Source organism: Pleurodeles waltl, chromosome 10 (genome assembly GCF_031143425.1).
Source record: "Pleurodeles waltl isolate 20211129_DDA chromosome 10, aPleWal1.hap1.20221129, whole genome shotgun sequence".
Lineage (NCBI taxonomy): Eukaryota > Metazoa > Chordata > Amphibia > Caudata > Salamandridae > Pleurodeles > Pleurodeles waltl.
The window spans coordinates 307,564,005-307,708,183 of record NC_090449.1 but is presented as its reverse complement, the minus strand read 5'-3'; positions in this window follow the sequence as shown (position 1 = coordinate 307,708,183).

Here is a 144,179-nt window from a genome sequence, read left to right as displayed (position 1 = left end):
AATAAAAAAAGACACAAAAAAAATATAAGATTTGAAAAAGATAATGTCACAGAATTCCAGGACGGACCAAGTTCCCTGTCCGTCTCATCGCGGCCTGTACCAACCCATTTAATAAAGGCTGGAACCTGGCCCAACGGAACCTTCAGAGCCAATCTCCTCATGGATCTGCTCTTAATGTCCCTCAAATAAGGTTGAATTAAACCATTGTAATCCACATCCACAAGGTGCTGCAGACTACCTCTCTTGCTCACATCAGTTAAATCACTATAGAGAAATGTGCTTTAATTAAGAATTTTAAAGCTTGTTTCCTTTGTGGCGCGGACATGTCTAGCAGGGAATAAATACCACGTTGGCAACTTCAGAGACCCTTCTACTACCTGTAGGTTACTTATCCACTGTCCCTTGGGTTTCCCTTATAGGTGCAATAGTATAAAATAGTATAAAATACCTCTGGGAACCATCAACCTGCCCAGTAATTGAGCAGCCACTGGATATATATAAAAACAACCATTTTTTCCAGATAGCTCTTTTGATGGTTTGCAAACGTTTGACTTCTTTATGTAACAAAACCTCACACCTATAAAGTACAGGGAGACTATTTTTGCAATATAGGCCTCTCTCAGTATTTCTACTGACATGCCCCAAAGCCAAGCCTAATCTCTGAAGTGGTCCTGCTATGGCCTTCGCCTTTGTTTCCAGCCACGAGACATGACTGCAGAAATCAAGGGTATGGGTAAATATCACCACAAGGTATCTATATTCCTAAACCACCTCCATTTGAACAACACTCAGCAACCACATAAACCTCGGGGAGACCTCAAACCTTTTGAAAAAGCCATTACCTTCGGTTTGGACATATTAATCTTTAAATCGTTCCCTTACAATAATGAAAAAAGGTGTCCAATTGCAACTGCAACCCAACCCGTGTAATATCTAATTGCACTGTATCATCTGCATTAAACAATGCTCCAATGGGCACCGCCTCCAACTTAGGAGGGAAGACCCTGACCTGCCCTAACCCATCCAAAGCATCTGTTATATAGATAGAAATACACCCATTGGATGTACTGATCTTTTTGAACAAGAGCCCACACCCCCCCCCCCCCACGTTCCACTCTAATCCAGGAACCTTCATGAAATTTTAGTATCAACTTCAAGAGTCCCAGGGGCTACTTCCTCTAGCCATCTTTTTCCTTAATGTAATTCTATTAACAATATCAAATGCGGAAGACAAATCAATATAGACTGCTTTCAAGGGCTGTTTCCTTGAAAGGGCATAATCCTCGACCAGCAACTTTAATATTATGCAGCCATCCATTGTCGAGAACCCTTTCCTAAAACCCATTTAGGTCAGGGGAAAGATACTAGCTGTGCTCGCCCAACCTTCCAACAGGCCTGACAAATGCTTGGCAAAGATTTTACATGTAATATCCCGCAGGGTAATCATATGATAATTAGATGGCTGTGCCCTGTCACCCTTTTTAAACAGGGGAATCCTAATACTCCCTTTCCATGTTTCCGGCATTTTTTGTTTCCCAATTATTTGTCCAAACAATAGAGCCACAATCATTGCCCAAAGAAGAGGACTGAGTTTAATATCAGTGGGAATACCATCAGGTCCTTGGGCCCTAGAATTTATCAAGCTTTTAAACACCGAGTCGATCTCACAAATGGTTGGGAGAAGGATACCTTCCACCAACCCAATAACCTGTGAGTATCAATGGTATACCGTCTTCTTTAATTTTGAAAAGGTCTGAGATGTAACCATCCCAGGTTTCTTCGGGTATTGACATTGCTGTAATATGAGTAACAGACTCAAGTATACCATTGGAGGTGCGCCGAAAGCCCTTAAGGTTATCAATACGGAGGCAAGAGATTGCTTTGGTCCATAGACTCTCTTTCCCTCCACTTCATTTGCCACATTTCCTTCCTATATACTTTCTATAATGTTTGATCAGGCGCTCCCTGTGTTACCGACCTACTCTGAACGCCTCCCTTATATACTTAATGATCAAAACTTTGGCCCGCTTCTTTTCTAAACTAAACAAGTTATTCTGACCTGGCACCTACAAAGGCCAGCGGCCACCCAATCCCTTATGGAGGAAATACATTTTTTGAAAGTCTTTACTCTATGATGTAAAGGATCATTATATTGCTTCGTAAGTAACCCCATCAAACCGTTTATAACGTCGTTTTATTTTCGCAAACCACACAATTCTACACATGTTTTTACTATGCATGGGTCCACTATTGGGCCACCTCTCTCAGGTTTTAATTCCCCCAAACAACGTAACAACAAGGAGCTTATGGTCACTCCTCCTAAGGTCCCCTACAAATAGATCCTTGACCGAACCAAAATGCTCAGAAGATATTATCACAAATCAGCCCAGCCAGCTGATCCACAGGGCACCTTCCAAAAAATATGGTCATATTGCAACTGTTAAGTAGGGTCTCCAGCTGCCTCCCTAACCGATACCCTCTGTGGGTCCCCAAGTCCTGACAAGGAATGTTCAAGGCCATCTCGTTATCCCTCTGAATGAAATGTCTCCTCGTCCTGGCGGGAACCTGTACATTTAAATTGCCCGTCAAAAGGATGGGCACACAAGGGAAAAGCCTTTGGGTCTGGCCCCGGAAACGAACCAATTCTCAGAATAGTTTTATTTTTACCGATTTTCCGGGAAAAATATGCATTAATGAGAATGAAGTCTGGGAATCCCATATGGTCCCCTCTGCTCTGCTCAGAGCATCCCTTTTTGCCCCTTCCCCCAACATTGTAACAGAGGGCAGTCCGGATACCACTATAACTAGAAAATTCAGGGAGCCAATGAATAGAACTGACACCACAACATCCGACATGCAGAAACCACAAAGGCAAGGTGCCCAGCAGGTCTCCCTTAACAGCTTTTCTGATAAAAACAACCTGATCAGGCTACCTCCAGTCCTCAGTTTCCCAGGTTTCTTGAAGGGCTGCTATCACCACTTTATTAACTTGGATGACCTGCAAGAGTGACGCCAAGTTTCTTTTCACACCAGCTATGTTCCAGGACACGAGAATAACCCCTCTAACATCAGGATCTCTTGAAAAGGGGTTTTGAGAACTCTCTTTTTGCATTAATGGTCCCTGTTCTCCAGTTTCAAGCATATTCATGATTTCCAGAAGACTTCACCCGGGTAGTCAAAATTTGCCTACCCTTCTTCGTTTGCACAACCAAGAGCTTATCCAGGGCAACTTCCCTCTTGCCTACCACATCCAGAAGCTGAAGATCATTGTTAGATGGCCATTAACTGAGATGGCAGGAGAACCTTTGGTGGGGTGGAAGAGGCATAGATATCAAAGTCCCGCCACCTGAGCTTGTCCAAGCATTTCAAAACTTCTTCATCCACCACCCTAGAGTGAAAATGCACCCATACATAAAGCCAAATACCAGATAACTCCCGGGGTTTGGCCTGTACAAATGGGTAGATGTCCTTTGTGGAACTTTTCGCCAGCTGCAGGATAGAGTGAAGTAAAGATAAAATATAAGATCCATTAGAACATTGGAATGTTGGTAGCTCCATTGAAAACAATGGAGTGCTGCAGGCTTTTACAGGCCGGTAAAAGCCCGCAGTGCCAACATTCCAATGTTCGCTTTGTTCACAGCAACAGCTGTGAACAAAGCCTCACGGAGCCGAGGGGATTTTAATCCCCTCGGGCTCAGTGAACATTTTTTTTTTAATAGAACATTCTGCCCTGAGTGGCAGAATGTTCTAATAGCCTTAGAACCCGCCGTAGCGGGCTCTACCGGCTATTAAAGTCCCTCTCCCTTGTTAAATGCCCTCGCCTTCGGCTCTGGCATTTAACGCGGGAGCGGGCCTTTAATAGCCGGTAGAGCCCGCTACGGCGGGTTCTAAGGCTATATTAAGGTATCCTTCTGACTCCGACTCTGCAAAATTGTCTACAAATTGAAGGGCGCAGATAGCATCATCAGTAGAGATGGCAGCTGGTTTTAGTCCCCTCCAAGTGCCCTCCTCCACATTGCTTTCCCCACTCCATCTCTACCAAGCTGAACCCCCTCCACATTGGATGCCAAAGAAATAACCTCAGCCCAACTGAGCAGGTCTCAAAACCAACCTAATATCCAACCCCGTGGGCTCATCAGGCAGTACAGTGGTGAAAGGAGGTGCTGGGCCTGGGGAAAATGTAGCTGCTTCAGGAGACACCCACGATATCAGAAGATATACCCACTTCTTGAAATTGAATCTGTCTTGTTCTTTTCTTGGTTATTCTCCGAAGTTTCCTTCTTACCTTCCTTTTATTACACTTGATATCGTTATTTCTAAACTCCTTTCCATGCTGCAAGCCCAACTCCTCAGTTGAGGCTTCGGGGATAGACCTCATTACTTTACTAAATAACAGAAAGACTTTGCGTGGTTCCCCTGTGGCTGGAGCAGGGCCAGTGGGGACAGCCTCAATGTTTAAGCCTTCATAGGGGAAATAGCCCTTACTTTGAAAACACGGCTTCCAAATCACTTCGGGCCATGGAATTATCACAACTTTTTCCCTGCCTGTAAGGCTTGATAGTGGGATTCCCTCACATGTGTGCTCATATCAGCCATATGAATAACAGGGCTAGTTGCTGGCATCCCAAAATATTGTCCTATTCTATTGGTTGGCAACTTATTCACTATAACTGATAAAATGTGGTCTGAACTGTCTGTGTGCTTTCCTAATAGATACAAAATAGATGTCAAGGTACGTTCAAGACTCTGCAAAGATCTCAAAAGAGAGGCATAACCTGCTGAAATGTTCCCTGGGGGGTTCAACAGTACATCAGGAGAAACAGACAGATTAGCATGTTCCAATTATGTAAGGATAGGAGTCCTCAAATACAAGGTCATAGATTGATTCCACTGCATTGGCGTTTCAGACAAAACTTCCATCATTCCCCAGAGACATAGGTTTAGATGGTGAGATATCAGGTAGCGTGTAATCCAAACTTAGAGAAGGGTGAGTGGGCAGAGGAACTTGAGAGACCTCAGTAATTTCCACCCCTGTTGAAAGACACAAAAGGGGCCGCTCAAATGGTGAACAACACACTGCCCCTCCCTAAGGAGCCCATGTGTTTGGGTGAGAGACATCCGCTGCTCTACCACATTTACCTTAGAGGGGCTGAACTCCACATTTGCAGCCACCAATGGGGATGAATGAACAATTTCTCTAACTTGAGAATTATCCCCTGATAATTTCTGAAGGAAAGCAGGTATTTTGCCCCCCCCCCACCACCTTTAAGTATGGCTAAATGGCTGGCACAGTTCCTCAATGGATCAGCATTGGTCTTCAGACAAAATCTGGTAGTTAAAGTACAGTCAGACTTCAACTTTTTGGCAGTCATCTTTAAAAAACTATGGGCTGCAACCCACAATAGCCTTCACTTCAACTAGCAGACAGACCTGAGCACCGAGACATTGGGCCAGACCTGAACAGGGCCAATCCCAAAAATCTAGCAATGAAGAAAAAGTATATTCTGTACCCAGGAGATGAATGCAGCAGAAACTCGTTCCTGTTGAAAGGGACCAGCGCTCCACACTCAGACTCCCAGGAATTCCCCACTCCACTTTGCCCATGTCAGGAAGCCAAGTACACCTCGAACACACGTGTCAGGGTCAAAGCCCAGCTCACAAGCTGCACCCAGGCCGCCAGCAAGCCAACCATTCCAGCAAAACCCTTTCACAAGCCCAACACACAACGGTGCAACCCACCACCAAGCCTGGCCGAGCGCTCTCACTACCCCCTCTCCCTGCTCGAACTGCTGTTCCTTCTAACCCCTCACCAAAGGGGCACCGTTCCCCTCCTACCGTCTACACAATGAGAGCGGGGATGCGCTCACCACAATCCACCAGAGGTAGAGGTACTATTTGGAAACGCACCTTCCTCCAGCCGGGAGAGGGAGGCAGGATCCCCGCACCACCCAAGGGACATGCACCCAGGCCACTTCTGTGACCACAAATGGGGTCAGCAGGCTCAGTCAGGGACAGATTTGGGGACAAGAACACCCCAAACTGTCTCAAGTCCTTAGCGTCCTTGTACCCTCCAGAGGAGCTCTGTAACATCCATCATCTGAGACACTACATTCCAATGGAGCTGAGAGTCGGTGTAAGGGGAGGAGCCTAGTGTGGCAGGGAATAGCGGGTAGTACAAATGAAAGTAGTACCCTTAAAGGGTTGCAAACCTCCCACACACAAAATACATAAAACATAGGCAGCAGCTGTGTAATCCTTCACAAGACAGGTGCAGTGCAAGATACAGCAGTACAAGCTCCTCTCATAAAATATTGGAACAGATCGAGAAACAAAACAAGTCAAACTCTTCATTTCAAAGCTGGCATCGGCAAAAGCCACACAATCCTCCATCACCAAACCTAGACATTAAACAGCATTCAAACTCCTCTCAAACAAACACGTACTAAAGCAGCGCAATTAAAGGGAACTCAGAGAATGGATATGTAGGAACAGCTCTTCAAATTACGTTACGTTTACTAATCTTTGGTGGAATGTAAACTGAACCAGAGTGGTATCAACAGTGTATTAAGTGTATAACTATGGATCAATGTCTGCTGTCTGTTCACTAGAAGCTACTTTATCCTGTATCGACTGAAAGAAGGCTTGGAATTTTGAAGGCACTGAAATGACATGTGATAGAGCGTTCCGTATTAATAATTTACCTGTATTCGGACGCTCTTTAGGCCGATGAATCTTTTGGCTAAGTGGGACTCTCCGTACTCTTAATCGGTCAATTTAATCAAATCAATAATCAATAACGAACATAAGCAATACCTTGATCAACATAACACTTAACAATTAATCCAGAATACATTTCGGCGAACCCTGACCTTTCAGTCAGGAATAATCACACCAGTTTATTCAAAGTTAGTGAATTTATTTCCCTATATTAACAAAGCTAGCACAATATAGATGTGTCTCAACACCAAATGATAAACATAAATGAACATTAATAGCTGTCCATAACGGCGAAACAGATGCAATCTATGCAGCATTTGAATAACAAGGCATTCGATAATAGCAATGCAAATCACTAATATGATAATCTGTAATGAACTAATTGCATACATTTAGTCAGCATAACAAGGTCTCAAATTGCATCGTGCAACAAAAGAATCCTCATCTAACCTCAAATTAGCATCGGCATGTGGGGCTTCATGCGAAAACAATTTAGCAACATTAATTTAGAAAACTCCTAGCTAGGGCTCTTATAAAAAATCAGCAGTTGGTTACCTAAAAGAAACACAATGCAATTGTACAATTTCCTTTCATATTTACCAATTACGATCAGCATACAAGGAAGTCTTCGTCTCACAGGTACCGTTTCTCGATCAGCATGGGTACCGTTTCGATCGGCATGGGACGGGGCAAAGGGGCAGGGGTGGACGGGGCAATTGCCTCACGGCGGCAAGGTAAAACTATTACTTCATGCAAGGGATCAAAGTTAAAGTCTCTAGGGCAAGAATCATTTAAAGTCTCTTTCTCTCGATTAGAGAAAGCATCAAAGTCTCTTTCAAAATGGCGTCGCAGCAAAGTGGGCCATAATAGCTGCAAAATCTACAAAATGGCGGGATGTCCAATAATGGCTGGTAACCGCAATAATAGCTACTTTCCTCTCGTGCACCTGGGTTTTATAGACAACAGTTCAAATCCAGTAGGGTCTTCCATTGGAGGGTTCATAGGTTAGCTTCAAATTGTCCAATCAAAAACGACAGTTCTCAAGCTTTTACTTAAGCATACATTATCCTTGGAGATGGGTACGCAAGTTGCAACATTTTATACCAATTAACTCATTTTCAGAGCTTCCATTGTCCGCACCTGCAGATTGACCTTGGAGTAAGGAGAGAAATATGCCAGGCTGGCACGAAACCTTAAGATAAGCATGTGAACGATCTCAGTGGAAAAGTACAGCTTCAAGCAAAAATACACGTTTAATAGCACATTGGAAAAATACGAGCATCTAAACCGTGAGACCAGGCAACTAGGCCAAAGCCTACACTAAAGTAATGCTAAGCTAAAACATTTCTAACGAGCAAAATCGTAGCACACGTTTATAATTATGTCGGATTAGTGCAATTCTAATACATCACGTTATATAAAGCACGCTTATAAATGTTGGCGAACTACTCTGAGGGCACATTTTGTCCCCGTACAATCTTTATTAGTTCGGTTAAAGTCACACATGATTATTGCAGCACTACGTTTAAGCGTAAATAAATCAAAACCTTCATTTTCTGCTTCATGAATCCCTCCTCTGATGACTACTTGTCATCACACCAAATTATGCCCACAAATTTTATTCCATTAAAATTCTGTCAGTTCTCTTTTCCTTTTAATTCCCCTAGTTTTCGCTTTGTATTCTTCTGCCATTCTTCTCAATATTTTCTCTTCCTTCCTTCTTTTAATTCTTTCCATAATCATTATTATTCCCCTTTTTATTCCCCAAATTCCAAATACGCAAATTATAACTATCATAAATCCCTCTATTATTTTTAGCAATATCCCGTTCCAAATTCCACCAATCCAATTTCCCACTGAAGCAAGTCCTTTTCCAACCTTCTCCCACACTCCTGGTTCTTTCAATTCCTTCAAATCTGCACTCTCTTTTGTTAGATTAGCAAGCATAGTTTTAATTTTCACACTATTGTCGGGAATATACGTACAACAGTGTCGTGCACCAAGCATTTTGCAAACGCCGCCATCCTTTGCTAAAAGAATGTCTAAAGCAAGCCTATTTTGAAGAGTCATAGCTCTTTCCGCTGCAAGTTCAGCATCTATCAGGATTATAGCACCTGAAAACTTTGTCAACATGTTATCCACTATAGTAGACAACTTTCTTATTTTGATGGAATTCAACACAACTCCCAATGAAGGAATCATGGCTCCAAATATATCTCCTACCACAGCAGCTGCGGTCTCTCTTTTCTGGATACGATGGGATCCAGATGTCTTTTGAATCATCGATAGGTCATCCAGTTGATAAACTTTTGGGAACACTATACCCAAATAACATCTCCCCCACCATCCCTTTGGAAGACGATAATAGGCATTATACCCACAAATGTAATATACACCTGGAATGACAGGGTCAAGTCCGTTCATCATGAATGTCCATTTGGCCTTAAAGATAAACGTATGTTTACACTCACTCGCTCCTACAAAAATGTTATCATAATAAGATTCACCTCGATATATACAAAATTTCCCTACATGCCAAGCATCTAAAGCAATTCTCCCTTGTGTCTTTATTGCTGCAAAATCATAATTATCTACTGAAGTCCTCTTATGTAGCTCTTTTTCTAATTTTGCATTCATTTGTGCCCTTCTATCTTCTGTGCGATCTAAAAAGCTTATTTCTACTGCAGAGAGCGAGCAGGTAAGGTTTTCCCTATGAGCGTGAGCCGTTTCAAAAGGTTGCATTGGCTCGAAAAATTCCCTCATTATTTTAGCATCCCAATCTTTAGCAATCTGGCTTAGCTGCGCTATTATAGGAACATATGCAAAGGTAACATCATAATTTGAGTAAAAATACTGTATGGTAGTTTGACCATAAAATCTAGACATTACTATACTACATGTAATCCCGTATGTAAGAGGCATGTGGTGATAAGTCACCCCTTCCTTTACTGATGTCGGTATCTGTGTACATACATAACAATCTTTCGCATCCATAGTCTCAACATATTCTGTTAGCAAGCGATAGAAAACATTATATGAAAGTTCTTTCTTATCATGCAAGAGCCTCTCATCTAATTCTAGTCTTTTCAATGCGGTTAGTTCAGTGACAGTAACAGGAGCAAAAGTAGAAGCATCAATTCTCTCATTCTCACCCTTACCATGCATTCCAAGTACAATTGCCATTATTATTAGTACACATGCAATTATCAAGCCTATACACACGTATTTACAATATTTCTTTCTACTGTTTTGCGTCATGATCTGTATAGAATCAGAGAGTTAGAAGCACCTATAAAGAAACTATTTAGCAATTCAGTTACAAAGCTGAACGAGCGCAATGTTCACACCGTCTTCTTCAGGAGGCCAGTCACTTATCGGTTAGCAGCATTTGTCTCAATTCGGTAATAACTCAGTCTTTTATCAGTTCAGCAAAAGTCTCATCCGGTTTAGCAATGTCTCAGCTGGTTGTATCACGTTAGATTGTAGCAAGCAATATCATTTATTACCCTTTCAATCGACAGAGTCCATAAAACTTTTCTTTTCTATTGGTATCTCTTCTTCTTCGTTCTCGATGCTTAGAGATACAAACTCGTCAGTCCAATCGTCATGAACTACATATGCCCATTCAGGACCGGAATATCTTCTGTTCGGTATCCTTTTCCTTTTCAATTTCGCTTCTCTTTTCGATTCTGCTTCGCTGGTACTTTCCACTTTTGTCAAGTCTTTTTCTTCGCTCGGGGATGGTACCACGACAGTTACTTCTTTTTTTTTCTCTTTCACTTTTGGCCTTTCTCCGTCGTTCAAACCTTCTCCAGTCCTTTGTTTTGTTGGTGATATACTTAGTCTCCTCTTTGCACCATGTCCATTTGATGGACCTGCGATCTTTTCTGAGGAAGCTTGAACCTTTTCGTTCTGTTCTGCCTTATCCCCTCCTTCTGGGGTATCGATCACGTTCTCTTTTTCTTTTTCTGTCTCGTCTGCTTCTGGGAAAGCCCTCCTCTGATCAGGCTCTCCTGCTTTTTCACCTTTTTCGAGCCCTTCGTCACTATTACTTTCTTCAGGCTCTTTATCACTTTCAGCTGCTTCAGGTTCCTTGTCACCTTCAGCTGCTTCAGGCTCTTTGCTACCCTCAGCTGCTTCAGGCTCTTTGTCACCTTCAGCTGCTTCGTCGCTGTCTGAACTTTCTCCTTGGTCTTCCCCAAGTGAGTTGGTCTCTTCGTCCTCAGAGAATATCTCTCTCTCTTCCGTTCCTGCCTGTTCGCTTTCAGTTCGGTTTTGCTCTGTCTCAGCACTCAACACTGCTTTATCAGGCACTGGCAGTTTGAGCGCTTCAACTTCCTCATCTGTGGGACACAACACTTTCTTTGTGTGACTGGCGTGAATCCAGTTGGAAACCCCCGCACACTTCACAGCGGTAGTTGTCGTCAGGATCACTTGGAAAGGGCCTTTCCAACGGGGTTCCAGACACGACTTCCTCACGTGCTTCTTTACCACGACCCAGTCACCTGCTTTCAGTGCATGTCCTGGACCTTGGATCGGTGGCAAGGTGGTTGCTTCCACCTGGTGAGAGAAAGAGCGAACCACGTCAGCCAGACCCTTGCAGTAGTCTAACACCATATCATCTGTAATATTCAAAAGCGCGTTTGTGGGAACTGCAGGAAGTCTCATAGCCCTGCCCATGAGAATTTCGTGCGGAGACAATCCAGTCTTTCTATCAGGGGTGTTTCTCATTGACATTAGCACCAAAGGCAATGCGTCAGGCCATTTCAAATTTGTCGATGCACATATTTTCGCCATTCTTGATTTCAGTGTACCATTCATCTGCTCCACCAATCCTGAGGCTTCAGGGCGATAGCTACAATGCAGTTTTTGCTCAATGTTCAGCGCTTCGCAAAGTAACTTTATCACCTCGTTATTGAAGTGACTTCCCCTATCTGATTCTAAAGAGATCGGGAATCCGAAACGTGGTATTAACTCCCTCAACAATAGCTTTGCAACTGTAAGGCTGTCATTTCTACGTGTGGGGTATGCCTCAATCCAGTGACTAAAAATGCACACAATCACCAACACATACTTCAAACCTCCATGCACAGGCATCTCAATGAAGTCCATCTGCATCCTACTAAATGGGCCACTGGCTCTGCCAATGTGGCTCGCGTTCACAACCGTTCCCTTCCCTGGGTTCATCTGCTGGCAAGTGACACATCGATGGCAAACTGCTTCTGCAGCTTGACGAAATCTGGGGTTAAACCAATCAGTTTTGAACAATCTTATCATGGCATCTCTCCCTAGGTGAGCCTGCCCATGATAGAACCGCGCAAGCTGTGATTAGAGACTATTTGGCAAAACAAATTTTCCCTCATTTGAAACCCATAACTCGTCTGGTCTCTTTATACATTGTGATTTAATCCAGGAGTCTTTTTCATCCTCCCTGACGTTATTCTGTAATGCTTTTAATTCATCTATTGTATCTACGACCTTCAAGGCAAATGCTTCAGCTGGTTCGAGTTCTGGTTCACTTATCGAATTCCATTCATCCCTGAGTAATATACAGTTCAAGGCACAAAATCTTGCAACTTGATCCGCATATGCATTTCCCAGAGAAACATAGTCCTGTCCTTTTGTATGAGCACTACACTTTACCACTGCAACTTCGGCTGGCATTTGAATGGCGTGTAACAATTCCCTTATTCTCTCCCCGTTTTTCACTGGGGATCCTGAAGAAGTCAGGAAACCTCTCTGTGACCATGGTTGTCCAAAGTCATGCACAATCCCAAACCCGTACTGACTATCAGTGTAAATGGTGACTTTCATCAATGCAGACAGTTGACATGCTCTTGTAAGGGCTACAAGTTCTACTACTTGTGCAGAATAGACTCCTTGAAGCCACCCCGCTTCCAAGACACCTGTTACAGTACATACAGCATATCCTGCTTTCAAAATTCCCATCCCATCTCTTAGACATGAACCATCAACGAAAACAATCTGGTCATTTTCATCAAGCTTAGTATCCTTAATGTCAGGTCGAGGTTTTGTGCAAAATTCAGTCACTTGAAGGCAGTCATGCTCGACGTCTTCAGCGTTCTCAATTTCAGCATTTTCTCCAGGAAGCAAGGTTGCTGGATTCAACGTGGTGCACCTTTTCAGCTGCACATTCGGTGAGCCCAGAATTATCGTTTCATACCTTGTGAGTCTTGCTCCAGTCATGTGTTGAGTTCGGGAGCGGGTCAAAAGTATCTCAACTGAGTGAGGGACCATGACTGTTACTGGGTGTCCCATCACTATTCCTTCACTCTGAGTGAGGCTGATACCAACTGCTGCTACGGCGCGCAAGCACCCTGGGAGTGCTGCTGCAACCGGATCCAAAGTGGCTGAAAAATACGCTACTGGTCTGTTTATGCCACCATGGGCTTGAGTCAAGACGGACAAAGAACATGCATCACGTTCATGACAGAACAATGTGAAAGGCTTTGTGTAATCAGGCATACCTAAAGCTGGAGCCCTACACATGCATTCTTTCAATTCAGTAAAAGCATCCATCTCATCTCCTTTCAGCTCAATTTGATCCAAGGCATCCTTTTGGGTCAGTTTCAGTAAAGGCTTTGCTAGGGTCGAGAAGTTGGGAATCCACTGGCGACAATAGCCCACCATTCCCAAAAACTTCCTCACCTCCCTCCTTGTCTTTGGTGGACTCATTTGAAGTACACTTGTTATTCTTTCCTTCATTATTTTCCTTGACCCTTTCGCTATCTGGTGACCCAAGTATTTCACTTTCTTCTGACAGAACTGCAATTTGGAAGGAGACACCTTGTGCCCATTCCTTCCCAAATGGTTCAACAGAGCAATGGTGTCTGCTGTGCAGCCACTTTCTGTCTTTGATGCAATCAGTAAGTCATCAATGTACTGTACTAGGGTTGACTCGAATGGCAATTCTAACGCTTCCAAATCTTTCTTTATAATCTGATTGAAGATTGACGGTGACTCAGAAAACCCTTGAGGGATTCGACACCAACTGTACACTCTGTCTAAGAATTTGAAACAAAAGAGGAATTGGCTGTCCTCATGAAGAGGTACAGAAAAGAATGCCTGTGACAAGTCAATGACTGAGAACCACTCGGCATCGCAAGGGACTTGAAACATTATCACAGCTGGATTTGGTACGACAGGGCAACATTTGACTATGATGTCATTTATTTTCCTCAAGTCCTGCACTAGTCGGACCTTTCCACTCGGCTTTATTAGTCCCATTATTGGTGAATTACATGGACTACTCAACACTTCTTTCAGTACTCCCTGCTTTACAAATTCGTCAATGAGTTGGGCAACTTTCATGAGGGTGTCTTGTGCCATGTGGTATTGTGGGGTCTGGGGAAAGATTGCATTGGGCTTTACAGTCACTTTCACTGGTTCCACTCCTTTCATCAATCCCACCTCTTTCCCTGTCATGTCCCACACTTCCTTTCCGACTGTTTCCCGTAATTCGGCTGGAATATCTTCTTCCGTTATCATTGGGAAAAGGCAAATCAGAGGATACTCTTCATCGACAGTTTCCATCTCATCCCCCTCTACACTGTCCTCTTCTTCCCCATCACTGCTCGTCTGAATTTTTATTCCCTCGTTCGAACACATAATCGAACAACCCAGTTTGCACAACAAGTCTCTCCCTAACAGTGCTATCGGGCTTGAGTCACATACCACAAACTGATGTAACCCTTGATAGTTACCGATGCTGACTGGTACCGGATCTGTAATTGGGTTTGTCAGGTGTCTGTTTGCTACTCCCACCACTTGAACTGTCCTCCCTGAGAGTGGCAAATTTGGTACTTCAATGCTCTTAACAGTGAACGTGTTGCTCCTGTGTCAACCAGGAATGAGACACGATGACCCATTACTCTTCCCTCCACGTACGGACACTTTTGATCAACTTCCAAGGATGCTGCAAGCACACAATCTCCTTCCTCTCCTGAACTTTCACTCTCCCATACATTGTTTATTCCACTCTCACTGTGTAGTGGGAACTGTTGTACGGTGCCATTTGTACTCATTACCTGACCCGAGACCTTTGGAGGAACCATCACTTGCTGCTGACTCATTGGTGCCAAAGGTATTTGCATTTGCTGATTAGGTACCATGGGAAACTGCTGTTGCATTGGCTGCATTTGCGTCACCTGCATACGAGGCATCTGCATCTGCTGCGGCTGCATAGGTTGTAATCCCTGCAACTGATTTACTGTCTGAAAATTTGGGCTTGGACCTCTCATTTTCGATCCCCTCATTGTCTGAAATGCATTGACATCATTGTTTTGCTGACCAACACCTGCACCTTCCTGCACCACCATCGGGCACTCGCGTTTCCAATGACCGACAAATCCGCACACGTGACACGGCATCACCTTCTTCATTGCCTGCACACCATTCACAACAGTGTTCAAATCCGGTCCATTATTCACAAAACCTCCTCTGCCTCTGCCCTGTGGCTGAAACGCCATGTTTCCCTGCAACTGCGGCTGCGGATGCGGTACCTGCTGTTGGAACCCTTGCATCCCTTGCAAACCTTGTAAACCTGTCTGAGCAGCTTTAAGCTGCATCATCATCACCTTCTCTTTCAACCTTTTCTGTTTCGCTTCAATTTCGTCGCTACAGTATTTCGCATAATTCAACACCTCATCAATCGGTTTCGACTGCCAGCAAATCAAATGCGACTTTATCATCTGACTTATCTCTGGTCTCAGCCCTTCCACAAATCTGAACACAAAATGAAGCATGTCCTTCGCCTCTATTGTTTCCGTGCCGCTGTAGTTCTTAAACGCCTTCAACAACCTCTCATAGTAACTATGAATCGACTCTTTAGCCTCTTGGGCAGTTCGATCGATCTTCTGCCAATCCACATTTTTCGCAGCCACCTTCGTCTTCAAATGCTCAATCACCTTATAGTACAGGCTCATCACCATAGGTGATGGTGCACCCGTCTCCCTGTCTCTCTCTGGTTCACTCGTCGGCCAACCTACAGCTCTTTTGCAATCCTCCCACAAATCTGCCGGAACCACAATCTCAAAGAGAGTGTTCAGGTCTTCCCAGAGACATTTTGCAAGCTTCACAAACCTATCAGTCTGTTGATACCATTCAATCGGTTTCTCTCTCAGTTTGGGAAAGTCATCCGTAAAAGACTGAATGTCACTTCTGTGCCATGGTACATGTATTAATTTTCCCCCTGCTGTCTCCCTCATTGGTAACATGGTTACTGCTTCGCTACTCTGTGGTCTTTTCTCATTGTGCTCTGTAGCACTGTCCCTCCTCTTTTCCTTTCTCTTTACCCACCTACTTTCCCACTTGTCCAAACACCTCCACACTTGTGCACTCTGCAGCAATTCTCTAAGGTGCGCCTTCATGCCTGCTGACCTCATGTGTTCAAAATCTGTGGTCCCGAAATCCAATCTGTAGCTCCTGCTCAAGTGTTTTGTCTTGTCTATATCCACCCCGTTTTTTTCAGCTATTTCTTGCAAGCTTTTATGTACCTTATTCACTTCTTTAGTAATCCTTGGGCATAGGTATCTCAGCTCTTCTTCCGAGTAGGACTCTAACCTATTCACACCCATAGTCCCTTCCACCAATTCTTGTGCTTCCATGTTCAACCTGACCCTATTCAGATAGTCTTCTCCCTTTCCACTGGCTGAGCTTTGTGTGGAATTCAGACTGTTGAACCACTGTGTCAGCTGTTGCGCATTCAACCCCATCAGTGTAGCGTTCACATCGACTGCCATTGATGGTTGCGGCAACTTTTCAGTATTCGATGACAGAGGTATTATCAGTGGGGGACTCGACCTCACCAGTGTCGACTGAGCACATATGGGACTAAACTCCATCAAGGACCCAGATCCATTTGGCTGAGCCGCTATAGGAGTTATCCCTGGAGTGTTTTCTATGCACCTCCTTTCGGTCCCATTCTGCAGCATTGATCCCTGACCGCTCATACCTAAGTTAGGCTGACTGTACAGAGGTACCGGTGGACCTACAGTAATGGGTAGCGATATCGCATCTGGGTTTTGTCCATTCCCCATGTTCTGAGGCATGTTCATTCCCACACCATGGGTCATCATTGCTGGCATGCCCATCTGACTCCCCGTCACCTGAGCATGTGCTGTTCCCCCCTGCATCTGCTTTTGAGGCATCAAAAACTGAGTTGATTCCGCTTGTGTCAATGTCTGGTTGTGACCATTCTGTACTCCTCTTACGGTTGGATCTAAAATCATTCCTGCACTGTTGTCACTGCTGTAGTACCCTGGCATCTGCGGCTGATAATTTTCTGCTGGTTTCAACATGGGCACATCTGGATATATTCTCCTAACCTGCGGTATCTGCGGGGTGAACAGCAAACTCGGGGCAGAACTGGTACTTGGACCTTGTCCACTCTCCGCATAAGGTGGTGGACGGTCGTTCAGCAATTGCATGATTAACTCCTCATCCTCTAACTCCTCTTCTCTTCTCAACTTTCCCTCGTCCTCTCTATCCTTGGAACACCTCCTGTTTGTCTTACAGGTAGCTTTCTTACCTGTCTCCTCTTCTTCCTTAGTAATTGCGGGAAACAATTTTATCCCCTGCAATACATCTGACCTCCACACCTTCTGTGCATTATCCCACCTAGCGTCCGCTAGTGTCTTTTCTACCTTTCTTATCCTGGTCTCGAACTTATTTTGCTGCTGCTGTCTAGCCATCAATTCCCAAATCGCTAGAGCCTCAAACTGGGCTGGCCTTGGAGGCACCTTCATGTCGTACATCGTGAATCTCAAATTCTCTAGAATCCTTATATTGAACGTCCCATGGATCGGGAATGCTACGCTCCCATGTTTCTCTGTCAACTTGTGCCATTGCTTTAGCCAAAGGCACGGAGCTACCCCTTTTTCCTCCATTACAATGTAAGCTGGTGTGCCTTCGGGCGGCGTCTCCTCTCCTACGCTCGCTTTAATGTAAGACTCCCCCTTCATCGCGCTCTTGAATGCTTTAAAAAATTTCATTTTCTCGTCTTTTATTTCACAAAGTTTGTAATCAATAGGTGACTTTAATTCCCGGAATACTCTTCGCTTGCCTTTCCCCTTCCAATCGAGCCCCACGCACTGCGTCCAATCCGTGCGCGACCCTTCTCTGCAACCAACCTATCCCAGCGCGGCTCCTAGTGACGTCACACTCACACACACTGCGGCTGACAAAGCCTTGCGGCTAGTCCTCCTTCACTCAGCTCCTCTCGTAACAACTTCTTGCATGTATCGCGAGCTACCAAAAATATAAAACAGATCTGTCGGTTTACTACAGGAAGGGTAACACAGTCGCTTCAGGACCTTAGGGACTTTTCACTAGCCTCGGCAGTTATTCCATCTTTCTCGGTCCCCACGTTCGCAAGCAAATCTGACCCGCAGACCTACTCTCAACTTGTCAATGATCTATTCTAGTGCACTTAGAATCTTGTCAAAGCCCGAAGTCGAAGTTTCTTTCACTCCCTTAACACACGTACCGACTCGTTGACCACGCCCGATCAACCTACTAAACCACCCAGACCACAACATAGAACAACATACTCCGGAGTCTCTTGACCTCGCAGGGCCCGTCTCAACAACAACAACCACGTGGACCTTTTTATGCACAAAGCGCCACACGCACATGAAGTTCGACGACTTCCCTACTCTCACACTCGGAGTCGCACCTCCGCTATTTTCTATGAAGTTCGACGACTTCTCTACTTCTACACTCGGAGTCGCACCTCCGCTATTCTCTAAAAAAGAAAAATCCTCGCAACCTTTTCACACACCCTGCGGCAATAAGCTGTGCAAGCGCAAAACCCTAACTTCACTCATACCATCACTAGTACCGCCAAAGCTGATTCCACACCTCCGTTCTCTTAATTCGCAAGCTCCGAGATCCCGGGAAAGTTGCGGTGGACCTAGCCCATCATCATTTTCCCAATCAGTTTTATCCAAGAAAAATCTAATTCAACTTCTCGAATGGGGTCTCAAAGGGCGTAACCGTTAATTCAACACCATGTACTTTAAGAGTACAGGGTCCCAAAAGACGAAACCGTCCTCTGCTACCATCTACTGATAGAGCGTTCCGTATTAATAATTTACCTGTATTCGGACGCTCTTTAGGCCGATGAATCTTTTGGCTAAGTGGGACTCTCCGTACTCTTAATCGGTCAATTTAATCAAATCAATAATCAATAACGAACATAAGCAATACCTTGATCAACATAACACTTAACAATTAATCCAGAATACATTTCGGCGAACCCTGACCTTTCAGTCAGGAATAACCACACCAGTTTATTCAAAGTTAGTGAATTTATTTCCCTATATTAACAAAGCTAGCACAATATAGATGTGTCTCAACACCAAATGATAAACATAAATGAACATTAATAGCTGTCCATAACGGCGAAACAGATGCAATCTATGCAGCATTTGAATAACAAGGCATTCGATAATAGCAATGCAAATCACTAATATGATAATCTGTAATGAACTAATTGCATACATTTAGTCAGCATAACAAGGTCTCAAATTGCATCGTGCAACAAAAGGATCCTCATCTAACCTCAAATTAGCATCGGCATGTGGGGCTTCATGCGAAAACAATTTAGCAACATTAATTTAGAAAACTCCTAGCTAGGGCTCTTATAAAAAATCAGCAGTTGGTTACCTAAAAGAAACACAATGCAATTGTACAATTTCCTTTCATATTTACCAATTACGATCAGCATACAAGGAAGTCTTCGTCTCACAGGTACCGTTTCTCGATCAGCATGGGTACCGTTTCGATCGGCATGGGACGGGGCAAAGGGGCAGGGGTGGACGGGGCAATTGCCTCACGGCGGCAAGGTAAAACTATTACTTCATGCAAGGGATCAAAGTTAAAGTCTCTAGGGCAAGAATCATTTAAAGTCTCTTTCTCTCGATTAGAGAAAGCATCAAAGTCTCTTTCAAAATGGCGTCGCAGCAAAGTGGGCCATAATAGCTGCAAAATCTACAAAATGGCGGGATGTCCAATAATGGCTGGTAACCGCAATAATAGCTACTTTCCTCTCGTGCACCTGGGTTTTATAGACAACAGTTCAAATCCAGTAGGGTCTTCCATTGGAGGGTTCATAGGTTAGCTTCAAATTGTCCAATCAAAAACGACAGTTCTCAAGCTTTTACTTAAGCATACATTATCCTTGGAGATGGGTACGCAAGTTGCAACATTTTATACCAATTAACTCATTTTCAGAGCTTCCATTGTCCGCACCTGCAGATTGACCTTGGAGTAAGGAGAGAAATATGCCAGGCTGGCACGAAACCTTAAGATAAGCATGTGAACGATCTCAGTGGAAAAGTACAGCTTCAAGCAAAAATACACGTTTAATAGCACATTGGAAAAATACGAGCATCTAAACCGTGAGACCAGGCAACTAGGCCAAAGCCTACACTAAAGTAATGCTAAGCTAAAACATTTCTAACGAGCAAAATCGTAGCACACGTTTATAATTATGTCGGATTAGTGCAATTCTAATACATCACGTTATATAAAGCACGCTTATAAATGTTGGCGAACTACTCTGAGGGCACATTTTGTCCCCGTACAATCTTTATTAGTTCGGTTAAAGTCACACATGATTATTGCAGCACTACGTTTAAGCGTAAATAAATCAAAACCTTCATTTTCTGCTTCATCACATGCTAGTCTCTGCATGCACCTCTTCGGTAGTGCAATTTTAGCGTAAAAATCCTGAAAGTATCGGGAATATTAGTTTACTGTGCCTAGGAATTGCTTGAGGTCCTTTTGGTAGCTTGTCTTTGAATAATTTCAGATGCCTCCACTTTCAGGGGTCTGGTTGCATCTGTTTCTACAAAGAAGATGTCAGCAATGGGTGTAACTATTGCCTGTTGAACTCACATTTGTTACGTTTTAGGGTGTGTTCCACTCACCAGCTTGAAGAGCACCTTCCTTCATAATGTGATAACACTCTATCTCCTTTCCAAATACTAGCCCGTTGTCGCTGTAATTGAAGCAATTTTGAACTGCTGAATTATTCTTCTGATTATCTCCTGGAAATTGTCAGAAGTGATCAATCTGCCAAATTTGAGGTGATGATATTGGAACAGTCATAAGTGCTTTGAGAATGTGCTGTTGTTGCATGACTGTGATTGTGGCTTAATAGTGGCATCCATGGAACAGATCTAGTATGAAGAATACATATTCTACGTTCTGCGAGATGAATGTATCATTAATATCTGGTTCTGGGCCAAATTGGTCAGCTGTACGTCCACTCAAAAACACATATTTAATTTTGCTCTTCTTTGGAACAGACCCTCGTATTAACACTCACAGGGTCAGGCCCCCTTCCAGCTTATAATTTCTTCATTAACGTGAATCAGTAGATGACATCCCCATGCGGTGATGCTGCACAATTGGCTTGCTGGCCTATTTGACATGAAGGGTAAATTAGGTTTCTCAAAACATTTCCAAGTCTTAGAGCTTTGTGGAAAATAACTACTTCACTGTATGCGTAGAGGCCGCTTTAAAAGTCTCTGCAATCAGTTCCCTGAGCTGCGTGTGCGATCATGTCGCTGAGAAGGCAGAGGATCACACTTCTCTGAATATGTGTATTTCGACCGAAACGCGCATCGATTCACATTGCAGAGATTTACCGAATTTCTCAGGCTGTTCTTTCTAGCATGGTTACACCCATTTTTAGCCTGTTTGTGAGTGTTTGTCAGTGTGTTTTTACTGTCTCACTGGGATCCTGCTAGCCAGGACCCCAGTGCTCATTGTTTAAAACCTATTTGTCAATGTGTTTTGCCTGTCTCACTGGGATTCTACTAGCCAGGACCCCAGTGCTCATAGTTTGTGGCTATGTGTGTTGTCAGTATGCTTGACTGTGTCACTGAAGTTCTGCTAACCAGAACTCCAATGCTTATGCTCTCTCTACTTACCAAGTTTGTCACTACAGTTTAGTTACTCAAGATTCCAATTCTGATTGGCACACTGGAGCCCCTTATAAGTCCCTTGTATATGGTACCTAGGTACCCAGGGCATTGGGGTACCAAAACATCCTTATAGGCTGCAGCATTTATTTTGCCACCCATAAGGAGCTCATTCAAACCTTTCTTCAAGACTGCCACTGCAGCGTGAGTGAAATAGTGCACACACTATTTCACAGCCATTTTCCACTGCACTAAGTAACTTATAAGTCACCTATATGTCTAACCTTCATTTATCGAAGGCTAGGTGCAAAGTTACTGTGTGTGAGGGCACCCTTTGAACTAGCAAAGGTGCCCCCACGTTGTCCAGGGCCAAATCCCCAGACGTCGTTAGTGCGGGGACACCATTATAACCGTGCACTACATATATGTCAATACATATCTGTAGCTTCACAATGGTAACTCTGAATATAGCCATATAAGGTTTCTAAGATAATGGAATTGACCCCCCAGTCCAAATCTGGTATTGGAGGGCCAATCCCATGCATCCTGGGGGCTCCACCATGGACTTCGAGTACTGCCAAACCAGCTCTGTGAGTGTTCCTCTGCATCCCCAGCTGCTGCCACCTCACAGACAGGTTTCTGCCCTCCTGGGGATTAAGCAACTCAATCCCAGGAAGGCAGAACAATGCATTTTCTTTAGGAGAGGGGTGATACACCCTCTCACATTGGAAATAGATGTTACAGGCATGGGAGGGGTAGCCTCCCAGAGCCTCTGGAAATGCTTTGAAGGGCACAAACACTGCCCTCCTTAAATAATCCAGTCTACACCAGTTCAGGGACACCCAGTCCCTGCTCTGGCGCAAAACTGGACAAAGGAAAGGGGAGTGACCGCTCCCCTGTCCATCACCACCCCAGGGGTGGTGCCCAGAGCTCCTCCAGAGTGTCCCTGGCTTTACCCATCTTGGATCCAAGATGTGGGGACCCTCTGGAGACCTCTGAGTGGCCAGTGCCAGCAGGTGACGTCAGAGACCCCTCCTGATAGGTGCTTACCTGGGTAGGTAGCCAATCCCCTCTCAGGGCTACTTAGGGTCTCTCCTCTGGGTGTATCCTCAGATTCGGCTTGCAAGATTTCTCCAGGACTCCTCTGCATCCTTTGCTTCAGCTTCTGACCATCGGATCAATCACAGAATGCTCCAGCTTTAACTGAAACAAAGTATCCAGGACAACTACTGTGACCTGCAACTTCAGCTCCTGCCAGCATTTGCAACAGTTTCCAAGGTGTGCACCCTCTGAGGACTGTCTGTCTTCATCCTGCACCAGAAGAACCAAAGGAATCTTCCGTGGAGTGACAGAGTCACTTCCCTGCTTCTGCAGGCACCCTTCTGAGATGACAACTGGTACTCTGGGACTCCTCTCCTGATGACAAGTGTGCTCCCTGGAACACAGGTGGTGGACCGAAGTGACCCAGACTGTCCAAAGGTCCAGCTGTGCAAATTTGGTGGAGGTAAGAGCTTGCCTACCCGTGCTTCGACAGTATCCCTGTGCACCACGTCTTCTGCAGCTCCTTGGGCTTCTGTTCACTTCTTCCAAATGTTCTTCATGCACAGCGTAAGCCAGGTCCCCAGCACTCAATCCTGCGACAGGCAGCTCTCTGAGTTGTTCTCCCGCGGCGTGGGACCCTCCAGTGTAGTGCTGTGATGACCGCACTTTGCATCTTCTTTCTCCCCATGTTCTGGGACTTCCGTGGGTGCTGTGTGGTCTTCTGAGGGCTCTCTGAAGTGCTGAGAGTCCCCTCTGTCTCCTCAGTCCAAGTTGAGACCCCCAGGTCCCTCCTGGGTCCAGGGAGCTCCTTATTGATGCAAACCCTGTTACTTGCTTGAAGCAAGGCTTGTTGGCGGAATCCAACAACGCAAACAGCCTGCATTCAACAACTCAACGTAAGACATCTCCTGCACAAAGCAGGAACCAGCAGCCATCTTCCTTGGTGCACTTCTGTACTTTTCTTCTGACCGGAGAATGCACTTTTCCACGTTCTTCTAGGTTGCCAGGGGCTCTGTCCTTCCTGGACTCTTCTTCGACTTCTGGACTTGGTCTCCTCTCTCCACAGGTCTTCAGGTCCAGAAATCTATCATTTGTTGCTTGCAGTCTTGCTTGGCTCTTGCATAATCCTTGATCACGACTTGTAGTGTGTCCTGCGGAAACTTGCTGTACTTTACTCCTGCTTTCCTGGCCTACACTCCCAGTGCCCCTCTACACCCTACACTTGCCTAGGGGGAAATTCAACATTTGCATTCCACTATTTTACTATATGGTTTGTGTTGCCCTTGGGCCCATTGCAATCTATTGCATTTTCTACTGTTTCCATGACTGTTTTCTTACCTGAATTTAGTTACTAGTGTATATATTGTGTATAATACTTACCTCCAGAAAGAGTATTGCCTCTACGATATTTTTGGCCTTGTGTCAGTAAAATAAAGTACCTTTATTTTTGGTAACACTGAGGGGTATATTTATACTCTGTTTGCGCCGGAATTGCGTCGGTTTTTTTTACGCAATGTCGACGCAAAACTAACTCCATATTTATACTTTGGCGTTAGACGCGTCTAGCGCCAACGTCCATGGAGTTTGCGTCATTTTTTAGCGTGGACACCTACTTTGCGTTAATGATATGCAAGGTAGGCGTTCCCGTCTAAAAAATTGACTCCGAGGCATGTGCGCCGTATTTACACTCCCGGGCAAAATTCACGCCCGGGAGTGGGCGGGTCAAAAAAAATGACGTACGGCCGCTTTTGCGCATGGAAAAGGCAGGCGTTAAGGGACCTGTGGGCTCTGAAGGAGCCCAGAGGTGCCCTCCCATGCCCCCAGGGACACCCCCTGTCACCCTTGCCCACCCCAGGAGGACACCCAAGGCTGGAGGGACCCATCCCAGGGACATTAAGGTAAGTTCAGGTAAGTGTTTTTTTTAAAAAAAAATTGTGGCATAGGGGGGCCTGATTTGTGCCCCCCTACATGCCACTATGCCCAATGACCATGCCCAGGGGACATAAGTCCCCTGGGCATGGCTATTGGGCAAGGGGGCATGACTCCTGTCTTTGCTAAGACAGGAGTCATTTCTATGGGGGTTGGGAGTCGGAAAAAATGGCGCAAATTGGGTTGAGGCGAAAAATTTGCCTCAGCCTGACTTGCCCCATTTTTTGGTGCCCAAGCTCCATATCCCCCTACGCCGGCGCTGCCTGGTGTACGTCGTTTTTTTTCACGCACACCAGGCAGCGCCGGCGGCTAACGCCGGCTAACGTCATTGAATAAATACGGCGCCCGCATGGCGCTTCAGAATGGCGTTAGCCGGCGCTAATTTTTTTGACGCAAAACTGCGTTAGTGCAGTTTTGCGTCAAAAAGTATAAATATGGCCCTGAGTATTGTCTTTTATTGTGTATAAGTACTGTGTAATTATAGTGGTATTGCAGGAGCTTTGCATGTCTCCTAGTTCAGCCTAAATTGCTCTGCTACAGCTACCCCTAGACAGCCTAAGCTGCTAGAACACTGTCTACAAATCACTAATAAGGGATAACTGGACCTGGTATAAGGTAAGTGCCTTAGGTACCCACTACAAACCAGCCCAGCCTCCTACACCAGAGGCACTGGGATTGGCCTTAGGCCATAATCTACATGCTCTTGAGATTGAGGGACTGAGAATAGTACACAGGACACTGTATTCAAAACCCAGAAAACATTGCTGAACGAAGCCAAAGTTGCAGGCGTTCTGCCCACAGAAGTTAGCTGAAGGTCAAACCCTACACCATAGCTGAAGGAGCCTCATGTCCACACTGGAGCTATCGAGAACTAGACGTTTTTTCTGTTGGGTGTCAGGGTGCTTGCCAGCTTCCTTGCTGGTGGAGGCTGGTTTTGCTGTCCTTGTTAGCCATTTTCAAGAGGCATTCGTGTTCTTTATGCAAAGCACATACTGTGTGTCTTTGTAGATCAGGGTTTACGTGAAGAATTATGGGTGCTTGTGTAGATGTGCCCAAGTAACACTCAACTAATTTACCCTTGAAGGAAAGTGGTTTAATTAGTGTTGAGAGAAGGTCCAAATAAGTTTTGCGCTAGAAAGCAAATACCCTTGCAAGACTTTGCATTGTATTGTGTCATTTGGCGAGAGTTTGTGACACCATAAATTCTTTTTGAATCTGCATTTTTACAGGAAAACCAAGCAAGCAGAAATTCATTTAATTTTGACGTTTTTGTGAAAAACTGGTGAACGTTGTGAGAAAATGTCAAGGCAAATTTTCACAAAATTCCTAATGCAAAAGAGGGTAGAAGACTGTCCTCTGCTCCAAAATCCAAATTGATTGAACACCTAACTGAAATTCAGACTCGTAAGTTTATACCACATGCCAAATCTTATTAACTCTCATACATCCTGCCTCCCACAAAAACATAATATCAGGTAGGTGAATCCAGATTATTGATACCCTGGATCTATTGAATTTCAGAATATGAAATAAGTAAATGTTTTCTCTGTAGCTGGGGTCACCATAGACATGAAAGCAAAATGCAAATGTGTCATATCATAACAATTATGGTGCAGTTCACTTTTGTTCATGGGTATCATTAACAGGTCTATTTCCATGATCTTTACACAGTTAGACACATACAAAATAGGTAGAAGTTCTCATTTTTGTATGGGCCTATTCTATGAAAGGCCAGCTGCTTTCAATCCCTGACTGTGACAGTCAGCTTGTGCCTGTAGCTCATTTAAGATATCTGTGAGAAACTGAGTTGTTGGTTGACTGGGCTGTGAGCCCTGGAGAGTCAAGAACCATAATCCTTTGCAGGGTGAACCACAAAAAGTCACTAAAGTAAAATGTGCTTAACCCTAAGTAGCTTGGCACGAAAAGCAGTCAGGCTTAACTTAGAGGCAATGTGTAAAGTATTTATGCAGCATACAAACAGTAATAAAGTGAAAATACAACACAAGGAAAACCCAAACCAACTTAGAAAAATAGAATGAAATTTAATTAATTATTTAACACAGAGATTAGAAAAATCCAGTCAATAGAACTGAAGTTATGAATTTTTAACATTTAAGGTTCAAAATAGCAAGTCCTCAGTATTAGAAACACATCTTGGCTCCTTTAACACTACCACAGGGGCCCAGGAGTGAATGGAGACCACCAGAGGGTTCAGGACTCAGGCTGGGTCCAAGATGGTGGGAGCCTGTTATGTGCCTGTGGCTCTGAACAGCAGGTCAGCACACTTGGAGTCACTTCTGGAATTCCTCTGTGCAGGGTAGGATGCAAAGCTCCATGGCAGGGCTGGCCTCTGAGGTTCAAGGTTCAAGTCAGACTCCAGGAAGCAAAGCAGTCTTATCAGGCACAGCAGCAGACTGGCAGAGTGCACAGGAGGTCACAGCAGCAGGCAGTCTTCTGAGAGTCCTTCTGCTGGTTCAGAAGGTAACTGAAGAGTGGTTCTGAGGGTTCCCTGAAGGTCCCCTTTTTATAGCTGATCCCCACTTTGAAGTAGAAGAAACATCTGCAAGCTCTCCCCCACAGAACTGTCTGGAATTTCCTGACTCCCTGCATTGATCACAGTCTGTCTGCAGGCACAATAGGTCAGTGTGATGTTCTTTGTGTGTGTGAGGCAGAGTCTCGTGAAGTGCAGTGAGGCAGAGCCTCGTCAAGCTGCTCACATCTGCTACGATGACCCATTCAGGCACACCTAGTGCTTTTAATGTGTGGCTGTCTGAGAGAAATATACAAAGGCCAACTGCTACTCACACCTAATGATGTGACCCAGGAACTGGTTGCAGGCAGCAAATGGTTAGGGCAGAAAAGGGCCAATTATTATTTTTTTAAATGGCATTTTAAGAACCGTAATCTCAAATCCAACTTTGCCATTAAAAGGGGAGTTTAAATTACAATTTCTCATGCACCAAACATAATTTTTCTACCTACTCCCAATCAAAAGTCTCATTTATTAAGTGTATGAATATAACAGTAATGGAAAACAAATTTATGTGTTTTCACCACCAGGACATATAAAACTTAAAAGTACATGTCCAACATTTAAAGTACACTACACCTTACTTTGTGGGCTGTTTAGGACCCACCTTTGGTGTGGCCTATATGTATTGAAAAGGGAGACTTAGGTTTCGGAGAGGGGTTATTTAAATTGAACTAGCAGTTGGAAACTGCTGGCAGGCTGCAATGGCAGGCCTGAGACGTGTTTTAACGGGCTATTTAAGTGGGTAATACAATAAGTGCTGAAGTCCCACTATTAGCATTTAATTTACACACCCTAGGCATATAGTATACCACCATACTGGAAACTTCCAAATACATTAAATATGCTAATCAGGTATAAGCCACTTTTGCCATGGTTAGGGAGTGACCACAAGTGCTTTAGCAATGGTTAGCAGTTGTAATGTGCTCAGAGTCCTTGGACCAATAAAAACAACAAAAGTGAAGTGGTGAAGGAAAAAAGTTTGGGGAAGACTATCTTAAGTCTGACAGGTCTAACAACTAGTAATCCACCTCAAACGTTTTCACTATTGTTCAGAGCAGGCGTTAAAAGAAGACTCCCATTGGTTACAATGGGTCTCTGGGTGCTTTCCAGGATTAGCGTCAACATTTTTACGCTATTCCTGCAAAGCGCCAGAGTGGCACCAAAAATTCTGACGCTAGTTCCCTAACTGCCACCATGGTGTGCAATATATTAAATATAGCTCACACATGGTGGAGTTACGGGGGTGCTAAGGGGCACACGCAAAGTGGCTCTGCACTAGGTGCAGCGCCACTTTTCATAAAAATGCCTCATAATGTTAAAAGGCATTGTACAACAAGCACGGTGCAACTCAGGGGCTTATTGTGCAGCGGAAAGGGAGAGGAATGCAGATTGGTAGGGCTACTGAGTGAGGGAAAGCACATTATTTTTTGAAATAACCAAAGTTTTCGAAGTCTTTCCAGTCTTTCCAAATAGTGAGGGAGAATTTGTGTGTGCATTTTTGTCTGTGTGTGTAAAAATTCTGGGTAAAATCCGACAGGCACTGAATTTTACCGATTGAAAGCACCTGTACTCAACTATCTATCACAAAATACATTTGACAGGGGGTATAGCACCCCAAACACCCCCCGCCCAAAGCTACGCCTCTGCCTCCCCCTGCAGCATTTTCAGAAACGCAGGAATCTTGCCTGATTGACACATAATTGTCTCGAAAGGCAAACTTCGATTTGGTTTTGGCCTGAACTTTAGAGAAAGAGAAATTCAAAAACCTTTCAAAATATTGAATCGCTTAGTGCTCAGACATTCTTAAAGTGTCCCAAAATGCATTGGAGCCATACAATAGAGAAGGGAATAATTTGACTTTGATTAGTCAAAAAGAGGCTTCATCGATTAACTTGTGAGTTTGCTCATAATTTTGAGAAATTCAATAGCAAGAAAGTCTGCCTTAGGTTGTAAAGACTGGAGCAGTATAGAGAGGATCGCTCTTCCTTGCAACTAAATACTGAAGTATTTATATGCACGGATGTAACACATCTGTGGGACATTCAAATGCTATCACCTTTATTTAAAGCTTTATAGATTAAAGATTTCCAGTATTGATTTATTTACGGCTATTCCTGGATCATTCTCAGCACAATATTTGACTGAAGACCTCTTGCCTGGCTTCAAAGAAGAATCTGTGTATTCCAGTCCACATATCTTCTACACACTGATTAACAAATGTTGAGGGCAGAACACGTCCCTGTTTTACTCCCTTATTATGGTCATATAGGCCTGATTACGAGTGTGGGTGTCCCCAGACCTCCACACTTGCGGTGGCTGTAGGACCGCCACGGTTGTGGTGGTCTGACCACACACATAACGAGGTTGGCGTGCAGCCCCGCCAACCTTCCGCCACCTCTGCCAGGATCTTCGATCTTGATGGGCTGATGGTGGCAGGGGTCAGAATCAGTCAGGGAGGTGCTGAAGTGGCATAAAACAACTGGTAGAGAACAGGTGTAGGGGCCACAGGACGGGCCCCTGCACTGCCTATACATATGGCATGGGTAATGCAGGGGTCCCCCTGTCAGCACCCTTGCAATGCTCACTGTCTGCTGTGCACACAGTGAGCATTGCAAGGGTGACGGTGCCCACTGCGGGCAGCAGCATTGTTGCCAGATCGATTACGAGCTGGCGGCAATGATGCTATCACATTCCCGCTGGGCTAACGAGCGGAAACCTTGGTTTCTGTCCGTCAGACCATTGGGAGAGTAGTAATGGGCCCAGCAGGGAGGTAGCCAGTAAGGCGGCAACCTCCCTGTCAGAAGTTTGGCGGACGGGTCATCCCATCCGCCGAACTCGTAATCAGGGTCATAGTCTGCTGCTTAGGTTAAAACTGGTTGCTAATAGCATAAACCTGAGCTAGAGGCCCGAGCCAAATCTGAGGGCCTATAGAAAAGGAGAGGGCTTTTAGCGACCTGTATAGCCCAAGGCATATAAGGCTACTAGAACATTCCATTCATTGTGAGTAGAATGTTCTAAATTAAAAAGGGAAAAACAGAATGTGCTGTCAGACCTTGCGGACTCAACATAATCTCCTATGCTGACAACACCCAACTAGTCCTATCGCTCACCAAAGACCCCTCCAAAGCCAAAACCAACTTCTGCGATGCATGACCAACGTAACCAACTGGATGAGAGACAACTGACTAAAACTAAACTCAACAAGATAGAAGTACTGATCTTTGGGAAGAGCACCTCTGCTTCAGACCACAATTGGTGGCCAGCAGAACTGGGACCACCACCCACACTACAGAACATACACTCAACCTAGGCATCACCCTTGACAATAAACTGACCATGATACCACAAGTGAACGCAGTTGCCTCCTCCTATGTCCACACCCTTTACATGCTCTGCAGAATCTTCAGATGGAGCCCAGTCAACACCAGAAAAACTGTCACCCAGGCCCACGTCACCAGCTGCCTCGACTACAGCAGCGTTCTATATGCAGGAAGCTTTTCCCAGCTCCTAAAAATACCCTGGACCATACAGAATGCGGCAGCCAGACTTACTGTGGACCCCCCCAAACAGACCCATATCACCCCCACATCAGAAACCTCCACTGGCTCCCCATCCAGAAGAGATGCCAGTAAGATCCTCACACATGCCCACAAAGCTCTACACAATCAAGGACTGTCCTACATCAACCATCGACTGAAATTCCATCTACTTTTTAGACACCCACGCTCCTCCTCCCTTATCCTTGTGCACACCTCGGCATCCATCGCAGCCGCAGCGGGGGCCTCTCCTTCTCCTACATCACCCTCAAGACCTATAAAAAACCTGACCCCACTTGCGACAGTGCCCTCCCTGCCAGACTTCAGGAAGAAACTCAAGACCTGGCTTTTCGACTGAGACTCGGCACACTCAGCGTCCAGCTACCTCTAAGGGTGACAGTGTTGCGGTATCCAAATGCTGATTGATTGATTGAAATGTTGGAACAGAAGTCTTATACCGGCAAATATTAGACCTGAGTCACTTTATTATCTTCAGTGAAACTCTTAACATTTGAATTATGGTTATTTTATTCTGTGGTGAGAAACTGTCGAACAACTTTGCTTGGACACACTTATTACAGCAGAGAGGCCGAATTGCTCTGAACAACAGTGGTGAGGTATCGGGGGAAGAAAGCTTCCTCTATAGATTATTATGATCAATGCCATTGAAGGCGATTTTAAAGTCAATCAAGCAGACTCACAATGGAGTTGCACCTGTTCTTGTGTGATGTTCAGTCAGTGTTGGCAAGTCCATGAGATTGTCTAGAGTACCACTAGCAGCTCTGAACCCTATCTGAACTCAAGAAACAAGGGCTCAGATACCCTACTATTAATCTGGTTGGAAAATTGCTCACAATGTGCAACCATAATAATACTAATGTTCTAATAGGTCTTTGTGCAAAATAATGATTCCGAGCTAGTCACTGTCCACCTTATCCAATTAATATTTAGATTGATTGTATATTGCGACTCACCTCGATTGACTAAAATCACAGGGATGTGAGCTTGCATGGGGCACCAGATCACCATTCCAGTGTTTGCTTTAAAAAAAAGAAAACTTTTTTTAAAATAGTACAATTTCTTTAGTATTGGTCCTTCTTTTAAAAAAATGTTTCCATGAAATGTTCAACGATGCATACCCCTGCTGAATGTTGTATTCCAATTCACAAAGGGTAAGTGGCTGAAAGAGGACCTCTTCACATTTGCAAACGGGTTAGTGCTCACAAATGCCTGATACATATGTTACCTGATTGCAGTTTTGAAGGAATGCCTACAACATGCCATTTGGAAATCTATTTTATGAGTCATTAAAAGCTTACGGACTCCTGAAATAGTAGTCTCATGTTGAAAATATATTGTTTTTGTGGTCACAGACTCCGAATCTGAGTCTGTGACTGCAAATAAGTTTTGTACATCTGGCCCAAGATCTTTTTTGTTGTGCCCAGTCAGTAAGCTCACCTAAAAGTAAACAGGCGTCTTATTTCCCCTTATCATCTAGTACACCAATACTGCAATGGTTGCTCACTAATCATGTGTCCTACTTTTTATGGAGTGGTATTAATACACAGCCGTTCCACGGGGCCTGGACAACCGAGGTCAATGCACTGTTAGCCTTTGGGCTCACAATTGGATTTAAATGGCCTTCTGGGAAGCCGATATGGCCCTAGGGCAACATCCGACCTTCCATGACTTGTAAACTTTCTTTTTTGTTGTGCTGCTACCCAGTATGCATCGGTTGGAGTTATAAATGTTTCAGTGGCTCGAAAGAAAATGGGGCCTCGGGGGGAAGGACGAGACACGAGGAGTTTCCCCCCGGGGTTTTTGGGGGAGGTGGCACGACCCGCGACGCGGTTGGGCGTCCGGGATGCCAGTTAAGGGAGGGGCGGGGCTTATTTATGCGGACATTTTGGGTCCCCAGCCACCATTTTGTAAAGGTGACCTGGTGGCTGGAACGTTAGTCTGGGCTACCTTGGTTAATTTATTAAGTGGCTGGATTAGTAGCTAATTATTGTTAGTGCAGGTACATTTTTGGTGGTGTTAGCTGTTATAGGTGTAGCACGTTGTGTTAGGTTTTCAGAACTTCAGTCAGGTTTATAAAATTGCAGTGAGAGAACCGTTAGTGAGGCCCCTTGTAGCGCGTGCTTAGTGCAGAGCTTACCGTTGTTGAGGAGATGGAAAAAAAAGTACAGCAGGCTCTGGCGCTGCTTCGGGAGGCAGGTCGCCTAGATTTGCTGGCGCCGGAGGCATTGGCGCCTGGTCGCCCGGTGCGCCGGGCTTCGGCCGGCGTAGCCGCGGCGGTCGCGGCGTGCTCCCCGCCGCGCGCGGCTTACGGAGGAAAGGTAGGTGCGGTCAGGGGCCGGGGGTTGAGGGAGGCGGGCCCCGGGGCAGGCAGGGCGGTATGTGGGCGTGTTGTTGGGGGCGGTACGAGAAGGGAAGCCCCGAGGGCTTCCCTTGAAGCGTGCCTGGGCCGGCGGGTTCGCGCGAGCGTCGGCAAGGCTCGGCACAGCCCGGCAGTGCGGCGCTATGGGGCGCGGCCCGGCGCCACCCCCAGAATAAGAGAAGATGCGGGCAAAGAGCAGCCCGGACATTTGGTAGACCGCAGGGTGGGGACAGGGGTCAGCACGTTACAAGGAGGCAAGGGAACGGCAGAGGGAGCCCGGGCGCTCTCTTCAGCAGGTGGGGGGGAGGGGGGCAGGGGTATGGCAGCTGGATCAGGGGAGCAAAGGGACCCAGTGGTACCGATTTCCAAGAAATGGCCCACTATGCTAGTTTGGAGTAGTGAGGAAGACGTGGGGGTCCGGAGTGGGGAGAGTGAGGCGGAGTCGGCTGGGGAGGGGCCTTCCACGGTAGTGCGGGCTGGGGCCCTTGAGCGGGTCATCGGGCCCCTGGGTGGGAGTAGGCCAAGGGAAGAGGAAGGTAGCAGTGAGAGTGAAGAGGAAGGGGTGTCAGGTGCATGTTTAGGTGAGAGGCAGGTGGTTGAAGGGGTGGGCGCACCTGGTACACCAGACCTTTTTGAACACGGCCCATTAGATTTCGAGAAGGAGGACCCAGGAGAGCAAGGGGCGGCTCTAGTACCCTGGGATGAAGAGAAGGCTAGCCCCAGGGCGGCTAGCCGGATGGCGTCAACAGGACGGCGTGGCCGGAGGCGGAGGGCTGCAGGCGCTTCTGCGAGGCTGTGTGGTGGTGTGGGCAATGCGCCCCCTGACGCCGCAGCTTGGGAGGAGCAACGTCTGGGCCCGGTAAGAAAATGGCGGTATGAAGGAGAGTCTGCGGGTTGTGCGCATTGTAGGGGGAGCGGAGTCAAGGGTTTGAGGAAAGGGTTGGATGAAGAGGACAGGATGTCCGAGGTGACCCTTGAAGAAGGGGAGCTGCGTACTAGTGGGAGTGAGAGCGAATGGTGGGAGCGGCAGGGGCGGGGAGTGGCTAACCCTGTCCGTAAGTCGTTGCAGGTGTCGCAGGTGAATAGACAGTCAGAGGCGTCGCGGGAGATATTGGGAGAGCAGCGGAAGGTTCAGGAGCGGCCCCCGCTTTTGTCTCCAGGTAAGTTTTCGGCGGTTTCAATGGTGTCGGTTGCGTCGGAAGCGAGGGAGGAGTCAGTACGATTGGTGAAAGGGAGATATGTTCAGGACACAGGGGTGTCTACGGACGGCGCGCTGGAGGGTAAAGTGGCTACAGGTGATGAAAAGAAACGGGAGGAAGAGGAAAAAGTGGGGAAGGCAAAGGAAGAAAAGATAAAGAGCCGATATCAAAACGGGTCAGGCTGCCTTACATGGGTACGGCGAAGCCGCTGGGGGCGCACTTAACAACGGCCACGAAGGAAAAGATCTGGAAAGAGGAATACGTTGATATTCTTAAATTATTGCACAGGGAGGTCAGGGCAAAAGAAGGCTCTAAGGAGGAAGACTGGGAGCTTTCAAAGAGGCCGAAAGTGCCGGTAACCATTGAGAATTGGACAGCCGCCTTTTTGATTTTCGCCAGTGTTTACTGCGAGCGGTTTCCAGAGCGGTCGGTGGCGTTGTTTAAATATATGGATATTATACGTAAGGCACAACTCAACTATGGTGGTTATGCCTGGCGGCAATACGATGAAGAATTTTGGACGCGTTTGTCGGCTGATTCAGAAGTACAGTGGGGGGAAATTGACTCGGATCTGTGGCAACACACCATGGGTCCAGCGAAGTTTGGCAAGACTGTCTTTACGGCGAGTGGCCTGCCTATAATTTATCGGCCCTTTCGGGACCGCCCCACCCAAGGGGTGGGGTCAGGAGGCTCCAGCCCAAACAGGTCCACCAGCGTCGGGTCCGGTCGAACGGGAGCTTGCTGGGATTATAATAAGGGACTTTGTACCAGAGAGTACTGCAAGTTCCGGCACGAATGCTCCAAGTGCGCTGGAGACATCCAGTCACGCTATGTGGAGGCCAGCAAAATGCTACAGCCTCGGGAGGGGCACAGAGCGGAGGCCAGAGAAATGGCTACGGGGCGCGAGATGGACAGCAACAGCGACAAGGGGTGGCGAGTAAGGGCTCGTACGCCGGTTAAGGCGGATTGCTTGGAGAAGTATTTGATGGGTTATGATAACCCGAGGGTGGCGCGGTTTTTGGTGAGGGGTTTTCGGGTCGGTTTTCGGCTGGGTTATCGCGGTCCCCGGGAGCGGCGATGGGCGGAAAATTTGACATTGGTTCAAGGTAAAGAGGGGCTGGTGCAAGACAAGCTGGACAAGGAGGTGCGAGAGGGTCGCATGGCGGGCCCCTTCTCGGTCTGGCCATTGGAGAATCTCATTGTGTCCCCTATTGGGGTTGTGCCCAAAAAAGAAAAGGGGCAGTTTCGGCTTATCCATCATTTCTCATGGCCCGAAGGCACATCGGTGAATGATTTTATTCCAGAGGAGTTCACCAGAGTGTCATATGCGTCCGTGGATGTGGCTGTTGAGATGATTGAACAGTTGGGCTCGGGTGCACTGATGGCAAAGACGGACGTGAAGTCGGCATTTAGATTGCTCCCGGTTCACCCCGACGATTTTGGGTTGTTGGGCATCCAATTTCGGGGAAATTGGTATGTGGACAAGGCTTTGCCCATGGGTTGCTCCAGCTCGTGCGCGTTGTTTGAGCAATTTAGTACGGCTCTACAATGGATTTTTCTGAGGATTACGGGTCACCAATGGGTGACACATTATTTGGATGATTTTTTCTTTGCTGCGCCGGCGGACAGCACGCTTTGCGCGGCGGTGCTGAGCGGCTTTGTGAGAATAATGGGAGACCTGGGAGTGCCCCTGGCTCCCGAAAAGACAGTGGGGCCAACTACGGCACTGTCGTTTTTGGGTATAGAGCTGGACACGGTGGAAGGCATGGCCAGATTGCCGGCTGACAAAAAAGCGGACATGGTGGAGCGGATTCGGAGAATGGTGGCCAAGAACAAGGTGACAGTGAAAGAGGTGCAAGTGTTGTTGGGACACTTAAACTTTGCGTGTAGGGTGGTGCGCGCGGGTCGAACATTTTGCAGACGACTGTCGTTGGCACTATCGGGGCACGCACTTCCACATCACCATGTGCGGTTGAAGGTGGGGGTGCGTGAGGATTTGCGGATGTGGGCAAAGTTTTGGGAGATTTTTAACGGCATACCGTTGAAGGTGTGGAGGAGTTGCGACTGGGACGTACAGCTGTTCTCAGATGTGTCGGGAGCTTATGGTTTTGGTGTGTATTGGGATGGTCGATGGTGTGCGGAGGAATGGCCGAGAGAATGGAAGCATGGGGGTCGCAGCATTGCGTTTTTGGAGCTTTTTCCGCTGATAGTGGCGGTTTGGCTATGGGGTGCGGAACTTTGTCATTCGCGGGTGCTTTTCCGGGTTGACAACATGGCGGTGGTGCAGATGGTGAACCGGCAGTCGGCGCGCAAAGCGGGGGTTTTGCAGTTGCTGTGTGTATTCGTCCTTCAGTGCTTGCGACACAACATACATTTTAGAGCGCGTCATGTGCCGGGGGCGAATAATGACATAGCGGATGCTTTGTCTCGTTCGCAGTGGCAGCGTTTCCATGGATTAACCTAGGGTGTCGCATTGAGAAGAATAGGCATGCCGGAAGTGCTTTGGACAGTAGGCGATCGCGGATGTTACAGCTGGTTTTGAACTCCTTGACTCCGTCTACACGGCGAGCGTATGCAAAAGCTTGGAGTGAGTTCTTACAATCAGGGGCTCGTCGTCGGACAAGGCAGGAGGACATTGTTGAGGATGTGGTCCAATATATTATGGAGTTGATTGGTAAAGGGCAGAGCAGGGTGACGATTTCCGGTAAGTTGTCGGCGCTCGGGTTTATGGGAAAGCTATTATGGGGTTACCCCCCCTTGGCGGGAGAACTGGGCTTGAGGATCCTACAAGGTTGGGAGAAGTCGTTGGGGGCGACGGGACGTGTCAGGCAACCGATATCTATAGCAATTTTGAAATTATTGCTTCCGGTTTTGGGGGACATATGTTATGATGCTTATGAGACGTTAATTTTCAGGACATTGATGGCGTGGTTGCTTTTTGGGGCCTTTCGGGTGTCTCAGTTGCTGGGGTTATGAGGGAAAGAGGGGATCAGATGGAATGACGTGCAGCGAAGGCAAGAAAATCTGGCGTTGCGAGTCCGGTATTCGAAGACGGATCAAAAAGGTGCAGGGGCTATGGTATACCTGAGGCCTTATCCGATTAGATTTGTTTGTCCGGTCGGGTTGGGGGTCTGTCTGAGAGAGAGGGCTACATCTTTAGAGGGTCCGGTTTTCTGTCATGCGGATGGCAGGTGGGTTTCCGCAGCCCAACTGTTGGCAGTTTTGAGAAAGGGACTGGCTAGGATCGGCCTGGAGCCAAGGGATTTCGGCACGCACTCATTTAGAATTGGGGTGGCCACAGAGGCAGGGAACAAGGGATGGAATAAAGAGGAGTTGATGGCTCTGGGAAGGTGGAAATCGGATTGTTTTAGGCGCTATGTGCGGGGATGGGATGTTTAGAGTTTTAACATGTGCGGCGAATGCTTTCATGCTTGTTTTTTCTTTTGCAGGTGTGGTACTGGGGCCGGACGCGGAGTACCTGGAGATATGGGTCATTGGACATTAATTTATAAAGTGGGCGCAACGGCAGGTGTCTATGGGAGACAACTTGGGGCTAGATTCGGCGAGATTCAGGATTAGATGGATAGGGAAAGGGGGCATGTTATGGGAGGAGCTGTTACCAAGGCTGCAAATGGTAAAGGGCAGGGCACATTGTCCGGATGTTTTGTTTGTTCATCTTGGGGAGAATGATTTGGTGCGAACAACCGGACTCAACTTATTGAAAAGGATGAAGGCAGACTTACAGGTGGTATTGGAACAGTGGAAAGGTTCCCACATAGTTTGGACAGCGTTTGTTCCGTGTCGGGTTTGGAGAGGGGCGAGGAAGCCCGGAGCGATTGAGAGAGCCAGGCGGAAGCTGAATAAAGAGATGAAGGGTTTTTGCGTCGGGCGAGGAATAACATTTTTAGAGCACTTGGATTTGAAATTTGAAGATGCCGAGTTCTTTAGGGATGATGGGGTGCACTTACCGTTTATAGGGATGGAGTTGTACCTTTTGCAGATAAAAGAGCAGTTGACCAAGTTGTTCAAGGAGCCCTAGGGGGGGGCAGAAAAGGCGGGGGCCTTTTCTGGTGGTGGGGACAGCTGCAGGGCAGCTAGTTAAAACTCGGGTGGAGGACGGATTTGGCAGGGCATGTCAGGTATTAGAACGGGAAGGAGTATTAAGTAGACAGGGACAGGCAGGGGACTGATCATTAGAGGACAGGTTCAAGAAGCGGATGGGACAGGGAAAGAAAGGAGACAAGAGGAAGGAGGAGACAGGACGAGAAGAAAGGGGGGAGGGACCGGGTTAGGAGAGGGGGAGGGGCGGGGCAGGTGATTGATGTCTAGTGAGGCTTTAGTTTTGTAAGGCAAAGGCCAGGCGGGGTAGGCTTAAGGGCACCTGTTCCAATAAAGCGGCCTTTTACACACATAAAGAACGCGTGTTGGTCTGGTCACTCTCTCCCAATGGGGCCTCGGAGGGTAGGACGAGACACAAGGAGTTTCCCCCCGGGTTTTTTGGGGGAGGTGGCACGACCCGCGACGCGGTTGGGCGTCCGGGATGCCAGTTAAGGGAGGGGCGGGAGGCTTATTTATGCGGACATTTTGGGTCCCCAGCCACCATTTTGTAAAGGTGACCTGGTGGCTGGAACGTTAGTCTGGGCTCCCTTGGTTAATTTCCCGCCCACCCTCCCATTTTATCAGGTTGTCTTGTTGGAGCGGGTGCCTCTTCTTCTTTGAGTTTGTCGCTTTGGACAGGTGCGAGCTGTGGCGGGGACAGCTGCAGGGCAGCTAGTTAAAACTCGGGTGGAGGACGGATTTGGCAGGGCATGTCAGGTATTAGGACGGGAAGGAGTATTAAGTAGACAGGGACAGGCAGGGGACTGATCATTAGAGGACAGGTTCAAGAAGCGGATGGGACAGGGAAAGAAAGGAGACAAGAGGAAGGAGGAGACAGGACGAGAAGAAAGGGGGGAGGGACCGGGTTAGGGGAGGGGGAGGGGCGGGGCAGGTGATTGATGTCTAGTGAGGCTTTAGTTTTGTAAGGCAAAGGCCAGGCGGGGTAGGCTTAAGGGCACCTGTTCCAATAAAGCGGCCTTTTACACACATAAAGAACGCGTGTTCGTCTGGTCACTCTCTCCCAATCTCTATTTCCTCTCACTTGGATTCTCACAGCTACTGTCTTTAATGTAGTACCGCATGGAAACGTCCTGCACCCAGACTTCTGACGGGACACCATTCCCCGCTAGACATTTCTTGTTCACCCTTAGGTGATTTGCATAAAACCAAAATGTGGGTTTACAGAATTCACGTAAGACTACCCAATCCCTTTCAATCTGGTTCAGTTTAGCCGCCCCTTCCATTTTTAAACAGTTTCTGCATTTCCCAAAGTGCATATAACCCAGTCAGGCACTTCTAGATTATAGTTAGCTTTGAGTTTTGTTTCAAATATCTCTTCTCATTCTCTGAAATGACTTGCTAAACCACCCATTTAAACATGGCTGATTTCTAAAGCTAGTTGAACAACATTGGTTGATCAGTCGGACCCTTTCTTTGCAGACAGACCGAAGTGGACAGCCTAATATGCTTAAACTCTAATTGTTTGATCAGATTGTCCTGCATTACAGGGGCACTATCGTGTAGGACATACCATTGAACAATTACAGTTGCTGCTCAGTTGTTTAACCCACATCTAAAACAAAATACTATGGGGAATGATCGCTTTCCAGTCTGATGTTAATTTTAAAATCTGTAAAACGTGACATCAAGGGCAAAAAAAACACACTATAATACAACACAACAACTCTATGAGAGGGCACTTAGGGTGTGATTTAGAGTTTGGTGGACGGGTTATTCTATCGCAAACATAACGAATATCCCGTCCTCCGCATTATGATTCCCATTGGAAATAATGAGATTGTAATACAGCGGATGGGATATTCGTCATGTTTGCGAGGGAGTAGCCCCCTCTGCCAAACCTTAAATCAAGCCCTAAGTGTTGTGAACTGCCATGCTCATATCCCAAATAAGTAAATCAGTTTAGTAGCCTATTTGTCATCTCACTGAGCTGGTATGAAATTTCGCGGAAATTGCCAAAGCTTGTTCAGCATCCGACTGAGTCTCGAAACTATTCAGGGTGAGGCATAAGTCAAAGACATCCCTTACAATCCAATCTAAGGCAGACACATATCATAAATCAAATTACTATTGACACTAATTTATTTCTTGATTAAAATCAGTGTTGATAGTAATAATTTATTTATTAATATCTGTCTTGGTTTTGGAGGGGCACTGATATAAACGTTCAAGATTAATTTGCAATTTACTCCATTGGCTGAGCTTTCAAACTAGCTATCTCTAACTAACTGATATAGGTAACCATGAGACTACGTTTAGTCGAAACATTGATTAGCAGGCCCCCAGAAGCCCTGGCCTTAGAAGAGTTTTAATTCTTGCACACTGAAAGTCTCCTAATGCAAAATTATGGGCGTGTTTAAGCAGCAGATTTCTTGTAGGCATACAATGCCATGATCTAAAACAAAGTTCTGTACTGCTCTATGTGATAAATTCTTTCCAACCCATCAACATTCCGTGAACATAAACAAAGACTTTTCTTGGCATGTGCTCTCCCTTTGCACATCACAGTATCGTAAGGAATATTTGATGTATCCGCTATGTATTGGTTAGCATGTAAAACATCAGGCTGCCTACCCAATCCTTTTCCTGGGGTGATGTGGAAGAGAATATGAGAGTACATAACCTTAAATCCCTATCCCCACAGGTGATTTAATGGAGCTTTTTGCATCTTTTCCTAGGTCCATTGGACCCATGTCTGCCTTTAGTATGTTGGAGGCGTTTTGAGCATTGATATTATGGCTTGAAGATGATGAGAAGAAAACGTGGGGTTAAATTTCAGGGGTTGGCCTCGTGACATGATTTCCCCAATCGAAAAAAGAAAAATCACTTTGCTGTGGGTGATCACGAGATCCGCATCATCTGGATTAAACCAGATCATCACAGTAGTTTCTTAACTTCTGCTCATTGATGTGTTCATCATGCCAGAGCTTAATCCCTCAAGAGATGTGTGGGTCTTGTTTTGAGTGGCCCCATAACTTGCAGCGCCTCCAAACCCCGAACAGGCTCTTTAAAGGTTTTTTTAATTTGCTGGCTAAAGGTTAAAGACTGACTTTCACTTCCATTTTATGAGCTAGAAAATGTAGTGCTCTTATGGCTGAATTCAAAGAATTGTTGATATCTTGCCATACAGGTAAGTGATCCGATGCAGTGTTGGTTTTATTAGGAGAGCCCACCAAGATACATAGGGCCTGAATTATACTTTTTTAGCACCACATTTGCGTAATTTTTTGGCACAAAAGCTGCTCAAACTTACAAAATATAATTGAATGTTGTACGTTTGCGCCGCTTTTGAGTCACAAAATGATGCAAATGCTGCACTAAAAAAGTATAAATCAGGCCCATAGAAGATCATCAAGAGTGCCCTGACATAAAAAGATTCTACATGGGCAGGAAATGTTAAAAGATTACTTGTGACTTGTTTACTTGGGATACATTCATCAGGGGCCACAGAGGTCTTGCAGTTATATGGACTGACATCAAGGGTAATTTGGCTGCAACTGCAGACATTGAAGGCTCCCCTTGGCATAAAGGATCTGGCATAAAGACAGCAAGCAAAAGTGGTGGATAAAACAGAAATGGGTGTTAACACTTACAATAATTTCCCTGAGATTATCTCTTGGCCGAAGTTTTAGGGTATGTCTTCATTTTATATTTAAGCCACAAGGGCCACCGATGTTTGAATCGACAACTTAGTTTCCTTTAGGTTTGGGTGGAATTTCAATTATGCTGGAGTAATCAGAGTAGTTTTGGTAACTCTGTATCACTCTTTGATGTGGAAATACCAATAATAAAGGGATTACGTCTGCTCGAGCAATTAAGAGCAATTTTAGGGAAAACAATCTGTTCTGCTGTTTATGTCCGTGTACATTTAGCACTTTTTTTTAAGCACAGAATGCATCCTCTCATTAACTTTGCATTTGAGGATGTGTTTTGTCTTAAGAAGCTAGTGCTAAATGCTGGGAGTAAATTGAGGGAAAATCCTAGCCAGAGTGCACATTTATCAAGCACGAGCGATTGCTCTTGCTTGCTTGTGCTTGCGTTCTGTTGCATTTAGCACTATTTGTAAAGCAACATTAATCTTTGTATCCATTTTGGATGCAAGAAGGCATTTTTGTGCTAAGAAAACAATGCCAAAATGTAGAATTACTCTTCTTGTGTAATTCTGTGTAATCTCGCCAAATTGTTTTGTAATTATACATGATTACACTACATGGAAATATACTGTATGAGTTACACCCACTCCTAGTTTTCATTTTCCAGGCAGCAATGCCTTCCTCTTCCTTCTTCTGACTTCCAGCTCTCTAGCCAGACGGCGACACACACAGTGCATTTGGCAGGCAATGCATATATCACACACAGTTGTGGGCAGCAAAACTCAGGTTGGTTCAAAACTGAGGAACACAGGGTGCTATGCAAGGTTGTGCCACTTATGACGCTCCTGCAGTGTGCCGTTCCTTTTCAGAAGACACTTAGCCAATGAGAACACTTGAAATGTTAGTGACTCCTCCTCTCCCTTGCAGCTGTCTTCACCTTCCTGCAGATGCCGTTAGGAAGTGTGGAAGCAGACTTGGAGTGGGCTGAGATCTGCAAGACACAGTTTACCTAAACAAGCATTTGCAATGCAATAGGTCTCACTTTAGTGGGAGTTACAGCTGTTGGCGTTGTAAATGATAATGACAACCTCGCATTTGGGACCTTATAAATATTTAGCCATGCAGCACATTAAGGGGCATATTTATACTCCGTTTGCGCCGAATTTGCGTCGTTTTTTTCGATGCAAATTCGGCGCAAAACTAACGCCATATTTATACTTTGGCGTTAGACGCGTCTAGCGCCAAAGTATGAGGAATGAGCGTCATTTTTTTGCGTGAACGCCTTCCTTGCGTTAATGAGATGCAAGGTAGGCGTTCCCGTCTAAAAAAATGACTGCGACGCAAATGCGTCGTATTTATACTCCCGGGCAAAAATCACGCCCGGGAGTGGGCGGGGCAAAAAACCCCGCATTTGCGCCTCTTTTTAACGCCTGGGTCAGGGCAGGCGTTAAGGGACCTGTGGGCTCAAAATGAGCCCACAGCTGCCCTCCCATGCCCCCAGGGACCCCCCCTGCCACCCTTGCCCACCCCAGGAGGACACCCAAGGATGGAGGGACCCATCCCAGGGACATTCAGGTACGTTCAGGTAAGTATAATTATTATTTTTTTTTATTTATTTTTTTGGCATACGGGGGCCTGATTTGTGCCCCCCTGCATGCCACAATGCCCAATGACCATGCCCAGGGGACATAAGTCCCCTGGGCATGGCCATTGGGCAAGGGGGCATGACTCCTGTCTTTACTAAGACAGGACTCATGAAAATGGCATCTGGGCGTCGTTAAAAATGGCGCAAATCGGGTGGAGGCGATTTTTTTGCCTCAACCTGACTTGCCCCATTTTAAGACGCCCTAACGCCATTTTTCCCTACGCCGGCGCTGCCTGGTGTACGTGGTTTTTTTCCACGCACACCAGGCAGCGCCGGTCTGCTAGCGCCGGCTAACGCCATTCAATAAATACGGCGCCCGCATGGCGCGTCTGAATGGCGTTAGCCGGCGCTAATCTTTTTGGCGCAAAACTGCGATAGCGCAGTTTTGCGTCAAAAAGTATAAATATGGCCCTAAACCTTCATCAGAAATAAACTGTGTTTGTGCATTCCTTACTATGCTTGGCATTAGACTGTAATGGTCTGAACAGCCTACACAGAGCACCACAGTAAAAAGAGCATTTGGAAGAAACATCATCATGTAACCATATAATCAGCCCCCTGAGGGCATAGTGTATTACTCATTTTCAGGCCTAGCAGGCCTTTTAAATATCATTTAAGTGTGGAGTCAGTGTCACAAGGATGCAGTGCCACAGGACGTTACTAGATGTCCCCGTACAGTCAACAGTAGAAGGTGCAGTACCACTGGTTGTGGCTAAATGTCCCTGTAGAGTCAACAGCAGAAGGTGCAGTACCACTGGCCGTGGCAAGATGTTCCTGTGGAGCCGAAAGCACTCAGAGTACAGTGTCACAGAACACTGCCAGAACTTCTTCTGACGCTAGAAGCTCAGAATGTACCCCAAACCCAGAAATGGCTGGAGAAGTACCAGGTCCTCAGTGAAATCACTGAAATATTTAGCTACACCCCACATTAAACCTTTATGAGAAATAAACCGTGTTTGTGCATTCCTTTATACATTTGGCATTAGACTGTAATGGTCTGAACAGCCCCTACAGAGCACCACATTAAATATAGGATTCAAAAGAAACATGGTCATGTAGCCATACAGTCAGCTCCTAGAGGGCATTAATCACATGAAAAAAGAATGACAAAGAACATAGCAATGTAACTATATATTCAGCCCCTTCAGGACATGGTGTATTACACATTTTCAGGCCTATTAAATATTTAACTGTGGAGTCAGCGCACAAGGGTGCAGTGCTGCAGGTCGTGACTAGATGTCCCTGTAGAGTCAATAGCAGAAGGTGCAGTACCACCGGTCGTGGCTAGATGTCCCTGTAGAGTCAACAGCAGAAGGTGCATTACCACTGGTGCTGGCTAGATGTCACTGTAAAATCAACAGCAGAAAGTGCAGTACCATTAGCTGTGGCTAGATGTCCCTGTAGACTCAACAGCAAAAGGTGCAGTACCATTGGTTGTGGCTAGGTGTCCCTGTGGAGCCAAAAGCACTCAGAGTACTGTGTCACAGAACACTGCCAGAACTTCGTCTGATGTCAGAGCTCAGAATGTCCCCTAAACCCGGAAACGGCTGGAGAAGTACCAGGTCCTCAGTGAAATGGCTGAAATATGTAGCCATGTTGTACATTAAACCTTTATCAGGAATAACCAGTGTTTGTGCATACATTAAACCTTCATCAGAAATAAACTGATGGCTAGATATCCCTGTGGAGCCAACTGAGTTAGTAATGCCTTGTGGCAATTATCATCCTTCAGCCCCTGGAAAGCATAGTACATTACACATTTGCAGGCCAAGCGAGGCTATCATAATATTATTTCAAACAAGGCCCTTAGGGCCATATTTATACTTTTTGACGCAAAACTGCGCTAACGCAGTTTTGCGTCAAAAAAATTAGCGCCGGCTAACGCCATTCTGAAGCGCCATGCGGGCGCCGTATTTAATCAATGACGTTAGCTGGCGTTAGCCGCCGGCGCTGCCTGGTGTGCGTGTAAAAAAACGACGTACACCAGGCAGCGCCGGCGTAGGGGGATATGGGGCTTGGGCGTCAAGAAATGGGGCAAGTCAGGTTGAGGCAATTTTTTCGCCTCAACCCGATTTGCGCCATTTTTTACGACTCCCAACCCCCATAGAAATGACTCCTGTCTTAGCAAAGACAGGAGTCATGCCCCCTTGCCCAATGGCCATGCCCAGGGGACTTATGTCCCCTGGGCATGGTCATTGGGCATAGTGGCATGTAGGGGGGCACAAATCAGGCCCCCCATGCCACAAAAAAAATGAAAAAAAACACTTACCTGAACTTACCTTAATGTCCCTGGGATGGGTCCCTCCAGCCTTGGGTGTCCTCCTGGGGTGGGCAAGGGTGACAGGGGGTGTCCCTGGGGGCATGGGAGGGCACCTCTGGGCTCCTTCAGAGCCCACAGGTCCCTTAACGCCTGCCTTTTGCAGGCGCTAAAAAACGGCGCAAAAGCGGCCGTACGTCATTTTTTTTGACCCGCCCACTCCCGGGCGTGAATTTTGCCCGGGAGTATAAATCCGACGCACATGCCTCGGAGTCGATTTTTTAGACGTGAACGCTAACCTTGCATCTCATTAACGCAAAGTAGGTGTCCACGCTAAAAAATGACGCAAACTCCATGGACTTTGGCGCTAGACGCGTCTAACGCCAAAGTATAAATATGGAGTTAGTTTTGCGTCGAAATTGCGTCAAAAAAAACAACGCAATTCCGGCGCAAACGGAGTATAAATATGCCCCTTAGAACACAAACTTCTCTCAGGTGTCAGCATTTCAGAAGCTCCGTCCAGAGTCTTCTCAAGAGTTAAGTGTGAGCCTAAACCACACTCAGCAAAGCATGGGGACCAAGGAGAAAGACAGAGGTCTGTACCTTTTAAATCCGAAGGAAAATGTCCTTCAATCAGTGAAAGCCCTTGTTAACACCACAAATTCAAATCAGGTAACACTCTCCTGGTTATATCATCAAAAGCTCCACTGTTTTCTCCTGTCCCACAGTGTAACATGAAACATTTGCTCTCTTTCTCATATCAGTCCTAGAACACTGTTGCCCTTGGTCTAGTCAGGCCAACTGTAAACATCACTCAGCAATGCACGTTTAATTTCACATTATAATGGGCACATTTTCATTTCTAAATTTGCATAAATGTCAATTACATAGATTCAATTAAGATTTCATGTAACAGTAAAAGTAAAACATAGAACATGAGTTTCGGAGTGACTAAACTACATTTTCAACATTAAACTTCAAACATTAGTGGGCACATCACATAATTGTTATAGTTTCTAATGCAAATACATTCAAATAAAATAAGGACGGTTATAAAATTCCACTCAATGATTATACTTCATTTATTAAGGTTAAGACACATTGAATAAATGTTTCCTGATACTACAGTGAATGCACTTCATTACTGATGTCAGTGTACCACTTTACACTAGTTAATGTTAAAGCACACAATATACAGAGTTTAGGAATATATAGGTCATGATTGCGACATCAGGGGTTGCAACATAATCTACGCTGCTCCAAAGTACAGCAGACAGCAAATTAACACAGTTTTAGACACCTTGCTAAAGTTTATTGTTTTCGAGACGTAAGAAAAGCTCACAGCCGTCACTGGAGAAATCACTTCATTGTCTCATCTTTGTGAGGGCTTCTGACATGTGCACTCCATCTGAGATGCCGTGTGTGAGCAGTCTACAATAGCAAACCGAGGAAGGGCTGTTGTCAGCCATCTGACTGCCTGCAGTTAACCCTATTAAAAGTACTGGCTAAGTAAAGGAATCAATTCATAGAAATTCATCACAAGATGTTTGCAGCAGCAAAGCTTAGTCAGTGAGATGGGGGGGCCGAATCTCAAACTTTCCATCTAAAAAATCAGTGTGCCTCAGGGTGAATGGGTGAGATGACCACAGTTTGGTATGAGCTACTCCTATAAGGAGCAGGGTAAGTAGTAATTTGTGTTAGGTGGGTATGTGGGGCTGATTTAGAGTTTGCCAGACATGTATACTGTTGAAATTGATGACAGAGTACTCAGTACACCAAACTCAAGGTCTGCCCACTTAATTTTGAGTAGAGCAGATCGCAGGTTTTATGCCTACAGTATAAATATATTGCATTGGTGTAAACTTTTCTCTGATCGGAGTACAAGCTTTCAGAGGTAAGCATTGTACCATTTAGAGTGGATGGTGGGATGGCTTTTTTTATGCTTTGTTACCACTGGCATAGCCTTACCGTTATGGAGAGTTACAAATTAAATAAAAAATGACCCCATATCATGAGAGAAACCTCTGATGGTGTGGGGATCACTAGTTTTTTCTTTTTTTTTTACATTGTCAGGAAGCACAATGACGTGATGCCAATGTATGGAGATGTCCAATGACAGACATCTCTAAGTTTGTGGGAGTAGGAATAGAGACAGGATGGCAAACTTAGAGCCCTCCACTACCCTGTCTTCCTTTACTCTATTTCCTAAACACTAAATCATGTCCTCTGTCAAACAGTGGTTTGTAATGCTACCCGGAGCAATTGCCAATGGATAGAGTATTTACAAGCACTCATCTCATCACCTTTTGGATGTTTGGATGCCAGTAGTATGCCTCAAAACCTGAGACTGGTGTCTCAAGCCTACTACTGCCAATGTTTGCGAATTATAAAAATTAGTAAATTTGCATCCACTCAAGGTGCAAATTTGCTACTTTTTTGGTAAACCAGACATTATTCATATATTTAAGTTGATGATTCAAAAAATCAACTGGATAAAACTGCTTACAGAAATCAGGAAGACAAGAAAAGCCTATACAGACACAGCAAACATGACTCCTGGCCAAAGACACAACTACCAAGCCAAGAATGCAATTATTTGGGTGTTTTACATCACAAACACCCCACCTGAAGCTATGCCCCTGGCTGTCTGGTTTGACAAAGACCATTTGCAAACTTACAGTGGGCTATAGACTGCCCATCATTTACGATGTGTTTATTTTATTGTCACTCTAATTTGCTTGTATCTTATTCAATGGCTTGCCTTCCTTTTCGTTTTGTTTCTTCCCTGGAGCTTAGCCTCTTTTGACTGGTCACTTTTTTAATTGTTCACTTCTACGGAACTATGGGCCATATTTATACTTTTTGACGCAAAACTGCGCTAACGCAGTTTTGCGTCAAAAAATTAGCGCCGGCTAACGCCATTCTGAAGCGCCATGCGGGCGTCGTATTTATTCAATGACGTTAGCCGGCGTTAGCCGCCGGCGCTGCCTGGTGTGCGTGAAAAAAAATGACGTACACCAGGCAGCGCCGGCGTAGGGGAATATGGAGATTGGGCGTCAAAAAATGGGGCAAGTCAGGCTGAGGCAAATTTTTCGCCTCAACCCGATTTGCGTCATTTTTTTCGACTCCCAACCCCCATTGAAATGACTCCTGCCTTAGCAAAGACAGGAGTCATGCCCCCTTGCCCAATGGCCATGCCCAGGGGACTTATGTCCCCTGGGCATGGTCATTGGGCCTAGTGGCATGTAGGGGGGGCACAAATCAGGCCCCCCTATGCCACAAAAAAAAAAAAAAAAAATACTTACCTGAACTTACCTTAATGTCCCTGGGGTGGGTCCTTCCATCCTTGGGTGTCCTCCTGGGGTGGGCAAGGGTGGCAGGGGGTGTCCCTGGGGGCATGGGAGGGCACCTCTGGGCTCATTCCGAGCCCACAGGTCCCTTAATGCCTGCCCTGACCCAGGTGTTAAAAAATAACGCTAACGCGGGTAGACGTCATTTTTTTTGACCCGCCCACTCCCGGGCGTCATTTTTGCCCGGGAGTATAAATACGACGCACATGCCTCGGAGTCATTTTTTTAGACGGGAACGCCTACCTTGCATATCATTAACGCAAGGAAGGTGTCCACGCTAAAAAATGACGCAAACTCCATGAACTTTGACGCTAGACGCGTCTAACGCCAAAGTATAAATATGGAGTTAGTTTTGCGTCGAATTTGCGTCGAAAAAAACGACGCAAATTCGGCGCAAACGGAGTATAAATATGCTCCTATATATCTCTTTTTTACTGTGCACTAAATGAGAGTACATGTGTTTCCATATTATGTGCTGCGCCGCCTCTAAGTACTCCACCCACATTAGGTAGCTTTTACCACTCCCAGCTTGTCTGTAAAAGCACAGGAAACAAGATATTATTGCTGGGGTGTGGCTGAAAAACAGACTTTAAGTGTTGTTTTTGGTTTATCTCATGCATTCCTCATATTGCACAAAGCACAGCTTTGGCACACAAAGGCTTATATGGAGCTGGGGGAAGAACTGTTTACTGCACTCTGATGGCAAGTGAGGCAAAATGTGTACTTAGTATAACACTTCTACTGGAGGCCCATATGTCTACTCCCTGGGCTACTACTGAGGACTAAATTGCTGAATCCTTTGCAACTAAAATTAGGCCGTGGCAAGTGTTTCCTTTTACATTTGGACCATTCGTTACTCTTTTTAAATTTCAATTCTGTTCAGAATTTCCTGAGTGAAAGGTATTTGAAAAATAAAACATGCAATTTAAAAAGATTGACAACATTGAATTCAGTGTTCAGCTTTGAGATACCATAAAGTTTATGTTTGCTTTTCCCCAGATATTTTGAAATGCTTCGTCTTTTACTTTTTTTAAACACTACTTTACAGACAAACATTGACAAAGACAGCAAACGTCTTCTCAAAGTGAGACACATTGACTTTACCGATGCTTATTTAGTATACTGACACTAATCCCACCCTCAATTTCTATACTACATGTGATTAATGGAAATAGATTTCAGTCACGTTGATTACCGGCCTGCATCACAAGGAGAGGAGCAAATGTATTTCCTCATCTACCCAAACGAGAAACGTTTATCCTCGCAGCTATTAAATATGTTTACCATCCATCATTAGCTCATTACTATCCCATAACACCTACCGACATAAGATAAAAATGTCATCAAGAGACACAAGGCTCTTCAGGACTTGTTGGAAATCTTAAAAAAAGAAAATACCAATCTGCCACACACAGGTTTGTCTCACGGCAACCAAACTATTCACAGTAATAGCCCCTCGGTCTTGTCAGTCAGACAACATACAGTTTTATTTATCTAACTTCTCAATTTCTTTTTACGGACATATGCAGTGAGAGAGAAGCTTTCCTTGTGACCTTAGGTTCTTTTGCTCCCAACCTTCCCCACTTGGAGGACAGAAAGACAGGGCCCAGACTTACAAAGACTTTTGAGGCATATTTCTTCTTTTTCACGCAAAACGGAAACTCTAACTCAGTTTTGCGTGAAAAAGTACACAGCTGGCTAGCGTCATTCCAAGACGCCGGCCAGACGTCTTATTTATGGGATGACATTAGCCAGCGGTAAGGCCCAACTAGCGTCATAAAAAAAGATGCTAGCCGGGTGGGGAAGGCGTAGGGGGAACAGGAGTTTGTGCGTCAAAGATGATGCTAGTATGGGCAGAGGCATAAAAATGCTTCTAACCAGACTAGCGTCAGTTTTTGATGTAAAACCCCCAGGGACATGACTCCTGTCTTAGTAAACACAGGAGTCATCCCCACCACCCCAATGGCCATTTCCAGGGAACATACGCCCTTTGGGCATGGCCATTTGGCCCAGTGTCATGTAGAGGGCCCCAAGTTAGGCCACCCTTTGGCACTTAAAAAAAAAAAACAATACTTACCTGGACTTACCTTACTTACCTGGGATGGGGTCCCCCCATTCTGTGGCATCCCTCTGGTGTGGGTGTGGGTGTCCCTGGGGATAGGGAAGAGTACCCGTGGGCCCATTCCATGGTCTCTGAACATGGAAATAGGCTCACAGTTCACCTAACGCCTGCCCTGGCACGGTGCGTAAAATAATGGCGCTAAGCAAGCTTAGCTCCATTATTCAAGGCCTCATTGACCCTGTGCTTGATTTTAGCGTGGGGGAATAAATATGACAATAAGGCCATATCGTCACTTGTTTGCCCGGGAACGCCCACCTTGCATCTCATTGACGCAAGGTAGTTTCCTGCTAACAAAAAATGACTTTAACTCCAAAACTTTGGTGCTAGACCTGTCTAGCACCAAAGTATACATTTGGAGTTAGGTTTACACTAAATTTGCGTTAAAAAAATGACACAATTTGGCACAAAGCATGTATAACTCTGGGCCTTTGTGTCTAGTTTGCGTTAATTTTTTTAATGCAGACCTGGCGCAAAATGTTGGGTTGGTATTTACAATCTAATACAAATCACAATTTACTTTGGATTTTAACCTAAAGTAACACAACACAGAGCTGTGCAGTGCTTTGTGTTACTTTTTGTCATGGGGAGTTCCATGAGCTGTGTGCGATCCCATACAGCCACCAATGGATTTTGATCAATAGCTGCTCTTTATCAGGGGCTTCAGGGTGCAGCCTTTCCCCCTGTGAGTCCACACATTCTGCCCCTTGCCTCTCCTGACTCTGCACATTATTTAGTTTAGAAGTGTTCATGAAAAGTTAACACTGGCAGTGCATATCCATCTGCAGAGTGTGTTAAAGGTCCATATATGGATTTCTTAAAGGTGCATGTCTGGATTCCACATTTGAGGGTGTTGTTTAACTATGATCATCACGCACAGGCACAATCCATTTTATTTACCAGCCATACTGTGCGTTCCTCACCACAATAAATCTGCTTAAACATGGCTGTCAGGGCGCACATCAGTGCATCCCTGAGGCCAGCGAGAAGCTGCACAAAGAGCAGCAGAGGTAGAATCCACAACACTTTTCCAGATTCTTATAGGGCTGTGCTTCCAGTCCTATGAAGAAGCTGGGAGAGGATTGGGGTGGGTCCTCCTGTTTTCAAACCTGGCATTGGGGCTCTGTCTCCCTCCTCATTCGGAACAATGGCTTGCTGGCTCCAATGTCTGGCACCAGATTCCTGATCTGCTGCTGCCAAGGAGCATCCAAGTTCTCAGCAAAGGAAGCAAGGAAAGTTAAAAAAAAAAACATTTTGATTCTATGTGCAAGTGTGTATGTGTTTACAAGTGTGTGAGTGATTGAGAGTGAATGAGATTGAGTGAAAGTGAGTGTAAAGGTGTTTAAGTGTGTCAATGAGAGTGAAAGTGAGTGGAAGCTGAGTTTGAGTATAAATACGTGAAAATAAGTGTGAGTGAACGAGTGAAGCAGTATGACTGTGTTAAAAGGAGTGAGTGATTGAAGATTGTGAGAGTGAGTGAAAGTGATTAAGGGATGTAGAGCTATCAATGATGCAATAGGTACAGTTTTATCAGGCTCCTGAATCAATGAGTGTGAAAGGCTGAGGTTGTGTAAGGATGTTGGTAAGTGAGGGTGGGAACCAATGAGTATGAGTTAGTTGTGTGTGAGTAACAGTGAGTGGGAGCAAGTATGAGTGAAAATGATTAAGTGAGAGATTGTGAATTAGAGTGAATGAGGGGGGAGAAAGTGAGAGTGAGAGAGTGTGATTGAGTAGGAGTGTGTTGCTTGTGTGTTTTATGATTGTGAGTCTGCCGCTGCCCAATGTAATAGATACACAACATGCTGCCACTGGCATATTAAAAATAATTCTTGGCATAAGGAGACGGACCCATGGCAAAATGCAGACCCTGACATACTGGAAGTATTTCTTGGTATACGGTCCCTGCAGAAAAAGCTGGCACATGCATTCTGGAGAAAATGTTTGGCAAAACAAATGCTGTCTCTGGGACAGTATAAGTAATTCTTGGCATTTGGAAGGGCATCCATTGCAAAATGCAAACCCTGAAATTCTGGAAATAATACTTGACATAAGAGGATACCTATGACAAAATGCTGGCGCTGACATACTGGAGGTAATTAATTGCTTCAGAGAGGGCGGCCATGGCATATTGGGCTTGAGGGGAACAAAGCATGATAGAATTCTGCCTCTGAAATACTATAGATGATTTTTGACATAAGGGCCACTTATGGTATACGGACATTATTCATGGAAAAATATGTAATTCTTGTCATAAGGAGAAACCCATCACAAATGCTAGCATTGGCACAACAAAGGTAATCCTTAACACAAAGGAAAACTTCAAGGTAAGTTATGAAAAAATGGGTGAACTCCTGGCATGTGTTTCACCTCTACCACTTTCAAAGATCTCAAGCTCCCACTAGTGTTGACACACATCCCTATCTACAAAGAATTGTAGACAGGAAATTGCACCAAAATCCTATGTCTCCCTGAGGCAGGTATGATCACGCATTCTTTGCGTGTGAGCTGCCTTCTACCGCACATATACAAAGAGGAAGATGGCATATAACATAGCTTTATACAGGAAGGGACCCATTCGAGATAAAACAATATGCTCACTATGAAGCAGACACCCCTGCACTATGGTTCATGGCAACCAAAAGTATGCCAGAAGAAGAGAGAGTACAAGAGTGCCACATCTTAGTAGATATAGAACGGTTCTGCTCTCTTCCCTTCATGCAATAGCACAACAATTTACTTCCTGCAATGTTTTGTATGACTCCAGGTATTTATTGAGATGAAGAAGTGGTGTGGAGACCCACTGTGGCAAGTGACAATTTCACCTTCCCAAAAGGGGCAATATAGTCTTTCTGTCTTTGTCCTTGGGAGCAGAAGGCCCACTAGACACCAGGGAAATAGTAAAAAAACAGAAGAGTGGCGCATCCCTTCCAGGCATTGGGTTATGCCCCAACTACAGAATGCCCCCAACAGTGTTATGCGCCCCGGGTGGCAGATTGGGGGGACGGGCAGGTTACCTCAATCTGCTCCGATGTATGAGAAATCGCACTAAACACCAGGGATAAAATCACAAAAAAACAGAAGGGTTAGGTGGCCCACTCAGGCGTCAAGCCGTGCCCCCACCCCAGAATGGGCCCAAAAGTCTTTGTGCAAGTCTCCACCCACCCATAGGACAGAGACCCCCACTAAACAGAGGCATGATTTTTAAATTAAAAAGGAATGTGTTTTCCAGAACACATCTGGCCTTACCACCATCCGTAAAGCTCCAACAATCTCTCTTCCACCCGAGGGAAGATTGGAGGTTTTTTACCAATCTGCCCCTAGGCAGACAAGAAAGCCCACTTGATGCCAGGGATATTTTCTTTTAAAAAGGATTGGGGTAGTGGCGTCCCACTCTGACATCAGGCGGTATAACCACCCCAAAATCCCCGACTGCTTTCCTGCTCCCCTGGGCCTAGAACATGTCCTCAACAGGCATGAGAAAATTTGGATTATTTTGGGTTAAGTTTCGACATGAGCTGCAGAGATGGGATAAGTCCCACATTTATCTCACTTGCCATGTCTGCTTTAGTCACAAACCACATTGCTTTATTCAGGCTCTGGGTGATTGGGCAACAGAGCAACTGTACAACCCCAAGCCTATCTGAAGGCTAGAGACCCAGGGGAGTCCAAGGTGTTGCCTGTGGATCTTATATACGATTTCTTACCTGAATTCCCTGCAATCCTCAAACTTCAGCTAAAGCCAAACATTTATCCTCCCATTTTGCGGAGGGAAAGATCCAGAATCTGTAAGAATCCACAAAAATCCTACCACCCAGCATTTCGACACTTGAATTGCGCTGTTAGGGTTTTAGTGATTGCACACTTCTATTATTTATTTATTAGGTTTCAATTTAAATGATTGTAGTTATTGATAATCATAATTATAAAAATGTAGGGCGATATTTGTTTGGGGGAAATTAATTTAAAGTTTGATGTTTCTTATCACAGGAATGGCTATCAGTGGCACATACCCTTTCTGGAAAAGAGCAAGGGGAGTAGAATGCATGGCTTACACTGACAAACTGCAAACTGCAAATTTATCTGCTTCCAGGTAATCCCACCTCTGTGAACTACCCCAAAATGAAACTCAGCAACACTACAGAATGAACATAAACTTATTACACCTAAAATATTTGGGTTTTGAATTTTTGTGGTTAACTACTTTGTTTGTTTTTAGACTAGAAAGTATGCATATATGTTAATAAAGAGATATTTAAAAGGATTTATATATTTTTAAGTGAAGAACAAAAAATGCCATTTCAAGGAAGAACTTAATTCCAGCCAATTATGATCTGTGAAATCATCTACCCTCTTCCCCGAAGAAAAGATAAGGGTTGGCTCCTGCCCTGCACATAATACCACTGTAAAACTGTGTAGGCCACAACCATTCCTGATTCATAAAACAGATCTCTTTGTGCCACGCTCTTGATGAGGCGTATCCATCCAGTAGTGTAATATAAATGGATGAACCACCACACAGAATAAGAAGTGGGCCCCACCTGAATCTCCCATGTCTCACAGACATTCCTTGGGCAGGATTGGGGCCCTCTAAATTGTGAGGGGCCCCTGAGGGGTTGGGGTAGTCTTGTACTATGGGGGCTGCAGGTTCCTGCCTTACGTCCTAGTATACAGCTAAAGAGGCCACCATCCACGCCCAGTGAAACAGGAAATAAAGAGTGAACAATATTGTGGGAAAACCAGGCTGATTGCAGAAGCCCCCTCCCTTTTTGCCCCCATTTTTACCTGATACTGGTGTTTTCTGACTCTGATTGTGCCCTGGACACTGCTAACTAGTCCCAGGGCCCCTTTTTAAAATGTTATATGCAAATTAGGCATAATTATAATTGGCTCTGTCAGCCTACCTATAAGTCCATAGTATATGGTAGGGCATGCAGGTTTAGGGACCACAGTGTAGTTAGGGCACCTACTGGTGCCCTGTTATGGTCTGTGGTGTCATTATAAAAGCAGGGCCTGCCTTGCTGGCTGCTTTTAAAATAAAGTTACCCCAAAATGGACTTTGGAATTAAAAGTACTTCCAAAGTCCTAAACTACCTTATTTCTCCATGTAGGTGACCCGTAAGGTCAGCCCTAGTTGTCCCGTGTGTTGGGTGCAGTGTAAATATAAGCAGGGACTTTATAAAAGATTTCTTATGAGCCCTGGTGAGGAAAAAACAGCCAAATTAGTTTTCCCCGTTGTAGTGCATTAGCTCCATAGGCTAACATTCGGAGGCTTTATTTAAAAATAATAAAGTCTCATTTCCACCAGAAAAGAGCTATATATTTCAAGTTTGACATCCAATTAAAGTTAGAATGCATTGAACAACTTGCCAAGGGTGGATTTATTATAACTAGTGCAGAGAAAGAGTTTTAGAACTGTTAGCGCGTCTGACCTTAATAAGTAAACTTACAAGGGGCGTGAATAGGCCGATGAACCTTTTGACTGCTCTTAAGATATCCCACCATATATCCTGTACATGAAAATCAATAATCAATGACAATCAATAACATTAATGATCAATAGGAGTCAGTAATTGTCACACACCATGACTTTGCAGTCATGAATAACCACACCTTTATGTAAAGTTAGAATATGTATTTCCCTATATTAACAAAGCTAATATGATGTAGGTTAATCTCAAAATCAATTGATAAACATACAGAAACAATACTGGCTGTCCAAAGCGATGAAAGAAACGCAATCTAATCAAGGCTTGAGCTCGTACACATTCCAAGGTAAAAGTACAAATTAATAACAAGAACAACTGTGCAAACAATATCACGTACATTTAGATTCAGCAAAGAAAAGACTTCAAATGTTTTTACATGTGGGGACTTCATTAGTGAGATCCCTAACTAACACCAGATTAGAATTAGCATGTTTGGGCGTCATGCAAAACAATTTCGTCAACACGAATTTGGAAAAACATCTAACTATGGCTCTGTCAAAAAAGCGCTGTTGATACCTAGAAACAAAAGCAAATAGACATAGCAAATAACATCATAGTCAATATACCTATCATCAGTTTGGATCAGCAAGCTGTGACAGTCTTCGTCATCGGGACATCAGTTCGGTCAGCAAGGCATCAGGATTCAGCATCAAAGTTCAGAAAAGGCAAAGTCTTTTAAGCATTAAAGTTAAGCATGTCTCTTCTCAAGACGCTCAAGAAAGCACTGGCGGTATGGCAAACGGAAAATGGGCAAATGGTGTCTTCTTCTCAAGTCCCTATTGGTCAAGGGATCACATGTTCACACCTTGATCAAAAAAATTAAAACTTCAAATCTACATTTCTTCTACTAAATGTTTCACATGTCGATGATTGGCTCCTTTTGTCCTGTTCTCATTCATCCGGGCTCGTCAGGTAACAATATTGTTGCAGGTTATACTCTAGTCAGTATCTTCATTGTATTCTCCTGAGAAAGTCTGTCTCACACACATTACATAAAACAATGTTGCATAAGCTCATACAGCATCTTCTAGCGAGGAGTTCTCATGAGAAAGACTTTTAGCTACAAGCACATTCGGTCAGCACAGTGGAAAATCACAATTCAATTCTCTAAGCAGACATTTTATTAAACACCTAAGAAATGAAGCTTGACATGAGGCCATGCAACTAGGCCAAGACCTTTGCTAAGGTAAGGCCTACAATTAATAAAGCTAATACATAATGCGTAACCCTTAATATGACATATTGCTGCAATAATCAAACAAAAGCTCAATATTTTATATTAATAAGCCATTAATAAGTACACTTCGTGAACATTGGCGGCCACTCACGTGGTCATGCTTCCAAATGCGTGCATTACTTTTTCCCTACATTATTACATTTTCTACGCAAATTCAAAACTCAAAATACATAAATATTCATTCATAATTTCATTAATATGACCTGAGTTAACAGAACTCTTCCTGAAAGTTACCAAATTCAGCCCTATAGTGTCCTTTCCTGAATGGTCAGTCTCTGGCAGCCTGGGCCAAGCTACCTTAATGAGTTGTGAAGTTGACTGGCTGAAAGAAAGGAAGCATCTGGTGGGAGGAGAACTGCTGCAGCAGATGGCAGAGCAGGATGGGGGTAGAGAGTCCAAACTGGTTTTCAAAGGAGGGAAAACCACTTGCGACAGAAACTGGACCTCCCCCGTTTCCTGTTACACCAGCCAGATGGAAGCCACAGTAATTAGATTAGGATAGGGGCTGGAAGGGGTGTGTTTGGGCAACTTAGCCATACCAGTGGGTGGGATCAGCCAAATGTAACCTACAAGGAGAGTTCTCTGTTGGATTTTTAAGGAATGTTGCTTTCTGGGGCTGATTTGTGCCACACTTCACAGGAAGTGGTCACCCAGCAGGGTGGCACCCTGCACCCCATTGCCCTCCCTGCTTGCCAACCCAAGAACAAGGATAAATATGGCAGAGCTGCCCAGCAATTGAGATCCCTGCTGGAAGAAGATACTGTAGAAGAAGGACTGCCCTGCTGAACCCCTGGTCTGCACTTGAAGGACTGCACCCACAAGGACTGCACCAGCTGCACACTTTGGGCATCCCTAGGAAAAGGACTTTACTTTGCTTCTGCAACTCCAGGAGCGGACTCTCTGTAAGCTATGGATACAAAGGAGCTGACCAGGGTTCCCTGCATCAAGTCCTGCAAGAAGAGCCCAGCTGACCAGCATCCAGTGGGCATTTGAGGATTCTGACAAGGTGCATTTTGGGAACTTCCAAGCAGCAACTCAGATCTTCTGGAACCTTGGATTAAGTTGTGGACACTTCAAAGACCCAAAAAGGACTTATGGAAGAAGATCCAGAAGTTTGGAGCAACTTTGAAAAAGTGGACCGACCTAAAACGACATTGTGAGTCAAGCTTGCTACCTTCAAACGTGAGCCGGCTTGTATTTAAGGTTCATCCCTCTGAAAGCTGCGGAGCTCCTGCCTTCTAGAGTTCGACCGGGGTCTCCCAGAAAGGCAATCTGACAACATAGCATTGAAATCCAATTGCTGGATAGGATACAAGACGTCGAGGAAGAAAAGCTCCAGAAAAATATCTAGGTTTGAAGGTAAAACTTAGATCAAGGCCTACCGCTCAGTGTATCCAAGCAGGTATCCATTGTAGTCACCCTCAACTTTTGACTTTGTCCTGGTCAAGCGCGACCAGATGTCCCCGGTTGGCGCTTTTTGTTTTTATGTACTAGAAAGCAATTTTTCACATTTAATCTTTCAAAATTCACATGTCCGGTTCCCTACATTAGATTTTTGTTGTTTTGGTGTCATTTTAAAGATAAAAACTTTTCTGATTTTTATAAATTGGTGTTGGGTTTTTATTGTGTGCTGTGTTTTACTTATTTACTGTTTTATTGATATTAAATGCCTTACACACCTGTTTCCCAAGTTAAGGCTAACTGCTTGTGGGTCAAATTACCAGGGGTTGGGCAAGGATTAATTTATTTAGACTTTGATTGGACCTAGTGGGAGATTGTGGCCTGTTACTAAGTGTGCGTACCTACCTACCCTTTCTAATCATCCACTTTCCAACAGGTACTAACCAGTGAATGCAGTCATCTTGCTGCACATGATGGAGCTGACAACCTGAGTTGGGGTTCTACCACTAACTGGTCCTTTCTCTTAAGGTCTGTCTGGTAAACTCAACTCAATCTCATTGGGCCATTTGCAGAAAGGAAAACGCACAACTCTTGGAACTGAAACAGGCAAAAATTAAATCCGTGTGGAGAAAAAAATGAGTTTAGCAAAAAAAAATCTAATTCTAATTACAATTGTAAATTGTATTTATACAGTGCTTACTATCCCTGGTGAGGCATTGAAGTATTTTGCCACAATAAGCCAACTACTCCAGAATCCAATATTAGAGTTAAATAGATAGCAGATTAGTAATATGTGTTTTTTCCACATGGATTAGATGTGTTACATTTGGGCTCTTGGGTCGTGTATGCAGGGACATCTTAAGGATTTTGGGGGCTCTGGGCCAAACATATTTTGATGGCCACCGTTCCAAACATCTTTGAATTTATGATCCAAATTCTAAATGTGTTTACATCTAATATTCAGAGATAGTGACGTATGTTTTCAATATTATTATTCAGCAGCAGCTCACTAATATTACTGCTAAGGATTCCTGTGGCATCCCTACCATTTCTCATATGTGAAGCCCTGTTGTGATAAAAAAAAAAGCTGTCTTTATCGATGTTCATGATTTTGAATAACAAGCATTTCTCTGCCATGTCTGTAATAGACTCCAACACATAACCTATATTATAAATAAAATAAAGGAAAACAATGCACAATACAATTTGTTAAGAATTATTCAAGGTCATAAGAGTACGAACAGAGCTGGCTCTACTAGGGGGTGTTGCACGTGGGCTACCACACACCTGGTCCCCAATACTTAACAGGCCTCGGCCTGTAATGGCAAATGCGGAATATACTGCAGCAATGAAGACACCAGACACATAGTTGCCCTCAACTCACTTCCTGGGGGGAAGTTTCTCATACTTTATTAGATTAATCCTGGTGTAATGGTTGGGTCCACAGAACATAAACTCTGGAGGGTCTCAAGCCCACATGAGTGGAAAAGGTGGTGATTGTTCTCGACTCAGGTGCCAACATCAATTGGTGGTATCCTGCCCTGAGGTCTACCTTGGAGAACCACTTGGAGCCACTCACTTCGACTATGATGTCTTCCACAGTGGGTGTCAGATTCCATTCTTGCTGAATCGTCATTTTGGAGAGTCGCATAGCCACACAGATTCAGACTTCTCCCAGTTGCTTGGGATTGCGAGCCACCACTATTGAGGACCATCTACTCTCTTGATAATGTCTGCTTCTTCTAGCTTTTTTAGTTTAGCTTCAACTTTCAGGTGGAGGTGGAAAGACACCCAATGCTGACATAGGGCAACTGGTTGTATCGACTCATCGATGTGAAGATGGACCATTCGATTCTTCAGACACCCGATCCCCTCAAAGAGCTGTGTGTACTCTTTCACCAGGGTGTCGGTAGCTGACAGGTGCATGCTGAAAGCGAAAGTGACTAAATGAAGATATTCAACCGTCTTGCAACTCAGGAGCATCCCTGACCATCCTTGGGTAAAGTAGATCCTCATTTGGTCATGTGGTCATCATGTGTGATGGTTGTTGTGAATACCCCCGCCAATGCCAGTGGTGATGAGGAGCTGAACGTGTATACCTGAGTTGCTGTGGGGCATTTTATCGGTTGGCATGAGAGAGTCTGGACAAATTGCTGGGCGATGATGTTGATGGAGGCGCCGGTATGGGGTGTCCATTTACTGTATTGTGCACTTGGGATGCGGCGTCCCCTCAGTTCTTCTGGTTGCATGGAGTGGATGACATGCAGTATGCCTTTGAAGTCATCATCATCCATGTCCTCTTCGTCGCCCAAGGCACCAGATATTTCTACAGCATGCACAGATTTGGCCTTCTGAGATGGTTTGCTGACTGTGGACTTACAGACTTAGGTGAAGTGGTTTAGCTTGTTGGATACCGAACACCTTTTGCCTTGCCCTGGACTGGGACCACCACACCAGTGCAGTTTTTTGGCGTCATTGATGACTTGGACTGGACCTTCTATTTATCTTGGTGGGTGCTTGTGACCACGTTGATAGGCTCTGTTTTAATTGGCGGTTGGAGGGTGGCTTCCATGTGCGTCTCCTGTGTTTAAAGGGGATCCTTGGAACGGGCCAGTGTCAGTATGTTGGCCCGGTACTTGGAGGATGTTCTCCTGTAGCTTGACGCAGAAACATCCCTGTTTGAATTGTGCCCTGATTTCATCCTCTGCGTCTGACAGCTTGCACATGCTTGCTAACTCTCTGAGGCGGGCATAGAATGCGTTGACTGTCTCCTCAGGTTGTTGTCTGGCATGGCATGGTAGAAATTGCTTATAGTTGGGATTAGCGAAGGGCTAAAAGTGAGCTGTGAGTGCTCATTTTAAGGTGTTATGGTGTGAGGTGGTCCTGTTTCTGAGACTGATTTTGCAATCTTGAATATTGCAGCGCCCCCTAGCTAGAGGAGTTTGGGGCATTTCCTGTCGTTCTCAATCGCAACTGCAGCAAAAGAAGTTACTAGATGGTCTAGCTAGTCCTTCCATTTTGCTGTCTGAGAGGATTGGGGCCCATCGCACGTGAAAGGTTCAACAGTGGGATTGACACCATCTTGGTGCAGTGTTAGATGGTGTGGAGAAACTGACTTAGCATGTTGTGGCGAGGCAAAGCTGTGCGCCGTGTGGGGGTGTCCCCTTCCTAGGTCAACATGTTCCTCCCCCTTTGCATTGCTAAGAGAGAACCCAGACGTTAGCAGCGATTGGGTCACGTGGGTACTGCAGAGGGTAGATGTGGCAATATGCTTATGCTGGTAAGGGTCTTTATTCAAATGTTTTGGTGGCATCGGAGCCACAAGTCCTTCCCTCCTTCCTTCTAGTACTTAATCTGTAGGTGTACAGTTGTGTCTTGCTTCCCAAGGGACACCCCAAGTTATGTAGATAGACTGGGGATAGCAGGAGGTGTAAAAGCTGTACTCACACACAGTTCATTGTAGATGGGCCCAGCTGTGAAGGATCAGCAATCATAGGGCATCAGGCAGGAGGACTCGGTTGTTACCAGGCATCACGCTCCAGGCCCCTGGGCAGTGAATGACCTGATACCTCTGGAAGGCTTGGGGTTTGGGGCCAAACCGCCAACAACGTTCTCCTTACAGCTCGTGCTTTTGGAGCATGAGGAACATGCTTTGGTGTGGGCTGGAGGGACAACCTGAGCAGCGTGGCTTCCACAGGTGCAAACGAGTCACACTGCTGCTGGGGCAGATGCTGCTGCATTTTAGGGGCCGCAGGAGGGTGATGGGCCACCTGGTGTGAGGCCAGATGCCAGCCTGCCAACAGGAACAAATGACAGCATCAGGTCAACTTGTGGCGAGGCACGCTTCACTCATGGCAGGGGACAGCACCCACAGACAGGCACTGGAGGATGAGTGCGGGCAGGCCCATGCAGTTGGTCCCCAACGCTTAAAAGGTCTCGGCCTTTATTGGCAAATGCAGTATATGCTGCGGCAAAGAAGACACCAGACACATAGTTGCCATCAAGTCACTTCCTGCTCTGTTTATATACCATGTGATCCCATTAAACACTAACCAAAACACAACTACAGTGAAATTCATTCGTAAATTTTGTGAAAGACATTCAACATTAAGTGATGAAAAATGTACACTACAGTTGAAATTCCTACTTAAAACACATTTCACAAACATGAAATGTGTTTTGAGTAGGAATTTCAACTGTCAACCTAGTGGATGCTTGAGGGCTCTCCTGATAATACTGACTCTTCCTCTCCCTGCTTGTATATGTATTGGAACAGTGTACTATTTCTAATTTTCATTACAACAAATCACCTAAGCATGTCAGAGTTTCCTACAACAGAGAAATAAAAGTTCTGAAGGAGCTTCAAATTTCCCAATTATTTTTATCCTTGTTGGTGCACACTTGCTCCTATTTAGACCGTGACAATGGAGGCCGAAGTCTACCTTATCAAAACGTGTGCAATCTACTCACAAGCCACCAATCGTTGGAGAGGGCAAAGTGGATTATTCTGCCAATGTGCTGACAGAACACTCACCATCACCAACAGATGCCAAACTCCCACCTTGTTGGAAAGAGATGGAAATACTCGTTCCCTGATTCCAATGTGGGCAAACAGTGTGGGAGTCAGAGATTTTTACTCAGTGCACAAATAATGTAAAATGAAAAAAGGCACATAGAAGAAAATCGGAAGTATCTACTGATATGTTCTTCTTAGTTATGATCCCAATCAAACAACCAAAAGGTAAAGGTTGTGTTTGATTTTTAAGAGGATGCTACTTTAAAATGGTTACAATGGCACATGGTTATATTCTGCATCTCCCAGTGCTAATAAAAGTGAAATGTTGAATTATCTCTAACGCTGGTAATTACTCTAGGCTGCATTCTACCCCAGTGTTGTCTTTTGCTCACTGTGTAGCACAAGAAAGGAACCAACCATATCAAAAACAGTCTTCATTCTCTTTCAATAGAGACAGTCCAACCCAAAGTGCCAGGCCACAACCCCTCTAAATGGGAACACTAGAAATCTAAACTAGTTTTGGAGTTGTAGGGCCTCATCAGTGGGGAAGAAACTTAGTTTTACTGGAAAGTGAATGGGACACACATCTGGTTATACCTGTAGTAAATATGATGACTCACTGAAAAAATAAAACATTGATGGGAGTAATGCTTGCATTAACCTCAACCACTCATAATTACTCTGGACTATATGCAATTCCATGTTTTTGTTACTCAGCATCCATGGCCTGTGAAGTCCATTGGGAGATGTATCCCCAGATGTGGGTCCCACACGTGCTGAGATTTTTTTTATTTTTCAAGACTACTACCGATCATAGTGATGATATCACTGAAAATAGTTTTTATAACCATTCACCCAATGGTGACAACACAAGACGTCACATTACTAAACAAGTGACACAGGAAAGAAGAAATGCCTGTGTGGCGTTTGTCCCAGATGAAGGCTAAGAACATAATATTTGTTTTCCCTGCCTGATCTACCATGCCTAGCGTGATGGACAGGACATGGGAAATCAGCAGTTATAGCCTTGCCCAAAAGAGAGAAGAGTTATACACAGTATGACCTGCTGTTCTTGACCATTGTCCACCCAAGGGTTTCTGATGACAGAGCCAGCTGAAGCTCCTCTGTCAGAAATCCTACAGTCCACCCATATCCAAATGAAGCAAGAAAACCACAAGTTTGGCAGGGTGAGATCCCCACCAATTTGCTGATCTATACAAACATAAGTCAGGATAACACTATAACATTAATGGAAAGAAAGTAAGGAGAAAAAGAATGGTCACCTGGAGCACCAAGAAGTTTTTTATTATAGAATGCCTGAGAATGAAACTGAATTTTTGTTTTTTAATTTAAAGATGTTCTGCACCCCAGGATGGGGGCAACTCTATGAACACACAACTTTGAACAAAAATCCTTATTGATTGACAGTAATGCCCAAGGAGAAGAACGTGACATGTAGATTGCATTTTTGTGATTTCCTCTGGGCTTGAAGGTGATATAGCTGTATCTTGATTTGGCTGAACAAACAGGATCTATATTTGAAGTTCAGAAAGGCACATAATCATTGTGAAATTGTTTTTCCTTGATTAGGAATAATGGCCGTGGGACAAAAACCTTAGATGAAGATCCTCAGCAAGGAAAGAGTTAGAAAATCACAATCACATTTTAAGAGTTTCTATCCACTTTCTTTAAGGAAGAGCTTGTATTTTGGATAGTTTCTACGTATGAGGAAGAATAGCTTGGCGGTATAATACTATGAACATCCGTGAGATAATCTGAAGAAAACAGTAGAACAGAACATCAGTAAGATAAAATTGGAAACAAGTGATTATCCTAAATAAACAAACTCTAGAGTGGAGTGAGGAAACATACTAAGATAATTGAAGAGATATGGAGAAAAGAATCACAGCATAGGTCAAGTGAGGAGGCATCAGCGGTTTCCCTTGGACCTCGTCTGCGGCCCCCACTAAGAGGACCTCAGCGCTGGGGGACCTGCTGGCCACAGCCGATTACAGCATGTACGAGGATGGATGGAGATGGGGCCATGCAGGCCAGGTCGAGAGTCTAGATCTGACAATCTGTGACCCTCCTAGGGTGGGCTGCGGTGATAAGGCTGTGAACTGAGCAGGCCTGATTGCTGGTGTGGCTGCATCACCTTGGCAGCGGGATCTATGGCAGGCTGTGCATTGAAGGGGGACTGAGGGTGTACCCGGCGGCCCTCAGGCAAGCAAGTTTGCTCCTGATTCTGCCTAACCTGAAGAGCTGACTGGATTCTGCCTCAAAACAAAAACATATATTTGAAGAAGTGCTTGCGAAAATGGCCCAAAGTGTGACACCTGAAAATGGGCCCCAGGCCGGGGACCCTGGGCTGCCCTCCACATTGGAAATAAAACAGTTGGTAATATGGTGATACCAGAGAAGATTGATGGGGTGGTGATCACGATGAAACTTTTGCTTCAGGACATGGATGAAGTGAGAGACCATGTGAAGGAGCTGGGCACCACAGCAGATGATGCAGAGGAAACTCTGGGGGCGACAACTCCAGTGGCAGGAAAACAAACTGGCTGATTTGGAAGATTGGTCAACATTCAATAACATACTTATATTGGGCCTGGCACAGGGGACAGAAATATTGCAGACGGAACACTTTTTGGAGAATTGATTGCCATCTGTCTTTATCAGACTGGAGGGAGAAGAAGAGATGCAAGTTGGCAGAGCCAACAGAATGCTGGGGAGGAAGCCACCACCAGGGGCTAAGGATGATAATGACCAGAATACTGAGCTAGAAAGCCAAACAAAATATTGATGGCAGCCCGTCTGCACAACAAGGTGGAATATAATGGCAATGAAATCCCCTTCTACCCTGATTACTGATTATTGCAACTCAGGAGAAAGAAAAAATTGCGGGACCATGGCCTGACCTACGTGTTGTTGCCCCCAGCATGCCTCAGAAATATATGTACAGGGGAAACAACATTTCTTCGATCCTGTGGAGGACGCTATGCAGTTTGTGGAAATTCACTGACTAGTCTGCACAATAAGAACTCAAGCACTTAAATAAACTCAATGTCTTTTGAGGGTGGAGGCACTGACGGTTATGTATTATAGGACTTCGAGGGGGAGTGTGATTTACATAAGGACAGAGAATCTTTTAAATGTCTGTTTGGTAAGGGGGGTAAATGCGAATACTTGTGTTTCTTCCCCTTCCTGAGTGTAAGTGGTAGTGGTAGTGGTAGCGGTCCCAGAGGTGACCTTCATTGGGAACCACTGGAACAGTTAACAATGGGGAATGTTGGCATGAATGTTATGTTGGGGGATGGGACAACACCGAATGTGTCAGCTGTGCAGGCCAGGTTGGAGGTGGCCACGCACGAGTGGGGGGGAGTATGGGATTCAGTTGATGTTTTTTAATGGAAGAATTTACAGACTCAGAACACACAAGAGTCAACCATGCAGGCAAGACCCTGGTGCATGGTGGTGAATGATCTATGAAAATGGGAATGACTGAATTATCCTGGAATGTTAAGGGAATCCACAATGACATTAAGCGACAGAGAATCTGGTCTTATGCCAGAAAGCAGTAGGCACATATTGTAATGCTACAGGAGATGCACCTGCTCCCAAGGGAACATAAGAAACTTCAGACCAAATGGTGGGGGGGCATATTCTGGTAAGCTAGCTTCACCTTGTGTGCATGTAGAGTCTCTGTATGGGTTGACACCAGTGTCCGCTTTAAAATAGTCACTTTATTTTGGGATGTAGATGGGCGATATGTGGGGTTATCGGGGGAAATCTGAGAGAAACTCTTGGTCCTACTAAACACTTATGCGCCAAATATAGACACCCCAGACATCTTTGATGGGTTTGTGCATAAACTGACATTGTTTGCTCATTAGGATATCCTGTTGATGGGTGATTGTAATTGTGTACTTGACAGAACACTAGACAGCTCCAGGGCCACTGCCAGACTACTGGATAGGTCTTCTCAGGCACTGATAAAGGTTATGGATACTCTGCACCTGGTGGAACTCTGGAGGACCCAACATCACCAGCCAAAGATGTGTTGTTTCTATGCTTCACCACACGCAACAATTTCCAGAACAGACTTTGATTTGTACACTGTTGACCTGACCCTTTTTTGGCAGGTTTATCCCCAAATGTTTTGCCTTCTTCCTCCCGTTTTTTCTGACCTGTTTTTGTTGGCTTTAGGACTCTGGGCACTTTACCACCGCTAACTAGTGCTAAAGTGCATATGCTCTCTGTTTAATTTGTATTGTGACTAGTTTATCCATGATATTTTGATTTACTAGTAAATCCCTAGTATAGTGCACCATGTGTGCGCAGGGTGTGTAAATCAAGTGCTACCAGTGGGCCTGCAGCACTGATTGTGCCACCCACATGAGTAGCCCTGTAAACATGTCTCAGACCTGCCACTGCAGTGTCTGTGTGGGCACTTTTTAAACTGCCATTTCAACCTGGCAAGTGTACTGACTGGCCACGCCCAAACCTTCCCTTTTACTACATGTAGCATTTAAAAGGTAGGACATGTACTGGTGTGTTTTACTGCTAAATTCGCCTATTGCAAGGTCTATCTCTCTGATAGGGTAACATGGGGATTATCTTGAAATTTCTTTTAAGTGTAATTTACCATTGGGAGCAGATATAGAGATGGAATTTGGGGTCTCTGAACTCACAATTTAAAAGCACATATTTTGATGAAGTTTTTTTTTTTAATTGCAAGTCTGAAAATGCCACTTTTAGAAAGTGTGCATTTTCTTGCTTGGCCATTCTGTGCCTCTGCCTGTCTGTGGAATACACTTCTGGGTCAGGATGACAGTTGGGCTGTTTATGAATTCACTCTAGCCAGTCACACAAAGGGAGCTGAGGTGTGCCCTGCATAACATCATAGGTCTTCCTGAGTTAGAGTGGTGGGAGGAGCTGACACTTACACCTGAATAGGGCTGTGCCTGTCCTTACAAAAACTAGTCTCCAACCCTTTGGAGTGTGTCTGGGGCCAGGGCAGGAAAGGCAGAGTGTTGTGCCTCCAAAGACTTCTCTTGGAAGTTTGCCTACTTCAAAGACAGAAATAGGTATAAGTACTGGATTTCTGACACCACAAAGTTAGAACACTTCTGGACTAAGGACATTCTGCCAGGAAGAAGAGCTGGATGCTGTAGGGGGGACTGTCACTCTACCTGTTGCTTTGGTGTGCTGGCCCGCAGCTTGCTGCTTCTGTCCTGGGAGTGAAAGGACTGGACTTTGCTTTCCATATCCTGCCTTCCAAGGTTCTCCAAGGGCTTGAGTTGAGCTTGCCTTCTTTAAAGAAGTCTGAGGGACATCAAAGACTTCGTCTGCCAGTACCTATGCTCCTCTACTGAGAGCCCTGTCCTGCCAAGTGGTGCCAAATCCAGTCTGTGCCCTTAAAGAAGGTTTTTGGCACGATAAGAAGAAAATCCATGCATTGACTCACTGTGTCATGCCAGACCGACGCATTGCTGTGAGGATTTAATACATCGCCGCTGCCCGCAACAGAGTATGGTCCCTGTTTAACGCAATGGCAACGGTTTTCAATGCAGGACCCTGCTTTCCATCGCAGCTCATCAGAAGAACCACCGCTGCATGAGTGTGGAGCACCGCATCTCCGAAGTCTGTGGTGCAATGCCCAGACTCCGAAGCAGCACCTGCTTCATCTCTGTGAGATCAATGCATCACAGCTTGATTTTCAACGCATCATCAACCCATTGTCCCTGGAAGCCATTTTCTTCATTGACACCACACTGTAATAAGGGACCAACGCTCCGTGTTGCAAACAATACATCACCTCCACTGTGGCAGTAAGGAACCGATGCACCACCTCCCTTGCTTAGCCGTAAGGAACTGACGCATAATCTCCCCTGCAACAGTAAGGAACCAACGCATCTCCAGCTGTTCCGACGCATCACCTTCCCTGTGGCCCGCATTGCATTTGTTTTTGATGCATCTCAGATTCTTTGCCGCAGTCAAGCACTTCATTGATTTCAAGGAACTACAATTACCTTTAATCCTTTAAAAGCTATATCTTTGCTTGTATTTTTTGGATTGTTGTCATTTTGGTCTTGTTTTACTCAGATAAATATTGGCTATTGTTCTAAATTGGTGTAGAGTATTTTGTGGTGTTTTCACTGTGTTACTGTGTGTGTACAAATACTTTACACATTGCCTCTGAGATCAGCCTAACTGCTTGTGACAAGCTAACAAAGGGGTGAGCAGGGGTTATCTTAGCTGTGTGGCTCCCTTTCTCTGACTGGTGTGAGGTCCCAACTTGAACAGGGTGCAAACCACTGCCAACTAGACACCCCATTTCTAACATACACCCAGATCAGATGGGCATAAATTGTGGTAGTCCAATATCTGGACAGCATCTTACCGGATCATGCCCCACTGGTGGTGGAAGTATTACGGTACACATATGTGGCGCTGATTCTGCAGTGGTGCCTTCAAACCAGAGGGCTATATGATCAGGTCTTCAGGGAAGATATCCGGGAGGCGATCAGGGAATACTTTGCTGTTAATGCAGAGTCACTGTGGACTAGACATTTATGAGACACGCGCTACAGCATTATGATTTTGGGGGGGATTACTTGAAATGGGTGGAGCTCTTACACACAGGCAGCAGGGCAAGAGTGAAAGTTGGTCATCGATTATCATATAGATGGGTGGTTAGGAGGGGAAGGTGGCTGGGATGCCCCCTATCACTATTGATATTTGCTATAATGATAGAGCCATTAGCAGAGGAGATATGCTCTTGACATGGGGGAGGATACTGGTGAGTGGCAGATGAGAGGAGGATCTTTTGTTGTCTCTTAGACACCCACATACCACATGGCCTGTATGATTAGAGACGTGGGGTGCCACTCGGGTTTCCGATTAAATGCAGATAAGTCAGTATTATATCCTGTTACTATAGAGCATGAACAGAGGGGGAAGTCTCCCCAATACGTGACTCCCTACAACCCTACTCAAATTCTTGAGTATATATCTGAGTTCCAGCATTAAATAAGTGTACAGTTTTAATGTTGGTGCACGTTTGACTAGCTTAGAGTGCAGTGTAAATAGATGGATATAGTTTTTGATGTCACTGATGGGGTGCATGGAGATCAGTAAAATGATAGCATTACCCAGGGTTCTGTATGTTCTTGAGCATGTGCGAATGTGCACACCAGAGGCATGCTTTTATAGACTAAACAGCCTACTGAGGTTGCTGTAATAGGGGTCTGGGACGACCAGAATCAGTCTTGATGTCTTGAGGCTCCCATGGCATGGCGGGTGAATGCAAGTGCCGAATTTTAGAGTATATTATTGGGCAGCCCAGGTTTAGCATGCGGTCCTATGGTTCGAGGAGGGGAGCATGGATCCAGTAGTTTGAATTCTGAGACGTTTATCTGGCCCTGTGAAATTGCTGGAGTTTTCCCTAGTCTCCAGGAATAAAAAGCCAGCCTTTCATGGCAAATCTGGACAATTCCGGATGCGTGGGTGCAGGCCTCCATGGAAGAGGGGAACAAATATCTATGTACTTGCAGCAACTGATCCGATGGTACACTGGGATCTGTCCATAGGTGCCAGCCTTCCTCAGATGAAGGGACAGAGGCACTATTCCCCAATGTGTGTGAGACCTGTACGAGTATGGCGGGATCGAGATGTATGGGACCTTCTGTGACAGGTGGAGTGTGACCTGTAGCGGCTTTTTGGTGTACGCTGGGCTAGCAATAGCAAAACAGAAGGGTTGGCCTGGATTCCTGCAAGAACCAGAAACACATTCTTAACCAGATGCTGCCAAACATATACAGGTGCACTAAAATTATATCACACCTATTCACGCTCATGCCCCAGCGCACAGCTGACCGCATATGTCATCTCAAACCCCAAAGGAAAAGAGACATTGGGGAGGAATTAGGAGTGTGAGTGGGGGAATATCCTCAGTAATTGCAGACATGTAACATGCAATGCGAGGCTGAAATTAATTAATTACAAATGTGCCCATAGAGAATACACAACGCCTTGATGGTTACACAAATTGGATCCATCCAAAGCTGAGACCTGTCTGACATGCAGAACGGTAGTGGGTACTTACATATACATATGGCAGACCTGCTTGGGGATGCAAGACTCCTGGCGGGAGATGGTTGCAGTCTTATATGAATAGTTAAATAGACTTAATACATTTGGAAAAGGGTTTTAACATTTTCAAACCCTCCAGTTTACTGAATCACAGGGTTTGCAAATGCTGAACCCCTTTGTACATCCGGCTGTAAATGCTTTATCAACACTTTGTCCTTGTTTGTGACACTTTTGTGACTTTGAGCTGAGCAAAGTTTGCTAAATCCCACCATCTATGTCAGTTTGAATTTTGAACCTAGTAGATGGTTGACAGGGTGAGTTGTCCTTGTCAGTATTCTATCTTATGACTTGAAGATTTCAGCAGTGAGTGTCTAAATTTATGAGCTGTATTGCTGTGTGCAGTGCTTTTACAAAAATGAGCTTTTCACTACAGGCATGGCACACTACTATCTTCAGGTTGCAGCCAGATTGGAATTATAAGCGTACCAACTGGAAGCTGTGACTAATATTCAGAAGTGTGATTTGTGCCCTCTGTAAATCTGGCTCTTCTACAAAAAGCGTGTGGTTCCACAGATGCAGCAAAGTTCTGTGGTAAAGTGCTTCTAATTGTAGCCAGATCAAACTGATGGGCCAAATATTGACAAGGCCGACTCTGTAGCCTGGCACACTGAAACACGTGCCTGATGCAGCAGGAAAATTAGGGGCAGTGAAATCCTTTCACCTCTCATCCTTAATATGCGCAAATTATTACCTTTACACAATAAAGTTTTTTTTTACTCAGGGACAGTGTAAGGAAATGCCTCTTTTTGTATGTTCATCCCTACATTTTCGAACTGATGCTGCTGGTTTGTTGTCTCTGAGAGTGCACTGAGGCCTGCTAACCAGACTTCAGTTCCAGCGTTCTAAGCCCAAGCAATGTATATGTTGAATTGGATACACCCAATCAGCAAGGCCTGATTCACTTATAAGTTCCTAGTATATGGTCCCTGGGGGTACCCAGGGCATGTAAGTCAGGGAGTGCACTCAGTGCTGCAGCACTATTAGTGCCACCCTTCATGTGACAAGACACAAGATGGCTCCAGTCCTGCCACTGCAGACTGCAAGGATGGTGTTTTTACTGTCAGTTGGACTTTGCCATTTAAACTAATGGCAAAGTCAACCTGCCCCTTAGCATTATATGTAAGTCTCCCCTGAGGAAGGCCTATGGAGCCCTATGGCAGGGAGGTGTATTTTCTTACGTGGAGCATATATATTTCAATATTTCTCGACAGCAACACTTCCAAATTGTCGTTTTGCTGTGGGTAAAGTTGTTAGCCCCATTGACTAACACAAGGACATTGGGTGACATCCCCACCCGGTAAACTTATGTCCAGGATTGCCAAGCTGGGTCATGTGAGGTATCAAATTAATTGTGACACTAAGTGCGATCTGATACTCGGGTCAAAATTAATGTCACCATTGATGGTTGTCCACTTTTAGAAAAGTGGCCACTCTGTGCTCTGCTTGTCCAACAACCTCAGAAAGGTACACACACAAACAGCTTTCTGACCGCCTGAGGAGATATGTAAAAAACTCCCAGGCCCAGGGACAAAAGCAGTGCTGCAACAGCGAGGTGTCATCTGCTCCACCAAGATGGCCACTCAGGGAATTAGCCTGGAGGCATGCTTCAAAGGGTTAAACGCTTTTGATGGGTCTACTGGTTCAACACCTCTGAGGAGGATGCCTTTGACCCTGTAGACAGCGTGGAGACAGGTCCAGAGAAGGGAAACCCACTCCCAAACTGGCTTTACTGTGGGTGTGTAGTCCCCTGGAAGCTAAACCTCTAGGATTGGCTACCTTGCTCCTCACAACCAATGAAGGGTCCTTCCAACTTGGAGGGGGCACAAATGGTGAATTCTGGGAAAACCAGATGCAACACATCACAGGAACTTTGTCACTAGGCAGGAGGCTATTGGCTAGTGACATGTGTTCCATTCAGGGCACATTTGTGGGATAAATATGGCACCCCTGGCATGTTGACCCTCAGTATTCACTGGACCTGGAAAGAGGATGAGAAGGAGACAACTTCACACCAGATGGAAGTGCACAAAAGAGGCTGCTTCACCTGAGTGACTGCACCTGCTGCACTTTGGGCTAGTAGAGTTTGGACCCTGTTCTGTGTGCCTAGGTCAGGGAAACTCCAGGGGTCAGTTGACTGGCCCCAAAGAACAGCACTGGGGAGTTCATTAAAGCTGAAGGAGCCGAAAGTTGCATCTTTGGTAGCACCGCAGAAGTCTTGCCACTAGCGGATGCCAGGCACCCCAAAGGACAATTTGGAAATAGCTAAAAGGTGCACAATGTCTGCTGGACCAATGAGGGTTGGTTGTGAGCAGATTCATCACCCAAGAGAACAGCAGCCTCCACCAAAGGTTTGCACGGTAACTTCTGTGTTGCAAAAGCTCAAGCTCTGTATCTGCAGCCCTTGGAATCCTCCAAGGAGGACTTTATGGTATCCAGATATCCATGGAAAAAACCACCTCCACTCACCACCAGGCCAGACTTCACCCAAATAGGCCGCACAGCATCAGGAGCACCACTGACCCTACATCCCTCAGCATCGGGTCCTCTCCATTATCGTTTATGGTGGTAATCCTGTAAAGTTTGGATCTGGCTCTAAAAACACTCTAGTGGCCAGGTAACTGTCCAAAGTCTCCTCTCTGGTCCCCTGGAACTCTGTTCTACCAGACTTGGTCATCCAACTTGGCTGGAGATGTCGAACTAACTTTTCCAACTTTTGAAAAATTTCTAAAGTTTTTGTTGACCAATGCCTTTTTGTGGTCCATCTTAAATGATGTATTCCTTTAAAATTCTATATTTCTGAAACCCTATGGTGGATTTGGATGATAAAGTTATTTAAAGATTCATACAAATCAAATCTATTTTTCTAAACTGGCGTCTTTCATGCTGTGTGTCTTTTTATATTCTGTTGGTTGGTGTTGTTAAATGCTTAACACAATGCTACTTTGCTAAGCCTTAGTGCTCGTAGCCACAGATATCCAGGGTCGAGCTTAATATTGAGTAACCAGAAAGGGGGGGGCTAGAGAGCCCACAGAAGGTTGGCCACACTACAATGCAGCTCTGCCAGTTGCGGGCCAAAATCCTTCTAGAATCCTGCAATCTGGCTGAAAATGATTACTTAATCTGCCCAGGACGATGGAGAGAGTGCCTCCCACTTATACTTGCTGACATCCCGCTGCAACTGTGTGATTTTGATCAGATCTGCTGTATCGAAACTCGACCGCGAGAGGTCTGGTGGAGATGCAAAATGGCGGCTCTGTAAGCACATAGCGGCGATCGCTGGAACTTGTCTCCCTAGCAGGGCTGTCTTTCCACCTCGCCTACTGGGACGGACTGCCCTGTGACAAATAACTTACCTCACCCTTCCTGCAATATATTGAGCAGCGCTGGCTGTTATTGACGGGCCAGGTTGGACCTACGCCCGGAGACGCCACAGAGGTACACGCTGGGCAGTGAATAAGCGGGCTGCAGACAGGGCCACGGATGCCAGAAACCACCCTAGCCAACTGACCTGAGTATGAGGGTGACAGTGATGAGCTGGCAAGCTGCCACTTGAGGAGGGAGTGCCTGTTGCAGCACACACACCCAGTTTGATGGGCTGCAAAGATCCCGAGCAGGCATGTTCTGTGATGGCGGCGGCACTGCAATCAGTGGGAGGATATTCGAAATAAGGCCCGTGTGGCCTAGAGAACCTTTAGTGTGGAGCGAGGTGTGGGCCGGTGCCCTTACAGCTCACAGTCAGGTGATCTGCACCTTCAAACACATGCTTTCCGTAAGATACGATCCTGTGAATTGCAGACAGATTGCTGGCACTGGTGCCGCTACCCAGTGACCCCAGGCCGGTAAGCCTACCATGTGAGTCTATGGCTAGTGGCTTTGAGTTGTACAGACACTGGAGGTAGGAGCCTGACACCATATGTTTGCAGAGATTGGCTGCATGACTGGGTAGAGATGGGGAGATGCCCTGGTGAGACAGCCCTGAGACTGGAAGCCAGAAAAACAAAAGGAATGTGGTGAAATCGAGACCATGGCCGTCCCTGGCTTCTGGCAAGAGGAGAGTGCGGGCCTGTGCATGATCTCATAGTAGTGGTGCATCCTACCCTACCACATCCTGAAACTGCTGGAGGGCAGAACTGTACTACATGAGGTGCCCATGAACTGCACAGCAGCTGTAAATGCTCAGTGTGTGTGTATTCCGCAACAAACTCATCAACATTGGCACTACTGGCCTTGATGTACTGGATCCACCTCAGCCCACTCTGCTAAGTACTATAGGATCTGCCCCATACAGGCATTTGTGTGGGCTTGGACCCTCGCTTGGAGTCCACGTGGTTTCATCTGGCCTCCACTGTAGCATGACACCAGCTATGGAAAGCCTCTCTACATGATAGCTTCACTTGACAACCACTGTGATGGGAAAAGTGGATAGGGCGCAGGCATGGCTGACTTTTGAAACAAGGAAGCCTACCAAACCTTTAACGGAAACAGCTCCAGAGCAAGAAGCAAACGATCCAGCTGCTGGTGCTACCATGCTGGAGACCACATTGTTAGCAATGCAGCAAAGTCTGCAATCTGTAGATGGTAAAATTGACTCCCTTAACATCTGAATGGATCACTTGACATAAAAGATAGACAAACAAGCTGTCAACAGTGGAGCAGAGGATATCCACAATGAAGCTGATGTCACCCCCCTCACTACAAAGTGCCTCAATATGGAGAAAGTCTTATCAGTCATTGAGGCCAAAAATGAAGATTTAGAAGAACGCTTGTGATGTAACAACATAAGAATTATGGGCGTTCAGGAATCAACTAATATTGGTAAAATTGAGCTATATGTGGAGACATTGCTGAAAGACATATTTGCCAAAGAGCACCTCTCCCATCTGAGCCTGTGCAGGCGACTGGCAGGACAAACACACATGCTCTAAGCAGTCCCCCTCACTGCTCGTCACCCCCGTGGACCTGACCAATTTTCTAAAAAATTATAATAAACATAGTTTATTATCGTTTTTTAGTAAAAGGTTTGCAGCTGCTGCTAACCTAATGGAGCAGCCCCTGCTAGCACCACACCCCCTTCTAGGAGCCTCCCCAAGACGATCATTGCCAAACCACTGAACTACCGTGACTGCGACACAGTACTTCGGTTAACACAGAGAAACAGACATGCAATACCAGGGAAATAACATCACGTTTTTTCCAGAATTTACTGAGACCCTGCAAGCCGCCCAAAATGAAATCCTACCCAATAACAAACGGCTGCAAAAAGCTGAAATAAAATATGCAATGCAATACCCGACAAGGGTAGAATCGATCATCATGAAGCCTCGAAGATATTTAATACTGCAAAAGCATCCGCAGATTTCTTCAGCAAACTCTCCCCGTGCTGCTGCAAACAATAACCTGACGCAGATGAGATGAAGATAGCAGCTAAATTAACATCTCTGATGAAACTACTCAGTAACTTGCACAGCCTGTGTAGCTAAGGACTACATCGTAACGCATATTGTACCTCTGAGTTGGTATGTGGATGTTGAGTCACGTGCTGCATCAAGGATGCAGGTGAAACTGTTTTGTATTCTTCTAAAGATATCGTTCTTTAATTGTATTGGTGACTCCACTGGTTTGCGGGACATTCTGGTGATGGCCCAACATGTGGGTAGTCACGTCCATCAAGTGGCACGCCTCACACCTGTGTGTCAGTAAAAATGCCAATATACTAGATACCATTAGGGAACAAGTTACAAACTACAACGACATGGCAGATAGTGAACTCTGCTACATGACTCATCGACATATGGCTAAGGCATACAGGTAAGGCGGCTATCCAGGCCGGAGCCTGTCCCGTAAAACAAACACCTCCTGGGCACAAGACCATGTGACTAAAATATTTGACCCAGCTGGTGAAATTAGATATGATACACCAACAATCTTATCAACTTTCTCTGATTTTTACACCCGCCTCTATGATTTACGGGGATTGCCTCAGAGTTGAAAACTGTGAAGTATTTAGATGATATGGCTTTGGCGTGGCTGTCTCTTGGACAATGGGAATACCTAACACAACAAGTAACGGTATACGATGTCCATGAAGCTATCTTTTTCGTCTCCAGTGGCAAAGCGCCAGGTCAGGGCGGCCTCACAGGAGAATTTTATAAAGAATCTGTATATCTGCTTGCACCCCGGTTACACGCACCACATGAAGAGGCCCGTAGTAGACAGATCCTCCCACCTACACTTCAAGAAGCTTTAATTATTACCTTCCTCAAGCCCGATAAGCAACCTGAATATTGAAACTCATATCGCTCTTGCTCATCAATTAATACAGATGCCAGAATATTGGTGAAAATTATAGTGCTCAGGCTGCAGCCCCTGATGACAAACCTGGTCCTCCCAGACCAGTCGGGATTTACCCCTACTCGCTCAACTGCACATAATATACGTACACTATTTGCAGTACTACAGTACCTTGACTTCAACACAGAGGCAGCAGCAGTGCTCCAGGATGCCTCTGAGGCGTTTGACTCCATTGTATGGCCATGTATGTTGACCATTTTAAGCCGCATGGGATTGCCTGCAGCTTTCCTGCGGTAGGTAAGATTTTGATATACTGATCCTGTCCCGCGAGGGTTTGAGTAAATGGCAACCTCTCGGCGTTGATACCTAATCACCGGGGTACGAGGCATGGATGTTCTCTGTCCCCTCTACTATTTACACTAGCTTTAGAACCACTTGCCTGTATTTTCTGACAACATGCGAACTGTGCACTGCGTTTCCGACCGCCCCCCACTTAGTATACCCCTATATGCAGACAACATGGTCCTCTATGTCCATAGCCCGGCAACTTACCTTGAACCATTACTCCGCGAGTATATCAGCTTTGAGAGTCACTCCAGCTTAGGTATCACTTGGGCGAAATTGGTTACACTGTCCCTCACCCCCAGTAGTGCGCGCCCACTCACATTGGAGTTCCGACCCTATTAGGTATTTAGGGAATTGGATACATAGGGACCCGCAACTAGTGATTCGTGAACATTTTGGGAAGGCAATATCGAAACACGGGGACCAGGTGGACAGGTGGTCCAAGATGCCACTAACACTAGTTGATAGGATAGAAATATTGAAAATGATTGCACTACCCTGATTTCTCTATCTTTTTTAATAACAATCCCATTATATTGCCAGCTGTTTTGTTTATGGAGCGTCGCACACACATGATAAGGTTAGCATGCGCAGGAAAACAGACACGAATAGATTGGAATGTCCTGACCCTCCCGTACGAGAAAGGAGGATTCGAGGCACCTGATTTATGCCTCTATTACCTATGCACATAGGCGCACTTCGCTCACTATTGGTACGGCCCTCATGCTTACATGAGTACCCTGGTGGGTGAGGTGGACACGGTCCACCCAGTTCCGCCCCCAGCCATCCTACAACTCAGAAGAAATGACATACCTCGACTGAAACTGATACCGCACACTGCACTACGACAGCCTGGCACAGATTGGGACACACAACCAGAAAACTTCCCCTGGGTGCCTCTGCCTTGCCCCCAGACAATCATCCAGCTATAACTGTCACGCAGGAGGCAAGTACACAGAAAATGCTAAAAATGCGGACTATAGGTGATTTATATACAGAAGGGTATTGTATCAATATAACTGATTTACCAACTGCACAACGGGACACACCACTTTCTAAATTCATGTACTATCGCCTCCGGGCAGCATTTAAGGAACTATACCCTGTATTTCCGGAAGAACCCCCCACACTTAATGCCCTTCAAATTCTTCATACCAGTCCTGCGTGTAGGCAGTTGGTCACAAGATTATAAATTGCGAGTTAAGGGGACCCCCGCACACCCCCGGCATCCACAGACCAGGCACTAGGCCACTGGAACGTGTCTCTCAGGGTTCCATTAAAAGTTGTGGAATGGTATTTTTGTTGTACATTAACAATGTTACTAACACCAAATTGCAATTTATAAATTATCCATTTTAAATAACTACAGCAGATGTATTACACACCCACCAAGCTGCACTGCTATGAACTGCAAAAGGATGCATGCTGTGCCTATTGCGGAGGCCGGGATGCAGATTTCTCCACATGGCATGGGAATGTGATCTGATTAAAAAACTTCTGGGTCAACGTCACCAAGGTCTTGTCAATTATGATACAGGAGACAGTGGAGCGTACCCCCCAAATGTGCCTACTTACCCAGGAGTCCAAACCTGGACTAACGGGCAGGAACTTCTGCAACTGTGGTTGGGTGTCACAGATTTTCACTGTATAGAAATGTAAACAGTACTCCTATGATGCTGTGTATGGCATTAATGACTTACTGTTTGCCTTTGTTGTTATTATGCTAAAAAAGCTAATAAAAATATAATAAAAGAAGGTTGAGTAAATGTACCGGACTGGACCCAAGATGGTATTTGTGAGTGTACTGCACTGTTCGGCTACCCAGCCATACCACATAGTAAACCCTAAAATCTCACATTGGTGCCTAGCAGTGGGATCCAGAACTGTGTTTAGCTATACCAGACAAATAATATGTTAGCAACTGACCAAAAGTGTATTTGTGCCAAGGCGAGAAGTTAAAGTTTGACCAGGCTCTGTCACTTAAAGCACCTGCTTCTGCAAAAAAAAGTCAAAGGAGTTGCAAAAAAGGTTTCTTGCTACTAAACGTTTACTAGGATGGAGGGCAAAGGAATTTACTTGTCCACCTTGCCTACTTTGAAAATCAATGAGTTGAGGGCTTTGTGCAGAGAGAAAAATCCTGCAGGAATTCCAGCTGAAACAGATGACCTGGAGAAAGCCCTCAAATCCTGGAAAGAGGCAAGGAAAGCACAGTCCCTACTGGGGGATGAGATAACCCCTGAGAGTGGGGATGAGGAGGATAACAAGACTCATTGACAGAAGGGGACCAGGTGAGTTTTGTCCCCACAATTTCTTCAAGACATGAGTCCCTATCTGAGATTGAGAGGTGCTTCACATCTGTGAGGAGGCATACGAACATAGAGGCCTACCTTAGCCTCTTGGAGCTACAGGAGAGGAAGCTGGCCTTGAGGCAGAAAAGGTTGGCCTGGGAAGAAAGAAGGAAGAGGATGCGGTTGAAAGCCCAAGAGATTGATGGCTGCAACAGAGTGACAGAGGTAACTGTTGATGGTGCCTATGATCCAAGATTGCCAAATGGGATTCTGTCCAAGTATACTAAGGGTAATGACATAGACAAATGGTTGGCATCCTATGGGAAAGCACTTAGAATGAGAAGGGAAGGTGCATAGGACTGGGTGTCCTAACTTTGGAAGCTCATTTCAACTGTAGGGAGAGATAGATTGCTGCCACTAGAGAATGAGGTGACAGAATCTTACACTCACATGATATGTCACTCGTGGAGCACTTTGATCTTTCCCCTGAAGAGCACAGACACACGATTAGAAGCACACAAACGGGAGCAACACAATCATGGTTTGATTTTGCAGATACCTCTGTGGATTCACTGAATGGGTGGATTAATGATAACAAGGCAGATACCTATGAGGGCTTGTACAATTTAATGGTCAAAGAGCACATATTGACAAATTGTTCCACCTGCTTTTACAGCAGCATCTGGTAGACTCTAAGTTATCTAGCACTACCCAGCTGGGGAAGGTAACTGATGAATAGGTAAGCAGTGGTGTATCCAAGAAGTACTCTAGTGGTGAATACAAGAAGGGAGGATAGGCCCCACCTCCAGGGGAAAGATGGGGGACGTCTAAAAAGTCAGAGAGGCTCAAAGAGTCCCCAAAATAAGCCCAAGGGTGGGAGCCCAGAGCCACACCTCAAAGTAAGGATAGGGTGTATCAGGGAAAGAATTTTGACCCTTCAAAGACTGGGGTGTGCTTTGGCTGTAGACTGTCAGGGCACAAGAGGGGTGATGCAACCTGCACCAAAAAGTCACCCCCAAGGGTGCTGCCAGTGTGAGGATGGGGGATGAGGTTGTCCCTGGGGATTGCAAGGGGTATAATGAAGCCACATTAGTGCCCCTGGGTGGTGAGGAAATTGAACCTTTGGCCCCCTGCCCTACCAGGTTGGTAAAGTACAGACACTGGCCAAAAATCAATGGGATGGAAGTTTTCTTTGTAAATATTTTTATTAAATTTGACAACAAATTACAAAAAACAAACTGTAGAGGAAGTAATATAGCTGCCAGCAAACTGAGGGCAGAGGCAATTCTGCAATAATCAGGTTACATGTTATAGCAGCAGAATTGCACAATGAGTAACAGTAAGAACATCAACATACCCAGTAAAAGGCAGCTGTCTCCAAGCATGAAGGGCCAGACAGTCTGCAAAAATAGGACATATAAACAAGAAAAGCAACCGGGCCAAACCATCCCCTCAGTTATACACACCATACACACTCCTCAGTAGTTCCTACTCATGGCAGTGGCGGATAAACAGAGCAGGGGAAAAAGGAGGAGCAAGTACCACTACTGACAGCTAGCCAGGGCCGGGCTCATCACACCATCATCTGAGTCCGAGACGGAGCCTCCAGATAGGATAGCATCTATTAGTACCCAGCTCTCATGTTCCATGCCTGTGCAAGCTAACACAATGGCATATCAGTAATATTGGCACTCTTCTAAGCCCCCTACTCCACTCATGGTGGATCGCCTCCCTCTTGCAGTCCATCCACTTCGTTAACTCTAGCCACCAACAGTAGACATGGGTACTCCGACCAGACTTTTAACTCATGGTCAACTGCTGAGGGCCAGGATTAAGGCCAGATCTAGAACCTATCAGTAAACTTCTTGCCCACCGAATTTTTATGGAGGCCCAGCAAGCACAGCAATCGACCAAGAAGAAAGTCTCTACCTGTGGCTCCCTGCACCACCTGGAGGATTGTTGTCCAATACGGTGTTAAAAGCGAGCAAGACCGGGTCATGTGGAAAAACTCTGCATCCTTACCAGCACAGGGGGGTCACTCTGAGGTCACGGTAGGGGACATGACATGGATATGTCCCGGGTCAAATGTGCCCATTGTAGGTAGAAGAATTGAAGTGGGCATTTCTGGACACCCTAAAACTTGTGTCTAGTTTCTTCTTCCGAGAGGAGTCAGAAAGAGATGCTTAAAAGTCTGTCTCCCAATGTAACTGGGGGGCTGTGAGTGCCTGGCACGCCACTCTCCAACAAAGCCCTATAAAGCAGCGTGACCACTTTTGTTTGACCCGTGATAAGCTACAGATGTCAGAGTTAGTCATGTTCCAGAGGTTCTGCAACACTGCCACCCCACCACTCCCCTCATCTTACATATCAGAGCGCCATGAAGCAGGAAATGGCCCCTGGGGTATCATACATCTCCCGGAGATCTGAAAATGGACACAGTTTTGCCCCAACAAATAGATCACCCAGGACATCCATCCCGCAGCTGGCCACTCAAGGAGACATGGCCCATTCCCCGGGTCACTCCAATGCCTAATTGCCAGAAGAGGAAGCTCATAGGAGTACGGAGTCTGAGTCTGCCATAAATCACAGGCCCAAGCATAACGTGCGGCCCTAATCACGATATTTGAGGTCCATACCCTGGCAACAGGCATTGGTTTCAGTAGGAAACCTAGTAGGCAATCCGTAGAAGGAGAACTGCACTCAGCATTCGCCACGCCCTCCCAAAGATAGGCCAGCCAGCATGCTACCCACTGTAGCTGTGCCACCAAGTAGTATAATTCTAAGTCAGGAGCAGCTAGACGCGCATCAGTCACAGGCAATTACAGCTTCTAGAGATCAACCCAGCGACGTGAAGTGCCCCAATAAAGTGAGAGCAGCAAGCCATCCAGCACCAGAAAGAATCTCAGGGGCAGTTCTAACGGGTGTGGCACAAACCGGTAAAGCAGGCACAGTAATACAATCATTTTGGATATGGCCAAGCAGTAGCTCAACCATAAAGGCAAAGTGGTGCAGAATGCAATGGAGTGACATAGCCCAGTTAACACACGCCTGAAATTCCCCTTGTATAGCAAGTCCGGGGAGTGGTAAACAGCCACTCTGATGTACCACACCATGTCAAGCTCCCACTGCACCATCTATGCTGAGAGGATAGGACATCGCCAGGAGTGTCTCCCCCACGGTGATAGATGCACAATTTGTTCCAGTTGATCTCAAGACCAGAGTGAGTCCCCATGTCTGATAATGCCATTACTGCCCCCAGGAGGTCGATGTCCTCCCCCGAAGACACAGCAACATGTCATCCACACACAGAGAGAGGTATGTGCAGTTAGAGGCAATGCCCAGACCCTCGTAGTGGAGTCCCTGGCAAGCTGTGCAGGCAAAGGGCTCCAAGGACAATGCAAACTATAAATAGGAGACAGGGCAACCCTGTTGGGTACTCCACTCCACAGCAAAGGCATCTAAAATAAGAGTACCTGTACAGATCCTGGCTAGATGGCCAGTGTAAAGAAGCTTAGTCAATTTGACGAAGGGCAGTCCCCGCCCATGTTAAGCATTGTAGCATATAGGAAGTCCCAGCAAAGTGAGTCAAACTCCTTCCTAATGTACAAGGAGATAGCCAATGATACCGGGGGAAAGTGTTCCCGTCGGTCCAATGCTAGGAATATATGCTGGATGTTAGGCATAGCAATGCACATTGGAATTAAGCCTGCTAGATCTGGATGGATTAAAGAACAAATATGTGGGATTAACCGAATCGTCAATATCTGACTCATGATTTTTGAGTCTGCATTAAGCATGGATAGAATGCAGTAAAAATCAATGAGAAGAGGGTCCTTGTCCTTTTCTGGGAGGGGGTGCAACCGCAGTTTCTCACAACTAAGGTGGGAGATATCCGTGCTGTTGGGAATCATTGAAAAGGGCCGCTAGTGTAGGCACAAGGTCAAATGCAAAGTTAGTGTAAAATTCTATCAGAAACTCATCCAGGCCAGGCACCTTACTACTCACCATCTCTTTGACTGCTCCTGAACCTCGTGGTCAGTGATATCTAAACCCAATTGTTCTTTCGCTGCGGACTCAAGGGCCACCTGAGAAGCATCCATAATATAATTCAGCACCTCTCCCTCAGCACTCACCGATCCCTAAAAGTACAACATGTGATAGTGCTGCAGGAACATGGCATTAATCTCTTCCTGTGAATACAACATGGCCCAAAGGATAGCGTTACTGGAGCATAGAGTGGCCTCCTCCACCATCTCCCACAAGCCATGCCAGCATTCTACCCAACTTATCATGCTCAGCATGTGCCCTAGCCGCATGTGCCAGGTAATCAAAGTGGTGAAGCTGTTAAACAATCTTAAACAGCTTTTCCCGCTTCGCCAGCAGGCAAAGCCTACCACCTGCAGTATCCTCCAGCCCACTCAGAAGTCCATCCAACACTGTCTATGGCTGGTTAATATCTGAAAAGAGTTGAGAGCGAACACCTGCCCTGTTCAAAATATAGTACCCCAAGATCACCACCTTCATTGTCTCCCATTCTATGCCTGCTAATGAGGGTGAGCCAGCGTTATCCATCCAATATCGGGAAATGTGTTCCGCCATTGATACTCAGAAAGCCTGAACAACTAAGAGTGCTGAATCAAAACATCACCAGGTAGGGACTTTAGGCCTATACAAAAACCATTGGAACATACCTACTGAGGGAGCATGATCAGAATATGTTTTAGCCAAATATCCCAGCCCTGCCAGATGACCTCAGAGTGCCCTGCATGTATAAAGCCGACCAAGTCGAACCTCAAGGTCATGCAGTCCAGAGCGATGGGAGTACACGTGCGCCTCTGGGTGGTCTACTCGCCAACAATCTATCAAGTCCCAATGACAGACCCGAGATATGCTGCCACCGCTGCAAATCTGCTGAGGGGTGCGCCATGCAGAGGCGGGTGCAATCGGCCCAAACTCAAAACCTCCACACAGTTACAATGGTCCTCTACCAGCCCCTAGTAGGGGACCATTAGTGAGAGTTGGGGTGCCCAGCTGATGCAAAACGCTAGTTGATCCACATTCGGTGCATAAACATTAAAGAGGGCAATAACTCTGCCATCTAGGCTCCTAAATACTAGGAATTAACAACCTTCTGGGTCCTAAACTGCCCTATGCAAGAGGAAAGGGATCCCCGTATTCAAATAAGAGCACCACATTAAAAAGCAGATTAAGAAGTAATGTGAAGCTGGTCCCGCCAGCAACCCCGGAGGGTGCAGCCCTCAATTTCTCTAAGGTGTGTCTCCTGAGTCAGCAGCCTGTGCGCATGTTCCAAGGCATAAAAGTTGGAGAGACCCTTGGGGGCCACGACCTCCTGGAACCAAGTTTCAAGGAAAGCCACTAGCAAAATCCCCTCAGCATGCTGGGACAGCCCCACAATTATTACACGAAGTACCACCCTCCTGGTCATCCAAGCGAGCAGCCAAGCGCTGAGTTTGCACCTCCAGAGCTGTGATGCCATGATCCGCCGATTGAACTGCTGCTTCAGTGTCTGCACTGTGGTATCTAGGGCTGAAAACTTCTATGAGACCTACCACATATCCTCACAGATAAGACCCAGTTCCACACAAAATGAGTCAATTTCATCCTCCCATCACTCCCCAGATGCATCATTGGCACCAAGAAATTTATCAAACTTGTCGTCCATTTATGCTGTGCCCTTCTTGATGCCCTGGAGGGTAGCACCTGCACCCGATTCGTCCTTGGTGTGTTGTCCCAAAATGGCTCCGAGATGGGGCAAGGGCCCCCAGCAGGCGACTCATAGTGAGCTGCAGGAAGAGCCTCCAACACTCCAGGTCACACAGAGCAAGACAGGACTAGATCATGTTGGCCCAATCAAGCCAGGACACAAGGTTTACGACTAGGAACTGGGGGGGGGATGCCTCATGAGGGAATATGCCACTGCCCCACCCCCAGAAAGAGCAGTGTTAAATATGAGGAGGGGTTCCCAGGAGGAGTCTCTTGGCAAGCATATTAGTATTAGTGTGCAATCGCCCCGCTACAGAGTGTCTAGAACGGATCCAGTTTTCCCCAATGCAGCATGCCCAGTAGGCCTGGGGGGAAGGGCAGCACCATGAGGCCAAAAATGTTGAGGACTGTGCAGCAGGGGGGCTGACCAATCCACGCCCCCCCATAGCAGTAGAAGAAGGGGCCCTTGGTCAGTCAAGAGCTGTCACATTATTCAGGGAAGGGGCCAAAAGTCTATGCTCAGACGGCCAAAGCTATCCATATATCAAGTCAGGGAGTGGGCTCCTGAGTCTGCAAGCTCCTCTGGAATGAAAGTGATCTCCATAATGGGGGGGGGTCTTTCCCACAAGGTCCCACCATTGTGGTCACAGGTGTAATCAGGGTGGCCTCCATGATCATAGGGAGGCCTCCATCTTATTCCTGGAGATAGAGCCAGAGCCAGGAGGCATTGAGGGCAATAGAGCTAGGGGGGCTGGCCGACCAACCCACAGATCCCCTCCCATCAAAACAAGAGGGCACCCACCCCTTGTGACTCACCGTGGCAGCCACTGGTAAATAAGGGCAAACCCAGTGTTCTGGGTGGGGCCAAATGTCTTTTTACCGGGTGCCTCTGCTAAATATGTGGTGAGTTGTGGGGGGCTCCTGAGTCCCACTGAAGTAGTCTGTTGAGAAGAGGGCACCTCCCACATGAGACTACACTGCCGCAGGTATAATCAGGCTGGCCTCCAAGCTCAGAGAGGGGTCGCTATCTTCGTTCTGTAGCAAGTGCTGGAGCTGGGATAAGTTAGTGGTCTGCCAACTCTGCTTTGCACCCCCGTGGCTCTGTGAGTACACCACATGGGTCCAGGAGATTTCAATGAGCCTTCCCCAAGGAAGTGGGGAGGCAATGGCTGCTAGGTGAGGCCAGGGAGCTCATGGATGGCAAGGAGCTCCGTCGTCCATGCCCTTAGGTCATGGCAGCTGGTTCTATCCCCAGGGTTGAAGTTCAGGTCTTGAGGTATACAGGAGCCAGCATAACCATGGTGATGGCCAAGCTGGTTTCCCCAAGCCAGATCTTGCCAGATGAGGTGCATGAAATAGTTAACTCTGTTACAAAGTCACATATCATAGCTGTGATAGACTTTGAGTGGGGAGGGGTTACTGGCCCTAAGAAGGTAGTGTCCCTTGCCAACCCAGTGGAGTGTCTGCTGGGCAATGACCTTGAAATTTTTGCCGGAGCAGAGGTGGAGAGAAGTACTCATATAGCAATGCTAGGTCTCCCTGAGTGGGGTTGAGTCTTCACCAGAGCACAGAGAACCTTGAGGGAAAGGTCAGGTGTATTTGGGAATTCTGAAATAGTGGACCAGACCCTAGTAAATAGGTAAGGGCAGGAAGCCTAGAAAGCGTCTGCAAAAAGTCCTCAGAACCAGAATGAGCCCAATCCTGAGGGAGAGGGCCGGTCTATGACGAGACTGGTGCCACCTTGAAGAAGATACCTGTCTTGGAGGAACTTCAAGGAGAAGGTGGTCCCTCCAGAGAAGACTTGAACCAGGGGTAAAAGACTTGTCCCACACTTGAGGGTCAGAGACAGTTAGCTGTCAAATAAGAAAATGGAGATGTCAGTGGGACCCATAAGCTGCACTGGGAGGAGGGAATCCTGTACAGTGAGGCAAGGAATCCCAAAACAGAGGCAACCAGGAGAGTGGTGGTCCCACAACAGTACAGAAAATTCCTCCTTAACCTGCCCTTGGCATTCCCTTGGCTGGACATATGGGACAGACTGAAGCCTTGGACAGATTAGTCAACCATTTCTACTGCCACCAGATGTCAGAGAAAGTGAAGGAGTTCTGTTGACCTTGTGTGACCTGCCAGACCAGTGGCAAGGCATGTGGCAAGCCTAAGGCCCCCGATACCACATACCTGTGGTGGGAGTTCCCTTTGAGAGGGTGAGAATTGACATTGCTTGTCCCCTGGACTCACCCACTGCCTCAGAGCATAGGATTATCAGTGGATTTAGGTACCCCAAGAAACCCACATAGGGTGATTCATGTGAACAGGTTCAAGCTGCTTCATGACAGAGTAGACATGGCAATGTTCAAGGTGACAGTGGAAGGTGCCCTCTCCCAGACCTACTGTCCACCATTGTCAGTGATGGGTCAGTGGAAGGAGTAACATTCTCTCCCACTTTGACAGATCAGCAACAGCAGGATTGTCTTCACTAACTCAGACAATTCTCTGGATTGTTTTCCTTGACTCCAGGTCTGACAAAATGGTGTGCCAATGATGTGGACACAGGTGTAGATTTACAGATTGACTGACCAAGTTAGGGCTAGCATCAAATCGGAAGTTGCTAAAATGCTAATGTTAGGGGTGGTTGATCCCTTCGAATAGTCCCTGGGCCAACCCAGTGGTTCTGGTGCCCAAAGCCAATCCCAAAGGAGGGAAACCTGAGCTAAGAGTTTATGTGGGCTATAGAGGACTGAATGCAGTCACTAAAACTGATGCTCACCCCATATCAAGTATATTACAAACCACAGAGGGTAACCCTGCAAACCCAAGAGGGGCTGGGTAGGAATTATCAAGAGACTACAATGCCCACTCTGGAACCACATCTAATAAACATACATCCTATAGTTGACATGCAGCATAATAAAAACATATTAGAAAAACATCCTTTAGTTATATACGAAAAATTGTATCACATACATAGATAAGAAAACAACCCCTATCACAAACATAAAATAAGAAGGACAAAGGAAAGAAATCGAGTGCACATGATTTAGAAAAAAAAAGGACCGTGAGTCCATCCAATAGAAACATAGATTTAAAAAAGAGGAGCCTGCTGGTTCAACCTTTTCCTCACTGAATCATTAAGGAAAATACAAAAGTAATAAATCCTCATTCAAGTCCTCCCTTCATTATTAAAAAGAGAAAATACATCCAGGCTCAAACACCATTGTCGACGTTTCGACCCCTCCGGCTCTCGGGCTAATTCCGGGCTCACACATGGGTCTTCATCAGGACTAAAACGATAGGGGCCTACTGAATAATCAAAAAAGTAATAATCAATCTTAATCTCCTCTTTTTATAAAAGATTATGCTGCTGCAAACCCATTTCCATTAATACTTACACTCATTACATTATCATTCTTAAAGCCACAATCTTCTTAAAAAAACAACTCGCTTCACGTCATACCTAAAGCATACAGAAAACCTTTTATTATAAATAAATCACTAAACCACAAAATAATATTGGATCAACCAAAGCAAACCATATTCTTACACGAGGGTATTGAGATTATACTCCTTCCACCTTAATTTCAGCCAATTGTTTCAAAATGATCCCTTAAAAAACAACCAAACATACATAAAAATCTCCCTTCAAAAACAAACAACTTACTCACATATAACTCACAACATATTTTACTTCTTTAATGTAATTATTCTATACTTAATATTCATAATAATAAACACCTCAAACAACCTTGTATATTCCAAACGCGAAACTATTCCGCTCTGTCAGACAACTCACATACCTTGAAATATAAAAGCCGGTAGTCTAAATTCACATACGACCATCGAAAAGACGAACCGGCGATTCAAACGCTGCGCTTTTATAACTGGCTTCATTTCACTAAACAGTCACAGGTGTGGAAACCGTTAGTAAGGTGTTCCGCACAGGTCCACATTCGTAAATAGGCTCTTTGCGCCCCCTCTCTGGCACCATGTGATAATTCAACTTGCTTCATTTTGTGAAGCAAACATGGAAGTGGAACAAAGTACATAGTTCCACTCAGGTCCGACTTCACAGGAGGCTCAGGTGCTCTTCATGCCCCCTCTGGCCCACGCGATAATAGTCTCATTGCACTTCATTTACGTGAAGCGAACACGGAAGTGGAACAAAAAACATTGTCCCACTCTGATCCGACTTCACATTAGACTTTATTGAGTCTATGTGTGTAACAACACAATTTTAATAATAAACAAAAAAAACTCCAAATAAACATGCATCCAAACAAGAAATGAAAGGCAATTATTCAACATTTTACGGTCCAAATTTGGCAACACTGGTATTAGGATTAGCAATTTTCATCTCACTAATGTAGTTGAAAAACCTGAAAAACAAAATCATATTGTGTAAGTATCTTTAAAGAAAACAAAAACAGCCTCATTGTGTTAATTATAATATCCTTTCACTAGATCAACTAAGAATCCATGAAACGAAGGCCTATAGTTCTATACTCACCTAAGGTTATTAATCCAACAAATGTGGAAATAAGGAGCAAACATCTCAACTCATTCCCTATAATAAAATTAAGACCAGAACTGTTATATATAACCATAGGATCATTTCAGGTTCACTACAACATGAGATCTATTCTAACCATTTGACAAACTAGCTGTCTGCCTAGCTATCTCCTCATATTCATTCAAGCCTTGAGAAACCAAATCCAAAAGGTCGATCCATTTACATTCTTGTAAGTCTAATATATTAATCAAATTGCCACCTCGTGGGGTAACAGTAATCTTGTCAATCACCCCCCATCTGAAGGAGTCTACTGAATGATTCAATGCAGTAAAATGTTCAACCAACGGTGCCCCTTGTACCTAACATCTCATACGACTGCAATGTTGTAAAATCCGCACCTTGATTTTTTGTTTAGTTTGGCCAACATACAACAGATCACATGGACATTTAATCACATAGATCACATTTACGCTATTACAATTAGTGTGTTCTTTTAATGTCACAGATATATGCTTGTACTTAAATATTTTCATCTCCAAACATTGTTTACAGACTTTACAAGACCCACATTTGAAATGGCCCAAAATGTTTGGTAACCTTAGCATCGATAAAAGGGAAGGTTTGGGGGGATCTGCTAACAAAGAATTGACCACCAAATCTTTGATGTTCTTCGCCCTCTTGAAAGCATGCATCGGGGGTCATATATTTCAAGCTCATCTGAAACCAAACTCCAATACTTATTGATGATCTTTTTAATTTCAGTACTCCTAGTACAGTATGTCGTAACACAGACCAACTTATTCCTATAACTGTCTGTGTGTGTCCTTGGTTCAAGTAAGTAATCCCTATGGCAAAACCAGGCTCTTTTGCGTGACTTCCTAACTATTATCTTAGGATAACCTCGTGCTATAAGGCGATTCAACAGCTCTTCAGATTCTACAAAATAGTCTTGTTTATGAGTACAATTCCTTCTGAGATGAAGGAATTGCCCATAAGGTAGATTATCTCTCAGGTATCGAGTGTGATGACTCGTATATTGTAGAAGAGAATTCCTCTCACTCGGTTTCCTATATAAGGTAGTGTAAAGTTGGTTATCTTCCACCTTAATAGTTACCTCCAAAAAATAAATTTCAGAAGAACTTGAATGTGTGGTAAATTGAATGTCTTTCGATCTTTCATTCAACCATTTATGAAATCTCAGCAGGTCCACTTGGGTACCTGTCCAGATCATTATCACATCATCGATATAACGCTTCCATAAAGTAATGTGAGTGAAAATGTTTAAAGTTCTATCAAAAATGTACTGTTGTTCAAAGTTATCCATATACAAAATTGCTACATCCAGTGCAAAAGTTGCACCCATAGCCACCCCTTTGGTCTGCATATAGAAATTCCCCTGAAAATAAAAGAAATTCCTAGTCATTGCTATCTCTAATAATTGTATTATAAACTCAGTGAATACTTGAGATGGCTGTGACCTTCCATCTAGTATTTCTTTAATCACCTATAAGGCATGTCCCTGAGGGATATTCGTGTATAACGAGACAATATCCATTGTCACCAAAATTTGATTCTCACTATTAAAGTGTAGATTATCCAAAAATGTTATAGTCTCCATAGTGTCTCTAAGATAAGCCTCTGTCATTGGTACTAATGGTTTAAAAAAGAAGTCCACATATTTGTAAATTGGCTCTAAAATGGAACCACATCCTGATATAATCGGACGGCCCGGAGGCTTTTGAAGATTTTTATGAATTTTAGGGAGTGTGTAAATCGTAGGCATACGAGGGTTCTTTTTGTTAAAAAATGAATATTCCAATTCTGATAAGAAACCCATCATTAAGCCAATATCCGTGACCCTTTTGATCAAATCTATCAAATCATTAGTAGGGTCACGTTCCAACCTCAAATAACTCACAGTGTCTGCCAATTGCATCAGGCTTTCATTTTTGTAGTTTTTAGTGTTTTGTACTACAATTGCTCCTCCCTTATCCGATTGTTTAATCACGAACACTCTATTAGATTTCAAAGTAGACAATGCCTCCTTCTCAGCTTTAGTGCTGTTATATTTCACATATCTCCCCTTGGATATCAAATTTATCGTGGCTCTCATGACCACCTGTTCAAAAGTCAAAACATTATGTGACATTGAATGGGCAGGAGGAGTAAAGGTTGAAGGTATTCGCAAACCAGTCACAGAAGTAGGGGGACAAGATACAGGCCCTCATTACAACCCTGACGGTCGGTGTTAAAGCGGCGGTAAAACCGCCAACAGGTCAGCGGAAAAAAATTTGGAATCATGACCGTGGCGGAAACCGCCAACATAGACAGCCACTTTAACACTCCGACCGCCAAGGTGGTACAAACAAACACCGCGGCGGTAACCGCCAACAGGCAGGCAGAGGACAATGTAACGCCCACAGAATTACAACAGTCCAATCCGCCACCTTTTCCGGGGTGGATTCACCACGAACAAAAACACGGCGGAAACAGGACTTGGAAGGGAAAACGCTCACCTCTACACACCCCACGAGGAACCAGGACGCCATGGAACCGGAACTTCAGATTCTCCCTGCCTTTGTCTTCCTGCTCCATTACCAGGAGCACGAACGCCGGCGGCGAAGACCACGGTGAGTACTGCACCTACGACACAGGGGAGGGGGGAGGGAAAAGAGAGTGACACTCACACGCAACACGCAACACCCACACCCCCACCCTCACCCACTACAACACACACACTAATACATTATGATACATATCAGTTACGCCCCCAACCCCCCTGGAAGAATGCAAGGACAAAAGGAAATGAGTCGAATGATTGTAATATATTCAAAGACATGAATCAAAAATATATACATATATAAAGATATTCACACTATAAAAAATATATACACCAAGAATAAAAGTCCAAGGGATTCCACCATCATAGTCTGTGGACCACTGGGCCCAAAATGCATGGGCGAGGCCAACACGCGATACCAGAACAAGACGGAGAGAACACTGCTGGGGCATCAGATAGAAATAAAACAGGCACCTCAGGGGAAGGGAAGGGGGGGCACCTCATCCGGATGAGTGCACAACGCCAGATCCACGAGGGGGCTCCATGCCCATTGATGTATCATGTGGAGTGCAAAGCCACAGTCTCTCAAGTCTCTATAGTGGGTGGGTTGCCCACTGCTTTATCCTGGGGAGTGCAAAGCCACAGTCTCTCAAGTCTCTACAGTGAGTGGTTTGCCCACTGCTGCATCCTGGGGAGTGCAAAGCCACATTCTCTCAAGTCTCTACACCGGGTGGTTTGCCCACTGCTGCATCCTGGGGAGTGCAAAGCCACAGTCTCTCAAGTCTCTACAGTGGGTGGTTTGCCCACTGCTGCATCCTGGGGAGTTCAAAGCCACAGTCTCTCAAGTGGATAACAGTCTCCACTGGTTCTGGAGGGGGCTTTGTGCCCAGAGTGCTTCATCCTGCCAAGGACAGAGGTAGTGGATGTATCTCTCCACTGGTTCTGGAGGGGGCTTTGTGCCCAGAGTGCTTCATCCTGCCAAGGACTGAGGTAGTGGATGTATCCCTCCACTGGTTCTGGAGGGGTCTTTGTGTCCAGAGTGCTTCATCCTGCCAAGGACTGAGGTAGTGGATGTATTTCTCCACTGGTTCTGGAGGGGGCTTTGTGCCCAGAGTGCTTCACCCTGCTCGTGGCGGCCTCAGTAGCGTTGGAATCTTTGGTGACGGCGGTGTCCTGTTCAGTGGTGCTGGTAGCAGCGGTGTCCTGTTCAGCGGTGTTGGTGGTGGCGGTGTCCTTGGCAGCGGTGCTGGTGGCGGCGGTGTCCTTGGCAGCGGTGCTGGTGGCAGCGGTGTCCTTGGCAGTGGTGCTGGTGGCAGTTATGTTCTTGGCAGCGGTGCTTGTGGCGGTCTTGTCTGCCGTGCAGGTTTTCCCAGACTTGCCAGTTTTAGTGTGCCCCTTCCCCACCTTGGATGGTGGTGCAGCTGGATCCACACTCCCACCTGTACCCCTGGGAGCGGCTTTGTTTGATTTTTTTCCTCTCTCCCGCCGGGCACTGGCCAACTTTTGGTGTTTTTGAGGTGGGGGACTGTCCGTGCTCTGGCTCCTTGGCACACTGGCTGCCCTGCTACCTGGCGCACTCCAGAAGCCGGTCACTACGGGCACCGCTGATGTTGTGGCTGAGGCGCTGGGTTGGGACCTGGAGAGGCGGGCCCTAGGAGACTGAAGGGGTGGGGGAGGTGAGGGGAAGAGGTCAAGGTTGGACAGGAAATGTTTTTTGGACACACTGGGATGGGTAGATGGAGGGGGTTTGGGAGTGGAGGAAGAGGTAGTGGTTGTAGGAGGTGTACATTTGGTGACTTTGGGTGAAGGTGCATGGGCGGAGGCTGTCGTGGGGTGGATGGATGTTGGGTGGGTGTGTGACTGCGTTTGTGTACCTTGGGAGGTGGGCTCACAGACGCAGTGGGAGAGGACACAGGGGATGTGTGAATGGTAGTGGGGGTGGTGACTGCATGTGAGCGGGGTGTGGTGGTGAGTGTGCTGGTGATGGAGGTAGTGGCTGACAATGTAGTGAATGCATGTGCGAGTGGAGACAAGACTGGGAGGGAGGAGGGAGACGAGGAGGAGGGGGACACAGTGGAGGCAATGGCTGTTGTTTTGTCTGCATGTCTATGATGCATGCGTGAGTGCCTGTGGGATGTGTGGTGCTTATGTTTGCCTGAGCTTCCCTTGTGTGTTGAGGTGTGTGCATGCTGGTCTGAGGGCGTGCTTCGGATAGTCTGAGGTACAGGGGTTTGGATCTGGGTGGAGGAAGTTGGAGGGGGGAGGCTAGAGACAGGGACAATGGCTGCCATCAGTACAGAGGCCAGAGTCTGAAAAGCTTGCTGATGGACTGCCTGACTTGAATGAATGCCCTCCAGGTATGCATTTGTTTGTTGCAGCTGCCTCTCTACACCCTGGAAGGCATTCAAAATGGTAGACTGCCCAACAGTGAGGGACCTGAGGAGGTCAATGGCCTCCTCACTGAGGGCAGCAGAGGTGACAGGGGCAGGGGCTGAGGTGCCTGGGGTGAAGGAGATGCCCACCCTCCTTGGTGAGCGGCCACGGGGCAAACGCTGAGGGGCTGCTGGGAGGGTGGTGCTGTTAGGGGGGTTGCGGCTGTACCTGTAGTTGCGGGGGGCACAGAGGGGCCCGCCATCGCAAGGGAGCTCCCATCAGAGGAGGAGGAGTCCGTATCGCTTGTCTCAGCTCCTGTCCCCGCCGTGGAGCTCCCATCCCCCTCCTTCCCACTGGTGGCTTCTGACTCCATTGTCTCACCCTCCAGGGCCATGTGGGATGCAGCTCCCTCCTGCTCCGGTGCCACTGCTCCTCCGCCTTATGATGCTAATGCACACAAGCACAGGGAGACCACAAAAAGGGGGGGAAACAGAAGAAAGACATGTTTAGTGCATGCAATACCGCTACCGTTGGCGGACACTAGAGACACAGAAGCCCCATGCACTACGCCGTGCACTTGGAGTTCCCTAATCAATCGCAGGGACATGGTTTACAAGGCTATGCCCGATTGCTGCACACATGCATGTCACAGGAGCCTGACTAGGTGTAGTTGGCTCTGTACACACGTGGGGTGGGATGCCACAGGACCTGCCTTGAGATGGGATCCTGCCTACTAAACTCGCCCTGGCCTAGGGGAACCCACAGACCACCCCCCTCAGCCAGACACCTCCACTGCGCGCTGAATCAGCTGAATGAGAGTGTACTCACCCCCTGATGGCTGCTGTGATGCCCTCAAGCACCCATCCAACTCCGGGCACGCCACCGCCAGGATCCGGAACATCAGGGGGGTCATGGTGTGAGGGGCACCCCTCCTCGCGTTGGGAGGCCATCCCCAGCTGGGCCTCTGACGTCTTCTTGCTCCAGCGGCGAATGTCCTCCCATCTTTTCCGGCAGTGGGTGCTCCGTCTGTGGAAGATCCCCAGGGTCCGGACTTCCTTTGCGATGGCACGCCAAATATCCTTCTTCTGGTGGGCGCTGACCTACACTAATAGTACAGGGGAAAAGGAGAAGATATAAGCGCCCGCACCGTCACAGTCATTGGCCCGCATCCCTACCCTTGCCATGTTGCACATGCACTCACCATCGTTTCAAGCACGCTTCATTCTCCCCCCCCCCATTTTTCATCCACACCACTCCAAACAGCCATTGCCCATACAGCATGCTCAGCGTGTACTCACCTGTTTGTCTGGAGGACCGTAGAGTAGCGTGTACTGGGGGAGGACCCCATTCACTAGTTTCTCCAACTCCTCCGTGCCGAAGGCAGGGGCCCTTTCCACAGACACACGAGCCATTGTCTCTTCCAGACTGAGGTCACAGCAGCACTTGATCAGGTATCAAGTGATTGAACAGAGATAAAATGGCGGTCACGTCCGCGGCAGTGCGTATCGTCACCGCCGGCGTACATCATCATTGGCTCCTGGGACCCAGAGGGTCCAATGTTAACCAATGCAGGTTTGCACTGCAGTCTTCGACCGCCTACCGCGACGGTGTTCAACACCAGCGCAATTGCCTCATATCCCCTTGTCCCACCTAACAGGTCAGGCAGCCGCCATTTCAGGGGGCCACATGGCATTAATTTTAAATGTGTCACACATATATAGGCCTTGATTATATACTAAGACAGCCATATGTCGATTTTGAAACATTTTCATATAAAGTTGTGTTTACGTACCTCAGTGTTGGTTGACTCTGTGCTCGCTGTTCTCCTCCATAGAGCACGTCCGCTGGGGCAGGTGAGGAGATAGCGGCATCCTCCGGTGTACAGACCGCTGGTGGACCTGTCGACAATGGAGGAGCGACATGTGATCATCACCTACAGACTTGATCGTGCCACAATCCAGGAACTGTGTGCCCAGTTGGAGCCTGACCTGATGTCAGCTATCCGCCATCCCACAGGAATCCCCCCTCTAGTGCAGGTGCTGTCAGTACTCCATTTTCTGGCAAGTGGGTCTTTTCAAACAACAGTGGCCATAGCATCAGGGATGTCCCAGCCTATGTTTTCCAACGTGTTGTTCAGAGTGTTGTCTGCCCTGCTGAAACACATGCGGCGCTACATCGTTTTCCCTCAGGTGGAGGATTTGCCTACAGTGAAAGGTGACTTCTATGCCCTGGGACATATCCCCAACATCATAGGTGCCATTGATGGGACACATGTGGCCTTGGTCCCCCCCGCACGAGTGAACAGGTGTACAGAAACCAGAAGAGTTACCATTCGATGAATGTGCAGATGGTGTGTTTGGCAGACCATTACATTTCCCATGTGAATGTCAAATTTCCTGGCTCAGTGCATGACGCTTACATTCTGACGAATAGCAGCATCCCTTATGTGATTGGGCAACTCCAAAGGCACCGTGTGTGGCTATTAGGTGAGGACATGGACCCAATACAGTGTGACTAGGTGTCTGGGGATGTCCCTAAGAGTTAGTGTGTGTCTAACAGTTGTCCCTCGATATTTGCAGGTGCCTCTGGTTACCCCAACCTGTCATGGCTACTGACCCCAGTGAGGAATCCCAGGACAAGAGCAGAGGAACGCTACAATGAGGCACATGGTCGAACTAGGAGGATTATAGAGAGGACCTTCGGCCTCCTGAAGGCCAGGTTCAGGTGCCTTCATATGACAGGTGGGTCCCTATTCTACTCACCAAAGAAGGTGTGCCAGATCATCGTGGCCTACTGTATGCTTCACAACTTGGCTTTGCGACAACAGGTGCCTTTTCTGCAGGAGGATGGTCCAGATGGAGGTCCTGTGGCAGCTGTGGAGCCTGTGGACAGTGAAGATGAGGAAGCAGAAGAAGAGGACATAGACAACAGGAACACGGTGATCCAACAATACTTCCAGTGAGACACAGGTAAGAAGACAACACTGCCTGCTACATCTGTTTGATCCTTCTACCTCTCATCTGTCTGTCATTTTCGCACAGTGTATGGACCCTGAGTTGTCACTTTCCCTTTCAATTTCACAGATGTGGGTCCCACTGTGTGACATCTGCTTTGTTTCCTCACCTCATGTGTGACATAGGTATGTTGACAATACAATGGATATAGCATTTTCCACAGTTATTGCAAATACACATTTTCGAAAGCACAGACTGACTCCAGATAGTTTTGTGATTTAAGGGTGTTTATTTAAGTGCTAAGTAGTGGAGCGGGTTGTAAAATGGTCAGGGGTGATGGTGGAGGAATGTCCATGACAGAGTCCAGTCTATTACTCTCACAGGTGCATTGTCCAAAGGGGCATAGGAAGTGGAGCTTGGACAGTTTAAGGATGGACAGGGTGACAAAGTGGGACAAAAGCATGACAATCAGGGTGGTCTCATTTCTTGGCGGGGGTCTTGGCATTGTTCGCTGTCTTTGTCCTGGATCTCAGGGACCGCTTGCGGGGTGGTTCTCCATCTGCAGGGGGTGAGGTGCTGGTGTGGTGGTCCTGTGGCGGTGCCTCCTGTCCACTAGCGCCGGTGGAGCTGGTGGGCAGTTCATCGTCCAGGCTAGTGTCAGGGGCCCCTTATTGTGCCACAGTGTCCCTCCTGGTGTTGACGAGTTCCTTCAGCACCCCTACAATGGTGCCCAGGGTGGAATTGATGGATTTGAGTGCCTCCCTGAACCCCAAATACTGTTCCTCCTGCAGCCGCTGGGTCTCCTGAAACCTTGCCAGTACCGTTGCCATCGTCTCCTGGGAATGGTGGTAGGCACCCATGATGTTGGAGAGGGCCTCATGGAGAGTGGGTTCCCTGGGCCAGTCCTCCCCCTGTCGCACAGCAGCCTTCCCAGTTCCCCTGTTTCCCTGGGCATCTGTCGCCTGAACCGTGTGCCCACTGCCACTGCCTCTAGGTCCCTGGTGTTGTTGGGGTGGTGGGTTAGCCTGGGTTCCCTGTAGTGGTGGACACACTGCTGATTGAAGTGTCCTGGGGACAGAGGTATGGGCCCGCTGGGTGGGTGCTGTGCTGGTGTTTCCAGAGGGGGAGGCTCTGTGGTAGCCTGTGCTAGTGTGAGGGGAACCGACTGTCCTGAGGTCCCAGATGGGCCGGGCTGGTCATCTAGATCCAGTTGGACAGAGCTGCTGTCATCACTGTGGGCCTCTTCTGTGGGTGGAGTGGACATGTCTGGACCCTCCTGTCCGTTGACGTTGGGTAGGGGTCCTGCAGGGGTGTAAAGGCATAATTATTGCATCTGTGTGTGCCATGGTGTGCTATGGGTGGGTGACCCTGTACCCCAGTGCTTGCATTCCTGTGTAGGACCTTGTGTGATAATGGTTTAGTGGGGTGTATGGGTATGTGCAGTGGCCATGCTTTGGTGATGGGTGTCCATGCTTTGGTGTTACATGCAGGGCATGGTTTTGGGATGTGTGGTTTGTGATCTTGGGACATACGTGAGGAGTTGGAGTGATGGGGGTGAGGGCGAGGGTGGGGGTATGTAATAGCATGCAGGTAGGTGGGGGGTGAAGTAATGTAAGATTTGACTTACCAGAGTCCATTCCTCCAGCTACTCCTGCGAGGCCCTCAGGATGCAGTATAGCCAAGACCTGCTCCTCCCACGTTGTTAGTTGTGGGGGAGGAGGTGGGGATCTGCCGCCAGTCCTCTGTACCGCGATGTGGTGTCTTGAGACCACAGAACGCACCTTCCCCCGTAGGTCGTTCCAGCTCTTCCTGATGTCATCCCTAGTTCTTGGGTGCTGTCCCACTGCGTTGACCCTGTCCACGATTCTGCGCCATAGCTCCATCTTCCTAGCTATGGTGGTGTGCTGCACCTGTGATCCGAATAGCTGTGGCTCTACCCAGATGATTTCTTCCACCATGACCCTGAGCTCCTCCTCAGAGAACCTGGGGTGTCTTTGCAGGGCCATGGGGTGGTGTGGGTGATGTGTGGGGTGGTGTGTGTTGTGATGTGTGCAGTGATATTTAGAGGTGTGTTGTGTGAAGTGCATGGTTGTTGTGTGAGTGATGGTGTAGGGTGCCTGTGGATGCTATTGTTCTTTCAAGTGGTGTCTCTCTCTGGACTTCTGTCACAATTGTGGTCGTAAGGGTTTGTGGGTGATGTGGGTGTGTGTTTTATATTGTATTGGGTGTGTGGGAGTGGTGTGTGTATGTGTATCAGGTGTGTGTATTTGGAATTGTCCAATGTGGTAGTGTTTTGTAAGTGTGTGTGTATTTTGAGTGCGGCGTTGTGTACTGCCAATGGAATACCGCTGTTGAAAGACCGCCGCGTGGATTCGTGGGTCGTGACAGTGTAGGCGTATTCCTGTTGGCGTGACGGTGGAGGTTTGGTCATCGCCATTTTATCACTGACCTTTGGTGTGGTGAACTTGTGTGGGTGTCTGGATTTTGGCGGATTCTGAGCTGTGGGTCATAATGACCGTGGCGGAATTCCGTGGCCACAGCGGTGTGTTGGCGGTCTTCTGCACGGCAGTAAGTGGCTTTTACTGCCAATGTTGTAATGAGGGCCATAGTCTTATTAAAATAATATCTTAGGGGGTCATTCTGACCCTGGCGGTCATGGACCGCCAGGGCCAACGACCGCGGAAACACCGCCAACAGGCTGGCGGTGCTTCCTGGCCAATTCTGACCGTGGCTTTAGGGAAACCGGCGGTTTCCCGCCGGTTTTCCCCTGGCCATAGGAATCCTCCATGGCGGCGCTGCAAGCAGCGCCGCCATGGGGATTCCGACCCCCTTCCCGCCATCCTGTTCCTGGCGGTTCTTACCGCCAGGAACAGGATGGCGGGAACGGGTGTCGTTGGGCCCCCTCACAGGGCCCCATAATGATTTTCAGTGTCGGCTTAGCAGACACTGAAAATCGCGACGGGTGCCACTGCACCCGTCGCACTCCAGCAACTCCGCCGGCTCCATTCGGAGCCGGCTTCATCGTTGCTGGGTCTTTCCCGCTGGGCCGGCGGGCGCCCTTTTGGCGGTCGCCCGCCGGCCCAGCGGGAAAGCCAGAATGACCGCCGCGGTCTTTTGAGCGCAGTGCGGTCTTCTGGCGGGGGAACTTTGGCGGGCGGCCTCCGCCGCCCGCCGAAGTTGGAATGACCCCCTTAGTCTAACCTTACGAAAACCTGATGTAATTCCATTTTTAGATTAAAAGAGGTAGGTAAAATAGTCGGGACAAATGAAATTCCTTTAGATAAAATCTGTTCTTCCTCAGCTGACAAATGGTAAGCTGAGAAATTCACCACTGGATTAAACCGATTCACCACCTGTAATGTTGATTCTGAGTTTGAATTTCTCCATGATCTTCCTGTTGGAAACGTATTTGTTTCCTGCCTCTGTATCGTCCCCTGCCCCAACCTCGTTCTCTGGGAAAACCCCTGTTCCAGGGGGGAGCACCTACCCCCTGGGAGGTCCATTGTGTCGGCCCTAAAAAATGCCCTGAAGTCAAATCTAATTGATGTACATCGTGATTAGGGGAAGCCATACTAGTAGATAGCTACTCATTGTCACTCTCACTTCCACCAGTTGAAACTGAGGATTCTGAAAAAGTTGTGTACCGTCTCAGTCCACCACGTCCTCTTGTTGAAAATCTACCTCTTACATCTTGTTTATAATATTCCTCTGTCAGGTATGGATAAGTCAGTTTCTTATCATAAAGACTGATATCTCTAGCCAATTTATCCAATTTATATGTCTGCGTATTGGTATCAAAATCCCTCATTGTTCTATCACGGCGTTCTAATGCCTCTTTTGCATTAACCAATGGTTTATTCTCTGAAATCTCTTTTCTGAGATCAGCAATTTCCTTCATCAATTTTCGAACCTCTTCTAGTGCCGTTTCCACTCCCAAAACCATCTAGTGTCTCGAACAATTATTTGCTACAAAACTGAAATTTTCTTTAAATTTTGGATTGTCCACAAAAATTCCTGGTTTATTCCTGACTTGTAAATCTAATGGGATGGTAATAGATTGGAGATGTTTCGTTAATAAGTGACCATGCAGTCGAGTACGTACTATTTTTTTCTCAAGCCGCTCTAATCTATTGATCCTTTCACTCAATGATAGATCAATCACAGGAGAAGCATTACCTAAAAATTCTGTCCCTGTTTGACCTTGCATCAATCTATTTATGTAATCCTCACTGTAAGATAATGTTTCTTTTTCAAAAGTCATTTTTAATAAACTTTTATCTCCAAAATGTGAATAAATGAGTAAATCAAACATTCACAGTGTTTCTGTTGTCTATGTCCTCTTCTGCTTCTTCTGTTCCTCTACCAGTGTGTCTGTGAGCACACTTCCCAAACTACACAAACGCAGTCACACACACACCCAATAGCCATCCACCTCACGACAGCCTACAGCCCATGCACCTTCACTCAAAATCAGCAAATGAACACCTCCTACAACCACTACCTCTTCCGCCACTCCCAAACTCCCTGCATCTACCCGTCCCAGTGTGTCTTCAAAACTTTTCCTGTCAAACCTTGACCTCTTCCCTCCCCCCCACCCCTTCCATCCCCTAGGGCATGCCTTTCCAGGTCCCAACCCAGCACCTCAGCCACCCCATCACTGGGAACAGTGGTGCCAGCAGTAACCGGCTTCTGGAGTGCGTCAGGCAGCAGGGCAGCCAGTGTGCCAAGGAGCCAGGTCAAGGACAGTCCCCCACCTCAGAAACATAACAAGTTGGCCACAGCCCGGAGGGCGAAGGGCAAAACACCTGCCATCTAGGGCTCTCCCAGGACTACAGTTGGGAGTGGCAAGACAGCTGCGCCACCATCCAAGGTGTGGAAGGGGCAGAGAAAGAAAGGGAAAGGGAAGTCGCCGCCAACCTGCACGGCTGACAAGACCGCCACCGGCACTGCCACATGCACCGCCGCCACCAGCATCGCTTCCCAGGACACCGCCGCCACCAGCACCGATTCCCAGGGCACTGCCGCCACCAGCACCGCTGCCCAGGACACCGCCGCCAGCACCGCTTCCCAGGGCACTGCCGCCAGAAGCACCGCTGTCCAGGACACCGCCGCCACCAGCACCGCAGCCCACGACACCACTGCCAACAGCACCGCTGCCCAGGACACCGCCGCCAGCAGCACGCTCACTGAGCCACCCACCAGCTCGCTGCCCAGGACACCACCGCCAGCAGCACGCTCACTGAGCCACCCAACAGCACCGTTGCCCAGGACACCGCCGACATCAGCACGCTCACTGAGTCACCCACCAGCACCGCTGGCCAATGAGCGCCGCAAGCACCGCCGCGGCCGCCGCAAGCACCTACAGCGACCACGCCACATCATGTGCCAGTGGCACCACCGCAGACATGGCTGCCATCCCCAGTGGTCAGATGTACGAACCTGGTGGTCAGTCCCAGGGGCCTGGACAGCTCCCATGTAAGCCCACCATCAGTGGAGTGTCACATCCACTACCTGAGTCCTTGGCAGGATGAAGCATTCTGGGCACAACGCCCACTCCAGAACCAGGGGAGAAATGAATCCACTACCTCTGTCCTTGGCAGGATGAAGCACTCTGGGCACAAAGCCCCCTCCATAACCAGTGGAGAAAGGTATCCATTACCTCAGTCCTTGGCAGGATGAAGCACTCTGGGCATTAAACCCTCTCCAGAACCAGTGGAGAAAGGCATCCACTACCTCTGTCCTTGGCAGGATGAAGCACTCTGGGCACAAAGCCCCCTCCAGAACCAGTGGAGAAGGGCATCCACTACCTCAGTCCTTGGCAGGATGAAGCACTCTGGGCACAAAGCCCCCCCCCCAGAACAGTGGAGAAAGGCATCCACTACCTCTGTCCTTGGCAGGATGAAGCACTCTGGGCACCAAGTCCCCTCCAGAACCAGTGGAGAACTGTTATCCACTTGAGAGACTGTGGCTTTGCACTCCCAAGGATAAACCAGTGGGCAAACCAACCACTGGAGACTTGAGAGACTGCGGCTTTGCACTCCCCAGGATAAAGCAGTGGGCAAACCACCCACTGGAGAGACTTGTGAGACTGTGGCTTTGCACTCCCCAGGATAAAGCAGTGGGCAAACTGCCCACTGGAGAAACTAGTGAGACTGTGGCTTTGCACCCCCGAGGATAAAGCAGTGGGCAAACCGCCAACTGGAGAGACTTGTGTGACTGTGGCTTTGCACTCCCCAGGATACATCAATGGGCACTGGGCCCCCCTCGTGGAGCTGGCGTAGTGCACTCATCCGGCTGAGGTGCCCCCTTTCCCTTCCCCCTGAGGTGCCTGTTTAATTTCGATCTGATGCCCCAGCAGTGTTCTCTTCGTTTTGAACGGGTATCTTGTGTGGGCCTCGCCCATGCATTTTGGGCCCAGTGGTCCACGGACTATGTAGGTGCAGTACATGGACTTGAATTCTTGGTGTATATATTTGTTAATAGTGTATATCTATTATTGAGTAATGGATTTTTATTGATTACAATCGTTCAGCTAATTTCCTTTTGTTCTTGCGTTCTTCCAGAGGGGGTTGGGGGGTGTAATGTAATGTATCAACATGTATTTGTGTGTGTGTTGTAGTGGGTGAGGGTGGGGGTGGGGGTTTTGCGTGTTGCATGTGTGTGTCACTCTCTTTTCCCTTCCCCCTCCCCTGTGTCGTAGGGGCAGTACTCACTGTGGTCGTCGCCGCCGGCGTTCGTGCTCCTGATAGAGGAGCAGGAAGAGAATGGCAGGTAGAATTTGGAGTTCAGGCTCCATGGCGTCCTGGTTCCTCGTGGGGTGTGTAGAGGTGAGCGTTTTCCCTCCAAGTTCTGTTTCCGCAGTGTTTTTGTTCGCAGTGAATCCGCCCCGGAAAAGGTGGTGGATTGGCCTCTCATGATACTGTAGGTGGTACATTGTCTTCCGCCTGTCTGTCGGCGGTGACCGCCACACTGTTTATTTGTACCGCTGTGGTGGTCGGAGTGTTAAAGTGGCTGTCTATGTTGGCGGTTTCTGCCACGGTCGTGATTCCAGTTTTTTTACCGCCGGCCTGTTGGCGGTTTTACCGCCGCTTTAACACCGACCGCCAGGTTTGTAATGAGGGCCTATATCTTGTCCCCCTACTTCTGTAACTGGTTTGCGAATACCTTCAACCTTTACTCCTCCTGCCCATTCAATGTCACATAAAATTTTGACTTTTGAGAGACAGGATGAATTTGATATCCAAGGGGAGCTATATGAAGTATAACACCACGAAAGCTGAGAAGGAGGCATTGTCTACTTTGAAATCTAATAGAGAGATAGTGATTAAACAAGCGGATAAGGGAGGAGCAATTGTAGTACAAAACACTAAAGACTACAAAAATGAATCCCAATGCAATTGGCAGACACTGTAAGTTATTTGAGGTTGAAACGTGACCCTACTAATGATTTGATAGATTTGATCAAAAGGGTCACGGATATTGGCTTAATGATGGGTTTCTTATCAGAACTGGAATATGCATTTTTGAACAAAAAGAACCCTCGTATGCCTACGATTTATACACTCCCTAAAATTCATAAAAATCTTCAAAAGCCTCCGGGCCGTCCAATTATATCAGGATGTGCTTCCGTTTTAGAACCAATTTGCAAATATGTGGACTTCTTTTTGAAACCATTAGTACCAATGACAGAGGCTTATCTTAGAGACACTATGGAGACTAAAACTTTTTTAGATAATCTACACTTTGATAGTGAGAATCAAATTTTGATGACAATGGATATTGTCTCATTATACACGAATATCCCTCAGGGACATGCCTTACAGGTGATTAAAGAAATACTAGATGGAAGGTCACAGCCATCTCAAGTACCCACTGAGTTTATAATACAATTATTAGAGATAGAAAAGACTAGGAATTTCTTTTTTCAGGGGAATTTCTATATGCAGACCAAAGGGGTGGCTAAGGGTGCAACTTATGCACCGGATGCAGCAATTTTGTATATGGATAACTTTAAACAACAGTACATTTTTGATAGAACTTTACCATTTTTCACTCACATTACTTTATGGAAGCGTTATATCGATGACGTGATAATGATCTGGACAGGTACCCAAGTAGACCTGCTTAGATTTCATAAATGGTTGAATGAAAGATCGAAAGACATTCAATTTACCACACATTCAAGTTCTTCTGAAATTGATTTTTTGGATGCAACTATTAAGGTGGAAGATAACCAAATTTACACTACCTTATATAGGAAACCGAGTGAGAGGAATTCTCTTCTATAATATACGAGTCATCACCCTCGGAACCTGAGAGATAATCTACCTTATGGGCAATTCCTTAGTCTCAGAAGGAATTGTACTCTTAAACAAGACTATTTTGTAGAATCTTAAGAGCTGTTGAATCGCCTTAGAGCACGAGGTTATTCTAAGAGTGTAGTTAGGAAGTCATGCAAAAGAGCCTTGTTTTGCCATAGGGATTACTTACTTGAACCAAGGACACACACAGACAGTTGTAGGAATAAGTTGGTCTGTGTTACGACATACTGTACTAGGAGTACTGAAATTAAAAAGATCATCAATAAGTGTTGGAGTATGGTTTCAGATGAACTTGAAATATATGACCCCCCGATGCATGCTTTCAAGAGGGCGAAGAACATCAAAGATTGGGTGGTCAATTCTTTGTTAGCAGATCCCCCTAAACCTTCCCTTATATCAATGCTAAGGTTACCCAAAATTTTGGGCCATTTCAAATGTGGGTCTTGTAAAGTCTGTAAACAATGTTTGGAGATTAAAATATTTAAGTATAAGCATATATCTGTGACATTAATAGAACACAATAATTGTAATAGTGTAAATGTGATCTATGTGATTAAATGTCCATGTGATCTGTTGTATATTGGCCAAATTAAACAAAAAATCAAGGTGTGGATTTTACAACATTGCAGTCGTATTAGATGTAAGGTACATGGGGCACCGTTGGCCGAACATTTTACTGCATTGAATCATTCAGTAGACTGCTTCAGATGGGGGATGATTGACAAGATTACTGTTACCCCACGAGGTGGCAATTTGTTGAATATATTAAACTTACGAGAATGTAAATGGATCCATCTTTTGGATTCTGTTTCTCAAGGCTTGAATGAATATGAGGAGATAGCTAGGCAGACAGCTAGTTTGTCAAATGGTTAGAATAGATCTCATGTTGCAGTAAACCTGAAATGTTCCTATGGTTATATATAACAGTTCTTGGCTTAATTTTATTATAGGGAATGAGTTGAGATGTTTGCTCCTTATTTCCACATTTGTTGGAATAATAACCTTAGGTGAGTATAGAACTATAGGCCTTCGGTTCAAGGATTCCTAGTTGATCTAGTGAAAGGATATTATAATTAAAACAATGAGCCTGTTTTTGTTTTCTTTAAAGATGTTTTCACAATATGATCTTGTTTTTCAGGTTTTTCAACTACATTAGTGAGATGAGAATTGCTAATCCTAATACCAGTGTTGCCAAATTTGGACCGTAAGATGTTGAATAATTGCCTTTCATTTCTTGTTTGGATGCTTGTTTATTTGGAGTTTTTTTGTTTATTATTAAAATTGTGTTGTTCCATAAAGTCTAATGTGAAGTCTGACCAGAGAGGAACAATGTTTTTTGTTCCACTTCCGTGCTCGCTTCACATAATGAAGCGAGATGAGACTATTATCACATGGGCCAGAAGGGGCGTGAAGAGCGCCTGAGCCTCCTGTGAAGTCGGGACAGAGTAGAACGATGTACTTTGTTCCACTTCCGTGTTCACTTCACAAAATGAGCAGGTTGAATTATCGCACAATGCCAGAGAGGGGGTGCAAAGAGACTCTTTACAAATGTGGACCTGTGTGGAACACCTTACTAGCGGTTTCCACACCTGTGACTGTTTAGTGAAATGAAGTCAGTTATAAAAGTGCGGCGTTTGAATCGCCGGTTCTTCTTTTCGATGGTCGGATGTGAATTTAGACTACCAGCTTTTATATTTCAAGGTATGTGAGTTGTCTGACAGAGCGGAATAGTTTCACGTTTGGAATATACAAGGTTGTTTGAGGTGTTTATTATTATGAATATTAAGTATAGAATAATTACATTAAGGAAGTAAAATATGTTGTGAGTTATATGTGAGTAAGTTGTTTGTTTTTGAACTGAGATTTTTATGTATGTTTGGTTGTTTTTTAAGGGATCATTTTGAAGCAATAGGTTGAAATTAAGGTGGAAGGAGTATAATCTCAATACCCTCGGGTAAGAATATGGTTTGCTTTGGTTGATCCAATAATATTTTGTGGTTTAGTGATTTATTTATAATAGTAGGTTTTCTGTATGCTTTAGATATGACGTGAGGCGAGGTGTTTTTTGAAAAAGATTGTGGCTTAAAGAATGATAATGTATTAAGTGTAGGTATTGATGGAAATGGGTTTGCAGCAGCATAATCTTTTATAAAAAGAGTAGATTAAGATTGATTATTACTTTTTTGATTATTCCAGGAGGCCCCTATTGTTTTAGTCCTGATGAAGAGCCGTGTGTGAGCCCGGAGTTAGCCCGAGAGCCGGAGGGGTCGAAACGTCGACGATGGTGTTTGAGCCTAATTGTATTTTCTCTTTTTAATAATGAAGGGAGGACTTGAATGAGGATTTATTACTTTTGTATTTATCTTAAAGATTCAATGAGGAAAAGGTTGAACCAGCAGGCTCCTCTTTTTTAAATATATGTTTCTATTGGATGGACTCACGGTCCTTTTTCTTTCTAAATCACGTGCACTCGATTTCTTAGCACTTTCCTTTGTCCTTCTTATTTTATGTTTGCGATAGGGGTTGTTTTCTTATCTATGTATATGATATAATCTTTTGTATATAAATAAAGGATGTTTTTCTAATTCGTTTTTATTATGCTGCATGTCAGCTATAGGATGTATGTTTATTAGATGTGGTCCCAGAGTGGGCATTGTAGTCTCTTGATATTATCACCCCATATCAAGAGCTGATGAGCTCACAGACAGGTAGGGGGCTGCAAAATATCTGAGTACCTTTGACCTGATTTCAGTTTATTGGCAGATAGCCCTCATCCCAGGAGCTAAGGAGAGGTCTGCCTTTTCAACCCCAGAACACCATTTGAAGTTCAGAGTGATGCCCTTTCGGTCGAAAAATGCACCTTCCACCTTCCAAATAGAGTTCTTTCGGACCTGGAAAGTTTCAGTGTAGCATAGCCTGATGATATTGCTGTATTCAGTTCCACCTGGGAGGGTCACCTGGTCCACCTTAAGGAACTGCTGCAAGCCCTTCATCAGGCAACGCTGAGTATCAAGGCAAGCAAGTGCCAGATAGGTCATGGTTTTATAGTGGACCTGGGTCACTTAGTTGGTGGGGGCCAAGTACAACCTCTACAACCGAAGATACAGACAATTCTGATCCAAGAAGCTCCAAAGATACAGACCCAAGTCACAGCCTTCTTAGGCCCAACTGGGTACTACAAGACATTTGAGAAAGCCCATGGTATCATAGTGGCACCAATAACAAAACTAACCTAAAAAAAACAGCCAAGGAAGGTCATATGGACTGACTCCTGTCAAAAGGCCTTTGATACACGAAAGGAACCTCTATGCTCAGCACCTGTATTAAAGGCACTTGACATCACCAACGAGTTTATTGTCTGAGCTGATGCATCAGAACATGGTATTGGGGCAGTTCTGTCACAGTTAAATGACCAGGGTCAGGATCAACTTGTTGCTTTTTTTTAGTAGGTGACTCCTCCCTAGAGAACAGCGTTGGAGTGCCATTGAGACGGAAGCCTTTGCTATGGTTTGGTCCCTGAAGAAGCTAAGACCCTATTTGTTTGGGCTTACTTCAAAGTTCAGACTGACCACAGACCTCTCAGATGGCTTATGGGGGATGAAAGAAGAGAATCCCAAACTGTTGAGGTGTTCCAGCTCCCTATAGGGTTTAGTCTTTACTGTGGAACACAGACCTGAGTCTGACTATGCCAATTCAGATGGCCTTTCCAGGTTCTTACACTTAGCTGATGAGAACCTCCGGGAAAAGGGGTAGGTTGCTCATCACCTTTTGTCTGGAGGGGGGTCAAGTAAGGACGGCCTCTTTTTGCATGTTCACTCCCACATTTTTTGACTGATGCTGCTGGTTTTACGACTCTGAGAGTGCACTGAGGGCTGCTAACCAGACCTCAGTGCCAGCGTTCTGATCCAAAGCTAAGTATTTGCCAAATTGGAAACATTCAATTGGCAAGGCCTGACTTATAATTCCCTATTATATGGTGCACAGGGTAACCCTGAGCATGTATGGCAGAGTGTCCACCCTGGGCTGCAGCACCATTTGTGACACCCTTTGTGTGACAAGTGACAAGATGGCTCACAGCCTGCCACTGGAGACTGCAAGGATGGTAGTTTCACTGTCAGTTGGGCTTTGCCATTTAAACCAATGGCAAGGCCACTGTTCCCCTTAACATTACATGTAAGTTTCCGCTACAGAAGGCCTATGGTGCCCTATGGCAGGGAGCTTTATTTTGTTAAGCGAGACATATATATTTCCATGTGTCTGGACAGCAACACTTCCAAATTGTCGTTTTGCTGTTGGTAAAGTTGAAAGCCCCATTGGCTAACACAGGGTCAGTGGGGGACATCCCATCCCGGCTAACTTCTGACCAGGAACACCAAACTGGGTCATGTGAGGTATCAAACAAATCATGACACTAAAAGCTATCTGATGCTGAGGTTGAAATTATTGTCACAATTAATGGTTGGGCACTTTAAAAAAAGGAACCACTCTATGCTCTGCTCGTCTCGTGGCCTCACAAAGGTACACACACACATACACCTTTCTGACCACCTGAGGAGACGTGTGAACAATTCTTAGGCCCAGGGACAAAGACAATGCCCTACCAGCAAGGTGTCACCTCACCTACCAGGATGGCCACTTTGGAAATTAGCCTTGAGGCGTGCTTCGAAGGGGAAGCCCCCTTTGATGGGCCCAAAACCTCTGAGCAGGATGCCTTTTGTCCCTGTAGACAGAGTGGCGGCAGGGCAGGAGAGGGGAAACTCACCTCCAAACCTGTTTTACAGTGGACATGTTGTCCCCAGGTAGCCACACCTCTATGGTGGGCTACTTTGCTCCTCACAAACAAGGAAATATCGTGCCATCTTGGAGGGGGCATGAATGGAGCATGCTGGGATACCCAGATGCCACACATCATAGGAACTTGGTCACTATGTAGAAGGGGACCCAGTAGACCATTGCCTAGTGACCACGTGGTCCAATCAGGGCACTTTCCTGGGATAAATATGGCACCCCTGGCATGCTGACCCTCAATACGCATTGGACCTGGAAAGAGGATGAGAGGGAGACCACTCTGTACCTGTTGTAAGTGCACAAAAAAGACTGCAATAGAGGAGCGACCCCACCTGCTTTACTTTGGGCTGTTGGAGTCTGGACACGGTTCTGCATGCCTAGCTTGGGGAAACGCTGATCCCCAGTCCCTGTCTGAAGCAGAGTCTCCAAGAGTCAGTTGGATCGCCCCCCAGAACAGCACTGGGGACATTAAAGCTGAAGGAGCTCAAGTTGCATCACTGGTAGCTACCACAGATGTCTTGTCGCTACCGGGCGCTGGGCACCACCAAGAACAATACAGAGACAGCCAAAAGGTGCAACCATGTCTGCTGGACCCGTGAGTGTTGGTTGTGACCAGATTCGACCCCCGAAAGGGACACTATCCTCCACCACAGATTTGGATAGTGACCACTGTGTTGCCAAAGCACAGTGTTTGCTTCTGCACCCCTTGGAACCTTGCAAAGAGGACATTGTGGGACCCAGAAAACCATATACAGAGTCAACCCCACTTACCAGTGGACCGAGGTCTCAACCGGCCTCCACCTATGTGGACCGCACAGCATCAGGAACACCCTTGAGCATCTTTGCGCCTACATCCCTCAGCAACAGGACCACTCCATTATCATCTATGGTGCTCAAAATGTAAAGTTTGGATCTTGCTCTAAAAACGGTCTGGTGGCCAGTTAACTGTCCAAAGTATCTCCTCTGGACCTCTGTCCTGCTGCATGTGATCGCCCAACTCGGGCCAGAGTTGCTGAATTAACTTCTCCAAACTTTTCAAAAGTTTCCATAGTTTTTGTTGACCATTGCTTGTTTGTGGTTGATGCAAAAGTTATTTATTCCTTTAAAATTATATCTATCTCTGGAACCCTCTGATGGAATTTAATGATCAAGGTCTCTAAAGATTCATGGCAATCTAATCTATGTTTCTAACCTACTATTTATTATATGGTGTGTGACTTTGTTATTATGAAGTTTGGTGTTGTTGAATGCTTTACACCTTGTTCCTTTGTTAAGCCTTACTGCTTGCAGCCACATCTACCCAGGGTCGAGCTTAAGGTTGAGTTAACACACCTGGCTGGACTCAAGATGGTAGTTTTGAGTGTACCACATGAGAGGGCTAAGAGGCCATACCATATAGTACACCCCAACTCCTAACAGACAGTGAAAGCTATACACTATAACGGTTTTAATTAAGATAAACTGAATTTTATTTTTAAAATATTTGTAGTTTGAGCGAGTTCTGTGGTCCCTTATCTTTTTAAGAGCGAGAGAAAACATGTGACTTACAAGGGTTGAAAAAGGCATTGGATTTGCTCATGTGCATCGTTTGTGTGCTTACATAGTTGGGCAAAGCAAGACAAGCTTGAGCCTGGCTTGGACCAAAGGACTGACCATGTCCTGGCTCCAGGATCCATTTAAGACTGTGCCTTAGACAAGTCTAGTTCCTGCCAGCTCCCCTGGCCCATGCAGCTTGGTATCAGTAAATTCCTAAAAAGTTGAAAGCTGCTTCATCTCGAGCATCAGAAATGTGCTTGTTTCTCTTTCCATCATCTTTGGTATTTTAATTAAATGTAGATCAATAAAGTTAAAATATAAGGCAGCTTTGCCAGTAACCTCAGAGCAAGCTTCAGGTTACCTTATGTAGCTTACTAATCTTATTCATTGTCTTTCTTTAGGCATGGGGCGCCTTCTGAAATAGGTATTTGTACAAAGTCAGGAAAAGTCACTGATATTAGCATGTAAATGGAGTGCTCTGCTTTCCTAACTGTTAAGTTGTTCTATGAAGAACAACTACGGCAGGAGGAGGCTGAACTGCAAATTGCATTACTGAAAACCCGGGCTCTAATCCCACCATCTACACTATGTAAGAATGTTTGATCTTAGGCAAGCAGCTTTATAAGGCTAGATCTCTCTCTACCTCATTGTTCAAAACTGTAAACCGATCAATTATAAAATACACCAAAAGTGTAACTACAAATTTAAATTAATTTCCTTCAGTGCTGTAATCTAGCATAATGGTTGTGGTAGGGAATATTGAATGCAGAATATAAAGGGTCACAATATAGTGACAGGAATATCAAGGGACAAAATATCAAAGAGATAAGTGCACGAGGGTGTTATGGATGTATTATTTGTAACACCGCATCTATGTTCCCTAAAGACATATACATCACGGTGGCGACTGCGGGTAGGAAGGGCTGGATCGGGGGGGGGGGGGGGCAATACAAAAATGCTACCTATAATGGCCCTGCACTTGACCTGCTGACCTGCCTCTACTTGTGACCAATCTGATTATCACATTGTGAAGGTGACATCAGGGAGACCCCTCTGCCCCGGCCCTTTTGCTTGTGCTGTAACTATCTAGCAATTCTTTCTCACTTCACTGCCACAAAACAGTGTTTGTTGATTGCCAACTGCATTCTGCCTCCTCAGCCCTTCCCCACCTGCTGCTTTACAAGCACTGCAGGGCAACAAGGAAGATTTGGAGAGGAAACAGAGTCCACTTAGTCTGACATATGTAGGCTTCCACTACAAGATTAAGTGAAAAGGAGTGCTGGTGAAATACACCATTTGCCTAAGATCATACCACTTGGTGAAACAGGGAAGTTGAGATTGATCCCAGATTTTACCTCTTAACTGTGCGGAATTCAACCACTTGAAGGGTATCTCTTCTGAGACATCTATTTTGCACATAAATATTGAGGAATTAGATTAGAGTGTGGGTGGCAGGCACAACTCACGTTTCATTTTGGATATTTTTACCTACCATAATTATTCATGTTGTTATCATTGCATAGTTAAGCAAATTGAAGTATATTATCTTTTCTGCTCTTAGTATTCTCATTTGACTTGTATAATAATTGATTTGTCTTGAGTGGGCAATCAATCAATATTCAATTATACACAGCACCCCTTAATGCAGTGGTTCTCAAACTTTTCAATGGGACCCCCACCCCCTCCACCAGTCATGTCCATGGGGTTTTAACGTCAAAAAATGATGCTAGTCTGAGCAGAGGCATTTTGCCTCTGCCCATACTAGCGTAATCCCCTGACGCTAAACCAGCTGTTCTCCCTACGCCTCCCGTACCTGGCTAGCATCCTTTTCTATGACAGTAGCCTGATCTTACCGTTGGCTAGCGCCATACTATAAATATGACGCCCGGCCAGCATCTTGGTATGGCGGTGGCGGGAGGTAACCTTTTTGACGCTGGACTGCGTTAGTGTAGTTCAGCACCAAAAAGTATAAATCAGGGCCACAGTTCTTAATATAGCCTTCAACAGCAAGAGCTTCTTCAGTGTGACTGTTCCCTGTTTTAACTGATGTGATGCTGAGTTGCCCAAGAGGGTAGAGTATCTGAAGTGTTATTAGAACTACAGTCTCAGAGCACAGTTTACAATTGTTGTCCCTTATCACTTTTGATATTTTCAGTGTGGTCTCAATTCACATGATGAGAGGAGGATTATCAGTGCCGGGCACAGAGGGTCTGAGAAGAGGCTTTTGCTCTGTCATGGGCATGGAGGGTCTGAGGAGAGGGGAATGATGTGTCCTGAACACAGGGTGTCTGGAGAGAGGCAGACAATGTTTTTGGGCACAACTGGTTTGGGGGAACGAGGGGATGTATCCTTGCAACAGATGGCCGGAGGAGAGTGGGGATGATCTGTGCTGGGCAAAGTGGGGCTGATGAGGGGGGATTAACTATGCTGGACACAGAGCATCTGAGGAGAGGTGGATGATCTGTGCTGGGCAGAGAGTGTTTGAGAAGAGGGGGTGATCTTTCCTGAACACAGGGGTCATGACGAGATGGGGATTGTATGTCCTGGACAGAGTGTGTCTTAGGAGAGGGTATGCTCTGTTCTGAGCACCGGGGGTCTGGAAAGTAAAGGATGATGTGTCATGGGGACAGATGGTGATGGGGAAATGGGGATGACCTATCCTGGGCAAAGAGGGTCTGAAGAGAAGGTGGTTATCTGTACTGGCCACCGAAGGACTGGGGAAAGGAGGTGATGATGTGTCTTGAGCACAGGATGACATGGGAACACTAAGATGATCTTTCCTGGACACAGAAATATTTGTTCTTTTTAATTAAGGTGTATGGTTTTATTATTGATGCCTGCAATAAGAAAGAATAGTTTCTAATTAATGCAGTTTCGTTTTGAGATTTAGGAAAGTTGCTAAGAACATTTAGTTAATTCTTCCTTTTTTCTCTCCCACCTTCGATTGCTTGGTGCATGAAGATGCAAGGTTCATCAAAATGTTTTTTCACTTTTAGGCCCTCATTATGACAATGGCAGTAAATCCTTTTTACCGCCGCGGTGATGGCCACCAACATACCGTCGCGGAGGCGAACCTCCGTTCGCCATATTATGAGACACACACCAAACCGACAGAAAACTGCCACAAACACATATCTGCCAGACTATAGGTCAGTGTTAAAGTGCCGGTACTACAACCCATACCGTTACGCCAACAAAACAACGCCCACCACATTTTGACCCACGAATCACCACAGCAGACTTTCAGCTGCAGTAAACCATTGGCGGTACACACCTGCCCGGTCTCAATGCACACCCAAATACAAAACCACACAACATTGGCCAATAACAAAAACACACACCTGACACTGATACACACACCACGCCCACCCATCCACAGCACTATAAAACACACACCCACACTACCCACAACCCTTTGCGAACACCAAAAATTGACACAAAAGTCACAGAGACAACTACACACACACACCACAAACACCCATTCATCCATCACGCACCCCACATCCCACACCCCACCTAATAACTCAACACCCTCTGCACAACACACACAACACACAACACCCATGTTCCCACTAAGGTATCCCTGTTTCACTGATGAGGATTTGCGGGGCATGGTGGAGGAAATAGTCAGGGTAGAGCCACAGCTGTTTGGAGCACAGGTACAGTAGATATCCATTGCCAGGAAGATGGAGCTATGGCGGAGGATTGTGGACAGAGTGAACACCTTGGGACAGCATCCAAGAACAAGGGATAACATCAGGAAGAGGTGGAACGACCTATGGGGGAAGATACATTCCGTGGCAGCAAGACACCAGCCTGCCATCCAGAGGACTGGCAGTGGACCCCCACCTCCTCCCCCACAGCTGACAGCATGGGAGGAGCAAGTCTTGGTACTCCTGCATCCCGAGGGACTCACTGGAGTAGCCGGAGGACTGGACACTGGTGAGTCAATACTTACTACTTATCACCCCCCGTACCTGCATGCAATCTCACCGCCTTACCCAGACTGCCATAACTCCATTCCATCCTACACAGTGCACCTACACATGTGACCAACCCCAATGCCAAGCCCTGCATGCCATACCAATGCAGGGACAGCCCTCCCAACCCTGCATGTACACCCATCACCAAAGCATGCACAGCATGGAGTACTAACAATCATACAGTACATCACCATACACAAGCAAAGGTGGCAGGCAACAGTAACTATAGAGGGGAAGCTAGGGATGTACAAAATGTCAGAGACATTAAGCACAATACATCACTTACATCCCCACAGGTGCCCCAGCCAATACCAGCAGCGAGGAGGTGCCATGGCAATCCAGTCCCCCAACAGAAGATACCCCCGGTGTTGAAAGTAACTGTGGACTTCTGGATGAACTACCTGGCCCATCAGGGACCACTGGTCAGTCTGCAACCCCAGCCCACTCACAGTCCACCACAGAGTCTCCCCCCTCAGTATCCAACACCACAACACTCACCTAACATCCCCACACCTCTGTCCCCAGGACACGTCAATCAGCAGTGTGCCCACCTGTACAGGGACCCCAGTCCACACCTTACACCCAAGCCAATCAGGGTCCTGGGGTCAGTGGCAGTGGGCACCCCATTCAGGGGACACAGGCACAGGGGGACAGGGACACTCGGAGGTCAGCTGTGTGACAGACGGAGGACAGGCCCGGGGAGCCGACTCTCCAGGAGGCACTCACTAATGTCCTGGGTGTCTACCAACAATCCCAGGACAAGATGGGCCAAATCCTTACCAACATGAAGGAGAACAAGTGGCTTCAGGAGGTACAGCATCGGGAGATCAGGGAAGATTTGCAGGCCCTCAACACCACCATGGTCTCCATAGCAGAGTGACCTGTGCCTGGATCCTGCCATGGCCTGTGTGACCGGGGAAAGAGCCGCTGCCTTCACTTCGGAGGAGTTGGAGCACTTGGTGGAGGGGGACCTGCCCCAGTATGGAGAGCTGTATGGGCCTCCAGACCAACATGTGAATACACCTTGGGCACGATGCATGTGACAAGGTTGCATGGAGATGTGTGTGCAAGCATTGTGTTATTTGTGGGGGTGGTATATCTGCTGGTAGTGTACATGGTGTGCGCCGGGTGATGGGTATGCCAATGGAGATGATAATGGGATTTGTGGGCCATATATCTGACAGGCTGGATTGTGTGTGTAATGGTGTCCTCCTGTCTGTATTACCTCTACTGGTCAGCGTCCATCAGAAGAAGGGATTGTGGGGTCCCATCACCAAGGACGTGCGGACCTTGGGGGTCTACAGGAGGCGGAGCACCCATTGTAGGAAAAGGTGGGAGGACCTGACACACTGGGCCTGGAAGACCTCGGAGGCCCAGATGGGGATGGCCTCCCAACGAGGGCGGGGTGCCCATCGGAACCTTACCTCCCTGATAGCTTGCAAACTGGTGGTGGCCTACCCAGATCTAGATGGGCGCTTAAGGGCATCACAGCAGCCACAAGGGGGTGAGTACAGGGAGTGTAACAACATTTATTGGTAGGTGGCATGGGATCCTGGTGGTGGGATTCAGTTAGTGGGTGCCCCTTAATGCCAGGTCAAACATTGCAGCGTGATCCAGTTCCAGGGAAATGGGTGTATTGCAAAATCTAGTAACCTAGGCAGGTTGCATTCCATGTCAGAGAGGGCTTAGTGGGTCCTAGGAGGGGTGCAGTTGGCGGTGGTTGGCTCGCAACTTGCTGTGGCACCTAGCCAATTGAATGCCAGTGGGGTGCATAGTGTACAATCCTGATCCCTGTTTGTGATGGTAATGTGTATGCCAACTGTGGTGTTGGTGCTGTAATTGACCCAGTGCTCCCTTTCTCTCTTTCCCCCTATTTTCTTCTGTCATCCTGTCCATGTGTGCATTAGCATAATCTGGCGGAGGAGCAGGACCACCGGTGACAGAGGGAGCTGCATCCCACAGGACCCAGGAGGCAGAGTCTACTGATGCCAAGGGAACCAGTAGGTCAGAGGGCGAGGGGAGCACCATGGAAGAGACAGGAGGTGACAACACTGATTCAGATACCTCCTCTGATGCAAGCTCCCTGGTGGTGGTGGACACCTCTTGGACCACCCCAGCTACAGGTTCAGCCGCCACCCCCGTACCGGCACCGCCCTCCCAGTAGCCCCTCACTGAGTCGCCCGTGCCCGCTCACCCAGGAGGGTGGGCATCTCCTTCGCCCCAGGCACCTCAGGCCCTGCCCCAGTGAGCCCTGCTGTCCTCAGTGAGGAGGCTATTGACCTCCTGAGATCCAGCTCTGTAGGGCATTCAACCATTGTGGATGCCATCCAGTGGCTAGCATCCCAGATGCAGCAATGCAATGCAATGCATTCCTGGGAGGCATTCACAGTGAATAGGCGCAGAGATCGTTCCAGGCTCTGACCTCCTCTCTGATGGCAGCCATTGTCCCTATTCCGACCGTCCCCCCTCCAACCACCACGTCCCATCCCAATCTCCTCAACCCCAACCCATCCCATGCACACATACAGACAAGCATGCACACAAGAGTGGCACAGACAAATACAGGCAGCACACTTCAGGCCACAGGCACTCACACAAACAACCGACAGTTGCACACACAACAACATCAACTGCCTTCACTGTCCCCCCTCCTCCTCTTCCTCATCCCTCACTGCCACATCCGCACTCACGTCTGCATGCACTGCACCAACAGCCACCACCACCATCGCCACACCAAGCAGCACACACACCTCACTTGCAGACACCTCCACAACATCCATCCATGCGTCCCCTGTATCCTCTCCCACCCTGTGTGCCCCCTCCTAAGACACACAAACGCACACACTCAGACACCCAACAGCCATCCACCTCACATCAGCACACTGCCCATGCACCTGCCCCTGCACCCAAATCCAGCAGACATACACATCCAATAAACCACTCCCTCAACCTCCACTCCCATCCCGCCACACCGTCCCTAAGGAGCTTTTCTTGCCCAACTTGACCTCTTCCATCCCCATCCACTCCCCAGTCCTGCCCATAAGAGCAGGGTCACAATGACCCAGTCCAGCAATTCAGCCAAACAGTCCACGGGGACAGTGGAGGTGCCTTCTAGTCGTGGAGGCAAGAAACGAAAGGATCCCACTCCACCACCCAAGAGGGGAAGTATCCCACTCCCAAGAGAGGGAAAGATCCCACTCCACCATCCAAGAGGAGGAAGGATCCCACTTCACCACCCAAGAGAGGGAAGGATCCCACTCCACCATCCAAGAGAGGGAAGGATTCCACTACACCACCCAGGAAAGGGAAGGTTCCCACTCCACCAACTATGAGAGGCAAGAGGCCCCCTCCAACAGCAGTGGGCCAGGAGTCCTCACCTCCAGACGAGGCTGGCAGGATTTCCCCTCCAACAGCAGTGGGCAAGGAGCCCTCCCCTCCAGTTGGGACACAGCAGCCCTTACCTCCAGTTCGGACACAGCAGCCTTCACCTCCAGTTGGGACACAGCGGCCCTCACCTCCAGCTGGGGCTCAACAGCCCTCACCTCCAGCAGAGGGCATGTAGGCCACCCTCCAGGGACTGTTGTACAAGGAGCCCCCTCCAGAAACAGTGGGCAAGTTCCCTACCTCCGAGACTGTGGCCTTGCCCTCCCCAGCTAATTGAAATGGGCAAGGATCCCCCTTCAGAACCAGTGGGCAAGTTACCTACCTCAGAGACTGTGATCTTGCATTCCCCAGCAAGGTGAAATGGGCCAGGAGCCCCATCCAGAGCCAGTGGGCAAGTTCCCCACCTCAGAGACTGTGACCTTGCACTCCCCAGCAAAGAGAAATGGGCATGGAGCCCCCTCCAGAACCAGTGGGCAAGTTCTCCACCTCAGAGACTGTGACCTTGCACTCCCAGCAAAGAGAAATGGGCATGGAGCCCCCTCCAGAGGGCAAGTTTCCCAATTCAGCTGAGTTGCCCCCCACCCCGCTTCCCCCTGAGGTGCCTGCCTATTTCCAGCATGATGCCACTGAACAGTGTAGTGCGGATATTGTCAGGAGACAAGTTGGGGCTTGGACTGTGCCCTGTGGCCATGTGGGCCTTTTGTACTTTGGACTGACCATTGGCCCTTTCTGGACATTTACTCCAATTATATTTTTTCGCTTAGACAATTTGGTGGCTGTTGGTATCAAATTACAATATTAGTTATACCTAAATGTAGTCCTTGCATTATTATGATGTGGGTCCTGTGACATTGGTTTTCCTCTGTAGCTGTTTGTGTGAATGGTGTGTGTTGTGCATGTCTGTGTCACTCTCCCTTTCCTCCCTACCTCCCTTGTGTGCTAGGCAGCTGTACTCACCGTCGTCGTCTTCGTCAGCATTGGTGTTCCAGGTGGAGCATGGTGTAGAAGAGCATCGGGAAGACTTGTAGTCCCGGTTTCATGGCGGCGGTAGTCTCCTCTGTGTACTTGGTGAGCCTTTTATTTTCTGTGTTATGTTTCCGCCAGGTTTTTGATGGCATTGGTACCACCCCGGAAATCGTGGCGGCTTGCTATGTCATAATATGATGGCGGTACCTTGTCTTCCGCCTGGCTGTTGATGGCTGCCCCTGTGGTCAATGGTGTTAACACCCTGGCGGTTGGCGTGGTACATTGGATGTCTATGGGAGTTTTCACCGCCATGGTCATAATTTGGCGGTAATTACCGCCAGCATGTTTGCAGTATTACTGCCTCTTTAACAGTCACCACCAATGTCATAATGACCACCTTAGTCCAATTACTTTGCAAATTTAATTATAATAAAACAGACTTGCAAAACGTGACGACATGCCTACTTTCTTACTAATTCACTTAAAATCTATACATATGTATATGTTTATCGGAGCCTGTGGTTCGCAGGGAACAGGCAATATGTATAGGGCCAATAGAAAGTGCAAAGCTGTCCCTGTCCACCCAGAAATGTATTGTCTTGTAGGCCCCCTAAGAATGGCTACTGATTTAGGAAGGACTGCAGTAAAAGACAATGTGAAGGAAATGCATGATTAAATTATTATAAGGTTGCAGTGAAATACCTGCATTTCCAAGTGTTCAATGTGTTATTTTTAATTTTTATATAAGCATGCAAAAACCAGTACTGTATTTGCACATCCAGGAGCATTTAAGGCACAATCTTGCTCTTTGCATCTGGGATTAATTTACTTGCACCTCGGAGTGTAATAATCAAACCCCCTTAGGTAGGAGTAGGTTAGGAATATTGAGGGCAAAATCACTAAAGGTCACAATATCGTGACCAGAATGCTGAAGGGAAAAATATAAAAAGGTAAGTTTGTACACAATTTCCATACCAAACTCCAGATATATGTGTCAGTGATATATCTTCAAGGTACATAGAAGTAGAGTTAAGAATAGCAAATTCTTTCCTACGTCTGCGCACTTAACCGTTCAATATTTTGTCCCTCGATATTCTGGTCACAACATGGTGACCATTTGACATTTTATCCTCAATATTACCTAACACAGACATTAGTTACACTTACACTCACTGGTTCTCTTGTGCATTACTATGCAATAATTATTCAAGCACCACACGACCAGGATAATAGCATTTTGAAGGAATTGCTCTAGAATGCGCGTGTAAAATCAGCCTGTCGATCACAACCTAAAAAGGGAATTAGCATAAATCAATTGATATGGAAGAGATGGGGGGGATAGATCCCCTCCACCGCTCTTCCCTATTTCAACCAGCCTAAATTGGAGACATCACTGATGCTGGTTTGCTCATTCGCTTCAACTTCTGCAATCAGCAATCAGTCCTTCATCGACATTCAAGTCCTCACCTATCATCAGTTCCATCTGTGGATTCCCCTACAATTATTCCAAACACGCTATCATGTCCAGCGGAATGCAAAAAAGTCCAGGATGTTTCTCTTTCAGTAACAGAATGAGAAGTCGATGACATACATACAACAATCTTGGGCGAAATATCTCATCCTGAACTAAGTGGCAAACATTAGGTAGTATGTCAGAATATTGTGCGGATAAATATTGTGCGGCATAAATTGTGTAGGCAGCATATTGAGTAGTGTATTACTGTGAAGGCAATTACACATAGCTAAGGATAGTGTTGTACTTTTTTTTAAGTTTTAGCTCCACATCTATCTACATTGAAGATACATATATATCTAATGAGCACATGTTTCTGGAGTTCAGAATAGTAAATCTAGGCTTATCAACACATACTTACCTTCACACTGTTCTGGTAGACGATGCTACGACTATGGTATTTTTGTAGAACATATGCAATAAACGATTTTCTGGTTGAATATAGAACCTGAATTGATTATGCATCCCATGTCTGACAAATACGATTGGAGGCTGAGATATTTGTGCGGGTATCATGTTGAACTCTGTTTCCAAAAATATCCACTTATATTTTTGAGAAAAAAATAACCATTTAATTATGAGTGTAGTATAAATATGAATGAAAAGCCAGGACAGGCCAGGTATTTGCAAGCTCTATAAAACTCAAATCAAACCAAACCAAATTACTGGTCAATGTGCTACATGCAATCGATTGTCTTAATCCTCTTTTCTGGTGTCAAACTTAGACACTGTCGAAGTGGCTCTCTCTTCTTTACCGAAAAATCTCTTCAATTGTTAAACGATTCATTCAAACGAATAAGAGGAAAAGCATACATCATTCCTTAAGTTGAAGTAACCACTTAAGCTGAAGTCAGTAAATACTAAAGACAAACAACACACATTGGGAATTGTTAGAAATTGGGTTTTTGGTTGGCAGTCAGGTTATCCCCTGTCCAAGCAAAAGCCCTCACTCTAGTCAGGGTAAGTCACACACAATCCAAGATTATCCTGTGCCCACCCTCTGGTAGCTTGGCACGAGTAGTCAGGCTTAACTTAGAAGGCAATGTGTAAAGTATTTGTGCAATAAATCATACAATACCACCATATAGCACCACAAAAATACACCACACAGTGTTTAGAAAAATATATAATATTTATCAGGATAATTGTAGGTCAAAACTAAATAAAGTTGCAATGTGAATTTGTAGAGAAATCACTGGAAAGTGATATAAAGTGTCTTAAGTTTTTAAAAAGCAAACAAAGGGGGTCATTCTGACCCCGGCGGTCTAAGACCGCCGGGGCCAGGGTCGGCGGGAGCACCGCCGACAGGCCGGCGGTGCCCCGCAGGGCATTCTGACCGCGGCGGTTCGGCCGCGGTCAGAAGAGGCAAACCGGCGGTCTCCCGCCGGTTTACCGCTGCCCTTAGAATCCCCCAAGCTGCGCCGCCATGGGGGATTCTGACACCTCCTACCGCCATCCTGTTCCTGGCGGATCGCCCGCCAGGAACAGGATGGCGGTAGGGGGTGCCGCGGGGCCCCTGGGGGCCCCTGCCGTGCCCATGCCAATGGCATCGGCACGGCAGGGGCCCCCATAAGAGGGCCCCGAAAAGTATTTCAGTGTCTGCTAAGCAGACACTGAAATACGCGACGGGTGCAACTGCACCCGTAGCACCCCTGCAACTACGCCGGCTCAATTCTGAGCCGGCGTCCTCGTTGCAGGGGCATTTCCTCTGGGCCGGCGGGCGCTCTTTTGGAGAGTGCCCGCTGGCCCAGAGGAAATGTCTGAATGGCCGCCGCGGTCTTTTGACCGCGGTGCGGTCATTCAGCGGCGGTACCCTGGCGGACGGCCTCCGCCGTCCGCCAGGGTCAGAATGAGGCCCAAAGTCTCTTTCACGCACAAAGTACCTGGTTTGGAGTGGAAAATCTCCTCAGAGGGTCACAGAAGAAGAGATACGTGGAAAAAGGGTGTGTGCATCGATTTCTCCCCAGCACACATGGACTTGCGTCGTTATTTTTCATGCGGGGAAGTCATGCGCGTTTTCTGGCGCGCGGACAGTCTCTTTCTGTGGATCGCGGGGATTACCAGATGTCCCGGGTCTGTGCGTGGATTTTCCTGCTTGTTTTCCGGCTGCGCGTCGTTCTGCGGGGCTGCGCGTTGAAATTACGATCTCACGGCAGGCGTCGCGTCGATTTCTCCTCTAGAGGTCGGGCGGCGTTGTCCTTGCGAAGCCGTGCGTCGAAGTTCCGGTCGTCCCGAAGGCGTTGGGTCGATCAGCGTCGGTGTGCGGCGTTTTTGACGCTGCGGAACAAGCTGTGCGTCGAAATTTTCGGCGCACGGAGCGTCCAAGTGAAAAAGAGAAGTCTTTTTGGTCCTGAGACTTCAGGGAACAGGAGGCAAGCTCTATCCAAGCCCTTGGAGAGCACTTTCACAGCCAGACAAGAGTTCAGCAAGGCAGCAGGCCAACAGCAAGGCAGCAGTCTTTGTAGAAAGCAGACAGGTGAGTCCTTTGAGCAGCCAGGCAGTTCTTCTTGGCAGGATGTAGTTTCTGGTTCAGGTTTCTTCTCCAGCAAGTGTCTGATGAGGTAGGGCAGAGGCCCTGTTTTATACCCAAATGTGCCTTTGAAGTGGGGGAGACTTCAAAGAGTGGCTAAGAAGTGCACCAGGTCCCCTTTCAGTTCAATCCTGTCTGCCAGGGTCCCAGTAGGGGGTGTGGCAGTCCTTTCTGTGAGAGCAGGCCCTCCGCCCTCCACCCTCCCAGCCCAGGAAGACCCATTCAAAATGCAGATGTATGCAAGTGAGGCTGAGTACCCTGTGTTTGGGGTGTGTCTGAGTGAATGCACAAGGAGCTGTCAACTAAGCCCAGCCAGACGTGGATTGTAAGGCACAGAAAGATTTAAGTGCAAAGAAATGCTCACTTTCTAAAAGTGGCATTTCTAGAATAGTAATATTAAAACCAACTTCACCAGTCAGCAGGATTTTATATTACCATTCTGGCCATACTAAATATGAACTTACTACTCCTTTCAGATCAGCAGCTACCACTTCAATACTGTATGAAGGTAGCCCCAATGTTAGCCTATGAAGGGAGCAGGCCTCACAGTAGTGCAAAAACGAATTTAGGAGTTTTACACTACCAGGACATGTAAACTACACAGGTACATGTCCTGCCTTTCACCCACACAGCACCCTGCTCTAGGGGTTACCTAGGGCACACATTAGAGGTGACTTACCTGTGGAGAAAGGGGAGGTTTAGGCTTGGCAAGTACTTTTACATGCCAAGTCGAGGTGACAGTGAAACTGCACACACAGGCCTTGCAATGGCAGGCCTGAGAGAAGGGAAAGGGGCTACTTAAGTGGGTGGCACAACCAGTGCTGCAGGCCCACTAGTAGCATTTAATCTACCGCCCCTATGCACATAGAGTGCACATTACTAGGGACTTATAAGTAAATTAATAGTCCAATCAGGTATGATTCAAGGTTACCATGTTTTAAGGGAGAGAGCATATGCACTTTAGCACTGGTTAGCAGTGGTAAAGTGCGCAGAGTCTAAAAGCCAGCAAAAACAGTGTCCAAAAAGTGGAGGGAGGCAGGCAAAAAGTTAGGGGTGACCACCCTAAGGCTGTCAGGTCTAACAGGAATCATTATGACATCAGAAGTATTCTTCGAAAACCGCCGATGCCATAGGCGCCAACATACTGCCACAGAGGCGACCATCCATCCGCCAGATTATGGACACTGCTGGTCTTCTGCCACACTTAGGGCAGAAATACGGCAGTAGCCATGTTGGCGGAAGGTGGTGTCCTGGCGGTGCTACCACCTGCATCGCCCCACCAGTAGGATGCCGCCAGACGTATTAAGACCGTAAATACAGCCTGGTGGTGTCCTGCTGGCAGGACGCTGCTGGCGGTAACAGTTCCCCTTCCAGTTCCCTGCCGGAAGACCTTCTCCCTTTAACAGGTAAGGTGATCGTCTGAAAGGGGAGGGGGGTGTTGTGTATGAATGTGTGCTGTCTGCGTGTGTGTATGAATGTGTGTGTGCGTGTGTGAATGTGAGTGTTGTGGTGTATGGGTGGTTGTATGCGTGTGAGTCAATGCATGTATGAATGTTGAAGTGAGTGCGTGTCTGCATGTCAGTGTATATGTGTGTTTGGATGTCAGTGTGTATGTGTGCCTGAACGCGTGTGAGTATGTATGAGTGAATGCGTGTACGGATGAGTGTGAGTGGATGCGTGTCTGGAAGTGTAGGTGAATGGGTGTTTGCGTGAAGCGTGTCTGTGTGCATGTCTGCGGGGAGGGGGTGGGGGGCACTGTGACTCTAGGGGGGTGGGGGTAATGTCAATGTGTGGCTGTGTGCGTGTATGGCTTTTGGGGTGGGGGCAGTTGTGTGGTGGGTGCGTGAGTGTGAGTGTGTGCGTGTCTACAAGTGCGTTCTTGAATGGGGGTGAGGGATGTGTGAATGGATCAGAGCGGGTGGTGGGGTGTTCTGCATTGGAGGGGGGGTGTTTGCATCAGAGGGGGGTTTTTGCATCGGGGTTGGGGTGAGTTTGGATCAGGGGTGAGTGGGAGTGTGAGTTTGGATGGGGGTGGGTGGGTGCCGTTAGGATGGCGTGCTTGCTGGGGGGTGGCGGAGCCGTCTACCGGTGACAGGGAAGGAATTCCCTGTCACTGGTAGGCCCTACGGCCATGGTTTTCTTGGCGTTGCTACTGCTGCGGAAACCATGGCAGTAGGCCAGCTCATAATACCGCTGGCGGTACTCTGTGGATCGCTGGGACGGAGATGAACATCTCCGGCCCGGCGATTCATACCACCATGGTGGTATGAGTGGTGATGTGGTGGGTTGGCAGCGGCCAACTCGCCACACTCATGATGTGGCGGTGTACACCACCAGCCTGTTGGAGGTGATACTGCCATATTAACCCTGGTGGTCAAAAGGCTGCCAGGATCGAAATGAGGGCCATTATCTTCTAAAGCCACAACCCATCCTAAGAACAATAATCATTCAAAGAGCTTAGAAAGTGTACTTAGCTCAGCGAGGCGGAGCAAACAAAGAGGGGGTCGTCCAGGATGCTACTTTTGTGAGAGGGTGATATGTACAGAGTCCTGACATGTTAAAATACTAATAAGGTGATACTGTTGGGAATAGAAATAAAAGAGATTTCGAAAAAATAGGAAACTCTGGCCTTCAAAAATATTCTTATGCACTACTGTTGCGTCCTTTATAAATTTCACAGGTGCAACAACCAAGAGGACTCGTCTGGTTATGAAAGGGACACTCTTTATTTAGTTGTGAGTGACTACAGCTATGTGAGTAGGTACACAATAGGAGCCTAGTAATACCTTCATGGTGTCCCACCAGGAGCAACACAAATTCTGCTTGGTCTTGCATTCTCTTCTGGCTAAATAGCAGTGTGACAGGAGGAACAATCCAAATGTTGTCATCAGGCCACTTAACAACGGAAGACACAGAACATAAATCATAATAAGACCCTTTAGGGGCGGCTGGTATTGAAGGGCAAAGCGGGTAAGGGCCCAATAACAAATAATAAAAAGAAAACCCACTGAGCTTCTTTAACAGCAGACTTGGTGGTGCTCATCTCAAGCAGTAACCTGACACATGTTTTTTTTAAAACAATTAAAAATGGATGTGACTAGCCTACGCGTGTGCCTGGCCATGCAAGAGTTTACTCTCCCTGCAGGCAAAACGCACTGTTATGATGTCAGGTTGGTGGGTGTGGCATTATTTGATGGCTGTGATTTACTTTGATATTAGGCGCTCAGTGCTGCCAACCTGTGGTGGTGGCTCACAATGCTACGGAGATGATAAGCAGGGCTGCCCTGTACAGCATCCATTTTAGGTCATCCTCATTCCTCCCTCCTCATCCCTACTTTTCATCCCTGCTTCTCATCCCTGTGTCTCATCCATCATCCATACTTCTCATCCTTCATACATCATCCCTACTTCTCATCCATCATATATCATCCCTACTTCTCATCCATCATCCCTACTTCTCTTCCATCATCCCTTCTTCTTATCCCTGGGTCTCATCCCTGCTTCACATCCATCATCCCTACTTCTCATCCACCATACATCATCCCTACTTCTCCTCCATCATCCCTGCTTCTCATCCACCATACATCATTCATACTTCTCATCCATCATCCCTGCTTCTCTTCCATCATCCCTACCTTTCATCCATCATCCCTACTCCTCATCCATCATACATCAGCCCTACTTGTCATCCATCATCCCTACTTCTTATCCATCATCCCTGCTTCTCTTCCATCATCCCTACTTCTCATCCATCATTCCTGCTTCTCGTCCATCATCCATCATCCCTACTTCTCATCAATCATCCCTGCTTCTCTTCCATCATCCCTACTCCTCATCCCTCATCCCTGCTTCTCATCACTACTTCTCTTCCATCATCCCTACTTCTCTTCCATCATTCCTACTTCTAATCCATCATCCCTACTTCTCATCCATTATCCCTACTTCTCGTCCATAATCCCTACTTCTCATCCCTGCATCTCATCCCTGCTTCTCATCCATCATCCCTACTTCTCATCCATCATACATCATCCCTACTTCTCCTCCATCATCCCTGCTTCTCATCCATCATCCCTACTTCTCATCCATCATCCCTGCTTCTCTTCCATCATGCCTACTTTTCATCCATCATCCCTACTTCTCATCCATCATACACCATCCCTACTTCTCATCCATCATCCATACTTCTTATCCATCATCCCTTCTTCTATTCCATCATCCCTACTTCTCATCCATCATCCCGGCTTCTCATCCATCATACATCATCCCTACTTCCTATCCATCATCCCTGCTTCTCTTCCATCATCCCTGCTTCTCTTTCATCATCCCTACTCCTCATCCCTCATCCCTGCTTCTCATCACTACTTCTCTTCCATCATCCCTACTTCTCTTCCATCACCCCTACTTCTCATCCATCATCCACCATCCCTGCTTCTCATCCATCATCCCTACTGCTCTTCCATCATCCCTACTTCTCATCTCTGCATCTCATCCCTGCTTCTCATCCATCATCCCTACTTCTCATTCATCATACATCATACCTACTTGTCATCAATCATCCCTACTTCTTATCCATCATCCGTGCTTGTCTCCCATCATCCCTGCTTCTCTTCCATCATCCCTACTCCTCATCCCTGCTTCTCATCACTACTTCGCTTCCATCATCCCTACTTCTCTTCCATCATCCCCACTTCTCATCCCTCATCCCTGCTTCTCATCCCTACTTCTTATCCATCGTCCATCATTCCTACTTCTCATGCCTCAGCCATAATGCCTACTCCTCATCCATCATCCCTATTCCTCATTTCTCATCCCTCAGTCATACCAACACATTTTCAGTTCTGTGAAACACACCTTCACACTGATTGGTTGGGAGCAGTGAGGCAGCATTTTCCTTAGCCTGGAAAAGCAAGTAAAATGGGACACAGGCAACTAAAAGCTGACTTAGGGCTCTGGGACGCAGTAAATATTCTCTGCTCAGGCACTGTGAGTCCGCACCCGTCCACTTTTTCCCACAGAGTAACTTGACTTTGCCTTACCTGTAAGATCACATTAGTATACCCTGAATCACGAGCACATATTCTTCAGCCTATTTTAGTCAGAGCACTGGGCATTCCTTTGTTTAGTGATAAGGTGTTTGCTGTGGGTAGCTGAGTCCTGGTTCTATAACCCCACACCTCCTCCAGAGTAATCCTTGGATTGCGTGATTCACTAATTTAAGAGTCGAAAAAGGATCTGTATCAGTGGTAAAACAGACTCAACCCACACAATTAAGGTCCAGTAACCCTTGTGTGTCCTGAAATCCCAAACTGGGTCATACAGCAGGTTCATGGTATTGATGTTTCCTTATGCCCATGCCTCCTACTACCCAGTGAAGCATGCCCATTAACCTGATAGGGCTGCTTAATGTAGCAAGAGCATAGTGTGCCTTTCCTATTGCAAGAGGCTCCTCCACTTCACTGTTCCATTGTTTTCTGGGCCGCTCCGGTGTCAGTCTTCTGCGTCTATATCAACCGTTCAAGATGGTGACATTAGTGCAGGGAGTCTACACCAAACATGGGAGCCTCCTTTCTTCCACTTACCCAGTTTGGATCACTTGCTCTTTCTAGCACAATCTCTATAGACACAGAAGCGTGTAGATTCCTGCTCTGGCTGTCCAGCTTCTGTTTTAGGAATTGTCCAAGGTATTCAGACAGCAACTGGCAAGCGAGGGTACGGGCACAGGGCTAAAGGGCTATACGATAGTCTTTCCCCCCAAGGTTCCCTCTTTGGCTCTGGATAACTAGTAAATATCCACATTTGGGTGTAGTTTGGCTCTAAGGTGGTTGAGAATCCCAAAAATAACTACACCACTACAGTGTCCTACCATTTTTTATGCCAGACATATTAACGCGGAAGAAGCAGGTCACACTGACAAGCAGTTGATTTCTATTCCGCTGCAACTTCTGCCAGCTATACACATTCCAAATGGCATTCTTCATACTAGCCGCACACCATGCCCACTATCACACAGTATGTGACAGATCACTCTTTGTAGATTGCTTTTTCAATTCCTAGGACAATAAAGGAAAGGCCTTTCACCCAGTGGTTTAAATGAAACTATATAAATGTAGGTTCTCACTACTTAAAACCACTGTTTGAGTCTGGAAAGTGCCAGTACTCTCCCAAGAAGTGTATTGCAGCAATGTTGAGAAGTGCAGATTCTCTACCATGCAAATAAAAGTACAGGTACTCAGTACCGGACAGCACTGGCCCATTTAAAGCACTGCTTTCAATCAGTAGTGGAGCAATCAGAAAAGGATCAAAGGTCGAACAGTCAGCTTCCCTGCATTCAGTCTCTGGACATCACTACAGGCACGCACCTGCTAAAGCATGCCCATCTTGCTCATAACCATAACTTCACGGTAAAGGGGCGCAGGTGTTCTTTGTGCAGCCGGTGTAGTAGCACTCAGGCCCAAGTGTGTGAGGCATCCATTGCATCTCAATTATGTTTGTCTTTAAAACATGTTTTTATTGGTTTTACAATACATGCCCATGATGCACAACTATTATTGAATCAGGGCATCTCAAAACCTCAAGGCTTGCCACCAGAGCCATGACAAAATAGATGCACATCATTCCAAGGAGACAATTAAAGCAAAAACAGAAGAAGACAATAAACAATAAGTAAGCAATAATAATGTAATAAACAGAAGTGGATCTCTAACCTCGAAGGCAACATGTGGTTATCATAGGCAATGTGTTACGATCAAATTTAAGGGCAGATTTATGGAAAGTGGTGCTGCACCCAGTGCAGCGCCACTTTTCCTGCACCCCTTAGCACCTCCTAACGCCACCATGTGTGCGCCATATTTAATATATGGCACCCCATGGCAGTAGTTTGGGAACTAGCATCAGAATTTTTGATGCTAGTTCGGTGCTTTACATGATTAGCGTAAAAAATTCTGACGATAATCCTACAAAGCCCCCAGAGGCCCATTGAAACCAATGGCATGCCTCCTTTTAATGACTGTTCTGAGCAGGCGTTAAAAGGGTCGAAATAAATGATGCAAAGGAATCTTTTAGATCAGTGGTTCCCAACCTTTTGAGTTCTGTGGACCCCCCTTTTATCAATACTGGAGCCTGGGGACCCCAGCTGAATCATTATTGGAACCCGGGGACCCTCACCAAGTCATTACTGATAGCTGGGACCTAATATTATTACATTTATTAAGCAGTCGCGGACCCCCTGAGGAGGCTTCGCGGACCCCCAGGGGTCCCTGGCCTACAGGTTGGGAACCACTGTTTTATATTTATTTGCACCATTTTTTCGTCCTCCTCCTAACGGGGAACACCCCCTTTGCATTAATTATGCCTGGCGCAGGCATAATGTAGCGCAAAGGGTTACAAAGTGGTCCAATGCATGCATTGGCCCACTTTGTAAATTTGGTGTAGTAATTTTGGCCTCGTTTGGCCAAATTAGCGTAAAAAAAGCACTAAATAAGCCCCTTATTCTTTTGCAGCGGGGCATGGTGTTGAAGTACACAATTTAATTTGACTACATGGTTAGGGTTAATACTGAGACGCTTGGATGTACTTCTTCATTGAACCATTGAATAGTAGTTCACATCCTTATTCATTTACGTCATACCTCCACACTGTAGCTGCAGTTTCTAAAGTTACCAGAATTGTTCAACAGTACCTCTGCACTTGAAATGCTTGGCACATTTATTAGATAGAGGAGGTCGGCACAGTGACGCATTCAGGGAGTTGGGTCCAGGGCTGGTCTGGCCGTAGCGGGCATTGGGCATTTCCATGGGAAGCTGGAAGGACGGGGGCTGGTTTTGTGGTTTTGCAACAGTAGGGGCCGGTTTTGTTGCGGGCCGGTATTGCTGCTGTGCTGCAATATCTGCCCCAGTAACAAAAGCAGCAGTGCTTCACACTTTCACCCCCCCCGCTCATCCAGGGGGTGGTCCGACAAAAGCGCCATGGCTGCTTTGGGTTCCCAGTCTGGTCCTGGGTGAGTTGTCAGACTACAGTGAGAGAATCACAATATCGTATGACGTAAGAAAAGTGTCACCCCATGTGTCCTCTGGTGGATCATGGCTGCTTTTTATTCTGCAGTGATAGACCTGTATAAATCTGACTTACAAATCCTACGTCTTGCTGTTGTTCGAAGTATTAGCGTTTAGATAGGAGCAATGTCAGATCCAAAAATTTACATGACTGATCAGATTTACATAGTGTCATTTGCCTCAATATGAATGTTCAGTAAGTACTAATAGTAGGTTACATTTGCATATCATTGACGTTAGACTGACATACTCCCTCTCCCTGTTCACCTCCAGTTCTGTGTTGATCAACAGGTTGGAGATCCTTGTTATCAGCCTACCTCACGTCCAAACTCACAAAGGCAGGCCAAACGAGAAATCTAAGAATCTCCAAAACACACTTCTTCTCATCCCCCCAAAAAACATATGCAGAATACTCTCTCTCATTTTTTCTCAGGCAATTCCCCCAAAATCTGGAACTCTCTTCCAGTACATATCAGAACCAACCCCTCCTTTACGAGCTGCAAGAAACAATAAAAATAATTCATCCTCAAGAAATACCTCAACCATCCGGGAAATAACAACAAACTCACTCTGAAATTACTACCTCGTTCTATGAAGGTATCGCCCAAGGATTCTACAATGGTTCAACACATGACACTTGAATTATACCGTATTACTGTAGGCTGACAATGCCTCTTACAAGTTTGTAAAGTATTGCTATTGACTGATATTGCCGGACAATGTTGTAAACCACTCTAATACACTGAGGTCTAGCCAGAGCTATAGAATACGCTCTAAATAAATAAAATAAAAAATAGTCCCATACCTTACAAAAGAAAGTTGATGCTGCATGTCCACAGCTCTCATCTGTGCCACATGAATCAGGAACTGTCCTATAGGGAAAGAATGTTCCTGGCTCAGGGTGGGGAAGTCATGCAGTATTCCACCTGCATATTGATAACCATCACTAGTGATGCAATTGCCACATCAGGGTGCCTCGTACGCCCACAATGTGACATTGTGGGGTTAGGGAGACACAATAGCAGTAACTTGGTTTACAATCAGTATTAGTGTGTGTCTTCTAGAAGCATTTCGCTTGGCAATACTTTGTCATGTACAGCAGTTAGGGGCATGACGTTTTCTAGATTGTTGTCCCAACCAAATCACTTGCTCGGTCTACGGTTGCTTCATGTACCTAAAAGTATTTTTTCCATTGTCACCTATTCTTGAATTAGATCATCCACCCACTCCTCACCCATCTATTTATTCATTAATTGAGCCATACAGCCGTATTTCCAATCTTCACCCATGAAGTTAATGATTGGACAGGGTTCGAGAAAGAAACATCTGGTGTAAAACCTGCCATATTTGCATTTAAAAAAACTTAATTGGCGAACCCCCACGGCAGTGGTCAGGCTCGCTCCTGCGTGCGCCACTGAATAAAGAGAACCGGTCTGACAAAACTTTCCAGGCCTGCTTTTCGTTTCCAGCCCGGCCTTGACACTTAGTGGCTCATTTGCTAGAATGGGGGAGAGACAGAGCTCTCTGGCCTGCTGTGCTACAGCACGTTTGCCTTCTTATGATAGACAAAACTTTCCTAGAAACGGTCTTGGTGTGGCCATCAGTGATAGGTGAGGAGAAAATGTGACAGATTTAAATGACTTCCTAGTATTTTTGAAGCCAGGTGTATTTTACTTCAAGATATACTGCCCCTTTCCTGCATTTCTCATTTCCACGTGTTGGAATTTCCTCGCTGAAGCGGTGACGGTGACGAATATTCTTTCAAGTGGAAGTGCGCCCTAGTTGTCACTTGTCAGCATAATTTGAGACCTGCCTAAAGTCTGTCAGGTGTGGGCAGCGCGAGAATCAGTTCTGGCGCCACGGAGGCGCGAAATTTCTTCAGAAGGCATCAGCTCGGTCCAATTAATAGAAATGTCGCTCCTGAAGAAGTCGACTTGAAAGAAAAAAACACGTGGCCATCGCACAGCGCTTCCAAATTGATACACCAGAGAGATAAAAAACGGAATTTAATTTCTGTCCATGCCTTCTCCGCCAATTATGAAACTCAAATTAGTCTTTAAATATTGAGCTGAAATTTCAGTACGGGGCTAAATTAGGTGGCACATAAATTAATGAGGCAAACGTCCCTCCATGACTGCTTTTCGCTTATTTCCAGTCTTTGCTGATTGTACTTGGTCTCCATTCTCCCTCATTCCATAGCCGTTTTCACGCCTTATTCCTAATTGTTAGTTATTTTCACTCTTCCAAGTCCCTGTACCGCTGATCCCCCTTCTAGATTTTTGTCCTTAAGCAAATTGTCCCCTGCTACTCTTCATATCTGTTTTATTCGCTTTGTGCTTCCCTCTCGATTTCTGACACGCCCTCACCCAGGATTCTATCTGTAAAAAAATAACAATTAAACAATTAATATACATATGTAGAATTAATATACATGTATAAATGTATATATATGTATAAATGATGTATATATGTATTTGCATATTGTTAGAAATGGGGTTTTTGGTTGGCAGTCAGGTTGCCCTCTGTCCAAGCAAGAACCCTCACTCTAGTCAGGGTAAGTCACACACAATCCAAAATCAGCCTGTGCTCACCCTCCGGTAGCTTGGCACGAGCAGTCAGGCTTAACTTAGAAGGCAATGTGTAAAGCATTTGTGCAATAAATCATACAACACCATAGCATAACACCACAAAAATACACCACACAGTGTTTAGAAAAATATATAATATTTATCTGGGTATCTTCAGGTCAAAACGATCAAAGTTGCAATACGAATTTGTAAAGATATCAATGAAAAGTGATATAAAGTGTCTTAAGTCTTTAGAAAGTAAACAAAGTCTCTTTCAAACACAAAGTACCTGGTATCTGGTGGAAAATCTCCTCAGAGGGCCACAGGAGAAGTGGTACGTGGAAAACTGGTGTGTGCGTCGATTTCTCCTCAGCACACACGGACTTGCGTCGTTATTTTCCACGCGGGGAGTCGTGCTTCGTTTTCCGGCGCGCGGACAGTCTCTTTCTGTGGTTCGCGGGGAGTACCAGATGTCCCGGGTCTGTGCGTGGATTTTCCTGCTTGTTTTCCGGCTGCGCGTCGTTCTGCGGGGCTGCGCGTCGAAGTTTCGATCTCACGGCAGGCGTCGCGTCGATTTCTCCTGGGTAGTCGGGCGGCGTTGTCCTTGCGAGGCCGTGCGTCAAAGTTTTGATCTCACGGCAGGCGTCGCGTCGATTTCTCCTGGGAAGTCGGGCGGCGTTGTCCTTGCGAGGCCCTGCGTCAAAGTTTCGATCTCACGGCAGGCGTCGCGTCGATTTCTCCCGGGAAGTCGGGCGGCGTTGTCCTTGCGAGGCCGTGCGTCAAAGTTTCGGTCGCCCCGAAGGCGTCGCGTCGATCAGCGTCGGTGTGCGGCGTTTTTCTTGCCGCGGAACAAGCTGTGCGTCGAAAAGTTTGGCGCACGGAGCGTCCAAGAGGAAGAGAGAAGTCTTTTTGGTCCTGAGACTTCAGGGAACAGGAGGCAAGCTCTATCCAAGCCCTTGGAGAGCACTTTTACAGCCAGACAAGAGTTCAGCAAGGCAGCAGGCCAACAGCAAGGCAGCAGTCCTTTGTAGAAAAGCAGACAGGTGAGTCCTTTGAGCAGCCAGGCAGTTCTTCTTGGCAGGATGTAGTTTCTGGTTCAGGTTTCTTCTCCAGCAAGTGTCTGATGAGGTAGGGCAGAGGCCCTGTTTTATACTAAGTTGTGCCTTTGAAGTGGGGGTGACTTCAAAGAGTGTCTAAGAAATACACCAAGCCCCCTTTCAGTTCAATCCTGTCTGCCAGAGTCCCAGTAGGGGGTGTGGCAGTCCTTTGTGTGAGGGCAGGCCCTCCACCCTCCCAGCCCAGGAAGACCCATTCAAAATGCAGATGTATGCAAGTGAGGCTGAGTACCCTGTGTTTGGGGTGTGTCTGAGTGAATGCACAAGGAGCTGTCAACTAAACCTAGCCAGACGTGGATTGAAGGGCACAACAAGATTTTAGTGCAAAGAAATGCTCACTTTCTAAAAGTGGCATTTCTAGAATAGTAATATTAAATCCGACTTCACCAGTCAGCAGGACTTTATATTACCATTCGGGCCATACTAAATATGACCTTCCTGCTCCTTTCAGATCAGCAGCTGCCACTTCAATAGTGTATGAGGGCAGCCCCAATGTTAGCCTATGAAGGGAGCAGGCCTCACAGTAGTGTAAAAACGAATTTAGGAGTTTTACACTACCAGGACATATAACTACACAGGTACATGTCCTGCCTTTTACCTACACAGCACCCTGCTCTAGGGGTTACCTAGGGCACACATTAGGGATGACTTATATGTAGAAAAAGGGGAGTTCTAGGCTTGGCAAGTACTTTTAAATGCCAAGTCGAAGTGGCAGTGAAACTGCACACACAGGCCTTGCAATGGCAGGCCTGAGCCAGGGTTAAGGGGCTACTGAGGTGGGTGGCACAACCAGTGCTGCAGGCCCACTAGTAGCATTTAATCTACCTGCCCTAGGCACATGTAGTGCACTCTACCAGGGACTTACAAGTAAATTAAATAGTCAATCATGGATAAACCAATCAGTAGTACAATTTACACAGAGAGCATATGCACTTTAGCACTGGTTAGCAGCGGTAAAGTGCCCAGAGGTCAAAAGCCAACAACAACAGGTCAGAAAAAATAGGAGGAAGGAGGCAAAAAGTTTGGGGATGTCCCTGTCAAAAAGCCAGGTCCAACATGACCCCCTACCAGCCTAAAGCCAGGGGAGAACAATCACTATCCTGATGTACTTCCCTGTTTGAGGTGACAGAACAAGGACCCAGGCCCACAACAGCAGGGGCATGCTCCAGTTCTTCGCCTTCCTGACTCCAATTGGATCCCTCTGTCCATACTCTCAGGGCCCACTAAGCCAACCCATGGGGAACCTTTCTCCTTACCTGCGGATCCCATCTGTGCAGCACCTAACCTTACTTTGCTCACAGATGTATCCCAGGAGCAGGATAGTACCACCATGACCAACACAGTGGTGTTGCCCACTCTACCCCTGGGGTGTGACACTTGTCCCCTCCCCAGGGATAACTCTGTCTACCCGGACAGCAAGCCACAGTGATTACTGACAGCTGCCAGGGATGAGAGCCAGGCCCCAGGCCTCTCAAAGCTCTCCAACCACTGTGGCTGTGGAGAGTGGGGGGCGGTAGCCCCAGGTGCTGGGCACCCTTTAACCACTCTCCCTTCCACCAGGTCAGGGATGGCAGCCTGAACCCGGTCCTCCCCTCTGGGGCTCTGTACCCTCCCTCCTGGAGCGGTACCCCCAGAGTCCAACATGGTCAGGGTGCTTACAGAAGTCGCCCTGTACCATTCATGCACCAGTGCAGGGCTGTTAACCTGCAACTGGCCCTCCAACCTGGGGTCTGTACCTTCAGGTTGGACTAGGGCCCGGGGTGAGGCTTCCCTCCCCCTGCCCTCCCTTCTGGGGTCCAGCACCTTCCAATTAGGAGTGGCCTCCTCAGAAGACAACATGGTAGGGGCTCTGTTATCAGTAGCCCCTCCCTCCAGGTCCGGGGGGACACCCTGAACCTGGTCTTCCAGCTCAGGGTCTGTACCCTCAGACTGGATCACTGCCTGGCAAACCAGGACTTTCTGGGAGGCACACCTATCCCCCCCCAGGTCAGAGTTTAACCTCTGCACCTGACCATTCAACTCAGAGTCACCACCCTGAAGTTGAACAATTGCCTGGCACGCCAGGACTTCCTGGAGGGCACACTGACCCTCCACCAGGTCAGAGTTTAACCTCTGAACTTGGCCATTCAACTCGGAGTCACCACCCTGCGGTTGAACAATTGCCTGGCACGCCAGGACTTTCTGGGGGGCACACCTACCCCCCACCAGGTCAGAGTTTAACCTCTGAGCCTGATCATCCAACCCAGAGTCAACACCCTGAGGTTGGACAATTGCCTGGCACAGCAGGACTTCTTGGGAGGCACACCTACCTCCCACCAGGTCAGAGTTTAACCTCTGAACCTGGGTATCCAACCCAGAGTCACCACCCTGAGGTTGGGAAACTGCCTGGCACACCAGGACTTTCTGGGAGGAACGCCTACCTCCCACCAGGTCAGAGGTTAACCTCTGAACCTGGTTCTCCAACCCAGGGTCACCACCCTGAGGTTGAACCATTGCCTGGCACGCCAGGACTTTCTGGGGGGCACACCTACCCCCCACCAGGTCAAAGTTTAACCTCTGAATCCGGTTATCCAACCCAGAGTCAGCACTCTGAGGTTGGACAACTGCCTGGTACACCAGGACTTTCTGGGGGGCACACCTACCCCCCCAACAGGTCAGAGTTTATCCCCTGAACCTGGTTAGCCAACCCAGAGTCACCACCCTGAGGTTGAACCATTGCCTGGCAGGCCAGGACTTCCAGGGAGGCACACCTACCTCCCACCAGGTCAGAGTTTAACCTCTGAGCCTGGTTCCCCAACCCAGGGTCACCACCCTGAGGTTGGGCAATTGCCTGGCACGCCAGGACTTTCTGGGGGGCACACCTACCCCCCACCAGGTCAGAGTTTAACCTCTGAACCTGGTCATCCAACCCAGAGTCAACACCCTGAGGTTGGACAATTGCCTGGCACAGCAGGACTTCTTGGGAGGCACATCTACCTCCCACCAGGTCAGAGTTTAACCTCTGAACCTGGGTATCCAACCCAGAGTCACCACCCTGAGGTTGGATCTTTGCCTGGCATGCCAGGACTTCCTGGGGGGCACTCTCACCCCCCACAAGGGACACACCGTCCCCAAGGGCCACACAAGAGTCTGGTTGGCGCAGGTCTCCCGACCTCTGCCCATCCGGCAGAGTCTGGGTTTCCCCCAAACCAGAAACGCTTTCAGCTGGGTCGTTCCTGGGGGGCTCTGCTCTCAGAGCTGTCCCCTGACTCTCAAGGTCCTCCACTGGGGTCTGCAACCCCCTCTCAACCCTATGTCTGGACTTCTGCACCCCCTCACTAGGAGGGGTACTGCCAGACACCAGAACTGTTGGGATGCTGGCTACAGTCACCCCCCCAAGTTCTTCTGACACTGCGGGGCTTCCCTCAAAAGGTGGCCCTACGGTACAGGCTAGGCTTCCCTCCTGGTTTTCCCTCATGGAACCCTCTAGGACCTGGGACCTACCTGGGACACTACAATCCTTTCCCACCTCACTCGGTTGGGAACCACCTAGACCACTCCCTTCAGGAGAACCCCCAAATGCCTCTTCAGACTCTCTGGTACTCACCCAGAAGTCTGCCTCCATTGTAAGTTCCCTGGGGTCAGAGAACTCACACTCCACCTGGTGTTGGCGTAGCTCTGGAAAATAAGGACCAGACATATGCTCTCCAGCAATTACATCATTCTGCCCTTCACATGTATTAACCACAGTACCCTTCACCCAACCACCCAGTAACTCAACCTTGGAAAAGCACTCTACCTCACCCTCCTGAGACTGGTGAGACAGTATCTGTCTGTCCCTGACACTCAACCCATACTCTTCTGGGATGTCTCTACACTCTATATCCAGGACGTCCACCAGGGGGGAACCCTTTTCTCTGTCACTCTCTGCTAGAGTCAGTAAGGTGTCCCTCCCCCCAGTAGGAATATGACTCCCTGTGCTAGTTCCCCAATCCTTCTCAGGGACCCTGTGCATAACGGGAACTACCTCATACCCTTGAACCGCCTGGGGTGTGTCAACTCCCTTCTTCAAGTTGGGCACCACATCTCTTGGCTTGTGCCCTTCTTCAGCAGTACTAGATGCAAGATTTTTGCTGCCACCATCTGAACTGGACTCAGCCCTTCCGGCCTCCAGTTTCAGCTCTTTACAGCTCAGCTCTTGAGCTGCAATCTTTTCTTCTTCCAGGGCTAAGAGTCTTTTTGCCTCAACCTCTGCAAGATACTCCTCTAATTGTTGCTCCTGTCGCCTTTGACTTCGGAGCCATTCATCAATCTCTGGGTCTCTTTCCTCATCTGAGTAGTCTTCCTCCTCATGTGAGCAGTCTTCCTCCTCATGTGCGTAGTCCTCCTCCTCATCTGAGAGGTACTTAGTCATTTGGTTTCTTGCTGCCTCTCTCTCTGCCCATCTTTCCTCCCCCCAGACTATGTAGTTATGTAGCATCTCAGCCTTAGTAGATCTCCTTGCTACAGGAAGGCCCCATTTTCTGCAAAGCTTCCTTAGGTCAGCCTTAGTGAGGTGGTCAGTACGAACAAAGAATGAGTAGGTACACAATCCCATTCTGATAAGATCTTACCAGCAAAAACCAAAATCCAAAGTCCAAAATATCAATAGTATATCCAGGAGGACATCAAAGAATCAAAAGCCAAAAAAGATGAAAAATCAAGTTGACCTTCAACTGTGGGTAGGTAGTGAAATACTTAGCTACTGTATGTCACTGCACAAACACAAGTCCTATCCTCACCGCTGATCACCAATGTTAGAAATGGGGTTTTTGGGTGGCAGTCAGGTTGCCCTCTGTCCAAGCAAGAACCCTCACTCTAGTCAGGGTAAGTCACACACAATCCAAAATCAGCCTGTGCTCACCCTCCGGTAGCTTGGCACGAGCAGTCAGGCTTAACTTACAAGGCAATGTGTAAAGCATTTGTGCAATAAATCATACAACACCATAGCATAACACCACAAAAATACACCACACAGTGTTTAGAAAAATATATAATATTTATCTGGGAATCTTCAGGTCAAAACGATCAAAGTTGCAATACAAATTTGTAAAGATATCACTGAAAAGTGATATAAAGTGTCTTAAGTCTTTAGAAAGTAAACAAAGTCTCTTTCAAACACAAAGTACCTGGTATCTGGTGGAAAATCTCCTCAGAGGGCCACAGGAGAAGAGGTACGTGGAAAACTGGTGTGTGCGTCAATTTCTCCTCAGCACACACGGACTTGCGTCATTATTTTCCACGCGGGGAGTCGTGCGTCGTTTCCGGCGCGTGGACAGTCTCTTTCTGTGGTTCGCGGGGAGTACCAGATGTCCCGGGTCTGTGCGTGGATTTTCCTGCTTGTTTTCCTGCTGCGCGTCGTTCTGCGGGCTGCGCGTCGAAGTTTCGATCTCACGCAGGCGTCGCGTCGATTTCTCCTGGGGAGTCGGGCGGCGTTGTCCTTGCGAGGCCGTGCGTCAAAGTTTTGATCTCATGGCAGGCGTCGCGTCGATTTCTCCTGGGAAGTCGGGCGGCGTTGTCCTTGCGAGGCCGTGTGTCAAAGTTTCGATCTCACGGCAGGCGTCGAGTCGATTTCTCCCAGGAAGTCGGGCGGCGTTGTCCTTGCGAGGCCGTGCGTCAAAGTTTCGGTCGTCCCGAAGGCGTCGCATCGATCAGCGTCGGTGTGCGGCGTTTTTCTTGCCGCGGAACAAGCTGTGCGTCGAAAAGTTCGGCGCACGGAGCGTCCAAGAGGAAGAGAGAAGTCTTTTTGGTCCTGAGACTTCAGGGAACAGGAGGCAAGCTCTATCCAAGCCCTTGGAGAGCACTTTTACAGCCAGACAAGAGTTCAGCAAGGCAGCAGGCCAACAGCAAGGCAGCAGTCCTTTGTAGAAAAGCAGACAGGTGAGTCCTTTGAGCAGCCAGGCAGTTCTTCTTGGCAGGATGTAGTTTCTGGTTCAGGTTTCTTCTCCAGAAAGTGTCTGATGAGGTAGGGCAGAGGCCCTGTTTTATACTAAGTTGTGCCTTTGAAGTGGGGGTGACTTCAAAGAGTGTCTAAGAAATGCACCAAGCCCCCTTTCAGTTCAATCCTGTCTGCCAGAGTCCCAGTAGGGGGTGTGGCAGTCCTTTGTGTGAGGGCAGGCCCTCCACCCTCCCAGCCCAGGAAGACCCATTCAAAATGCAGATGTATGCAAGTGAGGCTGAGTACCCTGTGTTTGGGGTGTGT